The following is a 112,273-nucleotide window of genomic DNA, read 5'->3' as shown; positions in this document are numbered from 1 at the left end:
CGTGGGTGTGCTGGATATGAAGCCAGAAGCTGGCCTGATTTGGGCCTCATCTTGGTATCAGTTCTTTCTTTCTGTATTACACTTCACTGACACCCAAGTCTTCAGTCAAACCTTGTTAAAAGGCACCATGTTGCCTCTCACAAACACAATGTTGAATAAAAGCAGCCAGACACGGGAGAACCCACTGAACGCTTCCACTTACATCAAGCTCAGAATCTGACAAAACACATCCACAGGGCGAGGCGTCAGGAGCACAGTGACCCCTGGCAGGGCAAGGGCAGAACCAGCAGGGGCATGAGAAGGTGCCTGGGGCTCTGACGTTGCTGTCTCTTCTAGGTGCTGGTTACACGGGTGTGTTCAGCTTGGAAATTCATCAAGGCAGTGAAATGGGATTTGTGCACATTTCTGTCTGCATCTATGCTACCGTGAATAAAAGAAGAAACTGCATGGCCTCATTGTACTGTGGAGAATGAAGGAGGCCCCAAAGGCCAAGTGGAGTCCTGGGGGAAGTCACTGGGGATACACAGGCCCAACAGACGCATGACCTCAAAAAGGTGGGGGTAGCCAGGCACAGTGGCTGATGCCTATAATCCCAGCACTGTGGAGGCCGAGGCAGGAAGATCACACGAACCCAGGAGTCGAGACCAGCCTGGGCAACGTGGCAAAGTCCCATCTCTACAAATATTTAAAAATTAGCCAGGTGTGGTGGTGCATGTCTGTAGTCTCTGCTACTAGAGAGGCTGAGGTGGGAGGATCACTTGAGCCTGGGAGGTTGGGGCTACACTGTTTGTGCCACTGCATTCCAGCCTGGGCAACAGAGCAAGACCCTGTCAAAAAAGAAAAAAAAAAAAAAGGCAGGGGAGTGGAGGGCCTTGTTCTTGGACAAATGAGTGGCAAATGCTAGAAGATACTGAATAGCCAGGTATGTAGGGAAGGAATCTGGAGTTGGAGAGGGGAGAGGCACCTCTGACAGTTAGGTTGGTGAAGCTTCATGTCTTAAATTATTTGAGGATTTGAGTAGAGGAGAAAGTGTAACACTGTTGTCGTCCTAACCTAGTGGACAAGGCGGGGAGGCTGCCGCATTCTGATAGAAGGTGAGGACGGAGAGTGGACGTGGAGGTTAATGACCGTCCTGTGAGACGGGCCAGTGCTGTCCTAAGTGCTTTCCAGGGATGACCTCACTTTATCCTCAGTTCTGCCTTTGAGGTAAGGACTACAGCGAGTCTTGCTTTGCAGAGGGGGAAATGGAGGCAGAGAAGTTACTTGACTTGCTCCAGGTCCTGTTGGGCGGAAGCGGGACTTGAACCTGGGGGGTCTAACTCCAGAGCCATGCTCCACCCCACTGGGCCTCCCTGTTTCCCAGACTTGAGGTCCTGCAAAATGGAAACGTAGGCCATCTGGAGAGGTGTTTCTGTTTAGAGCCTGACATGTACACAAATACAAAAAAGTGACTTTATCCTTAGTATGTCTTTTCTTTTTTTTTTTTTTTGAGACGGAGTCTCACTCTGCCGCCCAGGCTGGAGTGCAGTGGCCGGATCTCAGCTCACTGCAAGCTCCGCCTCCCGGGTTCACGCCATTCTCCTGCCTCAGCCTCCCGAGTAGCTGGGACTACAGGCGCCCGCCACCTCGCCCGGCTAGTTTTTTGTATTTTTTAGTAGAGACGGGGTTTCACCGTGTTAGCCAGGATGGTCTCGATCTCCTGACCTCGTGATCCGCCCGTCTCAGCCTCCCAAAGTGCTGGGATTACAGGCTTGAGCCACCGCGCCCGGCCTATCCTTAGTATTTCTTACAGGGCACGTTGGCTCACAACAAATTCTCTTGAAAAAAAAAAAAATCTGACAATGCCTTAATTTCTCCATTTGAACAGCTGTTGCCGACAGCATTCTTGGCTGACAGCCTCTGTGAGCGCTTTGATCCCTCATCCCCCTGCTCTGGCCTCCAGGGTTTCTGAGGAGAACTCAGCAGTTCCTACTGCGGAGGGGATGAGTCTTTTTCTAGCTGCGTCGTCTTTTTCAACAGTTTAACTGAGATGTGCCCGGGTGTGCCTCTCTCCACATTAGGGAGTTTTTGCCCATTATTTCTTTCCATGTTTTCACTGGTGCTTCTCTCCCTCCTCCCCTTCTGGAACTCCCACTGCACGTAGGTCAGGTCCATTTTTCTCTATTCTTTTTGTTCCTCAGACTGGATAATCTCGACGGACCCATCTCCAAGTTTGCTGATTCTTTCTTCCGTCAGCTCAGATCCATGGGTGACCTCCTCTAGTGCATTTCACATTACACTTATTTACTGTAAACCCCAGGCTTTCTGGTTACTGTTTTTGTAATTTCTCTACATTGATCTTCTCCGTTTTGGTGAGACATCATTCTCATACTTTCCTGTAATGGCTGACACGATTCCCTTATTCCTGCGAACACGTTAAAAGTTGATTCAGGGTCTTGTCTTGGTCCACATGATGTCCAGCACCAGGACTTCCTTTGGGACAGTTTATCTACCTTTTTCCTGTGTGTGGCCCTTACTCTGCTGTTTCTTTGCATGCCTCATCCTTTTTTCATCGAATCTGGACATTTAAGATAATATAGTCCAGTCTGACCAACACGGTGAAACCCCGTCTCTACTAAAAATATAAAAAATTAGCTGGGCGTGGTGGCGGCGCCTGTAGTCCCAGCTACTCAGGAGGCTGAGGCAGGAGAATGGCGTGAACCCGGGACGCGGAGGTTGTGGTGAACCAAGATGGTGCCACTCACTCCAGCTCACGCGACAGAGCGAGACCCATCTAAAAAACTAAAAAATAGGCCGGGCGCGGTGGCTCAAGCCTGTAATCCCAGCACTTTGGGAGGCCGAGACGGGTGGATCACGAGGTCAGGAGATCGAGACCATCCTGGCTAACACGGTGAAACCCCGTCTCTACTAAAAAATACAAAAAAATTAGCCGGGCGAGATGGCAGGCGCCTGTAGTCCCAGGTACTCGGGAGGCTGAGGCAGGAGAATGGCGTAAACCCGGGAGGCGGAGCTTGCAGTGAGCCGAGATCGCGCCACTGCACTCCTGCCTGGGCGACAGAGCCAGACTCCGTCTCAAAAAAAAAAAAAAAAAAACAAAAAAAAACTAAAAAATAAATAAAGATAATATAATGTGGCAACTCTGTAACAAGATCCCTCTTCCTCTCCTGGCTCTGTTGTTGGTGATGGTTGTCACTGTTATTTCTTTGTGTTTAGTAACATTCTTGGAGTCTCTGGAAGCTGTGCTGTCACACGCTGCCTCTGAAGCCTCTGCTGGGTTAGCTCATGTGCCAGCTAAGGATTGGAAGGATTTCTTTGAATACTTCAAACCATTTGGTCTCCCAACTGGTTGCCAAGGGGCCCTGTGTATGTGCTGGGTGCCTTCAACCTTCCAGCAGGCACCTCACAACTCTTTCTTAGCCTTCACTTCCTGCTTGCTCAGAGCCTCCACGCCAGTCAGAAATGAGAACTCTTGGAGGTCTTTCCTGGGGATGTGCACAGCCTGGCACATGCATGTGTCTAGCACTCCAGTAATGCCAGAGTTTTACAAAGCCCTCCGTGGACAGTCTCATCCCCTAGGTTTTCCTTTCAAAGTGTTGGGTTGGCCTCTTGTTTGTCGCAACTGCTATCACTGCCTCAAGCAGCTGCCACGTTAAACAACTGCCACTGATTCTTCTGGATCAACAAACCTGGAGATAGAGTTTTCCTGGGAGCCTGAGAGTTCAAATAGTAACAATTCCCTGGGGATGGAACTTTTGGAAGGCAATAAGTTCTTTCTTTCCCCTCGGGAGGCAGCATGGCTGCTGGTCATCTCTGCTATTGTGCTTCTAAGGCTGCTGCTGTATGATTTTTTCCATATTTTCCAATAGCTATTGGCATTACCATATACAACACAGAGATCTGTACATCCAAGTATTTTCCAGATTTTTTTTTTTTTTTTTTTTTGTGATGGAGTCTTACTCTGTTGCCCAGGCTGGAGTGCGGTGGCATGATCTTGTCACTACAATCTCTGCCTCCCCTGGTTCAAGTGATTTTTCTGCCTCAGCCTTCCAAGTAGCTGGGATTACAGGTGCACACCATCATGCCCAGCTAATTTTTTGTATTTTTAGTAAAGACGGGGTTTCACCATGATGGCCAAGCTGGTTTCGAACTCCTGACCTTAAGTGATCCACCCGCCTTGGCCTCCCAAAGTACTAGGATTACAGGCATGAGCCACCACGCCCAGCCTCCAGATTTTTTTTTTTTTTTTTTAAGAGACAGGGTCTTGCTCTGTCGCCCAGGCTGAAGTACAGTGGCACAATATAGCTCACTGAAGCCTCAACGTCCTCGGCTCAAGAAATCCTCCCATCTCAGCTCCCAAGTAGCTGGAACTGTAAGTGTGCACCCACCATGCCCAGCTAGTTTATTTTTATAGAGATGAGGTCTCACTCTTGTTGCCTAGGCTGGTTTCAAACTCCTGGGCTCCACTGATCCTCCTGCTTCAGCCTCCCAAAGTGCTGGGCTTAGAGGTGTGAGCCACTGTGCCCGGCCTCCCGAAGCGCTGGGGGTACAGGTGTGAGCCGCCGTGCCCGGCCTCCCGAAGCGCTGGGCGTACAGGTGTGAGCCGCCATGCCCGGCCTTCTTTGCAGAGTATTATTATTGGGATTTCCAGGTAGACAATCTTGTATCTGAAAATGACTCTTTGTAAAAATGTAGAGATATCTTTTTTCCTTGTATATTGTGTTGCCCAGGAGGTTGAGAATAACGGTAAACAAAGGCAGACTTCCTGGGTGTTTCCAACTTTCATGTTTCCGTTGTTTCTCAGAGGAGGATGCCCTCGGCTTTTTCTCTCAATAGTATCCCTCAGGCTCAGCAGTATCTACTCTAGTCATCACTAAAAACTGTTAGTAGGCATACATCTTTTTTTTTTTAATGGAAACTTGTTAAAAGAGATGAATTATATATTGGTCTGCCAAACGTATTTATTTCTTGAGACAAGGTCTTGCTGTCTCGCCCAGCCTGGAGTGTGGCAATACAATCATGGCTCATTGCATCGACTTCCCGGCTCCAGTGATCCTTCTGCTCAGCCTCCCGAGTAGCTGGGACCATAGGCATGCGCCACCACGCCTGGCTAATTGTATTTTTGGTAGAGACAGTGTTTTGCCATGTTGCCCAGGCTGCTCTTGAACTCCTGACCTCAAGTGATCCACCTACCTTGGCCTCTCAAAGTGCTGGGATTCCAGTTGTGAGCCGACTGCCAAACTTTATACATTTATTCAACAGATATTTGGTTTACCATGTGCCCAGAACAGTGATGGGCAACCAGGTAAAGATTTAAAGAAAACTCACATAATCTCTGCCCTTGGAAGTTTCCAGTCCATGTAGGAAAGTTTTAAATATAACTAAATGGTAATTATGTCAAATTTGGTGAATCAAAGTAACACAGGCTGGGGTGGTGGCGTAGGCCTGTAATCCCAATACTTTGGGAGGCTGAGGTGGGGGGGTCCCTTGATCCCCCTACTGCACTCCAGCTGGGGCAACAGAGCAAGAACCTGTCTCAAAATAAATAAATAAATAATGAATAAATAAAAACAGAAAAAAAGAAACACACATGATGCTAAGAAAACTCACAGGACACTGAGATCAACTTTCAACTGAGAAGTGAAGGGGAGCGGATGTGAGCTGGGCCAGTCATGGTAAGAGCCTGTGTGGAGGTGCTGGGGAGGGGAGAGGAGCAAGTGTGGAGGTGTGGAGGGCGAGGGGAGAGACAACTGTGGAGGTGGGTGGGGGAGGAGCAGGTGTGGAGGTGCCGGGGGGGAGGAGCAGGTGTGGAGGTGCTGGGGGAGGAGGAGCAGGTGTGGGGGTGCCGGGGGGGAGGAGCAGGTGTGGGGGTGGCAGGGGGAGGAGCAGGTGTGGGGGTGCTGGAGGAGCAGGTGTGGGGGTGCTGGGAGAGGAGCAGGTGTGGGGGTGCTGGGGGAGGAGGAGCAGGTGTGGGCTGCTGGAGGAGGAGGAGCAAGTGTGGGGGTGCTGGGGGAGGAGCAGGTGTGGGGGTACTGGGGGGAGGAGGTGTGGGGGTGCTGGGGGAGAAGCAGGTGTGGGGGTGCTGGGGGAGGAGCAGGTGTGGGGGTGCTGGGAGAGGAGCAGGTGTGGGGGTGCTGGGGGAGGAGCAGGTGTAGGGGTGCTGGGGGAGAGTAGGTGTGGGAGTGCTAGGGGAGGAGCAGGTGTGGGGGTGCTGGGGGAGAGGTGTGGGGGTGCCGGGGGGAGGAGCAGGTGTGGGGGTGCTGGGGGAGGAGGTGTGGAGGTGCTGGAGGAGCAGGTGTGGGGGTGCTGGAGGAGCAGGTGTGGGCTGCTGGAGGAGGAGGAGCAAGTGTGGGGGTGCTGGGGGAGAGGTGTGGGGGTGCCGGGGGGAGGAGCAGGTGTGGGGGTGCTGGGGGAGGAGGTGTGGAGGTGCTGGAGGAGCAGGTGTGGGGGTGCTGGAGGAGCAGGTGTGGGGATGCTGGGGGAGCAGGTGTGGGGGTGCTGGGAGAGGAGCAGGTGTGGGGGTGCTGGGGGAGGAGCAGGTGTGGGTGTGCTGGAGTGGGGAACAAGTGTGGAGGTGCGGGGGTTGGAGCAAGCGTGGAGGTGTTGGGGGGAGGAGCAAATGTGGATGTGCTGGGGGGAGGAGCAAGTGTGGAGGTGCTGGAGCAGGTGTGGAGGTACTTGCGGGGAGGAGTATGCCTGGGGGTGTTGAGTGGGAGTGTGTGGGGCTGTCTGTGGGGTGTTGAGTGGGAGTGTGTGGGGCCGTCTGTGGGGTGTTGAATGGGAGTGTGTGGGGCCCTCTGTGGGGTGTTGAGTGGGAGTGTGTGGGGCCGTCTGTGGGGTGTTGAGTGGGAGTGTGCGGGGCCGTCTGTGGGGTGAGTGGGAGTGTGTGGGGCCGTCTGTGGCACTGGTTGAGGTACGGTGGGTAGGGGTCCCAGTGGAAGAAGAAACTCAGCCTTGGGAGCCAGGAAATGCTCTTGGTCTTCAGCAGCGGCACACAGCCGAGTGTGATGTGTCTGAAAGATCCCCTGGCTGTTGCATGGAAAATGGGGTAGGTAGGGGAGAAAGACAGAAATGGAGAGGGACGGTGGCTTGGACTGAGGGGACAGAGTTGAGGTGGACACATTCTCCAGTTAGGGCTCAAGGACTTGGTGTCTGCAGGTGGGCTGAGGCAGTGGGAGGTGGCTGGTGCTGTCCAGGTCTCAGCTCCAGCACCAAGACAGATGATGGACAGACAGATGCACGAAGGGTGTGCCTTGAGGTCTCCATGTGACACAGAGGATGGGGGTGCAGTGGGATGAACTGGTCCTGAGCTCAGAGAACATCTGTATCAGTGACATACATCTGGAAACCAGGGTATTGATGGTATTAAGAACACCACATAAAAATAAAAAGTGATCAGAACCAAAACCCACATTATGCCAATATTGAGTCTGGTTGGAGGAGAAGACAGTGAAACCTTAGGAAATGGCGAGTAACATGCAAGGAAAACACAGAGGAAGGCGCTACAGAGGCCAAGGTAGGATGGCCCACAATCAAGGAGAAAGGAAGTGCACGGTGTTAAATGCCGAGTGGCTATCAGGAAAAGCACAAGGGCTCCACTCAAGTCCACCCCAACCACCAGTAACGAACGCAACAGGAAGGGACACTCCAGTATCACCTTCAGTGTGTTCCAAAGTTCAGACGTCTCGGCAGCCCCGCTGCACTTCTCAGTGCCCTGGTTAAAAACACATTCAAGTCTATCCTTTCTACACACGATTATCCTTTAGAAGAGCTGTTTTCGACATGCAGAGTATAATGTGCTGGGCAGAGGAGAGTCAAACTGAGCTGGGAGCAACAGGAAGGACGTCAGCTGCTCTGACGTAGCTGCTCGGAAAACGCGAGTGGAGGCAGCAAATGAGAACAGCGCAGGACGTCTCCTTTCAAATTGTCTGACTGCCCACTGAACACCTCCCTTCAAAAGACAGAGAAAAAGCAAACCACGAGTGAGCTAATGTAAAAGTTTATTGAATAAATACATGCACTGTCCTGTGAAATCAGTTGAACAGAAAGGACATTCTCTTTTTAACCCGCACCCCCCACCGTTGTTCTTTATTTGCAGTGGGGGATCCAGCTGAAGGTGGAATAAATGCGGCAAACACAGAAAAAAACACACAGCTACACACAGGTCTGCGTTTGGCTTAGGTGCCTGAAAAAGAAGGGCCGACCTCTTGATAAAGAATATCTGTAAAAGGAATTTTTACCGTGCAGAATATATTATGGTAAATACAGTTACAAGGCTGCTTCTATTTTATTTATTTTTTGAGATGGAGTCTCACTCTGTCGCCCAGGCTGGAGTATTTCAGTGGCGCGATTTCAGCTCACTGCAACCTCCACCTCCTGGGTTCAAGCGATTCTCCTGCCTCAGCCTCCTGAGTAGTAGCTGGGATTACAGGCGTGCACTCCACCACCACGCCTGGCTAATTTTTTTATTTTTAGTAAAGATGGGGTTTCACCATGTTGGCCAGGCTGGTCTTGAACTCCTGACTCAGGTGATCCACCCACCTTGGCCTCCCAAAGTGTTGGGATTACAGGCGTGAGGCACCACGCCCGGCCAGCTGCTTCTGTTTTAATCTGAACTTGGAAACACCGTCCTACTTTAAGGCACAGGATCAGGATAAGAACCCACATGTACGAGCTAACAGAGCTGCACTTCATTGGCTTGACTCAAGGTAGAAAAGTTAAAATTCCCTTTTCTTAGATAAACTAATTATTTAAAACTGAAAATTAACATTCTGAGAACTCAAGAGTGTCTGACATCGCTGGGATCCTGGAGTGCTGAGTGTGGCCTGGAGGGTGGCTTCTCTCCTCTACGTCTGGGAGGTACTTCGGTGCCTCAGAATCACCCCCTTTCCTTCCTTCCTTTCTTTCAAAGAGAAAGGAGACGGCTACTGGAGGCCAAGAACCTCCAGGCCCTCACGGCCCTGGAGACAGCGCTTCCGACTCCACAGCCTCAGGGCAGGCACGGTGCGGCTCAACCTTCCTCTGGGCTTGTACCTTTAACTGTGTCTACTCTGCCTAAGTGCTTAAATAAAGCCTTCCATTAAGCAAAATACACACGGAGCGGTTACACACAGGACTGCAGAACTCAGATGGATGGGATGTTGGTAAAAATTACTGGCATGCTACAATTTCGATGAGTGCTTCTTCTTTATAGATTACGACAGAAGACTTTCAACAGACCTGATTTTTAAAAAACCTTCAACAAATCTAATACTATGGGAAAGCAACTAGATTTAATGTTATTACCTGTCTTCCATAAATACCATAAATGTTTTGTGGTGCATACGCGTACATATGTGTCTATAAAGGTACTGATATGCTTCCCAAATAATCCTATATACTAACATTGGAAATGGTTTATCAAGAGGATTTACAGTCAAATGTCATTCAGTAGGAGACAGAGTATACTGGTCTTTATGATTACATGAAATATGCTGTGAAGCTACAGACTCATTCTAAGTAAACCCATGGTTCAAAGTGGAAATTATAAATGGAAACAAAATTAAAATCTGCTAGAAGGGAGGGTGGGCAAACAGCCACTGGCCACCGGCCTCTGTCACAGGCACTTCGGTTTGTTTGGTCACATGAGTTACCCACAAGTTGTGTAGTTCCATTAAACAAGCTAAGAGCTCCAATTTAAATTACAAAGCTCTATTTTCCTTTATATATTTATACATAGTTTTAAGATGTTCTCATGGCTATGGAAGCCATTTTCAGCATATAGCTTATAATATACACTTAATCGTCTACATATGTGCATCCTTTCTTTACAGACACTTCAACAGAGCCTCACCTCACAGGAGGTCTGGGGGACTCTTAAGTACATAAACATGCTTTTAATAGTCTAAACAGAATAAAAATTGCATAACGATATCCCAATATTAAGGTTAGTCACGGCATAACGTGAGGCAGCCTGGGAAGTGGCTGCTGGCGCCCCCAGCCCTGGTGGTGGCCAGTGCACATCGGCTCACACGGCCCCACCCTATGTGTGAGGTCACGCTGGCTGCTCCTGACTATAATGAGATCGAGCTTCCAATTTTTAATGCAATATCCTGTCTACTCATCCCAATCTACCTCACAACCTTTAAAAGGGCAGCGTGCACCTTCCTTTTTTTATAGGCTGGGAAAACACTGAAAATTAACAACGCTCATGACTACTTGACAACAGCTTAATTGCTAACATGGAAAGTCTGTTCTTATAGTCTAGGAAAAGTACAAGGTGTCTGTATACTGTTTCATGAGTAAGTTACAACAGCAATTAAACATAAGATTTCATTTTTATGTAAGAAATTTCAGATTAGTACAATATGATATATGAACCATAATTCTTTTAATATCTTACATTACTCAGTTATAAAACATTTTTCCTCATAAGCCCTTCAACTTCTCAGTAATATATCCTTAAATTTATGAAAATGTTAATATTTTGAATACTTTATTTCATCATTCATAATGGGCAGAAACACACTAACGTTTAATCATCTTTCAGCTTTTCTTTTTAAAAAGAAACACCACAAAATAGGTCACTGAGAACTTTTTGCTGCAAAGATGAAAATGATTATTTGTCACAAGAATTTCATAAGTTTTAGAAGAAAATATATATATTTCCTTGATCTATTCCTTCTGAATTTAAACCAGCATGTAAAGATTATAAAAAATAGAGTCTATTTACATAGCATAGTATACCTCAGTGATGTATAAACAAGGCCATAATAAAGCACAGACACATCCGGCCCTACGGACAGGGCTGAGCAGAGTCCACAGACACAAGAGCTACCACCACCCTATTGCACGTTGTAGGAACTGGCGAAACCCTAGAGGAAATCCAACATAGAAAATTCAATGATAATATTGGCCAAATTTGCCTAAAATGTCAACAACTTTATAAAACTATTAAGGTATGTATAACTAAATACATGAAATTATAAAAATAATATTGGTACGTCTGTGAGAGGGGTGTTCCGGGCAGAGGTTGAGGAGCTATGCTGAAGCGGAACCCTCCTGCCTGGTGTGGCTATGTCATCACCTGAGGCCTCGTCCCGTCTTCCGTGAGGTCATACCTGAGAAAGACAGTGACAAGAAGGTGGTGACGGACACAGGACCAAGTATCAAAAGCCTATCAGATACGTGTCGGATTCCGCCACTGTCTGTGGGGGACACTACCCAGCGGGCGGGGAAAGCGTTTTTAGCTACACGCTGGGGTTCTCTGTCTGTAGCAGGGACACTCACCACTGGGTCCAGCCTTTGGCAAGTTCTTCAGATGCCAGAGCAACCAATACCTGTGGGTTTTTTAAAAAAAAGTAGTTAAAGTAGGCTGGGCTGGGGGCACTGGCTCCTGCCTATAATCCCACCACTTTGGGAGGCCAAGACGGGAGGATTGCTTAAGCCCAGGAGTGTGAGACCAGCCTGGGCAAGATAGTGAAACCTTGTCTCTACTAAAAATAAAAAAAATTTATCTGGGCGTGCTGACACGTGCCTTGGTCCCAGCAACTCGGGAGGCTGAGACAGGGATTGCCTGAGCCCAGAATTCGAAGCTGCAGTGAGCCATGATCGTGCCACTGGACTTCAGCCTGTGCTTCTAGAGACCCTGTCTCTAAATAAATACACAAATACATAAAGTAGGCTAAGGCGATGTCTTTTAGATCTTTTACCACTTCTTCTCATCTCTCTCATCTTCTGTCTTCATCTAGGAATTTGGACTCTCCTATTTTGAAGGCTCTTATTCTTTCAATCTTTTCTACCCCCGTGAGCACTTGTAAGCTATACGGCTGAGTACATCTAAGAAATCCTTCATGCAACCAGCAGTCTTAAAACTCAGCTTGACAGAGTATCAGCGGAGACGACTCACAGGAGCACTGGCCACGTGCCCTCCATGGCTGCACAGCTGACGGAATGATGCCTGTGATTCAAACCTCCCCCTCCCTAGCTGAACTCTACTTTCATTCTTAAATACCACACCCACACGCCAAAGTTCAATGTGAATATGGACAAAGACTAGAAGAGATTCAGATAAATAAAGCCAGTGAATTTCAGAAAAAGGGAAGAGCCGTCAGTTGAGGAGATGGAATTGTAAGAGATGATTTTCCTTCAATGTGATACTTGAACAAAAATTTGAAGACTTAAAAAAAAATCTTCAACTAGAAGTTCATGGTATTAGTATAGTTAATGAATCAATGATCTGAATATGGAAAAACAATTAAAATAACTTAAAATATTTTCAGAAAGCACAGATGTTTTATTGACTGTCTTTAGAGCCCACGATTTATAAACAAGCACTGACCTCGTAAGTTCACCCTTTCTGCTTACACAGAGATGGTCTCAACACTGCACCGCAGGTAAATGTTCCATTTTACAAATCGCAGGAACCGATCGAGGATTTGTTTGGCACTTACTTTGCCAAGGAGCCCTTTGTCTTTGGACAGGAAACCGCCGCTGTTCTTCACGGCGACGTCGAGTGTTCTCCTCTGCACCTCTGGTAACGAAACACTGAAATCAAAGCTGAAACAGGAAACGAGAGCCTTACTTAACTTTATCCATCATTCTGTTGTATTTTCTCATAACTAAAAATGGCATTTCTGCTCATGAGATCATTCCAAATGTCATGTTTGTTTTTTATTATTAAACTGAGTTCTTCTGCCTCATGTTTTCATCTGGCATTTCAGGAAGACTCAAAAACCAACATTTTTTTTTGTTTCCCACACATAAGAGAAGGCTCTGGCACCCACAGATGTCTGGGTCCCACGGTCCCTGGCTCACTCATGGATGGGTGAGGAGCGTCTCTGAACATGTCTGACTCTCCCTGGGGGTTAAAATACAGGATAGTGTTGACAAAACAGCCATTCCAGAACAGCCCCCTCACTCAGGCGTTCCAGCCCCCCGTCCAGTCTCAGGCCCTATTCCCACTCTCTCCAGTAAAAACAGTACGCGCCTGTAGCTTCGCAGGAGGGACAAGGCCTCCAAAGCCCTCGTGATGCTCAGCCAGACGCTGCACTCAGGAGCCGGCAGGGCGTCTCTCCTGGGGGCTGGCGGGTGCCTGCCCCAGGCCACAGTGCTGGAAACCCAGACGGGCACGTGGAGTCCCCAGATGCTTAAACGCTTCGGATGGGTAGGAGCACTCTGCACAGCCTCATCAGGGGCTGAAGCAGGCCTGCCAGTTTCTGATGTGTGTTTTACATAAAGCTACTTGTATGAAAGTACAATGAATGCGGAGGATGTTTAAAGATGCAACGTAAACTGAATGAGCAGACAGCGACACCATACAACTGTACACTATTATCATTTCCCAAAACACGGGTGGCTTTCGAAGTACCAGGGGACAATTATGTAAGATACCAAATTGGTACAGACTGGCGGCTCTTTAAGTGGGGGCCAATGACCCCGGTGGGGGGTCTCTTGAGACCCTCTAAGGACATTGCCAAATCACCCTGACCACAGAAGCAGACTCCAGCCTCTCTTAAGCCAGACCACTAAAGAGATGAGCAAAAATGCAGAATAATATTATTCTTTTCATTATTATGTTTTTTATTTTTGGAAATACAGTTGTTTTTCCAGTATGTCATACTTTAAGATTTTGGGGGCTTACGTTATTTTAAAACAAAATTTAAAATAGATATATCCTTAAATTTTCAGTTTTAATTGATAACATAGTTAAGTGTCAACAGATAGAACCCCCAAAATGTCAATAGATACAATCCCCAAAATGTCAACAGACAGAACCCCCAAGTGTCAACAGATACAACCCCCAAAGTGTCAACAGATACAACCCCCAAAGTGTCAACAGATACAACCCCCAAAGTGTCAACAGATATAACCCCCCAAAATGTCAACAGATATAACCCCCAAAAATGACTTCTTCAGGGCCATCAATAACTTGATCTTTATTTAATCACTAGTCTCCGTGTCCACAGGGTTACAACTTGAATTTACTATATTTAGAGCTTCTACATAAAGGCCAAAATGCTTATTTGTTTTGAGACGTATGTTTGCTGAAATTTGGTTTCTGACTGAACTTCTCAACAGCGGATTTATGTGCTTCGGCCATTCAAAGGCACCATTTAGGGCCTTCTTAATCTGCCACTTCAACCAGGCAGTCTATCCTCGGCTGGATAAAATATCTTACCTTTGATCAAACACGGGATTTAACGTTTTCTTTGACACATGTGTTTTCCTCCTTCCTGACCGCCTCTTGTCTGGTAATAAATACATGCGGACGTAGGGGTCAGAGCCGTCTTCAGAGAAGGCAATGAGGTTTCTTACAACACAAACCAGAGAAGACAAGGTATTAGGATCAAGAAAAAGAGAATTAGCAGCACATTAGCAGCACATTCAGATGTGCTTTATCAAGCTTTGATTTCGTGTTTATCTAAAAACCGAGAAGTAACAAGGAACAGAATGTGCGAGGTGCTTTTGCCTCCCCTGATGGCTGCCTGGTGGCGTGTCCCAAACTCCTCTCTTAGTGGCTTTCTCAGCGGCGACTTCGGCCTTCATTTCTCCAGCCCAGAGTTTGGAGGACGTTCTAAGTCCTTGGTCTCTGCTTGTAACAGAGTGATGGCTGTTGTTCCACAATGCTTCTGCCATTTTTTCTCTCACAGCCAAGCAAGCCAGGCCCCCAGGAGACACCCACAGACCTGCCTGGGCTGCTCGCCTCCACCCCACAATGCCTACTCCTCCTTTGCCACAAATGCGGTCAAGTGCCCAACTGCACGGGCCCCCACATTCTTCGCTTGCTGACTGACCCCGAAGTCTAATAGGGATTGTTTTGCTAGACTCCTCTCAAACAGCATCCCCCACGGTCATTATCTTAGTGGCAAGAATATACGAACTTCTCAAGAGTGATGTATTGAACTCTACAGTTATATCATCTTTCTAAACGGTGCTAATTTTATTTTCCTATGTTTTCAACAGCTACTTATAAGCTCCAAATTTTTATATCGTATTTTAAACCACTAATGGGACAAAGAAAACGGCAATAAAAGGAAAATACTTCCTAAGCCCACAGTATCATCGCTAATCAAACGCAATTAAAGCAAGTCACCTGACTTTATACTTTATACTTATTAAAATAATATAACGAACAAGTTAAAATAAATTTTTCCTGATGAGGCCAGTCATGGTGGCTCATGTCTATAATCCCAGTGCTTTGGGAGGCCAGGAATTAGAGACCAGCATCTCCACAAAAAAATTAAAAATTAGCCAGGCCTGGTGGCTTCCACCTATATAGTCCCAGCTACTCAGGAGGCCTGGCCAACATGGTGAGACCCAGTGTCTACTAAGAATACAAGTTAGCCGGACGAGGTGGCGGCGCCTGTAATCCCAACTACCCGGGTGGCTGAGGCAGGAGAATTGCTTGAATCCAGGAAGCGGAAGTTGCAGTAAGATAAGATCGTGCCACTGCACTCCAGCCTGGGGGACAAAGTGAAACTGTCTCCAAAAACACACACACACACACATATTCCTCCTGCTCTAGGCTACACATTTGTACAGTATGCTACTGTGCTGAATACTGCAGGCAATTGTGACACATTTATTTATTTTTCTTTTTGAGACAGAGTTTCGCTCTTGTTGCCCAGGCTGGAGTGCAATGGCGCAATCTTGGCTCATAACAACCTCCGCCTCCTGGGTTCAAGTAATTCGGCATCCGCCTCCCTAGTAGGTGGGATTACAGGCATGCACCACCACACCCGGCTAATTTTGTATTTTTAGTAGAGACAGGGTTTTTCCATTTTGGTCAGGCTGGTCTCGAACTCCAGACCTCAGGTGATCCGCCCACCTCAGCCTCCCAAAGTGCTGGGATTACAGGCGTGAGCCACCGCACCAAGCCATATCTGTCTATTTAAATGCATAAAACATACAGTAAAAATATGGTATGATCTTAGGGGACCGTTGTACTTCGGGGACCAAAACGTCATGTGACACAGGCAGTGTTGACACCCTTTAAAAGCACCCCGTCTGTGTAGGTTTAATTGCTTTGTCCTTTCTAAAGGAAACATAAATGGATGTTTGGTAATCCTAGAGGTGTATCTGCATCATCCTATCTAGCATCCACACTCGGAAGCAACGCAGCAGGCGCGTGGCGACCCCAGCCCCCACCTGCAGGCATGCACGACCACGATGAGCTTGTTTCTCTGCGAGCTGTGCCGGATGGTCAGCTGGATCTGCCCCAGTGGAGACTGTCCCAGGGTCGTCCCACTGTGGGAAAAGAGTAGAAAGTCACCAGCTTGCCTGAGACTGCAGAACGTTGTGACTCATTGATCTACTGTACACAGTAAGATAATTGCCATTCATTTAGACAAAAAGAAGTCAAATTACCCATGAACTTAAATATAATTTGAAACTTCTGGGTACAAGTCAAACAGATGAATATTTTACTTGAGGGCTCAATATAAATTAATTATTCAAAACTGACAGTTTTTTTTTTTTTTGAGACGGAGTTTTGCTCTTGTTGCCAGGCTGGAGCGCAGTAGTGTAATCTCGGCTCACTAACCTCCACCTCCTGGGTTCAAGCGATTCTCCTGTCTCAGCCTCCCGAGTAGCTGGGATTACAGGCGCCTGCCACCAGGCCCAGCTAATGTTTTGTAATTTTAGTAGAGACAGGGTTTCACCATGTTGGCCAGGCTGGTCTCGAATTCCTGACCTCAGGTGATCCAGCTGCTTTGGCCTCCCAAAGTGCTGGGATTACAGGCAGGAGCCATAGCATCCAGCCCACTGAGTTTTTTTTTTTGAGACGGAGTCTTGCTCTGTCGCCCAGGCTGGAGTGCAGTGGCCGGATCTCAGCTCACTGCAAGCTCCGCCTCCCGGGTTTACACCATTCTCCTGCCTCAGCCTCCCGAGTAGCTGGGACTACAGACGCCGCCACCTCGCCCGGCTAGTTTTTTGTATTTTTTAGTAGAGACGGGGTTTCACAGTGTTCGCCAGGATGGTCTCGATCTCCTGACCTCGTGATCTGCCCGCCTCGGCCTCCCAAAGTGCTGGGATTACAGGCTTGAGCCACCGCGCCCGGCCCCCACTGAGTTTTTTAGTTAGGGTCCTGAGAACTAAAAATAAAATCCTAAGCCCCCACCCCACTCCCACATGAGTGGACCCAGGGGACCCCAGAGAACCCTTAAACACGGAGTTCCTGAGCACAACAGGACGGGACGTTATTGATACCCACTCCCTTCGCAGTTCAGACGCAACCACAGAGATCGCAAGGCTGAAGGAACAGACTCTTTGTGGCAATAAGACACCAAGCTACAAAGAAGACCTGGGGCCATGCCAGGCGAGGGTAAGCCTCACACCCAACACTTACAGAATCACCTGGGTTCTACCAGCCGCCAGGCGTCTCTTTCTCCAGCAGCTAAACAAGCACTGGCCTCGAGAGCAGCAGTGTTCAAGCAATCACAGCCTGTCCTGATCCAGAGGCCGACTCACTGACTGCTGCTTCACTGGCGCTAACTGCAGCTTTGACTGACGAGCGGCTGACTTCAGAACTTCTTCCCGATGGCCGACCCTGACCACAGACTGCTGCTGGCTGCTCTACAGAGGCTGGGCACTCTGTGGCATTCCCAGCTCCTCCTGGAACCTGCTGAGGACAGGCGCTCCGCACAAAGCTCCTGCCCTACCCTTCCTCTTTGGAGATGCTTCCGGACTCAGAGAGAAGCTGCACTTCCCAGCCTGTCAGGCTGGTCGGCCTGCAGGCTGCAACTCGCTAAGGAGTAGTCGCCTTTCTAAACGTGCAGATCTTATGATTCACCAAGTGAGCACCCGAGGTTGAAACCACACAGTGCCCTTAGTACAAGCGTCACCTTTGCGGTCCTTGTTAAGCAGTTTCTAGCCTGTCCTACCCGAATCTGCGTGTCCCATCTCAAAGCCTCATGCAAGTCACGTGCTCTCTTCCCATCGGAGACTGCAGCGCCCTTCCTTCTGTTTCTCTCTGCTCAAGGATGGAACACAGACTCCCCAAAATGACAACTGGTCTTGTTCAGTGGCCCCTAAGATCATTTCTACTTCCCAAATTGAGCTCCTGAGAAAAAGTCGTTCCTTGTTTAAAATTCTATTTCCTTCTGGAGCAAGAGAGAAGGAATGTTTTCTTCTTTCCAAAATAGCGGACGTGAGAAAGCATGAAAGAAAAAAGTGAGTGTGGCTCAGAGGAGGGTGGCTGTGCAAGCCCCATAGTCTGCGTGCGCTTTTTCTAACAGCTCAGAAGCAAATATGCTTTCACCTTTGCCTCCGTTTCTTTTACTATTTTCTTATCACTCGACACACCTCTTATAACTCCACACAGGGAGGACTATTTCAAGGGTCAATTTTGTTTCTTCCACCAAGGTTGACATCGGAAGCTTGTCATAGCTACAGATGACTTTTTCCTCCTTATTTAAAGAAACCCTTAACACACCTATGAGTCACGGGGCTTAAATAAGGAGCCAACACAGACATCCAAACACAAACCCAAGAGACTGGGCGGCAGCGATGGGATCTGACTGCGTGAGAAGAGCAGGTTCTGTCCTCACAAAACGGGGAAGCCAGGGCTTCTCCGGGCCACAGCGAGGCCTGCAGGCCAGCTCTGCGTCTGTTTTCCTGGCAGGAGCCCAGGCACACAGCAGCGTCCCGGCGCTGCCTCCTGTCTTTCCTATTGTGAAACCTATTACTCCATCACATTTTAATCTTTGAATGACTAAATCCTAGAAAACGGTAGGTTTGATTTCCAAAGTCCAAGACACAGTGAGCACAACAGCAACACAACCTTTAGTGCTTTCAGTTAACACAAGATTACGCCTCCCTCCCCCAAGCACGCCGGCCTCGTGCGCTGCTGTGTTAAACCCACTCCCCCAGGGTGGGGGGCGCTTGCTCTGCTGCTGAGAAACAACATAGCGGCACTTAGTTACTTTTCCAGCTGCCTCAGCCGTTGCCGCAGCTCCTGGGTGGCAATGGGCAGCGAGATGTCCGAGGCGATGCTGGGGGTGGGCTCCTTGGCCGAGATGTGGCCTGGGGAGGCCAGGAGGCTGGAGGAGCTTCTGCCCAGGTCGTGCAGCCCCTGAGGGCCAGCCTCAGGGGGCTGGGCCTTTTCTTCCACACCAGGCTTGTCACTGCCACCAATGACTGGTGTGGATGGAGCTGTGTTGCTGCCGCCAGGGCCTGGAGACCCAGACATATGAGATTTGACGGATATTTTCCTCCCCTCTTTGGACACAGAGGGCCGTTTGACTTGAGCTGAGTGTTGGTGGTCGGGAGGCCTTTCTCGCTTTTCCAGATGGAGCACCTAGAGGTGGACACAAACATAAACATTAAACTTGGTGACCCTGGTAACATCCTAATACTGGAACAGCTTGGGATGTCTTTATCTGCAAACATTTCTTTAAAACTTAGCTCTAACTTTTTTTTCAAAGGAAAGTTTAAGTAACCAAAATATCACTTCTGTGATACAAACACCACCTTTTCCCCTAGAGATGGGGAGCCTCACTAAGCTGCACAGGCCGGAGTGCCGCAGCTATCCACAGGTGCGACCATCGCACACTACACCCCAAGCTCCTGGCCTCAAGAGATCCTCCTGCCGCAGCCTGCCAAGTAGCTGGGGCATCGCAGATGCCTGCGCCTTCAGGCTCTGGTGGCAGCAACAGGGTGGTGGCAGTGATAAGCCTGGACGGTGTGGAAGGGCAGGCCACCCCCCTGAAGCTGACCCTCTGGTGCCACACAAGCTGGGCAGAAGCTCCTCCAGCTTCCCCAGGCCATGTCTCAGGCAAGGAGCCCCACACGGCACTTCTGTGTATTCCTCTAGTCTCTTCCGTTTGCACACATTTCTATGCATTTGTGGGATAATGTTTTTACTTCAAGATCCCAGAGTCGCGTTTCCCCGACAGAAGACCAAATTCCATGTTCTATAAAGGTGGTCTCCACGCGGCGTCCCCAGAGGAAGGAAGGAAGTCCAGAACCCCTGCTATCCAGCAAGATCACCCTAAACAACCTGGCATGAGTGCAGGAACAGGGGTACCCGCAGGGCCCAGGGTCTCCCAGTTATGTGGTCCCTGGGCTGGCTTGAGCAGAGTCTACACCTTGTAAATCGCTCCACTCTGGGGTGACTGTGATAGCGTAAAGATTTTTTCTGGTTTTAGGAAATAACGCCGCAGTGAACATCTTTATGTTCCTGGTCTCCCCACACTTTGTATCACAAAACAAGAGTCAGGTTTCTAGAAGAAAGGCCAAGGAGCCTTCAGATGAATGGCTCCGGGATGCCACAGCTCCCTCTGGAGAGGTGTGCGACACCCCCAGTCTCTGCTGGGGGCAAGGAGGCTGTTCCCATTGCCTTCTCAATAGAAGTCATTTGTTTTAATTTTCTAAAAAAGCTGGCTCTTCATTTAATTTGCATTTCTTTGATTCATGTGTTTCCTCATATGTTTGCCAGTTTTACTTTCAACATTTCCTTAGCTATTTACAAATGAATCACCATTTATTTTGGACAAAAAATATTTTTTTCCTGTAAGTTCTACTGTCTCATGGAGTTTTATTAAATTCTCTCTACTGAACAACCGTTGAAAAGTTAGACTCAGGAGAAAACCTTGTTGATACCAACAGTAACACTTTCCGGGCCAAAGGATAATGGTGAGGTTGCTGGGTTCACAGGAAAGTACTGAGTAGCCGTGGGCCTGCTCAGGCAACCTGGAAATGTGGCCTGTTCTATGGCTGAGTCCCAGCCTTTGTCTTCTCCCTGGAGCCCTCTGATACCCAGCAACAGAGTCTCCTCCCTGCACCGGCACCCCCGTGGCCCAGAGCTGCAGCCGACACAGAGCTTTCTTCACCGGGATCCACAAGTATCCCTGCCAGCACCGGCCTCCCCATCCCCTATGGTGTTCACTGCAGGACGACACGATACCCAGAGGGCAATCTTCATCTTGATGGTGCTGTTTGGACCCGAGTTACTGAGCTGGAAGCGCTGGTTCAGGGTCATGTCCTCACTGGTGAGCAGCTGGCTGAGGGGGACCTTCAGGTTCCCCAGGGAACACTGGTGCTGCTCGTCTCTGACCTGCAAAACACAGGGTAGAAACACTGGCATAACTAGGATCATGTCTGTAGAACCTTTCTACGTTTTCTAAGCTCCTGACCTTTTGTTCTCAGAGATAGGAACTTAGAAAATGTAGAAAGGAGCCAGGTGGGGTGGCTCACACCTGTAATTTCAGCACTTTGGGAGACTCAGATCACCTGAGGCCAGGGGTTCGAGATCAGCCTGGCCAACATGGCGAAACCCAGTCTGTACTAAAAATACAAAAAATAAGCTGGGCGTGGTGGCACGCACCTGCAGTCCCAGCTACTTGGGAGGCTGAGGCATGAGAATCACTTGAACCCGGGAGGAGGAGGCTGCAGTAAGCCGAGATCGCACCACTGCACTCCAGCCTGGGTGACAAAACTGTTTCAAAAACAAACAAATGTAGAAAGGTCCACAGACAATATTAGTCTGTAAGAAAGATATTTTTAAAAACCCAAACATATTTCAGTCATATTCTCTTAAGTAGTGTTTCCATAATGATTAACATGGTACAAAATCTTTCCTGAGAAAGACACAAAACACTGTTAACAAGCAAAAGATCTGCTATTTCCTCATTATAGATCACAATGAGCACAGAAAGAAATGATGTAATAATGACAAATGAGAAAAGCAATAATGACAATAATGACCAATCAGTTAGGAGAACCCTGGGTTAATAGGCAATAATCTACCTGTCTTTTAACCCCTGGGAAAATGGTGGCAATACACATTCATAATGATATATAAAGTTTCTACTCATGACATTTATGGAGACAACACATTTCAAAGTGCTTTTAAACCTTCTCTATTCAAAATCCACATTAAAGAAAATGTATAGCATTTGCTTTAAATGCAAGGTAATTTTTCCTATTAAAAAAAAAATAGAGACGGATCTCACTATGTTGTCTAGGCTGGTCTCAAACTCTTGGCCTCAGCGATCCTCTCATCTCAGCCTCCCAAACTGCTGAGATTACAGGTGTGAGCCACCATGCCCAGCCTCTTTTTCCTGAATAATAACCTTCCGCATTATTTCTGTAACAGGAATTATTCTTGTTAGATGGCTGTAATATAAAATAATTTAATCAAATAGAGTAAGAACTCTGAAGGTTTCTCAGGCTATACAAAAATGGTCAGAGAAATTAACCCATAACTACTCAGGAAAACCTAAAAGCTTGATTGCTTATTTCTTTTTAAACTAAACTAAAATCACAAAAGCAGTTTTAAATGAAATAACTGTGACAATGTTTGTAGAACTTTAAAAGCTATTTTTAAAATCCAAGGTCCAGTAAGCATAGATTATTTTGAGAATATATAAGTGCACTTTATGAAGGAAAAACCAGCTAGACAAAACACAAATCCTTTTGTACAAAACAGAATGTAAAAAAGTATCAGGTTGCTGCAAAAGTAATTGCAGTTTCAATGGCAAAAACTGCAATGACTTTTGCACCAACCTAATAAAATGACCAACACAGAATAATGAGACAGGGCCAGGCAAGCCCAGAATGACCAGGTCTCCCAGGCCCAGTTGTTCACACACACCTATCAAGAGAGGTTCAAGATATAAGAAGCAAAAACAGAGGCTGAGGAAAAAATATAAATTCAGAGATTTAAACACCATGCTCTTCATACCTGATACAAGAAGTAGTCTGAGAATTAGTAAGGTCCCAGAGGACCTGAGCAATGCCACCAACCACCCTGACCTACTGACATTCATGAGACACTCGCCAACACCAGAAAGGCACACAGCCTACAGGTGCATGTAGAGTGTGTCCTAGCACAGGCAGTGCTCTGGGCCATAAAGCTGGTCTCAAACATAAAAGGGCTCACGTCATACAAAGTGCGTATTCTGATCACTATGGAATGAAATTGGAATCAATAATAGAAAGATTAAAAAAAAAACCCAAAACATATGGAAACCAAATAACAGACCAAAATAACCCATACACGGGTCAAAGGAAAAAACTGAAAGGGAAATTAAGGAAATAATAATAATCAAAAGGAAACATCAAAGGAAGAGAAAATAAAACCACAAGTCAAAATTTGTGAGATGTAGCTAAAGCAGAATTCAAAGTGAAATTTATTGGAGTCAATGCCTACATGATAAAAACAGAAATGTCTCAGGCTTCTTCTTTAAGAAACTAGAAAAAGAGAAGCAAACAAGACCCAAAGTGGGACTGAAATAATAATGATCATAGAAGAAGTCAATGAAATAGTAAAAGAAAAGCAATAATGACAATTAAACAAAAAATTGGTTCTTTGAGAAAATAAAATCAATAAACATCTTGTAAGACTTATTAGGAAGAAAGAGAAGACAGGCCAGGCACGATGGCTCACGTATGTAATCCCAGCACTTTGGGAGGCCGAGGTGGGTGGGTGGCTTGAGCCCAGGAGTTTGAGACCAGCCTGGGCAATGTGGTGAAACCCCGTCTTTACATACACAAATACACACATACACACACACCCCTCCAAAACACAAAAATGAGCTGGGTGTGGTGGCATGCACCTGTAGTCCCAGACACTTGGGAGGCTGAGGCACACATACACACATACCCAAAACACAAAAATGAGCTGGGTGTGGTGGCATGCACCTCTAGTCCCAGTCACTTGGGAGGCTGAGGCGGGAGGACTGCTTGAGCCCAAGAGGTCAAGGCTGCAGTGAGCCATGACTGCACCACTGCACTCCAGCCTGGGTGACAAAGTGAGACCCTGTCTCAAGAAAATACAAAAAGAGTTATTAATAAAGCACCAATAATAAAGATAATGTGATACTGGCATAAAAACAGACATATAGAACAATGGAACAGAAGGAATTCCAGAAATAGACCTATACATATGGGCAACTGAGTTTCTGGAAAGTTCCTAAGCTAGTAAGTTAGGGCAGATAATCTTTTTAACAAAGACTAAACAACTGCACAACTGCTGAACAACTACACAGACATATATAGGAAAAAGAGGCTGGGCACAGTGGCTCGCAACTGTAATTCCAGCACTTGGGGAAGCTGAAGCGGGAACATCACTGCTTGAGCCCAGGAGTTTGTGACCAGTCTGGACAACACTGTGAGACTCCCATCTCTACAAAAAACAAAAAAGATTAGCCAGGCATGGTGATGTCTGACTGTAGTCCCAGCTACTCCGGAGGCCAGGGTGGGCGGATCGCCTGAGCCCAGGAGTTTGAGGCTGCAGTGATCTGTGATTACATCACTGCACTCCAGTCTGGGTAACAGAGTGAAACTCTGTTCTCAAAAACAAATAAAGAGACGGGGTGCGGTGGCTCATGCCTGTGATCCCAGCACGTTGGGAGGCCAAAGTAGGTGGATTACCTGAGGTCAGGAGTTCAACACCACCCTGGCCAACATGGTGAAACTCTGTCTCCGCTAAAAATACAAAAAGTTAGCCAGGCGTGGTGGCATGCACCTGTGATCCCAGCTACTCAGGAGGCTGAGGCAAGAGAATCACTTGAACCCAAGAGGCGGAGGTTGCAGTGACCGAGATCGCACCATCGTACTCCAGCCTGGGCGACAGAGTGAGACTTCGTCTCAAAAAGAATGAAAAATTAAAAAAGAAAAACCCCCCAAATGTCTTACAAATTCAGTATTAAGAAGACAAATAACCTAATAAAAAAGACAGGCAAAAAAACTGAATAGACACTTCACCACAGAAGATATACAGACTGTAACCAAGCATCAGAAGGTGCTCAACGTCATTAGTAATGACACTGAGACTACCCGGAAACACTCCCATCTACCCACTAACACCACAGCACTGGTGAGACGTGGGGCCAGCTCGACTCACATGTACTTCTGTGGGAATGTAACGTGGCACAATCTCTTCGGAAAACAATTTGGCAGTTTATTAAGAAGTTAAACATGAACCTGGCAATCTGCTCCTGGGCATTTTACCCAATAGAATGAAGGCGTATGTACACACAGTCTTGTATGTGATATTCACAGATTTATCTGTAATAGGTCTAAACTGGAAAGAACCCAATCTTTTATCAATGTCTTATTCAGGGGTAAATGGATGAGCAAATTGTGGTATATCCATAAATACTACTCAATAATAAAAAAAGACAAAGTGTGGATATTTGCAACAACACAGGTAAACCTCAGAATACTTATCACCAGAGAAACAGACAACAAGAGTACATCCTGTATAATTCTATTTATGTAAAATTCTGGAAAATGTGAACAGTAATCTACAGTGACCAAAGGCAGGTCTGTGTTTGCCTGGGGCTGGGGGAGGTCCGGGTTACAGGGAGAACAAGGGAGCTTAGGGGACGGATCTACCGATTGTCCTGATTGTGGCAATGGATCCCCAGGTGTATACACAGGTCACAACTCGGCAAATCGTACACTTTAAAGAGTCAATGATATTTCAACAAATTGGTTAAAAAATGCAAATAAAATACCTCAACTTCAAGGTCCTGGCGCTTGGGATTGTGAATGAAGAAAGTGAAGTTTTCCTCCCATACTGGTTCATTGGTTTTGTATCGAATCTGGAAGAAATATCCAATTAGCTCTGCAACATTTTCTGTGGGAAAGGGCTGCTCATTTTATGTGTTGAGAAGCTTAGAATGAAAAATAAAAAGAAAATAAATAAAACAAAAAACTAGAAGCTTAGGTTGACCTTCATTGAATTCCAAGACATGTATTTGCGGGTACACACGATTATATATTGACTGTGGACATGCTGAAAAGATAATGAGACGGTCTAAAGCCTTCAGAGTGTGTCATGAGGCCCCGGCCTGTGTGCCCACAGATAAAGGCTTTGTGTGCGTGGCCTGGCCTCAGTTCTGTAATGACTTCTGAACCCATGTAATAGCACCTCTGCACTGAGGAGGGTGCCGCACCTGGGCATGTCTCCAACACCATTAACAACTCAGTGAGTGACAGCCTCTAACTTTGGGTATTTCTTTTTTTTTTTTTTTTTTTTTTTGTGGGGGTTGGGGGACAGAGTCTTGCTGTGTCGCCAGGGTGGAGTGCAGTGGCACAATCTCAGCTCACTGCAACCTCTGCCTCCCAGGTTCAAGTGATTTTCCTGCCTTAGCCTCCCAAGTAGCTGGGATTACAGACACACATCACCATGCCTGGCTAATTTTTTTTTTTTTTTTTGTATTTTAGTACAGACAGGGTTTCACCATGTTGGCCAAGATGGTCTCGATCTCCTGACCTCGTGATCCACCCGTCTCGGCCTCCCAAAGTGCTGGGATCACAGGCGTGAGCCACTGTGCCTGGCCTAAGTTTTGTATTTCTAGTAGAGATGAGGTTTCACCATATTGGCCAGGCTGGTCTTGAACTCCTGACCTCAAGGGATCTACCTGCCTCGGCCTTCCAAAGTGTTGGGATTACAGGCATGAGCCACCACACCTAGCCGCTAAAGTTATTTTTTAAAATGAACAGTATATTTCTTGCTATTTCAAATAGCTGGTTATCTATCAAACGACTGATTTAAGAAAAAAAGATATGAAAAGCCCTGGTCTCGATGCCCACACTATCACACAACTGAATGCGTTTGCAACCTGGCATCCCCAGGTGAGACGGCAACACGGACAGCACCCGCACGACAGGCACCAAGGCTGAGTCTGGGGACCAGTGCCTTACCTTGCTCTCCTGGGCCGTGTGCCCAACTGACATCTGCACAACAGGATTTGGGTTGCTGCTTATTTTCTTCCCTGACTACCCAAAACAAACAGAAAACAGACAAAATAAATAAACACATTTTGATATGGGTTTTAACTAAAAATGAAATTACTGGCTTATATAAGTAGTCATTTTTATTTATCTCTGATACTTAAGGGAATATCTGGGAACAATTTAATGGGAAAACATATGCTACACACACCCCAAACCATAACTACAAAACTTTCTTTTGCACACAAATTTAAAGGTTAGGGTCTGGTATTTTTACAGCCAACTACTTTGGAAAACTGAATCTTCTAAAAATTCTTAATTACAGTTTTCAAAAGTTCTTTTATTTACAAGGATAACAAAAACGAATAAAGTGCCATTAATGGAAACCAAAAACTACAAGGAAAGACAAATGTAAAAGAATGTAAAATTCAGAGTATTTCTCTGGTGGGAATAAAAATAGTATAGCGTGTCAGATATATGGTTTTATGTTCTCAACTTAGCGTCTTCTGTTTGAGCGTTTTTAAGCTTTCATATGTCAAATCTTGCTTACCAGCTGCTAAATAATTTTTACTGGAAAAATAAACATCAGTTTAGAATCATATTAAAATTAAGCAGATATAAATATAAAGAAAAAATTCAGGAACAGGAAAAACGGTAAGAAGTGTACATGAGCAGAGCTGATAGGAGAAAATAGTGAAACAGCACATACGTGTGACATGAGGTTTATTTATAACTTAGCCCCACAAGAAGATGCAGTTAAATGTCTGTGTTAGTGGAAATTAAATAGAAGGTTACAAAAATGTTTTTGAGTTAAATAATTTTAGAGTCAAACCTCAACACTACAGCAATGTCAGAAACAGGTGTCAAAATCCTATCATTATCGGAAGAAATATTACTAGCTCAAACCTACTGCGATAATCTATTTTCTGGTTCATCTTTCGGATGTGAATTCTGCAAAATGAAATAAGCACTGTTAAAAAAAAGTTTTCAAGGCTACAGATTACTGTGGCAGAGAATACTAATTTTCCCCCTAAGTTAATTTACTCCTTTTTCCTTTAAAATATTAGAATTCCCAAGTTTTAGCTGAGCACAAGTCCTCTGTAAATAAAGATTTTGTTGGCAAACCTCCCTTGCAGTCAGGCATGGCCAAGTAACTAAGTTCTGGCCTCACAGGAGGCTGTGTCCCCTCGGGCCGGAGCCACAGGTAGCTCATGGCAGACCCCCAGGCCAGAACCCCGACTTCAGGGGAGATGAACTACTGCTACTTCTAAGTCAGTTCTATTGTCACAGATACAGGAGCCAAGGCTGCTCCTTAACTAATAATATAAACACTTCATCTCTGAAAAAGTGGTCACCTGTTCCTAGAGACTGACTGCATTTTGTCCATTTTAAAACAGATACTTTTTTTCCCCCAACTTTCTAACATCTCTGAAAACAGAATGAATCTTAAATCGATAATATATACCTTTTTGGGGGAGGCTGGCAGTAGTGAGAGTTGTCGCTGCCCTAACCAATTTATTTTGCTTCTATTTTCTGTTTAGGTATACCTGTCAGTGATATGATAAAACTATTTGTCCTAAGCCTAAAATTCTCTAAGTATAAAATAAACACTGTCAAAACTTAATGGCATTTAAAATCTTAGTGGTTCATAAAATAATGATGTATCTTAAAATGGATGATGTTTTCAATTCTATGAAATAAGGTTAAATCATTAAGTTTTCTACTACAGTGCAATATTCAAAATACATCAGCACAAGTCAAAGGGACAAAGTATAATAAAAATATAAGGGTTAAGTCAGACTGTCTTGAACTTAAACCTCAAATCTATTTATCACTTGATTATTGAGACCTAAATACTGCATCTTTCTGAACCTCAGTTTGCATGTTTACACAATGGGCATTTTTGGAAGCTAGATTAGCTAATTTAATAACATATCAATTATAATATAATTATCCTAGCTACACTGGGAGCTTTCATATGTATTATTTTATTTAATGTATTCAACACTTCCATGAAGAGGATACTACTCCTTCTATTCTAGAAATAACACAACAGAGTGGATGAAGTGTCCTGTTGGGGGTCACACTGCTTGCTGAGTAGTTGGGGTGCAATTTAAATACAGTCTGATTTCAGGGCCTTCAGCCTTAACGTTATGTTCTCAGGTAGCAAAGAAGAGTCTTGATGTAATTCCTTTCAATGTTCTGGAGGGCGCAGTTGTTTCAGCTACTGTGCTAACTAGTACTCCACAGGAGGAACCTCTAGTAACCCACACCTTATCTCCTTGGCGCGGGACAAAGTGAGGGTTCGCAAACACCACACTATAAAGCAGACTCTGCCAATCTCCTGCACTTTTGAAATCTAACTCATTTTTTCCAGATGAGACTGGATAAAAACAGTTCTTGTTTCTTTAGGATAGACAGAATTTTCTTTAAATAATTACATTTAAAATTCCCCAAGTCCTCCCAAAATTAAAGCCTAAAATGTTCAAAGAAATTAAAGAAAAAATAATAAAACATTAAGTCATAAGAAAACTTTTTAACAATTTGCCAGAGAACACACGTGGATGTCATATTTTAGGGAGTGGAGCTTAGTTTTCAATAGACCTCATTTAATGAAATTGAAAGCCTCTCAAAAGATCTATCACCCAAACCCAGCAGCACCAAAAGCCATGACGTTGGTGACTCAGAGACGACCCTAACTCAACATATTGGAAGAGGTGATATTAAAATGCACATTCACAGTTCACAAGGCATACCTTTAAGTCATGATTTAAACATCAGTTAAGATTTTAAGTAGAACTTCCATATCACAATTTTCACAAATTCGAATCCAATTAAAATAGATATTTAAATCACCTTAGAGAGAGTTGCCTAAAGCCAACAGGAAAATAATCTAATTTATCATACAGTACTTTATAAAATTTACCTTCAAAGTTGACTTAAATTGTTCTAACTACTAATGATTGGATAACAAAAGGTCTCTTCCACTAGACAATTAATTACTATATAAATATGGGAGGTAATTTGCCAATAAACTTATGAGACAAAGTATCATCTCTTTCAATATGTTTTCATTAACTCTGTCACCTGAAGGGAAAACAGTTTACCTTTAAAGCTCTCTGAACTGCAGTCTTCTTCAAGACATCGGGGTTAAATTCTAATGGGTTACTCTTTCAAGTCAGAAGAAAACGAATATGCCAAGGGTTAATAAAACATGCAATGAAGTTTATGTAAGGTTAAAGACATGAGAATTTATGGGAATAAACAACAAAAATCTTTAAACAAAACCACCAGAATTACACAAACAACCAAACGCCATCTGTAAAATTCCTTATGCCCAAGACTTTATCTTAGAATGAACCTTAGAATGAAAGACAGCTCCTTATCCCCTACGACTAATATTCTTTTACTACCCTCACCCTCTTGATCCTTTGTGATTTCAAAAATACAAGAGTGGGACTTTAGGAAAAGGTTCTATTTACTATTCTCTGCTGAATAAACCCCTAAAATATCAATCATAATGAAAGGTTTTATTTGAAGCACAATCAATGGGCCACAGCCACCCAAGTCACTCTCAGGCCAGGGCAGGTCCTGGAACAGCGCTGAGACGCACCTTCCCAGCCACCGCCCAGCAGAAGAGCTGCTCCTCTCTGCTCCTTGTCCTTTTCAGGGGTAGGAGTCAGGCTGGCTGCATCCCCACAGAAGCTTCTAGGGCTCTAAATACAGTCCTATGATTACGGGTTTTATGTTTACTTTTATTGATTTTTTTTTTCCAATTTGTTAGTTTCTTGCCCTCAAAAGGACAAGACTGAGTTGTTTTGCAAGCTCCTTCTAGGACTAGTATTCAAGATTAAATAATTTATCATTTTAGTTGTAATTAATTTCAAACTTGTGACAAGCTGAACTGAATAATTTTTTTTTTTTTTTACTTTTTGCTAAGCAAAAGATTTTATAATGAAGAAAGATGAATAACTAGCCTCTCAATCTTCCATGACTGGCCGGCTGGGCCAGGAGAGAAGATGGAACATGTGGCCAGGCAGGAATTCACATGACCCTAAAGCTGCCGGTGGCGCTCTCAAAAGTCCCTGGATCTACTGTGTCCATATCTGGGTGGAGCCTGGACAAGCGCATCTTTCACACACTTCCCAGGGGCTCATACACAATGAGGATGGGAACTCTGCTGCCCAGAAGGATCACATTCTTCAGATATACTACAAACCCTTCCTGAAGCTCACTGTTGGATAGACATGGCCTGTACCAAAGACACTTATAATTCTAACATGTATCAAGTAAAGTAAAACAAGGAGAGAGGCTGTGGCATGTAGGTAGGGGTTGCAAGAGAAGCTGTGTAAGGTGGTGGACAGCTGTGTGGCTCTGGGGATGAGGCAGACTAGATCATGCAAGTGCTTCAGGCAGGTGCCCTCTCGGGAGGCCACTGGAGTTACCCATCTTGCAGCCATGGGCCACTCACCATCAGGAGGCAGTGGGAGCCACCTATGTTTTTTGTTTTGTTATATTTATTTATTTTTTAAGACGGAGTCTTGCTCTGCCACCAGGCTGGAGTGCAGTGGCGCCATCTTGGCTCACTGCAACCTCTACCTCCCGGGTTCAAGCGATTCTCCTGCCTCAGCCTCCAGAGTGGCTGGAACTACAGGCGTGCACCACCATGCCCGGCTAATTTTTTGTAATTTTTTTTTTTAGTAGAGATGGGGTTTCACCATGTTGGCCAGGATGGTCTTGATCTCCTGACCTCGTGATCCACCCACCTCAGCCTCCCAAAGTGCTGGGATTACAGGCGTGAGCCACTATGCCCGGCCTTTTTTTTTTTTTTTTTTTTAAATGACAGCCAAAATAACTTGCACAAAGCTCCTAACATCATTAGGCCTAGGGGCCTCCACAGTGGTGGCTATTACCCAGCTAGCACTGTTATGTTTAAGGCATCAGTGCAAATACCACTCATCTCAGACGAATTCCATATACAGACTGATGAATCTATAAACTTAATAAAGTGACCATAAATGCACTTTGCACTAGGGTGGAGTGGACAGGAGGCGCCAAGCACCCAAACTCTGGGCCCACAATGAGTTCCAGTCCCAGCTCTGCCACGCACTGACCCTGTGCCTGGGCATCTCTAGTCTGTGTCATCTGGGTTCTTGGTGTTGTCTTAACTTCCTTATCTGTAAAGTGATAATGAGGGTCTGGGATTAAACATGCAGCACTCTGGGACCCCTGCCTGGCTCCTGGAAAGTGCTCAGTAAGTATGCTGGCATATCAGGCTTAAGATGCCAAAGCTGGCCACCGTAAGTCAGAGAAAGTCCTTCTTGTTCAAGCCTGAAATTAAAACCCAGGATTTCATCAAAAGAAGGAGGGCAAAGTCCTACGAGTCCACATTATGAAGAGGTCGTTTCCAGCCTGGGAGAAATTCCTGTTGTCCTAAGTTTGCAGACGGGGATCGCTGGTGGTAATGCACTCCTGGAAGTGGAATTCAAGGTGCTTTTAAGTGGGCAGGAAGTAAGAGAGCACTGGGTTGGCAGCCATCAAAGCCTTCACCAGTGACAGCAAGGGTCTCAGCCCTCTGGGGAAAACTGGGGAAGCACTGATCTGGCTTCATGTTGAAACCCAATGGGTGGGGAAAAAGTTCAAATTCGTTTTACAGAACATCTTACGTGATGCCTATGTTCTAATAAGGAAGTACACTGTGCAACCTGGATAATGCTGCAGGAAAGCTGATTTTGGTAACCCTCCTGATACGAGGTCAGAGATATTTCCTTTCTGCAAAAGGAAGCAGTTGCAGAATGGGAAAAAGCAACTTGGAAAAGCTATTGGAGATAAATGAACAGTTTACACAGTGGAGCTATCTTGTCATGTTTATACTAGTCTATGATGAAATTTTCTGCTATCACCAGAAGCAAAACATTATTTTCTTAAAAGTAACAGAATATGCTGCTATTATGTACCGCTGGCCTCATTTTGACTTTAAAAAGGCCTTAGACATATATCAGCCAGAGAGATCACATGGTACCACTTAACTATTGGTGTGACTCTGAACAGCTTACCTAACCCTTCAGGGTCTTGATTTTCCTCATCTGTAATACAGGGCAAAATACCTGTTCTTCCAATGAGAAGACTTGGACACGGGGCAGGGAACATCACATACTGGGGGCTGTCAGGGGGTGGAGGGGTGGGGGGCTGGGGGAGGGATAGCATTAGGAGAAATACCTAATGTAAATGATGAATTGTAAACGAACATGGCACATGTATACCTATGAATTGAACCTGCATGTTGTGCACATGTACCCTAGAATTTAAAAGTAAAATTTAAATAAATAAATAAACAAAATACCTGCTCTTCAAGTTTTGTCCCTTACTCTTCCCCTACTTTAAAAAATAAGAATAGGCCGGGCGCGGTGGCTCATGCCTGCAATCCCAGCACTTTGGGAGGCCAAGACGGGTGGATCACGAGGTCAGGAGATCGAGACCATCCTGGCTAGCACGGTGAAACACTGTCTCTACTAAAAATACAAAAAATTAGTTGGGCGTGGTGGCGGGCGCCTGTAGTCCCAGCTACTTGGGAGACTGAGGCAGGAGAATGGCGTGAACCTGGGGGGCGGAGCCTTGCAGTGAGCCGAGATTGCGCCACTGCACTTCAGTCTGGGCAACAGAGCAAGACTCTGTCTCAAAAAAAAATAAATAAATAAAGAGCAAACTGAGAATGCATAGGGAAATCCTTTGGAAATAGAAGTGAAAACTCTACAAAAACGCAAAGCGCTATCAATACTCTATTAAGGGACAACTGGGCTGTAAGAATCTCACTGTCAACTGGATGAAGTCTGACCTTCTAGGCTAATGACTAAGACGCTGTGGCCCCCTGTGGCCCTGAAGCAGGTGAAAACGGCTCTCTACTGAAAACACAGAGAACAGAACAGGAATCCAGACATACAGACCACAGGCAACATATGATGAGATGGGAACAAAGACACACTTAATTATCCACTCCGGGAAGTTCTTTATGTGTCTTAAAAGAAAGTGAATCACAAACTTAATATAGTTTTCTCCTCCCTTAGGAGCTCCGGGTAAACCATGTGAGTGAAGGCAAATTTTTACTTAAAAAATGGGTGAATTTCTATCTTCACGTGATCATCCCCAAGCAACTGAGAGTTGATTACACAGCAGGGTTTTCAAAGAAGGCCCTAGTTCTGACTCTTTCGTGTTTGATCAGGAAGGGATAGCAGGCCGGGCATGGTGGCTCACACTTGTAATCCCAGCACTTTGAGAGGCCGAAGTGGGTAGACTGCCTGAGGTCAGGAGTTGGAGAATAGCCTGGCCAATGTGGTGAAACCCCGTCTCTACTAAAAGTACAAAAATTATCCAGGCGTGGTGGTTCGTGCCTGTAATCCCAGCTACTTGGGAGTCTGAGGCAGGAGAATCACTTGAATCTAAGAGGTAGAGGTTGCAGTGAGCCAAGACTGCGCCATTGCACTCCAGCCTGGTCAAGAAGAGCAAAACTTCATCTCAAAAAAAAAAAAAAAAAAAAAAAGAGGGGATAGTAGATTTTAAAACAGTTTTGTGAAAGTTTATAAACAAATTTATATCTCACATTAAGATGAACCACAAGAAAATGAATTTTAATCATTATGGCTTCATTTCTTCCTCAGGAGAGGTTTTTTTAAACGAGCCAGCAGCAGCTGAGGAATGGAGGACCGCTTCTCTGCTTGCCAGGGTTGTTCATCTCATGGTCAGATGTTCTCGCCAATGTTACAGCAGTGTTACGGTTCACAAAACAAGCACAAAATAAATAAATACACAATAATTAAAATCATGCAAGAAAATAAAAGCATGCGACATCAGTCCACCGCCAGCCAACTGCGTTAGAAGTTCCAGTCCACATTCTGGCAGTTTCCAAACAGACAAAGGAAGAAAGAACCCCGGAGGACTCACAAATAGTGCTCTATAGACTGAGGCGGTATTTTCACAAAACACTAGTCCCGACGCTCGCCTCTCTTTTAAGTAGCCACACCCAAAGTTTCCCTCGTAGATGCTCTTAGGGCAGTGGAGCCAGGGGAGAAAGCAGAGAACGGTGGATTGTGGTCAATGAGAGCACCAGGAGCACTACAGACAGTGCAGAGGCAGAGCCAAAGAACCCCACAGCTCGCGGGACGCCCCTTAATCCAGCACTGGGCACGCCGCGGCTCTGCAAAGATCCTTTGCCTCTGACGGCCACAGCACATTCCACGCACAAAGTGTCCTTTTAACAGAAGATCAATACATTCTCTTTGGGTTGTTTTTGTTTTTGTTTTTTTTTTTGCTTATGTGACACTATTCAAATTTCAATTTAATGTGACAAAACACACAGTTCTAAAGAGGCCTAATCCTTTGGAGCCAATTCACTGATACTATTCTCGCATCTACCCTAACATAGAAACACTTCCATCAGGCATTACGGAAGCCCTTACAACAAACATTACCATGGCTAAAAGCAAACAATTCTACTGTATAGAAATTCTGTGGAAAGATTAAATACGTAATAACTTTTTCCAAATTGAAATTGTAACAGATAAAGTCACAGACTTTAGACTGGAAGACTAATCAAAGACTAAGGTAAATACTTTAAGAGAAATATAAGAATTCTTTTAAGAAGTTAAAATTGGTCAAGAAAGCTTCACTGAAATAAACAGTGCAATTATATACAATTACATACAACAAAGAGTACAATCACATCCTCCCAGTATGAAATATAAGTGAGCAATCATATCTTAATTATAGATAATTTTAAATAAAATGCACTGGTGCACAAATATTTACTTCATTTCTGTGCAAAGCTCAAGGAAATGCACAGTTCTCAGAACGTGGAAGGTGCTGGAGGAAGTCAAGGGTGTGCATCTCGTGAACTATGGAGTGTAGTCTGACCACGGCAAGGCAAGACTACAGTGGACTGAAAGGCTGATAACTTAGGTCCAGGGTGTGTGTTGAGAAGGGAGTTAAACGCTTCTTTGCCTTCTTGTCTATCTCCCTGGTAAACACTAACAAAGGGAGACAAGACACAGGAAGATAATTTATGTACAAATGCACTTGGAGGATGAGTATTTACTGCAGAGAGGCATTATGCAATAAACAACTTGAGGAGGAAAGAAACTTCTGCACCGGGTGGCAACAGTCTTTTTTCCAACAAAAGTGGCTGTGGATATGATGAAATAAAGACTGAGTGCCTAGTCTACAAGTGTATGGGCACTCCAAAATCATCAAACAGGATGACATGACTAAGGACCACACCACTATCCTCACTAGCAGGGTTGAAGGTAGGATGACGGGAGAGCACACTATGCCTCACAAGATTGAATTAGTAAGATCTTCCTTCTCCGTGGTTAGAGGTATTACCTATAAAATGATATTTTACAGTTTTTCTCTACAAACGAACAATTCTGATACAAACAAAAGTATATGCTTCTAGGCACAGAGTGTCTTGTATCTGGCAGTAGGTCATTCCGAGACATGGCTTCCTTTTGTTCTGCAAGAAACAGCCCAGGCACCCAGAGGCCGGCTTGCTCGTACAGCAGCACCGTTCTGCCACCTAATGTTCACCCCAGGGATCACCAAGGCCCAGCAGCTCACGCACGGCCCTGCGACAGCCAGGATGAGTCTAGATTTTGTAATCAGAGCTGCTTCATTTTATTCCCATTCCAAATAGAGACAATTTCCATCCTACGGCAACTAAGTTTTAATACTTAGTGATTTTCTAAGGAGTTATCTTCTCCTCCTAACCACTATTCATCTTCTTTTCCTATATACTGGATAAATCCAGCTAAATGTATAAACAGAAATGTATGTACTCCCAGAGCAAACACTAACTTCTCCCTCTCCACTGCGACTCTCCTGCACTTGGATGTGAAGTGAAAACGCACCACGAGAACAGGTGACACAGAGTGCTGCCAAAGCAGTGGTTACGAGCAAGAGCAGTTGCTGGGAAATAAGCACCCAAAGGTGTTACCACCGTGTTACCTACCGGAAGGTTCCTTGCTGAATCCAAGTACAAGATCAGCAATGCAGAAGAAAGACCATCGTTGGCTTGGTCTTTGTCAGCTTTGATGTCTGTTAGCACCTAAAAGGATAGGAAAAAAGCCTTAGCAGCCATGTTTCCACTGGATTAGAGACCATTTCTATCTGATTGTATCATGTTGATTACGCTAAAAATAAGAAAGGTGAGAAACCATCCGATCCATGCAATAGAGACAGAACTAAAACAATAAATACCTTTTAAATAACAAGACTATTATTCCATATGTAAGTCAATTAAATGAAGCACTCAGGTGATTTCTGGCTCTACAAATCCCTGCACTTTAACAAGCGCAAAACTGAAGATCTGATAAAACAGGTATGAATGACCTATACATTTCATTTCTAAAATTCCATTATCTTTAATTTATCCCTGATGCTATTGTAGTGACTATTTAATACACAATAATGAAAATTACTGCTATAACTGTTAAAAAAAATCAAGTAGCAACACAACTGAAAGAGGCCGATCTCAGTTATGAGGAGAAGTTGGTTAGGTAGTTTTCAAGAGAACACAGTCCACAGCACCTTATCGAGGTTTGATGCATTTGGCATTAACGTGAGCCACTCCAGTCTCAAGTGCAGCTTCCCCTTGGGAACCTCGTCCAGAGTGAACCACTGAAGAGAAAAAATGTTTATGTTCAGCAAAAGTTCTTCTGAATCAAAAATCCAAATTAAACCCAGTCTCTACAAATGTTCCACGCTGCTCACTAACCATGAGGCATCCACAGTTCTCAGTAACGTGAAGGCTGAGCCTCACCATATCCAGCTCTACGCTGTGGGTGCCAGTGACCGCATGTTTGGAGGTGATGACAGCAGCAGGGGTGAGCAGACCATTCTAAGCGCTTTACATGCACCAACCCCTCGACCCCAACGGAAACCTTAAGCAAGTATTACTATCATTCCTACTTTACACATAAGAATTCAAATGTTTTCCAGCACTATCTAGAGAGAGTAAAGTCTTGTATGAATAGATTTTTTTTTTGAGATGGGGTCTTGCTATGTTGCCCAGGCTGGACTCAAGTGATCCTCCTGCCTCAGCCTCCCCCGCAGCTGGGACCACAGGCCTACGCCTGTGTCTGTAGGCAAGCATGCTCCACCAATGGCATTTAATGGAATGTACAGGACAAGAGATAATACAACATTGATTCCAAATACTGAATTTCAGTATCAAACGATTTAATCTGTTTGTTCTAATTCATCACTCTATACTAATAAAATAGTATACGCTTGTATCAGCTTAAAAGTCACAAGATAATTAATCAAAGATGCTCCTCAAACGCTAAGTGATAGACGCCATGAGCAGGACTATCCATCCGGTGCCTGGCACACTCAGGAAAACAAGATGTCATGGCCAATGAATGCTGAACACTCAAGGGAGGGAAACGTGTGATTATGAAAGTAGCAGAATTTAACATTTTTGTTTAATTTTTCTTCATTTATCTAAATCTTACCCATCTTTTAGAAGCCACCACAAATACTTCCTTTTTGATTCTTTTTATTCTGATAGCAATAAAACGGTGGAAATCGAGTCTCCTTGCCATGAATTCCCACTGTCTCTACAGGCATCTCTCACGAGAGACGCCTCACTGGCCACACTGTGCCTTCTCCAACCACCTGAAAATCTCCATCACTGGGGGCATCCTGCACATCCCTGCCCTTACTCCTGCAGGGAATCGCTTGTTTGTCTGCAATAACGTCAGTTTATGCTTCATATCCGTAAGGATTCCCAGCATATGGTAGGTGCTCAACACGCACCTGAATGGACTCTTAAATTTCTTTCTTTCATTTGGTATTTCTAAAAGGCCTAAATTCTTACTATTTGTGACGTAAACGCCATTCATGTCATACTAATTAGGATTCCTGTACTGTGTGATGGTGAAGGGGTGGTTCGTGGCTGCTCCGGCACAGGGCAGGGACTCGGTCAACAACTGTCAATAAACCAACACTCCAGGGAAACTTACTTCATCTAAAAGGCGCTCCTTTTCAACTTCAATGAGATCAATCATAAGACTATAAAAATAACAATACGACAACTTTAGAACATAGAAACACATTTCTTACGGAAACAACTTTAGAACATAGAAACACATTTCTTCCTGAAACAGCCTTAAGCATTTGTCTATGAACAAGCACTCCAGAAATGCAACAAAACGCTAATAATTTATCAAGGAACAGACTATTCTTCCACAAGCTTCCTCGCACTCACCCCCCGTGTCAGGAGAGTAAGAGTGAGGTGGAGTTTCTGTGAGCTCAAAATACTGAGTTTGACCCAGCTGAGGTTAGAGTTGTAAAACAAAAACACAAACAACTCATCTTCCCTACAACATTACATGCATCCAAAAATGTTAAAAGCATCTCAACCCTCTTATTTTACACATCCTCTCGGTAGGATGTGCATTACTGTGGATTCCTCACTTGCACAGTGAACGCTAACCTCACCTTCCCCCACCCTTGCTCTCAGGCTCTAGACCCACGTTGCACTGAGCCCAATGGACGCCCTCACTCGGCGCATCTGAGAGGAGGCCCATTCCAGTTCCCCTAAACTGCCCATACTTCCAAGATTGGCACCACCCCCAGATGCCAGTTACAACTAGATGGCATGATTATACTCCCACTTCTTGTAGCCTCTTCTGCCCCCTACAATCTATGTCTACACTGCCTTCTCTCGTCCTGGTCCATGACACACTCTCCTATTTGGTCTGCCAGTTTCTAAGCTCAGCCCTCGACAATCCAATCCACACAGCAGTTTTCCTAGAATGAGCACCTGATCTATCCCTGTCCGGCTTAAAATCTCTCAATTGTTCCTAGTTGTCCTAGGAAGTCTTACGAACTCTGAAGTCAGGCCATAACATGCAAGGCCATTCTTCACGAGGTATGAACCTCTCCAATGTATTCTATCCTACATCTTTTTTGCCACAATTAATTCAGTCAAATAGTAACTTAATTAGGTTAAATTAGAAATAATTGATATTATTAACAAATGGTGGTCAAACAACCATTTTAAAAGTTTATTTTTAAAGCTATACTAGTTGTTCAATCGAAGTGAACAAATCAATATTTATTTTCCCAATGTGAATTACTACATCCTGAAAAAATTAATCCAGCAATTCAAAAAACTTAAAAAACCCATTTTTGCAATCTGGAATACAACTCTTCACTAGAACTCAGCACAGGGGAGGTTCTGCATGTAGCTATTAAGCCTTGTAAAGAGAGAAAGTGCCCCTCAGAAAGAGCTTTTAATTTATTTAACTTTAATTAACTTAGGGCTAGTGGCTGCTGTAATGGACAGCACAGATCTAGCAGATTCACTTCTCTTAAATGTGAAACTTTTAGGAATCAAAATGTTTTAAGAAATCCAAGGTGAAACAACTGTTGTATCTAAGAACCATTTAATGAATATATAACAAGCATACAAACGTATTTTAAAACATATTTTTGATTATTTAAAAAAAAAAAAAAACGACCCCATGCCCTCCTCCAATAACCATGAAGGGTTTTAATTACCTTCCTAAAAAGTCATCCTTGTCTGGGTCTTCATCAAAGAGCTCAATCTCTAATTCTTGTCCAGGATGTTCATACACTAAAGCCTAAAACATCAACCGTGAGGAGTTAAGCGCATTTTTACTAATAGAGTCATACACAGAGTATGATGACTGATGACTGTGGTAAATATGACCATGTACTTTTCTCTCATGGTAAACTCCTTATTTATTTATCTATTTATTTTTGGAGATGGAGTGTCGCTCTGTCGCCCAGGCTGGAGTGCAGTGGCACAATCTCAAATCACTGCAACCTCCGCCTCCCGGGTTCAAGCGATTCTCCTGCCTCAGCCTCCCGAGCAGCTGGGACTACAGCACGTGCCATCACATTCAGTTTATTTTTGTACTTTTAGTAGAGACAGGGTTTCACCATGTTGGCCAGGCTGGTCTCGAGCTCTTGACCTTAAACGATCCACCCACCTCGGCCTCCCAAAGTGTTGGGATTACCAGTGTGAGCCACTGCACCCAGCCAGTAAATTCTTTTTAGAACACTTATTTTTTTATTGTCGAGTCACACACACCTCTTGATGACGGGAAGTCACTGAAACACCTGCCACACGGTAACAGTCTACCGCGCTTGTTTCTAGGGATCCCGGACCGTGTCTACCGCGCTTGTTTCTAGGGATCCCGGACCGTGTCTACCGCGCCTGTTTCTAGATCCCGGACCGCGTCTACCGTGCTTGTTTCTTTTTTTTTTTTTTGGAGACGGAGTCTCGCTCTGTCGCCCAGGCTGGAGTGCAGTGGCCGGATCTCAGCTCACTGCAAGCTCCACCTCCCGGGTTCCACGCCATTCTCCTGCCTCAGCCTCCCGAGTAGCTGGGACTACAGGCGCCCGCCACCTCGCCCGGCTAGTTTTTTGTATTTTTTTTGTATTTTTATTTTTTTAGTAGAGACGGGGTTTCACAGTGTTAGCCAGGATGGTCTCGATCTCCTGACCTCGTGATCCGCCCGCCTCGGCCTCCCAAAGTGCTGGGATTACAGGCTTGAGCCACCGCGCCCGGCCTACCGCGCTTGTTTCTAGGGATCCCGGACCGCGTCTACCGCGCTTGTTTCTAGGGATTCCGGACCGTGTCTACCACGCTTGTTTCTAGGGATCCCGGATTGTGTCTCAATAGGTCAAGTTCAGTCACTCCAAAACAAGGTCATGGTATGTCACCCACAAGCTTGGTGCAAGGCAGGAGACACACCAAAGATCCAGGACACATCGCTCTAGTCCTGAGGTGGCTCCACTCAGATGCTATCTTGGAATAACCACAAGTTATCTGCTTAGCACCACTCAGGGTAAGAAACTGGCAAGAGACCAGACTGACAAAGGAGTCGGGGAGAGGAAACCGGTGGAGTATAAACCATACGACTGTCCTGAAGGGCAATTCTACAGATACGTCAGTCCTTTAAAAACTGGTGGAGTATAAATCACGCAACTATCCTGAAGGGTAATTCTACAAAGATATTTCAGTCCTTTAAAAATGCATAACTCTTGATCCAGCAATTTCACTTTAAAGAGCTTTTATCTGGGGAAAACTTGGCTGAGTGAAGAGAGACACTCACGTTCTACTTGTACAGCACTGTTTGTAATGCCGGCCTGAGCGCCCTAGGCCTCTCTGGGTAAAGAGATGAAGGTGTCCATTCAATGGAATGGTTATTAAAAATCATGTAGATCTCTATTCATTGACTTGTGAAGATGTCCTAATTTTTAAAAAAAACTTGCAAGGAGGTATATAACCTCATTTTTGTGTTTACTGCATTAATAACTGCACGTAACATTTTATACCTAGAAAGACAAGCTACTCACGTTATGAAAAATATTTTGCTGATCATTTAGTATGATAGCATTACATAATTAAGGTTTAAAACATTACCTGTTGGCATGACAAGAATGTTGTGTAGTAGGGAGAGAAGGTACGACACTCTTTAAATTTGGGAAATTAAACAAGGAACATTGAAATAATGGCCTAAATTAGCCACAGTCCCACATGACCATGCTGGAATGAGAGCTTGGCCACCCCGCTCAGGGCTCAGCCCACCGCCCCAGCGACACAGCGGACACGACACCCTACCTCATAGACTTCATTCCACTTTGGACTGAGGTTCTCCTTGATGACTTTGCTTTGGAAGATTTGGTTGCCAACTCTAATGATTCCATAGGGGTCTGACTTTCCCTTGACAAGTCCCTTAAGGTAAGTGTCTTTCCCCTGAAGGTCCTGAGCTTCAATAAAATGTATCCTTAGAACACCCTGAAAAGAAGAACAAACTGAAGTTTAGACCCTTGGCTGGCTCGTTTAACTGGCGTGGAAGATAGCTACGTGTCTGGCTCTGTCTCAAGAACTGGGCGTGCAGAGGGAACAAAGACCCTCCTCTGGTGACGATGACGTCCCAGCTGCGGGGAAACGTGGTAAGCGTGTACAGGAGAAACAGGTGCTGAGAAAAACAAGAGCAGGACAAGGCAGCAGAGCCCCGGTGGGGCTGGCTCAGAGGAGAACAGAGGGGCTTCTGGAGTAATGACCCCTCCACAGAGACACGAGGACAGGCAGCCCCACGCGGCGCTCCTGGCAGAGGGATGCCGAGTACAGAGGACCCAGTACAGCACTGTGCTTATCTCAAGGAGGCTGGTGACACAGGCCACCAAGCTGTACTAGATCCTGGTGCTACAGTGATAACACGAGAGGTTGTATCAGACCTGTCACTAAGCATTAGACATGCAGTAATTATGCTGTTCCATTTTTAGAATAATCCTATGAAATACTGTCATTAAACTTATTTTAGAGAGAAGAAAACTTCAACTTTGAAACATGTATTATTCATAGACTTCAAACATACTCTTGGCCAGACGCGGTGGCTCACGCCTGTAATCCCAACACTTTGGAAGACTGAGGTGGGCAGATCACTTGAGGCCAGGAGTTCAAGACCAGCCTGGCCAACATGGCAAAAACCCATCTCTACTAAAAATACAAAAAATTTAGCCAGGCATCGTGGCACATGTCTGTAGTCCCAGTTACTCAGGAGGCTGGGCTGTGAGAATCACTTGAACCCAGGAGGCAGAGCTTGCAGTGAGCTGAGATGGTGCCACTGCACTCCAGCCTGAGCGACAGAGCAAGACCTTGTCTCAAAACAAACAAACAAACAAACATAGTCCTTTCCCTAAAATACTGTTTTATTGATATTTATTGTTTATTTTTATTGAGAATAAAAAATTCCCTCCTATTTCTTCCAAGGCAAACAAAGATGCTCAAGTTACCTTTTGGTAGGAAGCATTCTGCCCCCACAGATCCTTTTTTAAAATTACAGAGTGATGGCCGGGCGTGGGGTGTGGTGACTCACGCCTGTAATACCAGCACTTTGGGAGGCCGAGGCGGGCGGATCATGAGGTCAGGAGATCGAGACCATCCTGGCGAACACAGTGAAACCCCGTCTCTACTAAAAAACAAAAATTAGCTGGGCGTGGTGGCGGGCACCTGTAGTCCCAGCTACTTGGGAGGCTGAGGTGGAAGAATGGTGTGAACCCGGGAGGTAGAGCTTGCAGTGAGCCGAGACTGCGCCACTGAACTCCAGTCTGGGTGACAGAGCGAGACTCTGTCTCAAAAAAAAAATAAAATAAAATAAAATAAATAAATAAATTACAGAGTGATATTCCTCATTCAATCAGCACAGGAATACATGTCCCTCCACTGAGGAACACACTTCAAAAACTCGAAGCAACTCTTGTTTATATTTTCATACGTCTGAAGTTGGGATAATCTGGCCACATCTATTGAGGGCACTGGCTGTTAAGCCCATGTAGCTAAGGGCAGCCACATCCAGGCACGCTCAGGTGCTCACCTGTACTCAGAGCATGAGAGACTTAGGTGCAGAGGAGCACGAGGATTTCTACATGTAAAGGGATTCTTGCATTTCCAGAGGTGAGAGTCAGAAGTTAAGGAAAAAAGACGTTCTTTTCTAATATACAGCATCACATTAAAGCTGTTGAATGCCAACGATATAACCAATTTGAGCACTAAATTAACTGGTATATTGTTACTTTTAAAAAATATAAGGATGCCTCTGCATGTCTGTTAACTTGTGCACCATTATTTAGATCTAATTAAACCAGAAAAAGTAAAAAGGCATCAGGAGAAAGCGATCTGCTTCTACTTCAGCGAACAAAAATAAAAACAATATACCCACTGAAACAGCCAACTTACCACGTTCTGTTTCAGTAAAAATAAACGTGGTGTGCACTACTTACTATAGACACCACCACGATGGTAATGCTCACTTGGCTTCTGGAGTCCAAAGTCCAGATAGAATGGCCGGGCGCGGTGGCTCAAGCCTGTCATCCCAGCACTTTGGGAGGCCGAGACGGGCGGATCACGAGGTCAGGAGATCGAGACCATCCTGGCTAACGTGGTGAAACCCCGTCTCTACTAAAAAATACAAAAAAAAACTAGCCGGGCAAGGTGGTGGCGCCTGTAGTCCCAGCTACTCGGGAGGCTGAGGCAGGAGAATGGCGTAAACCCGGGAGGCGGAGCTTGCAGTGAGCTGAGATCCGGCCACTGCACTCCAGCCTGGGCGACAGAGCGAGACTCCGTCTCAAAAACAAAAAAAAAAAGAACAAAGTCCAGATAGACTAAACAGACACGGGATCCAACACCTGAGTGACTGAAAAGCTCTCCTTAGCCCATGAGAGATCCTTCACTCCACCCACCCCTTCCAGAGTCAGCAGAAGGAATCTCATGTTCTTGCCTACCTTGCAGTTATTTATTTCGTTTGCTCAAATGAAGGTGACATCAGTATCTGCAACCAGCCCTGTGTGCCGGGTGCTGTCCCATTTTACAGACAATGAAACTGTGCCCAGCCACACCAAGTAATATGCTCATAAAAGCAAAGCTACAGCTAAACTCGGGAGCTGCGACAAAAATCTAGTTCTGTTCTTTCCATTTTATCCAGGTCAGCTGTTATATCAGTGCTGCTTCTACCAGGTTACTCATTAAATGGCTTCAGAGGCAACGGAATTCTAACAGCTGAGAGAAAATATACAAACTATTACACGAAGCTCTCATGATGACTGCCAGGAATACTGGTGCCTGTTGCCGAGGACTGTCCATTTTATTTATTTATTTATTTATTTATTTATTTTTTTTTTTTTTGAGACGGAGTCTTGCTCTGCCACCAGGCTGGAGTGCAGTGGCGGCTCTCAGCTCACTGCAAGCTCCGCCTCCCGGGTTCACACCATTCTCCTGTCTCAGCCTCCGAGTAGCTGGGACTACAGGCGCCCGCCTCGTCGCCCGGCTAGTTTTTTGTATTTTTTAGTAGAGACGGGGTTTCACCGTATTAGCCAGGATGGTCTCGATCTCCTGACCTCGTGATCCGCCCGTCTCGGCCTCCCAAAGTGCTGGGATTACAGGCTTGAGCCACCGCGCCCGGCCGACTGTCCATTTTAATAAAAACAAATGCAGCATGTGCTTCTGAGGTAACTAAGATGTCTGTGCCATGTACCTCTGCAGACTTAAATCCCTGCCGGCCCCTCTGAGGAACACAGCTCTGGGGGGAGAATCATCCTGCTGTCTCTGTGACGAGCTTTAGGGTCAGCGCCCGTCAGTCAAGTCTCTCAAGGAGAGTGGCGGACGAGCAACAGTGAAAGCATCAAGACCCATGTGGCAAGCTGGCCGCTGGGGAGAGACAAAGAGTCACAGCACCCAATGCCACACCCACAGGCAGCCAAGATCTGTCTCTTAAATGTGAGTGGGTGCCAGGACACGCTTACCTTTGGTACAGGAAACCGCAACTGAGCTATTTGAACTTCACTGACAAGTGGAACGGTGATTCGATTGGGAAGCACCAGATAATTTGATATCATATCCGAAATGATAGTATCTGATAAACCACTGTTCGTTGGGAGACAAAAAGAGCAAAAGGACCATCAGACACGCGAACACTTCTCTCAATACTGACAACAGACTTACCATGAATATGATGTAACGTCCCACTTATTTACAGAGGAGGAGTTATCTCATTTCTCCAGTGCAGGATTTACAACCCGCATTTCAATACTTTAGCTGTGATACTACTATAGAGACTATGATACAGAATTTATTTGTAGAACACAAGGTAAAATTCTAGTTATTGCACATGTAATTGTGGTTTTTGCAAATAAAATGGCAAAAACCACAAATACTGTTGCACCAACCTAATACACTTCATAATTTCCTAAACAACATTTAATGTATTCCTACTTCATCGCAGATTGTATACCTATTTACTAAAATACACTTCATTGACTTTTTTAACATAAAATATTTCAAACATACATATAAGTACAGAGAATAACATTCATTGGCCCATTCTTGTTTATACACACATCCCATCTCTCCATTGTTGTACACTCGCCCCCACTGAAGGAGAACTTACTTTGTTCTCTCTTATTCATTATCCAACACTTTAGAGTATTGAACACATTAATAATTGTGAAATACTATACATCACTGCACAGCAAACTAAGTAAAGTGAATACAATTGCTTAGGCTAAAGGAAAAAATATACTTGCTTTTTTTTTGAGAAGTTTTGCTCTTGTTGCCCAGGGTGGAGTACAATGGCATGATCTCAGCTCACTGCAACCTCCAGCTCCCGAGTTTAAGCAATTCTTCTGCCTCAGCCTCCCAAGTAGCTGGGATTACAGGCACGTGCCACCATGACTGGCTAATTTTGTATTTTTAGTAGAGACAGGGTTCACCATGTTGGCCAGGCTGGTCTCGAACTCTTGACCTCAGGTGATCCGCCCGCATTGGCCTCCCAAAGTGCTGGGATTATAGGCGTGAGCCACCACACCTGGTCAAAGATATACTTTTAATATATCTTTTTTGGCTGGGCATGGTGCCTCACGCCTGTAATCCCAACACTTTGGGGAGGCGAAGGTGGGAGGATCGCTTGAGCCCAGGAGCTGGAGACTAGCCTGGGCAACACAGAGCGAGACTCCCTCATCTCTACTTAAACAAACAAACAAACAAACATATATATGTCCTATTCTTTAGGGTAAACATGAGAATTAAATAATGCGTATGTGGCAGCACTTTTAAAAACATTTATAAACGTAAGTTTCATTGCTGTATAACACCTTTACCTGAACTGTGAAGTTGCAAAAGTACTTTGCTTCTCGCCAGTAATGTTTTAGATGCTAAAATTATTAACATAAATAATTACAAACAAAAATATCCACTGAGACAGTGATAATCATGAACGTTCAACAAATAATGTCCAAGCACCCATTGCAAGACAGTATCCACATGTGATGACCCAGCACCTCAAGGATTTTTCAGTTTTGAAAAGCCCCCCAAAAGAAAAACCGTATGTAACACTACTCTACTTACGAACAGGTCAGTTATTCAGACAGTTAATACTTCCACAGAGATTCGGAGGGCTTCAGCCAGCAGACACTGGCTGTGTGTTCACCACGCAGGGGCAGGACCCACCCACCTTTCTTCCACACAGACTCCCGGCCTCAGAGGCCACAGCAGCTGACAGAGCTCCCTGGGGGGGGTCCCCTCGCTGTGCCTCCTCACCCCACTATGCCCCGCACGCCCCCGAACTGTCGGGGTGTGGATGCTGCTCCCCTAGGTCTCCACAGAAGCGTCTCCTGCAGTGGTTACTTTCTTGGGAGTCAATATTTCCCTGTGTGTCCTTCGGAACCACGACTGCTCATCGCCCGTATTTTGTTTCCATCATAATCTTCGCCCTTCTCATGCCTTCAACACTCAGCTCAGAGCCGCTTATCAAAACACAGCGGATGTTTAACAGGGATAGCCCAAAGTCATGGTGCAGTGAAGGAATTCAGGCATTATTCTTACACTACAACGCCTGGCGTTTCTTTTTGTATCGGGATGCTCATTTTATAAAGATTGGTACAAGATTTCGTTATGTTAAGTTCATATTTATTTATTTATTTATTTATTTATTTATTTATTTTGAGACGGAGTCTCGCTCTGTCGCCCAGGCTGGAGTGCCGTGGCCGGATCTCGGCTCACTGCAAGCTCCGCCTCCCGGGTTCCGCCATTCTCCTGCCTCAGCCTCCCGAGCAGCTGGGACTACAGGCGCCCACCACCTCGCCGGCTAGTTTTTTGTATTTTTAGTAGAGACGGGGTTTCACCGTGTTAGCCAGGATGGTCTCGATCTCCTGACCTCGTGATCCACCCGTCTCGGCCTCCCAAAGTGCTGGGATTACAGGCTTGAGCCACCGCGCCCGGCCCATATTTATTTATTTTTTAAATTTCTTTCTTTTTTGAGACAGAGTCTCGCTCTGTTGCCCAGGCTGGAGTGCAATGGCGTGATCTTGGCTCACTGCAACCTCCACCTCCCGAGTAGCTGGGATTAGAGGCGTGTGCCCACGCTCAGCTAATTTTTGTATTTTTAGTAGAGACGGGACTTCACCATGTTGGCTAGACTGGTTTCAAACTCCCGACCTCAGGCGATCCACCTGCCTCAGCCTCCCAAAGTGCTGGGATTACAGGTGTGAGTCACCACGTTTGGCCTCAGTTATTTAATATCCACTTTTATAATCTAAGAGTTGCTATAGCTGTGATTTATTTGATAGACTCAGTGAGAACTAGTAGCCCCAATTTTACATACATACCTATTAAATTTCAGTATATAACATTTATGTAAACATAATTATATTATATAAAATCTACATAATTGTGTATAAATTATGTATACCTATATATATAAACTTAGAGGAGATATTTTTACATCTCCCTTTTATACAGCAGCCTATTTTTTGAATGGTGTATGTGTATTTATCTGTTATATAAGTATATATTTTTAATGACGTAATTCTATATATATGAGTATATTTTTGTATTACATATATAAAATCTACATAGAAGATGAGAAGCTGGGTGCAGTGGTTCATTATACTACATATATAAAATCTACAAAGAAGACGAGAGAAGCGGGAGCAGTGGTTCAAGTCTATAGTTCATCTACTTGGGAGGTTGAGGCAGGAAGAGCCCTTGAGCCCGGGGGTTGAGGCCAGTCTGAGAAACATAGTGAGATCTCTCTCTAAAAAAATGAAAAATAAAAATAAAATTGCTAGAAATGACTACTGTATAAAAAGAGCCTACATATAAATTATTAAATAGAATGGAGCTGTACATGTATATGTATCGCTGTATTTACGTGTGTATGTGTGAATGACTTTTAAATAAAATGAATCAGGGATCAACTTCCCCAAATTGCAGGCTTGCCGAGGCAGAAGACATTCTTCGACTCTGCCCTTTCAGGTTGCCAGTATTAATACCACGCTATTTACAGAGTAGATGCTCAATAATGCTGTTTTATTTCAGTACTCCTGTGATACTGAAAGGAGGCAAAATCAAATACTTTTTTCTACACTGATGTGTGTGAATGTTTGTTCCATTTGGCTAAATAATATTTACTACCCCTACTTCTAGTGAAAGTTTTTGCTTTGGGGGATACCCCCATTCACTGGAGTTTTTTCACACAAGTTATCCATTTCTTTGCCTTCTGTAGGAATGTCCTGGAGATTGAAACCTGATCATCGGAGTTGCAGGAATCTGTCCAAGGGTGGTCCTTGCACACACAAGTCAGGCCGGGACCTAGGGGGAAAGGCAACTAAATCCGCAGACTAAAGGCTTATAGCTGCAGGCACAGCAAGAGCCTGCCTGAAAACCAGCCCACAAGGGACACGCCCACTCTACATGGGTCAGGAAGTGGAGAGAGAGCCCTTACAGTGCCCAACAGTAGCTCCATCTGAAACCCCTCAGAGGACACGTCAGCATTCCAGCTGCTGAGCAGGAAACAAGCACAGGCGTGTCCCACACATGACCAGCTCAGAGCAGGCAGTGGGCACCCATTGTTGGAAGAGTGAATAAACTGCTTTTTGAAAATATTATTTACTGGCCAGGCGTGGTGACTCATGCCTGTAATCCCAGCACTTTGAGAGGCCGAGGCAGACGGATCACCTGAGGTCAGGAGTTCAAGACCAGCCTCACCAACATGGCGAAACCCCATTTCTACTAAAAAAAATACAAAAATTAGCCGGATGTGGTACTGTGCGCCTGTAATCCCAGCTACTTGGGAGGCTGAGGTAGGGAGAATTGCTTGAACCCAGGAGGCGGAGGGTGCAGTGAGCTGAGATAGCACCACTGCACTCCAGGCTGGGCAACAGAGACTCCATCTCCAAAAAAAAAAAAAAAAAAAAAAAAGGAAAGAAACGAAACTTACTTATTTACCTACTTAAGACCACTTGAGTCAGGTTTGTTGCTTGCACCCAGAATCTTAATGAACTCTTTAACCAATCTTTTAAAGTTGTGCTTTCTTTCCACAGATCTTTTAAAGATCACAGCATTTTTCTGTATCCAGTAAACTACAGCACCTAAAAAGGACTTATTATGACTGTGCTTCAGATAATTAAAGTCCTAATTTTTCCCTAATAATGAAACAAAACTCTTTAGAAAGGCCATTTCAGAGGCATAAACAAATACACGGGAATAAAAAACAGTCTGAAACCAAGTTTCATAATTTTCTAAACTATTTTAGGAAAAACAAATCACACTAGAAAATATCCACTAGAAAGATATAACTTTAACCCAAAGGTGATGTGTTTTAACTTTCAAAAAAAAAAAAAAAAAACAGTACAGCCAGCAAAAGCATTTAGAGGCTATAATTTCGAAACTTCCTATTTGGAGGTGACCAACAGGTCTGCCATCCACAGCCCCATGCACTGTTTCAGGTAACGGGACCACGGTAACTAGAATGACTCCTTGTCTCTGAGCAGGGATGCACTCTCCAGGGCCTCAAATGCTTGTTACGGAACATTTTTCTCCTGTTTTAGACACTAGATCGCTGTGTAATAATGAAAGGACTCCCAGTGAAATGATATGGAACTTCAAGTTCCTCACCTCTCACACTGAAGAGTACTGGCGAAGTTCACACTGTCCCCAGCCACTTTCAAAAAGGAATAGAATAAAGGTTTAAAAAAAATAAAAATGCGGAAAGGGTGGGGTAGCCATAGGCTGGAGAGACCCTGGAAAGCATTTCCTTTTAAAGTTTCCTTTATTGTTTCTGAGAAGATAAAAAAAAAAAAAATTGGCAAACTGGTTTACAAAATATTAAAAGGCCTCTACTTTTCTAAAATGCCAAGGCCAGGAAGACACCTTGTGGTGAACAAAAGCAAATGAAGACTGAGTGCTCAGCTGGCACTCCAGAGCCCTCCTGCCCTCGCCCATCACTTCCCAGCAGCTCCCTGTGGGCAGAACGAAGCCCCTGTGCCTCTGCTTGTTTCTCACGACGGCCTGTGGAGAAGGCACCCATTCACCTGGCAGACACAGGTCTTAACCATTCTCACACTATTGTCAAGATGTCGAAAATGCACAACACACCCTCGAATGCTAAGCCTCGGGGACCAGACATGAGACTTACTTCAATCCAGGGATATCCAGAAGATTCGTCAATCCTGTCCAGTTAATTTCTAAAAGCTGTTTTAAAACAAGGGCAAAATATTAAGTTCCAAACAATTTCCAATTATCAAATCAGGTGCACACAGACTTGTTTCTTTACAAACAAAATGTGTTAGCACACAACACAGACTCACACCCTTCACCCTTTGTAATATATCAAGGACACCTTTCTCTGGTAGTACGTGGAGACCTGCCTCTTGTTGTTTTTCGATAATGTCACAGTTTTTGTTAGTAAAATAGTAAAATAATTTATTTACCCACTCTCCTGTGGATGGACACTTAGAATTTTGACAGTTTCTCTTTATTGTAATTACAAATAATGATTCAGGGAATGCCTTTTTACATACATGTTCTTGTATACATATATAGACTAGCATTCAAAAAGTGAGATTTTGGGGTCAAAGGTTTATATTCATTTTTAATGTCAATAGATAGCACCTACCTGCCCTCCAAAAATACTGTACTCATTTACATTCCCACCCAAAGTGTACGAAAATGTCCTTTTCACATACCTCACCAAAAACAATACTAAAACCCAGCCTATTTGGCAGTGAAATAACAGACTTTATCATTGTTTTACTTTGCATTTTCCAACTAGCAGACCATGCTCTATCCATTCATTCGACATCTGTGTTTATCTCAGAATAATTCCCATACAGTTAACTAACATTCCATTCAGTAGATGTTGGTTGGTAAAAACTATTGATTAGAAATACTGCTTTTCCTAACAAAACAGCACATAATAAAATTACTTGTGCTCCATATTTGTAGAAGAAATTCTAAGTAAAATTGCATGATCTAGTCACACATAGCTGAGTAACAAAACTGCTTGAATCCCTTTTTGCTTGCAAGCAAACATAAAGTGGAAGAGTCAAGACTCTTTTTTTTTTTTTTTTCAGACGGAGTCTCGCTCTGTCGCCCAGGCTGGAGTGCAGTGGCCAGATCTCAGCTCACTGCAAGCTCCGCCTCCCGGGTTTACGCCATTCTCCTGCCTCAGCCTCCCGAGTAGCTGGGACTACAGGCGCCCGCCACCTCGCCCGGCTAGTTTTTTGTATTTTTTAGTAGAGACGGGGTTTCACCGTGTTAGCCAGGATGGTCTCGATCTCCTGACCTCGTGATCCGCCCGTCTCGGCCTCCCAAAGTGCTGGGATTACAGGCTTGAGCCACCGCGCCCGGCCCAAGATTCTTATAGATAGAACAAAACTAAAAAAAAAACCAAAAATTTTTAAGATCCTGAAAGGCTAAGATTTCTCAGTGTAACAGAAATGAGATATAAATATAAAAATTAGGAAGGAAAAAATAGGCAACTAATCTTCAAACTGGATTGCAAACATCAGTATCAACCTATGCTTTACTTCCCCCTTAAAATAAATGGTTTTCCCTAGTCCACCCACTGAACCACCTGGCTAAACCTCTACATCTAAATCATATGAATGTATTTATAAACACTGACTGAAGAGCTCATTTTCCTTTCTCTTTTCTCTCACAGAACTTAAAAAGGAACAGGTACTCCCTGCCACAACAAAATATTCTGGTCATACAAAAATACCTGTTACAAGGAAACTAAGATTTAAGAGGGCATCGTAACAGACTTCTGTCATTTAGTTCTGAAGGTTGTTATTCCTAATCACAAATCTACTTCAGGAAATAAGAACATATTAAAGATGCAGCACAGAATCCTGCACTCAACTCAGGTTCAAATGCAAGCACCTTGCACAGCACACCATCAGAGGACCCCCAATGGTGACTGCTCCATCCGCAGAGCCAAGAGACACAGGAGCCACGTGAACTTCAGGAAAGGGCGGCTGTGTCAAGGAGAGTGGCAGGTAAGCGTCTAAATAAAATCAGATGAGGCCATTGTGGTTAAAAGAATAGTAAAGAGAATACAATTCAAAGATGCTATTTAATAAAGAAATAAAGAATTTTTCCTACACAGCCATGCCTCAGCGATATCGCGGGCTGGGTTCTAGAGCAGTGCAGTAAAGGGAATATCGCAACATGAGTCACACATATTTTTTCGTTTCCCAAGGCATACAAAAGTTATGTTTAAACTATAGTCTATTAAGTGCACAATAGCATTATATCTTTTAAAAAATGTACATACCTTTATTTTAAAACACTTTATTGCTAAAAAATGCTTACGATCACCTAAGCCTTCAGCGTGTCACAATCTGTCTGGTAGAGGGTTCTGCCTCAGTGCTGACGGTTGCTGACTGACCAGGGTGGTGGTTGCTGAAGGTTAGGGTGATTGTGACAACGTCTTAAAATAAGACAAAAGTGAAGTTTGCTGCACTGACTTGACTCTTCCTTTCACACAAGATTTCTCTGTAGCATGCCATGCTGTTTGACAGCATTTTACCCACAGTAGAACATCTTTCAAAATCGGAGTCATCCTCTCGGACCCTGCTACTCCTTTATCAGCTAAATTTATGTAATATTCTAAATCGCTTATTGTCATTTCAACAATGTTTGCAGCATCTTCACCAGGAGTAGATTCCATCTCAGAAAACCACTTTCTTTGTTAGTCATAAGAAGCAATTTCTCATCCTTAAACTTTGATCCTGAGACTGCAGCAAGTCAGTCCCCTCTTCAGGCTCCACTTCTAACTACAGTTCTCTCGCTATTTCCATTCCACCTGCACTTCCTTCTTCCACTGAAGTCCTGAACCCCTCAAAGTCATCCATGAGAGTTGGAATCAACTTCTTCCAAACTCCTGTTAATGTTCATATTTTGTCTCTTCTCACAAATCACTGGTGTTTTCAATGGCATCTAGGATGGTGAATCCTTTCCAGGAGGTTTTCGACTTACTTTGCCCAGATCCATCAGAGGAATCACTGTCTGTGTCAGCTATCGTCTTACAAAATGTATTTCTTAAACAATAAGACTTGAAAGTTGAAATCTCTCCTTGATCTCTGAGCTGGAGAATGGATGAGGTGTCAGCAGGCAAGAAAACAGCCTTCAACTCCTTGTGCAGCCGCATCAGAGCTCCTGGGTGATCAGGTGCACTGCTGATGGGCAGTTATGTTTTGAGGGACTCTTTTTTTTCTGAGCAGCAGGTGTCAACAGTGGGCTTAAAATACTTGGTAAACCAGCGTGTAAAAAGGTGTGCTGTCATCCAGGCTTTGTTTTTCCAGGTATAGAGCACAGGCAGTATAGATTCAGCATGATTCTTAAGGGCCCTAGGCTTTTCAGAATGGAAAATGAGTGCTTACTTCAACTTAAAGTCACCACCTGCATTAGCTGTGACAAGACAGTTAGCTTGTCCTTTGAATCCTTGAAGTCAGGCACTGACCTCTCCTCTCTAGCTGGAAAAGTTCCAGATGGCATCTTCTTCCAGCAGAAGGATGTTTAATATACATTGAAAATCTGTTGTTTCGTGGAGCCACCTTCATCAATGATTTTAGCTAGATCTTCTACATAACTTGCTACTTTACCTTGCACTTTTATGTTACGGAGATGGCTTCTTTCCTTGAACCTCACCAACCTCTTCAAACTTTTCTTCTGCAACTTCCTCACCTCTGGCAGTCTTCATCAAAGTGAAGATAGTTAGGACTTCGCTGTGGATTAGGCTCTGGGTTAAGGAAATATAATATCTGGGCTGATCATCTCTCCAGGCACTAAAACTTTCTCCCTATCAGCAAGAAGGCTATTTCTCTATCATTGGTGTGTTCACTGGAGCAGCACTTTTATCTTTCTTCAAGAACATTTCCTTTGCATTTACAATTCGGCTGTTTGGCACAAGAGGCTTAGCTTTCAGCCTGTGCTGGCTTTCAACATGGTCTGTTCACTAAGCTTAATCATTTTTAGCTTCGCTTTTTTTTTTTTTTTTGAGACAGAGTCTTGCTCTGTCGCCCAGGCTGGAGTGCATTGGTGCCATCTTGGCTCACTACAACCTCTGCCTCCCAGGTTCAAGTGATTATCCTGCTTCAGCCTCCCAAGTAGCTGGGACTACAGGCATACACTACCATGCCCAGCTTTTTTTTTTTTTTTTTTTTTTTAAAGTAGAGACGGCTTTTCCCATGTTGACCAGGCTGGTCTTGAACTCCTGACCTCAGGTGATCCACCCAGCTTCTGACTGAAAGTGAGAGGTGTGCAACTGTCTTTCACTTGAATATATAAAGGCCACCGCAGGGTTGTTAACTGGTCTAACTTCAATATTGTTGTGTCTCAGGGAATAGGGAGATCCAGGAGAGGGAGAGATAGGAGAACAGTTGGTCAGTGGAGCAGTCAGAAGATACAACATTTACCAATTAATTAACTTGGCCGTTTGATATGGTTTGGCTCTGTGTCCCTACCCAAATCTCAGGTCGAACTGTAATCTCCACGTGCCGAGGGAGGTACTTGGTAGGAGGTGATTGGCATGGGCACAGTTTCTCCCATACAATTCTCATGATAGTGAGGGAGTACTCACGAGTTCTGATAGTTCTACAAGTGGCTGTTTCTAGGGCACACTCACTCTCTCCTGCCACCATGTCAGATGTGCCTCACTTCCCCTAAGTCTCCTGAGGCCTCCCCAGCCATGCAGAACCTCCAGTCAACTGACCCTCCTTTCTTTATAAATTGCCCATCTCAGGTAGTATCTTTATAGCAGTGTGAGAATGGACTAATCCGCCCTCTTACACGGACATGGTTTGTGATGCCCCAAAATAATTACACTAGACACGACAAAGATCACTGACCACAGATTACAATCACAGATATAATAATAATGCAAAAGTGAGAAATACTGCGAGAATTGCCAAAACATGACACAGAGGCATGAAGTGAACACATGGCACGGACAGGCTTATTTATCACAGGGCTGCCGTAAACCTTCAACTAGCAAAAACACAGTATCTATCAAGTGCAATAAAGCAAAGGACAATAAAGCGAGGTGTGCCCTGAACACTTTCATCTTAAATGTCGTGTTCACATTGTATACGTCAGTCTTGTTACTTAAAGAAAAAACCACCTAGCATAGTCTTAATAGCATTAAGGTACAATTGTTTTATCCAGGAAGTTTTGGGAAACAGAATTAACAACTCTCTTAAGAGCATTTTTCAACGTCATTATCTTTCAAGGAGAAGTCTGTAATGTAGAATACTTGAAATTTATGTTATAATGAGATTTTAATATGTTCCAAGTAGCTATGTCGTATTTTTGGACTTGTTAAAATATTTGGGTGAGACAAAGACTGACTTTAGAAAAAGTCAGTATAAAGCTAATTTTAGTTGGTGATTTTGGACCTGTTAATATATTTACATGAAACAGACACTGGCTTTAGTCAAGTTAATTGTATTATGGATAAAAATGTAAAAAAAAAAAAAAAAAGATAAATGTAACTAGTTGCAGGCTATTAAAAAAATGTACAAAGTGGATGGAGGAAAATAATGAAAGAATCTCCTCCTATTCCTGAAATGTCACATTCCATACTATTATTCCATGTGGCAATCTGAAAACCATTTCCATCAGCAGTGTTAACATCCTACTCACTTCACCAGAACTGCAACCCAGAATGATGGCACTGTCTCTCCAGCTAACTGACTCATCAGGCTTTTGCGGGATGCAATGCTCTTCCTCACCAAGATTCAGAACCACAGATCCGAAACATGTTCGCAGCTGATGCAAGAAACCTACTTTTTTATGTCGGGTATAAATGTGCTATGAAAAATGACATCACACCGTGTGACTGGCTGGCCTCCACCTTTTTTTTTTTTTTTAAAGCATGCTCCCAAGAAAAGTATCTACTTGTTTAGATTAAAAAGTATGTTTCTGTTTGAAGGAACAGAGATGTAAGTTTACAGCTGACAAAACCGCTAGCCTCCTGTTAACATGAAGACTTTAAAGGCCTGGGAGGGGACCGACATAAACGTTTTGCTAGATTGTAAATGATAAAAACTGCCCAAAGTTGGCAACTAAAACCTCCATAAATGGGTAGTATTAACGCTCTTCTTGTAGGCAAACTATCTAGATAAAACTTCCTTAAGGCTATCTAGAAACCTGAAAGATGGCTTCTTGCCTATCAAAACAAAAGATCAAAGGCATCAAATATAGGAAGAAGTTTCTATTTATAGCAAAGAGCACAAAGGACTCAAAAACAAAGCAAGAGAGCCAGGTATGGTGGCACAAGGACTGCCTGCGCCCAGGAGAGTGAGGCTGCAGTGGTGCGCTCCACTCTACGATTCTTTCTGGGAACAGTCACTACACTCCAGCCTGGGTAGCACAGCGAGACTGCATCTCAGGAAAAAAAGAAGCCGAACAGACATACATTTTGAAAATTACATATAGAACTAGGTTAAAAAGTGGGTCTTCAAATTTAGAGTTAGTCCTAGAACTGAGAAAATCATTTATTTTAGTTTCACAGTGAAGAAAACTAAGACCTAGAGGAAGAAATCTTATCTGCAACTTTTTGCCTTTCACAACTAGATAAGCCAAGGACAGAATGAAATCCTCATCTTTTCACTGGATCCACATGGGAGAAACATTGATTTTTAAGGACGGCTGTGCAGATGGCGCTGCGGCCCCTTCTGCTCTAAACTGACCAACCTGCTCCTGTCTCTGATGTGTCTCATCGTGCTCACTGCCTTCTCACTGGCTTCAAAGTCTCTCTCCGTGGAATGAGCAGCAGACAGCCTCAGCTCATATTTGCTTCTAAACCTAGCGACCTTGACTCGGGTATTTGCTTACAGAGGCTATGCAGAGCTTATGAACGGGGGGTTCTTGGCCCTGGGGTGGGGAGGGGCAGTCCTCTGCTGCACAAGACCGACAGGCACAAGACATTTAAATGGTCCGCATCCATCTTGGTTTCTGCCCCTAAATGGCAATAGGGGCCCCAGACCCCATTATTGTGACACCCTAAATATCCATGTCCAAATCTGTCACTGAGAATGACTACCTATGAAAGAGACCATTCAAGAATAAAGTTTCTAAACTTTAAACTACAATTTGGGAGATTTTAGATAATAAATTTCAATACCAGAGGCATCCCTAAAAAGTTTCCATTTTAAATATACTCTGGCCTTTATTTTCCCCACCAGTAACACGGGAACAATCCCATCCTGTGGAGACTACATCAGACGACGCACAGAAGCCATGAGCCTGGCTCCAAGCCCATCGCCTGCGACCGCAGTCACTACCTGAGGGCTTCCTTCCCCGGAAATCCCTTTGAGCAATTAAGATCGTTCTCGCCACTCTCAAGGACTAGCACATGTGCCACGTAAGCATCACAGTGAACATTTACCCTTTTACTTTTGAAGTTCTGTCCCACTTTAATCTCAGATGAGGAACCATCTATAATCAAAGCACAACTGACCAAACATAAACCAAACAAACAGACCATTTCTGACCACTTGTCTTAGAATCATTTCAGAAAAACAACTTATTTTGTCTAAAACAAAACCTCAAAAAGAATATTAACTATCAACGACGGAGTATTAAAAACACAGAACAAGGCAGTTTTAGTATAAGCTTGTCAGGCAACGGGGGGCATGCCAACGTAGGCCTTGTTGAAAAGACAGATACATTTAAGTGCTGCTGAAGTTCAGAGAAACTAATCGTCAGGGAGGCAGGAGCAGGAATTGTGGAAGGAAAGGACTCTGCTGGCTTTTGAAACGAAGAGAGATTTGAATGCAAGAAAGGTGCCAGGCAAAGGGGTCCCCATGCTGAAGGCACTGAAAGGCCTGTCCCTGGGCATGGGGAACGGTGAAGGAGCAAGAGCCAGAGGCTGGAATGACGGAGGGAGAGAGTGGGAAGACAGAAGGAGAACACGTGTGTACGAGAATGTGTGTGAGAGGAAAAGAGTGTAAGAGGCTTAACTGTGAATCTGTGTGAGAAACAGGGACAGAGAACTAATGTGAGAATGAGCGTGAGGGAAAATAAGTGTGAGAATAAGTGAGAATGAGTGTGTGAGAACATAAAAGCAAGTGTGAGAACGAGTGTGAGACAAAACATGTGAGAGCAAGTATGAGAACAAGTGTGAGACGAGTGTGAGAACAAAGTGTGAGAGGTGTGAGGAGCGTGAAAGAACACGCGTGAGAGTGAACAAGTGTGACTGAGGACGAAGTGTGAGTGAACGAGTGTGAGAACAAAGTGAGAGGTGTGAGCGTGAAACAAGTGAGACCAAGTGTGAGAGAACAAGTGTGACTGAGAACGAGGTGTGAGAGGTGTGAGTGTGAAAGAACAAGTGAGAACAACTGTGAGTGAACTGAATGTGAGAACAAAGTGTGAGGTGTGTGAAAGAACAAGTGTGAGAGTGAACAAGCGTGACTGAGAATGAAGTGTGAGAGTGAACTAACCAGTGTGAGAACAGAGTGAGAGGTATGAGTGTGAAAGAAGTGAGAACAAGTGTGAGAGAACAAGTGTGACAGAACGAGGTGTGAAAGGTGTGTGAAAGAACGAGAAGTGTGAGTGAACGAGTGTGAGAACAAAGTGTGAGAGGTGTCAGGAGCGTGAAAGAACAAGTGAGAACAAATGTGAGGTGTGTGAAAGAACAAGTGTGAAAGTGAACAAGTGTGACTGAGAACAAGGAGAGTGAACTGAGTGTGAGAACGAAGTGTGAGAGGTGTGAGCATGAAAGAACAAGTGTGACAGAACAAGTGTGACAGAACAAGGTGTGAGAGGTGTGCATGGGAAAGAACAAGTGTGAGAGTGAACAAGTGTGACTGAGAACGAAGTGTGAGAGAACTAACGAGTGTGAGAATGATGTGAGAGGTGTGAATGTGAAAGAACAAGTGAGAGAACAAGTGTGACTGAGAAAGAGGTGTGAGAGTGAACTGAGTGTGAGAACGAAGTGTGAGAGGTATGAAAAAACAAGTGAGAACAAGTGTGAGTGAACAAGTGTAAGTGTGAGAGCAAAGTATGAGGTGTGAGGAGTGTGAAAGAATGACTGAGAACAAGTGTGGGTGTGAAATCTGAGTGCTGAAAGTATGAGAATGTGTGTGAGAACGAGTGTGAAAGAACAAGCGTGTGTGTGAGAATAAAGTGTGAGGAGGAGTGAAATGAGAACAAGTGTCAGTGAAACAGCAAGCATGAGAAAATGTGAGCATGAGTGTGGGAACTAGCGTGAAAGTAGGAGTGTGAGAACAAAGCGGGAATGAGTGAAAGAACAAGGGTATGTGACAAATGAGAACATGTGAAATAAGTGGGTATGTGAGAATAAAGAAAAACATACGAAACATACAAAAAAATATGAAAGAACAAGTGTGCGTGAGAACAGTGTGAGAATGGGTGTGAAAATGTGCATGAGAACAGGAAGTGTGAGAACGAGTATGGAAGCTCAAGCATGTGTGAGAAGCTCAAGCATGGGTGTGAAAATGTGTGTGTCCAAGACAACAAATGTGTGAGAATGAAAACGTGTGAGAACACCTGTGTGAGAATGAGTGCCGGCCGGGCGCGGTGGCTCAAGCCTGTAATCCCAGCACTTTGGGAGGCCGAGACGGGCGGATCACAAGGTCAGGAGATCGAGACCATCCTGGCTAACACGGTGAAACCCCGTCTCTACTAACAAAAATATGAAAAACTAGCCGGGCGAGGTGGCGGGCGCCTGTAGTCCCAGCTACTCGGGAGGCTGAGGCCGGAGAATGGCGTAAACCCGGGGGGCGGAGCTTGCAGTGAGCTGAGATCCAGCCACTGCACTCCAGCCTGGGTGACAGAGCGAGACTCTGTCTCAAAAAAAAAAAAGAGAATGAGTGCGGACAAGCGTCAAAGAACAAGTGTGAGTGTGAGAACAAGTGTGAGAGAGAACAAGCATGTGGGAAGGACAAAATGGGCGTGTGAGACAGGGAGGCTCTGAAGCCCAGTCTGAGGCCCACACGAGGGCACCATGGAGAAGCCACCAGCAGGGCCCAAGAAAGGCCTGGCTTTAGAAGGCGCCTTTGGAAAAGCAACTAAAATAGCCTGCCCCTCCTTCCCCACCAACACGTGCCTCAGGATGCTGGGAGCCTCTGCCTCTGGAGGACTGAGCTATTTCAGGAAACTGAAAAGCCAGTGGAACACGCATTTCCAAAGGACAGGAAGTCACCTCTGAGCTGTTGTGACTCTTCTATGAGAAGCAGAACGTGTACTGTGGTCCATGATCGGAAAGCAATGTCAGGTTTCAATTGGAACGACACAGATGTATCAACGTATTTCATGAACAGCACAGGTGCCCCTCTTCTCTCCACGTTCTGTAGTCCGTTGTGATGGGTGTGGTAATGTTTACAGTTTCAGGGCAGCCGCTGGGCACCTGACCACGTGCTGTATGCCTGGCATCCTGGCTGCATCGAACTCCACAGTTCAGAACAAGAATCACCTGGAAAGTCTGTTGGAAATACAAACTCAGGGCTCCCACCTTTCTCCAGTTTTTTATTTAGCGGATCTGGGCTGTCGGTAAAGTTCAAAAATGTTTTTCTTATGTTTGTAAGTCCCAGGACTTCTGAGAGCTTCATTCTTGACCACACGGGAGAACTGACATCCTGAGCCACCAGCCAGCCTGAAATCCCTCCCTCCAGGCAGCTCCGAGGGAGGAGAGGCAGGAGTGAGCTGAACTTGGAGGAGGACGAATTCCCCCCAAAACAAGTGAGATGACTCCAGCCAGATCCTAATGAAAGGCCACAGGCCAAGTGTGGCTGAGCCAGAGAACCAAAGAGGTGTGCACATCACGTGGTGGCACCTGCATGCCTGGTGGGCAAAGACAGCCTCAGGGAGGACACTTCCCATGGGGAGGAGCCCGGGAGGAGGCAGCTGCCACCGTAGAAGGGCACAAAGCAAGCCCCACCCCACCTTCCACCTTAAGGGACAGAAGCCATGGGGGACAGAAGCACCTGGAGGACCCACTGCAGCTGGGGAGAGGTCCCTTAAGGACACGGTAGGACAATGTCCCAGGCCAGTAGAGACCCTGTATTGCTGGGGCAGGTGCAGACTCTGTCCTGCAAAAGACCCACCAAAGACACAAGGCACAGGGAGGAAGGGGCAGGGTCCCTGGGAGAGCTCTGGCCCCAACACCCAGGATGGACCAGGACAACAGGAAGCTCCTCTGTATCCCCTCTACTGGGGGTGGGCAAGACTGTCCAAAATAATACAAACATCAAACCCAGAAAGTCAAATCCCAGAAAGTCAGAGAAAACAGCAGGATAAATACTGCAAAAACTCCCAGTTACTAATGTGTGGTCTGAGTCTGTGGATGTGCCTGTGGCCCCGACTCTGGAACTCACTGCAGCCTCATCTGCAAGGCTGTAAGAATGGGCTTCAGGGAGCCCTGTTCAAACACTGCAACCTTTCCACCCACCGCTGGTCCAGGGGGTCGGTATTTGACCCAGCTGGAATGGGGAGGGAAGAGGAGGGGAGAAGCCGAGGATGCAGGAAGACTCAATGCTTTCTCTGAAGTGCTGGCAGGCATGCTACTCCACACGTGGACTGCATTACCAGATGAAGCTAGTCTCAGAGAAAGAGGAGAGCGAGCAGAGGTGGAGACAGTCACGAAGGCTTTCAAATTCCTGGTTCCATTCTGTTCCTGAGACTCAACTGCAGTCCCCTGTACACATGTCATGAGACACCAATATATACTATTTTTATTTTTTAAATAAATACCTCTCCTTTTTAATCCCCATTTGCTTAAAGCACATCAATTTCTGGAGTCCTTGGCTAATAGGATTCAATTTCTTCTCATAACAGAAGACACTGTTTCCATTTTACAGAGGAAGAAACGGAATCTATGGTTCAAAAGATGCCAGCAGCCCGCACCTCCGCATTGGCTTGAAGACCCCGAATGTGGGTGGATGAACGTGTTTGGGGTAAGCCTAGGACCATTTCTAAGGGAAGTTTTGGGAAAGACCTCCTGGATCCCCTCTACTCGAGGGATAAATCTCAACAAGACTAAGGGCTCTGAAACACCCCTAAAACTGTATGCTGCCCAGCAACTACCAAGTGAGGGTGATTCCCTGTGCACAGCCGATGGCAAACACCAATTGTTCCAGTTCTTATCAGAACATTTATCCAAGCTTTGCTCCTTACTGATAAATCACCTCTAGTGGCCGGGTGCGGTGGCTCACGCCTGTAATCCCGCACTCTGGAAGGCCGACGTGGGTGGATCACCGGAGGTCATGAGTTCAAGACCACCCTGGCCAACATGGTGAAACCCTGTCTCTACTAAAAATACAAAAAAATTAGCCGGGTGTGGTGGTGGGCGTCTGTAATCTCAGCTACTCAGGAGGCTGAGGCAGGAGAATCACTTGAATCTGGGAGGCGGAGGTTACAGTGAGCTGAGCTTGCATCATTGCACTCCAGGCTCCGTGACAAGAGTGAAACTCCGTCTCCAAAACAAACAAACAAACAAACAAACAAACAAAAAATCGCCTCCAGTGTCAGGACTAAACCTACATGTAGGAGAAATATTTAATTTCTTAAAATCTGAAGATTACTATGTGTTAGGTATTGTACTAAGCAGCTTACATTCATTGACATTTAATTTTCAGATTTAATTGTGTGAAGTAGGTATTACTGCCATCCCCATGTTACAGATGCGAAAACTGAGGCTTAGAGAAATAAGCTGTTCAAAGGCTACAGTAAGAGGAAGAACTAAGAGTGGAAAACCAGGTTGTCCAACACATGTCTGTCACTTAACCATGGCACTGTGCTGCCTTCTTCGCCTACGCTCCAACTTCGTCACTTCAGCAATGTTTAGGTTTTTTTCCTTCAACAAGTTCTACATTATAAAAACTAAACAAGTCAACAAGTAGAAAAATGTATAAAGGTTTCGTAAGGGTTTCTAAATCATCCAAATAGTAAAAAGAAATTTAAAAAAACCACAAAACAAAAACCCTTCTAGAAATATCTTTCACCAGGATGAGGAGGAATTTCTTGGCAGCCAGCAGAAAACCCTGTTCTCATATTTTCCAGTAAAAGAAACTGAAAAATTTCCTTTTCACTGAAGCACACGTTTGATGACTTTACTCACCATATAAGGAAATGAGTGATTCTGCACTTTTCAGCCCCATCCTTCTTTTCTGAGCACTAAATTTCATTTGGAAGTTAATACGTTATTTTAAAAGTAAAGTCATCTATGGAAGATCCAAACTAAGCAAGAGCAGTATTAAATTTTGAAGAAGATTTAAAGATTTGGATTTTGTTACATTCTGAAATGCACTTTTTTAAAAAGGTCTTTCTTTAAATTGTTAAAAATGTCCCTGGCTAAAGATGGGTAAGTTAAAAATACTTAGCAGTTTGTTAAGATTACTGAGGTGTTTTTAGTCACTAATGAAGTTGGTTTCTTAAACATACTGGACTTTTAATAACTGGTATGTGGTATGTAAAAAAAAAAAAAAACAAAAAAAACCATGAATTTTAAATCTTATGAATCTCTTAACATCCTGAATAGTAAAATTTAACAGTAAAATCTGACAGAGATGACCTAGGAGTTTTTGGATGTTCCCATGTTTCATGTACCTAAAATTGATTCAAAATAAGCCCATTTATTTCAGTAATAAGAAAATCAGAACGATTATTTTATTCATAACAGAAAGTGATGACACTTAATTCTTTTGTTTTTATACAGAAAAAGTACAACCTGTAATAAACTAGTTTATGACAGGTGTAGATAAACCCATAATTTAAAAGCCAAATAACAATTTTTAGTAAGTTATTTGAATCAAATTATATGAATTAATATTCCAACTTTAAATTACATATCATGTTGAAGGTACTACATGCAGGACTCATCAGCGGCACATCTTGCATCATTCATTTACCAAACTCTAAGGAGACAGTTATGATCCTTGCTTTCAAAGAGCTAACAAGAACTGTGCAGAAACTGCTGAAAGTAAGTGAAACAAAAGGGGCACAGAAAGCCCTTCCGTGGCAAAGGAAAAGGCACAGGGAGGTAGCAGTGAGCTGTGGGTTGGTACAGACAACCATATGGGCAGTGTGCACCTGGAGAAGATGACCCAGACCACAACGAACACGGAGGGCAGCAAAGGGAGACGCTGGCCAGAGGCTGCAGGAGCCCAGGGAAGGAGGAAGGAGTCTGTTTGGCAGGAGTAACAGTTCTGTTGTCTTGGTTTTGCGGGAAATAACAAATAGTATTTATTAACAAATAATAAATAGCATTAAAATAGTATTAACTTTAAAAAAAAAAAAAACACAGTATACGTTCAGCATCCCTAATCTAAAAATCCAAAATGCTTCAATATCAGAAACTTTTTGAGTACTAGCATCATGCTCAAAGGAAATACTCACTGGAGTCTAACACAAATATTACAAAACCTGAAACATATCTGGTCCTAAACATCTCCAATAATATTCAACTTGTATATGAAACTGTATGTACAGTTCATTAAACACACCCCAAATGAGGAAGGAGGTGCATGCAAAAGACAGGAGCCCTTATCTCTGGAGGGGAGAAAAGGAAGGTTTACAGGTTAGTCTTCTCAACAAAGTGTTCAGGAACATGAGCACTGTATCAGACTAAACTGGATCTGTATACAGGCTCTTATTACTTGTGTGACTTTGAAAAATAAGACTTTCAAAATCTCAGTTTCTGAACAGTAAACGAAAACAACATTAATATTTAGCTATAGAGTTATGAGGATTAAATGAGCAAATATCTATAAATCATATTCAGTGAGGTGGTGAATAAAATGTGAGCTAAGACCTACACTTCTGAAGAAGTCCATGTTTTCACATTTTTGTAACTTTTTTTTTTTTTTTTTTTGAGACGGAGTCTCGCTCTGTCGCCCAGGCTGAGGTGCAGTGGCCAGATCTCAGCTCACTGCAAGCTCCGCCTCCCGGGTTTACGCCATTCTCCTGCCTCAGCCTCCCAAGTAGCTGGGACTACAGGCGCCCGCCAACTCGCCCGGCTAGTTTTTTTTTTGTATTTTTTAGTAGAGACGGGGTTTCGCCGTGTTAGCTAGGTTGGTCTCGATCTCCTGACCTCGCGATCCACCCGTCTCGGCCTCCCAAAGTGCTGGGATTACAGGCTTGAGCCACCGCGCCCGGCCATGTAACATTTTTATAATCAGGAAAGAGAGCTGTTTATCAAGAGATAAGCTCTCAGTTAAGGCACAAAGAAATACAAAAAACTCCCACAAGATTCATGCAACAGAAAGGGACAACAGCGAGTTGATAAAATTTTGTTTCTCCACTTTGTACATTCTTCCACGGGTATGTATTTTTGTCACCGAATGGGAAAATAAAAATGAAATAAATAATGACTTACTGGTTTCCTAAGGAAGAAGATAGACAAAGCTCCAACTAAGGGCATATCTCCAATGAGCGGTTCCAGAATCACCCGCATGGTACCATGAATCTAAACTCAAACAGGAAACCAAAATATGTAATAGAAAACAATTCTCCTGGGCCACTTAAGGAGTTTGCTTGCGCATCTTAGTAACTTTTGAGCACTTGACTTCTTATTTCTCTCAACTATGACATACAGTTAAAAACTGAACATCAAAAAAATTCCAAGCTAGAACAACTTCCTAATTTTCTTTCTGAATACAGCTTAGAGTAGAAAACTGTAAAATTAAAACAAAAAACAAAAAACTTACCTGGATACTTTTCACACCAGCTCTACAAAAATATCGTTTGATCTCCAAATCAATCTCACAATTTCCTACAAAACTAACAAAGAAAAAATTCTGCATTACATAATGTGAGTGAAATGAACTAGTCTCTTCATCACTATAGACCTGCAAGATGTATAATCTGAATAAAATGATAGTAAAGCAAGCAAATAGATTGTAGGTAAAAATCGTAAAATACGGCCCATCAGATTCTAGTATTTTACCGCTCCAGGTCTTCAGGCTGTTATCAGATCCAATACTGCTCTGACCTTGGAAGGAATACTCCCCATCAATCAATCAATCAATGGTTGTGGTTGTTTTTGGTCATATATATAAAAATCTTAACTAAACAGAAATGTCCATGTTCAAAAGAAGATGTAAATAAAGTAACTTCTGCAACTTCTGAAGCAGACTTTTGATGCAATGTAGTTTTCTTTACCTTATAAATCTGATGTTTAAAACATTAAAAGGTTTAATTTTATTTCACACAAATAAATGTCACAACTTGCTTCCCAGTCATGAAAAATCTCTCAGTGCCCTAGGCCTCTATGACATCCAGGACTAGAAACAGTGCATCTGTTTGGGGCCTCAATTTTGCTCAATGAGTAAGTCATTTCAAATATTAATATGAAACAAACATAACGCTATAAGCAAGATATGCATCTATTTTTAATATAAACATAAAATGTCAAACACTTTTTGCGTGGGTTAGTGTAGGACCTGCCCCAACCCTCGGTTTCTGGGGGCAGGATGTCACACTCTGACCTGACAACGGCTGTGGGGAAGTTTGATAAATGCTAGAAGGGAATGTCTAAGCAGATAAGCAAATTAGTAACGAAAGGAATCTGGGATAAGTTTCTTCCAGTATTTATTGTCCTGGTGTTAACGCCAAGGCCTACAGATTCTTCTCATTGAGAATTACTCTCTACCTAGTTGGTAAAATCACCAATAATCTGCTACAAAACTATAAAAAAACTTTCCTTTTCTTCATTCTATGACTTGATCATTTTCTTTTCTTTTTTTTTTTTTGAGATGGAGTCTTGCTCTGCTGGCCAGGCTGGAGTGCAGTGGCGCGATGGTGCCTCACTGCGACAGCCGCTATCTGGTTCAGGCCATTCTCCTGCCTCAGCCTCCCAAGTAGCTGGGATTACAGGTGTGTGCCACCATGCCCAGCTCATTTTTGTCCTTTTAGTAGAGATGGGGTTCCACCATGTTGGCCAGGCTGGTCTCAAACTCCCAACCTCAAGGGGTCCACCCGCCTCGGCCTCTCAAACTGCTGGAATTAATAGGCATGAGCCACTGCACCCGGCCTTGATCATTTTATTTTCTAATGCTTTTCAATTATTCCTTCCCCATGTCTACTGCCTGCCAATTTAGTTAGAGTGCTTGTCTGGAACTCACAACAAAGCAGAATGCATATTTGTTCAGAGACATAAATCTGAGCAGGATACTTGGCACATGTTATGGGAGTTAACCATGAAACCAGACTGCACCTTCAGAATGGCGTCCACTGACTGACGGACTCAAACTTGCTCGGTGCTGGGGACACTGGACAAGCGCACAAGGCTCCGACCCTCATGAAGCCTGGTACCAGCCCAGTGGGCCACCCTCCTGGAGGTGGACCGTCCTCCTGGGGCACAGCCTGACCTGAGACATACTTGGGTGTCCTCTTTTATTCCACTGATGACAATGGTGTTTGCCCTAGCACCAAATATTTTAAAGAGGCAGATTTTTCCATCTTAGATTAAAGAAAGTCTATGCTTCTTTCTGAAATAAAGGTAACTTGGTACCAACTTTGTACATTCATTATATTTAAATACTTTGGAAACTCAATGATCACTTTAATAAAATGATCTTTAGTAAAGGATCAAAAAAAACACACAACTCTGAGCTGCTAGCACCACGTGGTTGTTCTGAGTGCACAGTACTCACTGGGCACCACACAGTGTGTTGTGAGGCCCCACGTGGAGCAGGAAGCCCTGAGCAAGCTCAAGGAAGAAGGAGGATGAAAGACAAGATTAAGCCACAGCCCAGAGGACACAGCGAGACCCTATGAGGGGTGTGGGGGGAAGGAAGCCCATTTTTATTATGCTATGCATGGTAGCTGGCAGCTCTTCAATTTCTTTTTTTTCCAATGTAAAACACTGTATTAAAATACACAAAAATTTGGCTGGGCATGGTGGCTCACGTCTATAATCCTAGCACTTTTGGAGGCCGAGGCAGGTGGATCACTTGAGGTCAGGAGTTTTAGACAAGGTGGAAAACTTGCCTCTACTAAAAATATAAAAATTAGTCAGGCATGGTGGCATGTGCCTATAATCCCAGCTACTCGGGAGGCTGAGGCAGGAGAATTGCTTGAATCCAGGAGGTGGAGGTTGCAGTGAGCCAAGATCGCACCACTGCACTTCAACCTGGGCGACAGAGACTCCGTCTCAAAATAAATAAATTAATTAATACCCAAAAAATCTACCCTTATAATCATTTTTAAGTGTACAACTCGGTGGTACTAAACACGTCCATAATGAGCAACCATCACCACCAGCCATCTTCAGAACATTTTTCAACTTGCAAAATGAACACCCTTCCCCCATTAAACACTAACTCCCCATTCCTTCTGCCCCCAGGCCCTGGCAACCACCATTCTGCTTCTGTGTCTATGAGTCTGACTCCCCCGGGCACTGCACACACGTGGAATTATGCAGACGCTGTCCCTTTGTGTCTGGCTTGTTTCCTTCAGCATAAGGTCCTCAAGGTCCAGCATGTGGCAGCCTGGAGCAGGAGTCCCATGTTTTTAAGGCATACAGGCATATAGGCCACATTCTGCTCATCCATTCATTGGCCCACACAGACTGGGGCTGCTTCCACCTTGTAGCTATTGTGAAAAATGCTGCTAAGAATGTGGGTGTGCAGATATCTGCTCAAGTCCCGGCTTTCAATTCTTTCAGGTATGCACGCAGAAGTGGGATTTCTGGATCACATGGTAATTTTACGTTTAAGGTTTTGAGGAACTGTTTCCACAGCGGCTATACCATTTCGCGTGTCTACCAACAGCACACAAAGGTTCCCATTTCTCCACATCTCACCAGCACCTGTGGTTCTCTGGGTTTCTTTTGATAGTAGCCTTTCTAGTAGGTGTTAGGTGGTGTTTCATTACGGTCTAGATTTGCATTTTCCTGATGGTTAGTGATGGTCAGTATCTTTTCACATGCTTACTAGCCATTTGTATATCTTCCCTGGAGAAACGTCATTTCAAGTTCTTTCCACATTTTTGAATAGGGCTGTTTGGTTGTTCTGTTGTTGCATTTCAGTTCTCTATATATCCTGGATGATGACTGCTTATTGGATTCATGATTATAGGGATTGCATTAAATCTGGGATTGCTTTAGGTAGTAGTAACATCTTAACAATATTAAGTTTTCTAATCCATTAATTAAGATAGAATGTTTTTCTATTTATTTGTACCTTCTTTGATTTCTTTCAGCAATATTTTAGTTTTCAGTGTACAAGTCTTTCTCCTCCTTAGTTTATTCCTAAGTATTTTATTCTTTTTGATTCTATTATAAATGAAATTGCTTCCTTCATTTTCTTTTGGGATTGTTCATTGTTAGTGTATAAAAATGCAATTGATTTTAGTGTGTTCACTTTGTATCCTGCTACCATGCTGAATTTATTTCTTAGTTCCAAGAGTTCTTTTTTTTTTTTTGGTGGGATCTTTAGGGTTTTCTACATATGAGATCATCTCAACTGTAAACAGAAAGATTAATTCCTTCCAGTGGGTGCAGTCACTCATGCCTGTGATGCCAGAGCTTTGGGAGGCCAAGGTGAGTGGATCGCTTGAGCTCAGGAGTTAGAGACTAGCCTGGGAAACATGGTGAAACCTCATCTCTACAAAAAAAAATACAAAAATTAGCCACACATGGTGGCATGAACCTGCAGTCCCAGCTACACGGGAGGCTGAGGTGGGAAGATTGCTTGACTCTGGGAGGTCGAAGCTGCAGTGAGCCAAGACTGCGCCACTGCACTCCAGCCTGAGTGATAAGGCAAGAACCTGTCTCAAAACAAAAACAAAAACAAAACCAACAAACCAAACAAATTATACACACACACACACACACACACACACACACACACACACACACATGTCTTTCTTCCTTTCCAGCCTGGGTGCCCTTTCTTTCTTTGGCCTAACTGCTCCAACTAGAACTCCCAATACTGTGTTGAAGAGAAGTAGTGAAAGAGGGCATCCTTGCAGTTGTTCCTGATTTCAAAGAAAAAGCTTTCAGTTTTTGACCACTGAGTAAAACTTTTTTTTTTTTTGAGAGGGAGTCTTGCTCTGCCACCCAGGCTGGAGTGCAGTGGTGTGATCTCGGCTCACTGCAAGCTCCGCCTCCCAGGTTCACGCCATTCTCCTGCCTCAGCCTCCTGAGTAGCTGGGACTACAGGTGCCCACCACCACGCCTGGCTTATTTTTTGTATTTTTAGTAGAGACGGGGTTTCATCGTGTTAGCCAGGATGGTCTCGATCTCCTGACCTCGTGATTCGCCCGCCTCAGCCTCCCAAATTGCTGGGATTACAGGCTTGAGCCACCGCACCCAGCCCACTGAGTATAATGTTAACTGTGGGGTTTTCTTACATGGTTTTTATTATGTTGAGTTAGTTTCCTTCTATTCCTACTTCATTCAGTGTTTTTATCATGAAAGAGTATTGAATTTTGTTAAATGCTTTTTCTCCATCAACTGAGATAATCACGATTTGGTTTTTTCCTCCCTTTTAATGTGGTGTATTACATCAACTAATTGTTGTACGCTGAATCATCTTTGCATTCTGGGAATAAATCCCACTAGGTCATGGTGTAAAATCTTTTTAATATGCTGCTGAATTCAGTTTGCTAGTATTTTGTTAAGCGTTTTTTTTTAATCAATGTTCATAAAAGAATGTTAGTCCAGAGTTTTCTTGTAGTGTCTTTAACTTCTTTTTATTTAACACATTTTCTGAATGGCAATTATTGAGGCTATTAGAAACTGAGACCCAGAAGGTAAATAATATTTGGATGTCTAACAAGAATTTAGTTGAACTCCAACCGACAGCAGGTAAGACGTGTGCTCTCTGTATCCTCCACCTTACAGGTGCAGCTAAGTGACATTACATGCCATTAACTATGACACAAATACAACAAATAAAAACTTACCTAATCTGAAGGTCCAAAATAATTTGCCTTTTGTCTACATTTTCAGTATATACCTTAACACCATTGATCCTGAGGGGCTGAAATAAGAAGTAGTTTATTTTAAAATACAGAGGTTAAAAAAAAATCAAACCTTGTAACACAGCATAGAGATAAAGAGTACAAGCTTTAAATTTCAGACTACAACAGGAATTAATATTCTGCCTTCATAACAGAGTGCGGCTTGATTTTCGGCTATTTAACCCCTGTTCCTCAGCTTCCTCACCTGTGATCTGCAGAAAAACAATGGCCTCTGTTTCATGAGATTACTGTGAAATTAGGCAACAAAATAAATGTCAAGACAGTAGTGCATGCCTTGCCCACAGCAGTTAATAACCACTGGGCATGATTGCTGTTGTCAGCACATGTAACGATACCTATGTGCTCTTTTCAAGCCTCTTACTCTTGTCTCTTTGTATCTAACTTGACCCTTTTCCAGTACTCCATCCTTACTACCATGTTTGAAACATAACTTCCTTTCATTTATTCTTTATGTCTCACAATTTTTCATTTCTTAAGACTTTCATGTCCCGGCGTGGCAGCTCAGGTCTGTAATTCCAACACTTTGGGATACCAAGGCAGAGGATTGCTTGAAGCCAGGAGATTGAAATCAGCCTGGGCAACATGGTGAAACCCTATCGCTACAAAAAGTAAAAAAATTAGCTAAGATGGGAGCACACGCCTGTGGTTCTAGCTACTTAGGAGGCTGAGATGGGGTGACTGCTTGAGAGCAGGAGTTTGAGGCTACAGTGAGCTATGATTGTGCCACTGCACTCCAGACTAGGCAACAGAGTGAACTCCCATCTCTTAACAAAAACAAAACAAACAAAATGGCTGGGCACAATGGCTCAAAGTTGTAATCCCAGCACTTCAGCAGGCTGAGGTGAAAGAATCACTTGAGCCTAAGTGTTTGAGACCAGCCTAAGTGGAGACCCAGGCGCGGGACAAGCACCTGTAGTCCCAGCTACTCAGGAGGTTGTGGTAGGGGGAATCCCTTGAGCCCGGGAGGCTGAGGTTGCAGTGTGTGGTGATCACGCCACTGTACTCCAGCCTGGGTGACAGAGTGAGACTCTGTCTCAAAAATGAAAGAAGCGGCCGGGCGCGGTGGCTCAAGCCTGTAATCCCAGCACTTTGGGAGGCCGAGACGGGCGGATCACGAGGTCAAGAGATCGAGACCATCCTGGCTAATACGGTGAAACCCCGTCTCTACTAAAAAAATACAAAAAACTAGCCGGGCGCGGTGGCGGGCGCCTGTAGTCCCAGCTACTCGGGAGGCTGAGGCAGGAGAATGGCGGGAACCGGGAGGCGGAGCTTGCAGTGAGCTGAGATCCGGCCACAGCACTCCAGCCTGGGCGACAGAGCGAGACTCCGTTTCAAAAAAAAAAAAAAAAAAATGAAAGAAGCACCTTACTTTTAGAGTACTACTGCTTACTCTGACAAGTTTGAGTGTATTAAAATCACACCTCTCACCTAGCTGTCGAATCAAACTCTAAGCTTTTACCTGAGAGTCTAGACACCTCCTATGCTCCCAAGTTCCCAGGCTTTTTCTTTATGGCACTAGCTAAGCCATGTACAGACTGCACTAAAAACATAATCACCACATTATGCTAATAAGTGAAAATGGGGCAGGCATGATGTACATCAGATAACATACTCCCCAAATGACACTGAGATGAAGGGACCAACCCCACTCCAGATGACTGGGCATTACCTAACGAACGACCAACACCAGAAGGCAACACTGCCGAGCTGCCCGAGGTCTTGGTCAGCACACAGCCTGGCCAAGGGTCCTGCAGAGGACTCCGCATGCCATTCTATCCGCCCCTTCATCAGAAAGCCTGGGCTTGCCACTTGTAAGACATTGGTACAGCAGGTGAAAATGCCAAAGTTATCTTTATTGAATCAGCAATCCTCTTCATACTCTTGCTATTCTCCAAGGACCTTCTTATTCAGCTGGTATCAAACTTAAAGTGTGTGTGATGGAACTCAAACATAATAAAATTATTCCTAAAATAAACCCAGGGGAGACTGGAATTTTAAATATCCACAAACATGAACATGCTGTCACTTAGGGCATAACAGGCTAGATGTGGCCCTTGGCCTGACTCTACTGCCCTGGAGCTAGGGTGGTTTTCACTTGGCTGAAGGGCTGTGAAAGAAGGGAGGCAGAGACAGCAGGACAGTGTGCCACAGAGACTTAAGGTGGAGTCAGAGCTAAAACATGTATGACCTGGCCATGTGCAGACAGAGCAGCCCCTGCTTTACAGCATTTAACTTGTCACTGGGATTTTAACCTGCACTCACACGGCACTTTAACTTGTAATTGTGTTTTTCCCCATCTGTGGTTACCATTTTAGGTGTTGAAGGTAAAGTCAACACTGAAAGTGTACTACAGGCATCCCGTGTAGAGACACGGGCTGGTCCCACAGGCGTCCTGTGCAGAGACACGGGCTAGTCCCAAAGGCGTCCTGTGCAGAGACACGGGCTAGTCCCACAGGCGTCCTGTGTAGAGACACAGGCTAGTCCCACAGGCGTCCTGTGCAGCGACACGGGCTCGTCCCACAGGCGTCCTGTGCAGAGACACGGGCTAGTCTCACAGGCGTCCTGTGCAGAGACACGGGCTCGTCCCACAGGCGTCCTGTGTAGAGACACGGGCTAGTCCCACAGGCGTCCTGTGTAGAGACAAGGGGCTCGTCCCACAGGTGTCCTGTGTAGCGACATGGGCTCTTGCACAGGATGGCCACGCCTCAGGCATGTCACAAGAAAAGCAGCAGCACATACAGGCAGGTGTCACATGTAAGGCTGCACCGGAGGCACTGGGTCTGGAGTAACTGCTTCTGAGACAGAGCATTCTCTGCACACAGAAAGTCAGCTCTGATGGAGAAAGGTGGCCAGCAGCCTGGAGAGCATGGGGTGGACACGGGTGCCCACTAACAGGTGGCAAATACACAGTGGCCATGCCAGACCCTCCTGCAACCACATCTGTCACAACCCTGAACCACACTGTGCGGGGATGTCTGTGTGTTTACTCTGCTGTGCATGCACCAACGTGTGCAGACTCTGAGTCTCTAGGCATATAAATGTTACCTTGGACTGTTGCTACTTAAACACTGATTTAAAAATATAAAATAAAAAGAAAAACTTCCCATGATCAACTAAATGTACTCTTGAGGCTTTTATGAGAAGTGGTATTAGGAAGTAGAGCTTTCCTTTTTACATAATGTGATTCCGTTAACAAAATCCGTCTTTCCTTCCACCTACGTAATGAACGGTGTACCTACCTTACCAGCATTAGAGTCATTAGTAGTTTTGTTTTTTAACATCCCGAGAGGGGTAAACACCTTAAACATGTCAATTACTGCACATTTAGCATGAATTCACATATCAAACTCTCTCACAGGAAAGACTACTTAAAACTAGCGCAAAAAGGGCGTGCTGACAGAAGAACGTGGAGCAGAAAGACACATGAGGGAAAAAAGTCAGTGTTAAAGAGAAGCCACGCGACGGAGGCTGACATGGCCAAGAGAGCACCGCGGACAAGAAGGCAGGAAGACGGCCTCCCAGCAGATGGGAAGGGGCAGCGAGGGCGAGAGGGCAGCAGGGCGGCCTCCAGACAGAGATGGGCAAAGGCACCATGGCAGGAGGCAGAGCCTGAGTGACAGAGATGGAAGGGGCATGGCAGGCGAGAGGGCAGCAGGACAGCCTCCTGACAGACGGGAAAAGGCCTGCGGCTGGAGGCAGAGCCTGAGTGGGAAATGCAGGTACACCCGGTAGACCTTCTTGGTGAACAATTTTCTTCAGAACATAATTTGAAGCTGTCTGGTTTTTGAGAAATAGGGTCTCACTCTGTCACTCAGGCTGGAATGCAGTAGTGCGATCATGGCTCACCATAGTCTCGACCTCCTGGGGCTCAAGTGACCCTCCTGCCTCAGCCTCCCATGTAGTCCAGATCACACACGTGCACCACCACACCCAGCTAACTTCGAAACTTTTTTGCAGAGATGGGGTCCCACTTTGTTGCCCAGGCTGGTCTCTAGCTCAGGTCTCCCAAAGTGCTGGGATCACAAGCATGAGCCACTGGGCTCATGGAAGCTGTTTAAAAAACATATACCCAGCTAGTTGGGAGCCTGAGGCAGAAGATCACTTGAGCCTAGGAGTCTGAGGCCAGGCAGGGTAACATAGCGAGGCCCCCGTCTGAAAAAAAAAAATGGAAAGAAAATGTGTTTTTTGGCCTGGCGCGGTGGCTCACGCCTGTAGTCCTAGCACTTTGGGAGGCCGAGGTGGGCGGATCACGAGGTCAGGAGATCGAGACCATCCTGCTAACATGGTGAAACTCCATCTCCACTAAAAATACAAAAAATTAGCCGGGCATGGTGGCGGGCGTCTATAGTGCCAGCTACTCGGGAGGCTGAGGCAGGAGAATAGTGTGAACCTGGGAGGCAGAGACTGCAGTGAGCCAAGATAGTGCCACTGCACTCCAGTCTGGGCGACAGAGCGAGATTCTGTCTCAAGAAAAAACAAAAAAAAAGAAAGTGTGTTTTTCATGTTTTCACAGCAGTCTGACTGTATGCACATGTGAGGATACTTAAGAGAACACTACTGACCTGCTGGCCCACGTCGACCTTCGTGAAACTAAAGGTGCTAAGGTGGGTGTTTGCTCCCCGCACAGCTGGTTCTATAGTTTCTCGAAACAACTTCTCTATAAATTGGCAAATGAAAGGCCACATGTGTTTTACAGTCTGGAAAGGAAAAAGAACTCAGTGTAAACAAAATGCTATAATGCATGACACACACGAGTGCTCGTGAGAAACTCTCGCAACGGACCAAACCTGGTTTTGAAAATGAAGCGGGGGGAGGATCTTCTTGTTATGCAAAATCAACATGATCTAAATTCTAAAAAGTTATTAGAAAAACCAGCTACTGATTACCTAATGTGTTGTAGGAACTAGTTATTCTGGTTAAATATTCTGTTTAAGTATGTCAGCACATTTAAAGATTTCTAAAAGTCCTGTGGTTTCAACTTGTTGCTGAAAACAACAGTAATATTTATAGTTCTTCAACTGTATAAATATTAATAAGCACCTATATTTTTAATGACAAATGAACTTCCAGCACTTTAAAGTGATCATTATCAACATCTGAGTTCACTGTGTAGCCCTAAAGATGCATGAAATACAGAGATAAAACAGATCTAATTCAAGGTATACTGTTCTAAAAACATAACCTTTAAAAAAATGATTGCTGGCTGGGTGCAGGGGCTCACGCCTGTAATCCCAGCCATTTGGGAGGCTGAGGCGGGCGATCATCTGAGGTCGGGAGTTCGAGACCAGCCTGACTAATATGGAGAAACTCCATCTCTACTAAAAATACAAAATTAGCCGGGCATGGTGGCGCATGCCTGTAATCCCAGCTACTCGGGAGGCCGAGGCAGGAGAATCACTTGAACTCAGGAGGTGGAGGTTGCGGTGAGCCGAGATCGTGCCATTGCACTCCACCCTAGGCAACAAGAGTGAAACTCCATCTCAAAAAAAAAAAAAAAAAAGGATTGTTATTGATTATTCAGTTTCTTGTAAGTTATTTCTTTCTTTGTAATGTTTCTTAAAACTTATGATTATTATAAAATAGATTTGAGCCCTGACTGTTCAGAAAAGAAGACACATGGCCAGAGATATAAATATGCACATGTCTATACTTTTCTCAAGTCAAAGAGACAGTTCTCAGTCTCTGGAAAAAAAAGAAATGCATTTGTTACGACTGAGGTCTTTGGGGAGCAGAAGCCAACCCACTAAAGTCCAAAAGAGCTCAAATGTTACCAACATGCAAATTCCCAAATATGGAAAGATGGTATCTCATCCTCCAATTCCACTGATAGACGGCATTTGGTATACTCTAATCTTACCTTATTTAGCCATTCTGCTCTTTCAGTGTCTGGAAAATGAACCTAGGAAGAAAATACACACATATGACTTATTAGCTCCCAACAACTGTAAATAAAATGTCAAGCAGGCAATTTCATATTCCCATCATATGTCCTATGTTTACACGATGCTTCTTTAAAACACTCTGCTCTAAATCTTTGGAAACTGATCTCCACGGCACCCCAGCTCTTTACATTCTGAGAACATGATGAGCAGAAAAGTCGAGTGTGGAAAATGCCATCAGAGTCTTCCCTGCACCCCACTGTCCAGAGGAAATTCACTGGAATCTGAAACATCATAGATTATACAAAACTGACCTTTACCTTTTTTAAAAAAACATGTTTCTAATCTGTTAGTAGTATTATCATCATGTCCTGGAAATCTAGGCTCAGAGCCTCTACCCTGCCCAGGTCAGCCATGGTGGCGCAAACCTGCAAGTCCCAGGTACTCGGGAGGCAGAGGTGGGAGGATCCCTTGAGCCCAGGAGCTTGTCTGCAATGTGCTACAATCATGCTTGTGATTAGTGCTGCACCCTAGTCCGGACAACATAATGAGACTCCATAAAATAAAGTAACAAAATATAAACTAAAATAAAACTCACTCTTTCCTTTTGCTTTTCTCTTTTGGCCCAAACCAGCCAAGAGACAATGTTCCTTACTTGGCTCCTCTCTGTACCATCTCCCACCTTCACCCAGATGGAGATCCCCCTGAAAATTCTGCAGGTAGGGCCTGGATACTGGAGAGGGTTTGTACAGGAGAAAAGAAACCTATTTAGGGCCAGGTACGGTGGCTCATTCCTGTAATCCCAACATTTTAGGAGGCTGAGGCGGGTGGATTCCTTAAAGCCAGGAGTTCAACACCAGCCTGGCCAACATGGGGAAACCCCGTCTCTACCAAAAATACAAAATTAGCAGAGTGTGGCGGTACCTGCCTGTAATCTCAGCTACTTGGGAGGCTGAGGCAGGAGAATCGCTTGAACCTGGGAGGTGGAGGTTGTGGCAAGTAGAGATCGTGCCACTGCATTCCAGCCTGGATGACAGAGGGAGAGTCTGTCTCGAAAAAAAAAGAAAACCTATTTAAAAAGAAACGTGGACTGGACGCAGTGGCTCACACTTGCAATTCCAACACAGTGGGAGGCTGAGGCAGGAGGACTGCTTGAGGCCAGATATTCAAGACAAGCCTAGGCAACATAGTGAGATTCTGTCTCTAACAAAAATGGTGGTGCACACCTGTAGTCCTAGTCCCAGCTACTCAGAAGCTGAGACGGGAGGATCATTTCAGTCCAGAAGTTCCAGGCTGCAGTGAGCCATGACAGAACTACTGCTCTCCAGCCTGAGTGACAGAGTGAGACCCTGTCTCTGGATTGAAAAAAAAAGAGAGAGAAAATATTTTCTCTGCTATTGGGGCTAAAATAAAACATCCTTGGCCAGGCGCAGTGGCTCACGCCTGCAATACCAGCACTTTGGGAGACTAAGGCGGGCGGATCACAAGGTCAAGAGATCAACATGGTGAAACCCCGTCTCTACTAAAAATACAAAAATTAGCCAGGTATGGTGGCGTGCGCCTGCAATCCCAGCTACTCAGGAGGCTGTGGTAGGAGAATCACTTGAACCCAGGAGGCAGAGGTTGCAGCGAGCCGAGATCGTGCCACTGCACTCCAGCCTGGGACACAGTGACACTCCGTCTCAAAAAAAAAAAAAAAAATTAAGGAGGAAACTCAGCTCTTACATTCCCTCTGTATTTCTATGCTTTTGAAATCCTTATAAGCATGAACTAATTCTGTAATTTAAGATTAAAATTAACAAAATGTTTCTAATACAGGAGTACTATTTTTATATAACAAATGATCAAAATTATGTGAAAGTGCAATTTTCATTAATTAAACCATATTTTATTGATATTAGATGAAAACGATACTTGGAAACAGGATTATCTTACAACATAAGTAATCTACTCCAAATTTGATTTGTAAAGAAAACTTTTTTGGAACATCAGCTTTTAAAGATAAATATCATAAAATGACTCCTGTAAAAAATGTTCCAAAATGAAAACATTCTTCCTTCTCTAACATTAGATTTCTCTAAGTTTACTGGTACTTCTCAAATTTGGTCTGACAGTATGCTAGTAAAGTCCTACTCATCCTGTCATCCTTAACGCCCGAGCAACACCTTAAAGCTAAACATACCAGTACCACAATCACCTATAGAATTATACTTATGTAATAATAAAGCTTCTCTACTCAGTCATGTATCAGAGCAAAAATAAGGTGAGTTCTGATTTTATTAGTCACTGGGCCGTATTTAATCTCCTGCACATGTGTTGACTGTTCTCTTGAAGAATCTATTTATCAAGCACTTCCTCCAGATCCAGCGGAAATGAGACCTGCTGCTGTCCTTGGGAGGCTGTCGCTGGAGGAGGGGCTGGTGTGGGAGGCGTGGCCGCCAGCCAGGGAGGGAGAAGAGCGCTGGAGGAGGGGCTGGTGTGGGAGGCGTGGCGCCAGCCAGGGAGGGAGAACAGTGCCAGCACAGGAAGGGGAGTCTGCTGCTGCCTGGAAGGGTATATGGAAGATTCAGAAAGAGGCGCAGGCCAGGTGCCGTGGCTCACGCCTGTAATTCCAGCACTTTGGGAGGCCAAGGCGGACGGATCACGAGGTTAGGAGTTCGCGACCAACCTGGCCAGGACGGAGAAACTCAGTCCCTACTAAAAATACAAAAAAATTAGCCAGGCGTGGTGGCGCACACCTGTAGTCCCAGCTACCCAGAAGGCTGAGGCAGAATTGCTTGAACCCAGCAGGTGGAGGCTGCAGTGAGCTGAGATTGCGCCACTGCACTCCAGCCTGGGACTCCGTCTCAAAAAAAAAAAAACAAAAAAGAAAGAAAGAAACTAGCGGTATATGAGCTGGGGCTGGCCAGATGTGAAATAACAAGAAATACATATATTTGGTCTCTGCCCCTAGTACCTAACACAGAACTCCTAAAACCCCTTGTAGGTAGGAGTGCTAGGAGAATCTTTTGTTCTAATATTTGGTGTCTCATCCCTGATTCCCCACACAAAGGTACTAAATCCCTTGGAATTTCTTGGGTGGTAGGAGCGGCTTTTGTTCTAATGAGGTGTCTCTTGGTGGGCTCCTGGATAGCCTCAGGATGGACAGGAGCATGGGAGGAGGCAGCACCCACGCCTGCAGTGAGGCAGTGTCGGACAGGAGCGTGGGAGGAGGCGGCACCCACGCCTGCAGTGAGGCAGTGACGGACAGGAGCGTGGGAGGCGGTGGCACCCACGCCTGCAGTGAGGCAGTGACGGGCAGCAGAGTGGGAGGAGGCGGCACCCACGCCTGCAGTGAGGCAGTGACGGACAGGAGCGTGGGAGGAGGCGGCACCCACGCCTGCAGTGAGGCAGTGACGGGCAGCAGAGTGGGAGGAGGCGGCACCCACGCCTGCAGTGAGGCAGTGACGGACAGGAGCGTGGGAGGAGGCGGCACCCACGCCTGCAGTGAGGCAGTGAGGGACAGGAGCGTGGGAGGAGGCGGCACCCACGCCTGCAGTGAGGCAGTGACGGACAGGAGCGTGGGAGGCGGTGTCACCCACGCCTGCAGTGAGGCAGTGACGGGCAGCAGAGTGGGAGGAGGCGGCACCACGCCTGCAGTGAGCAGTGACGGCAGGAGCGTGGGAGGAGGCGGCACCACGCCTGCAGTGAGGCAGTGACGGACAGGAGCGTGGGAGGAGGCGGCACCCACGCCTGCAGTGAGGCAGTGACGGGCAGCAGAGTGGGAGGAGGCGGCACCCACGCCTGCAGTGAGGCAGTGATGGGCAGGAGGCGGCACCCACGCCTGCAGTGAGGCAGTGACGGGCAGCAGAGTGGGAGGAGGCGGCACCCACGCCTGCAGTGAGGCAGTGATGGGCAGGAGGCGGCACCCACCCTGCAGTGAGGCAGTGACGGGCAGCAGAGTGGGAGGAGGCGGCACCCACGCCTGCAGTGAGGCAGTGATGGGCAGGAGGCGGCAACCACGCCTGCAGTGAGGCATTGATGAGCAGGAGCATGGGTGGAGCCGGCACCCACGCCTGCAGTGAGGCAGTGACGGGTAGGAGTGTGGGAGGAGCCGGCACCCACGCCTGCAGTGAGGCAGTGATGGACAGGAGCATGGGAGGAGGCGGCACCCACGCCTGCAGTGAGGCAGTGATGGGCAGAGGCGGCAACCACGCCTGCAGTGAGGCAGTGATGGGCAGGAGCATGGGTGGAGCCGGCACCCATGCCTGCAGTGAGGCAGTGACGGGTAGGAGTGTGGGAGGAGCCGGCACCCACGCCTGCAGTGAGGCAGTGATGGACAGGAGCATGGGAGGAGGCGGCACCCATGCTTGCAGTGAGGTGACAGGCAGGAGCATGGGAGGAGGTGGCACCCATGCCTGCAGTGAGGCAGAGTTGCAGGGGGAGCATGGAAGGAACTGCCGGTAGTGTCCCATTCTGTTCTGGAATGAATAGAGAAACCCTCTACCCAAGTAAGGTTTGAATACAAGTGAACTGGCTTGTATTAGAATTTAACTGGCTTGTGTTAGAATTTGTACAATCAAGCTGTCTCTTAGTAGTGGTATCCCAAGACATTCAATAGTTCTGAGGTTTTCATTTATAAGTGATTATTCCAATGTGCCAAAGAAAATCAGAAAGAGAATATATCAAATTTGAACAAAGTAAATCTGTTACCAAATTTTAAAATCTGTTCACTAAGTCAAACTCTGCTTCTCACTAATAACATATTCATAAACATTTGCTTATGTTGCATAAAACAATCTAAAGTAGCAAAAACATCACAAAGACTGGGACACACAGGGATCACAGAAAACACAGTCCTCAGTCACACAGGAACACATATTCAGTTTTAAATCTTATCTTTCAGCTTAAAAAAAAAAGACTCAAATCTCTTTTAAGTTCTAATTATAAAACAAATTTCTATATTTATATTATCTCCATGAACTAGAAATAATCATTGTACGATTATTCAAGTTTCTATTATATTTGAGTTGACACCCCGCAAACATCTCTTTAATGTTACCTTTTAAAAGAACAAAGGCATATTTTAGATTCTAATATGCTGCTGCTATTACCAAAGTTGTTTTGTTTAGAAAAATTAAACCAAATATACAAAGAGCATTTAACTGTGCTCCAGGAACTCTATATACAACATTTTGTTTAATCCTCACCAGAACCTTTGAACAATTAGTGGCTCCATCTAACAGACAACAAAACGCCGCGGGGGAACAGGTAGACTAAAGAGATCCAGACCCAAAGGACTCCAGAGGCCTTCCTGTTACACCGTGCTGAAGTATACAGGATGGAATAAACGGTCAAAATTTTCTTGCCAATTAAATCATATTCTTCCCATTTCCAAACAAAAAAAAATTGAAAGCTAACATTTAAAACAAAAATTAAATAAAAGGAATGTCTTTCTTCAAACAACATTCTCCTTGAAGACCAGTATTAACAATCAGAACTTACATAGGATTTTATTGTTCATAAATTCCACGTCCTATGCATGATATAAGTATTTTTGATTTTTTTTTTTTGAGATGGAGTCTAACTCTGTCACTCAGGCTGGAGTGCAGCGGCATGATCTCAGCTCACTACAACCTCTGCCTCCCAGGTTGAAGCAATTATCCTGCCTAGGCCTCTGGAGTAGCTGGGACTACAGGTGCCCGCCACCACAAGTGGTTAATTTTTGTAGTTTTAGTACAGACAGGGTTTTGCCATGTTGGCCATGGTGGTCTCAAACTCCTGGCCTCAAGTGATCCATCTGCCTCAGGCTCTAAAAGTGCTGGGATTATAGGCATGAGCTACGTACCGTACCAGGCTGATATAAGCATTTTTAATTACAAAAAAAAAGTACAGCAGGCACTTGACAGGGAATGTAGAGGCCATCAGCATTGGCTGGGCGCGGTAGCTCGCGCCTGTAATCCCAGAACTTTGGGAGGCCGAGGAGGGAGGATCACGAGGTCAGGAGATCGAGACCATCCTGGCTAACATGGTGAAATCCCATCTCTACTAAAAATACAAAAAATTAGCCGGGCGTGGTGGCAGGCACCTGTAGTCCCAGCTACTCAGGAGGCTGAGGCAGGAGAATGGCATGAACCCAGGAGGCGGAGCTTGAAGTGAGCTGAGATTGCACCACGCCACTGCACTCCAGCCTGGGCGACAGAGTGAGACTCCATCTCAAAAAAAAAAAAAATTCCATTAGCATTAGTAACACTGAAACATGCAGTAACAATTCTGCTGACTCATTCCTTTTTTAAAATAAAAACTAGATTAAGTTTAGACAGGCAATGTCTCAGAAAATACTAAGAAAGATGCTATACCTGAGGCATTGCTGATTTAATACCTTTAAGGAAAATTTTGAAGATAAATGGATAAAATGATTCTGTTAGAAACAAAATGCCACTAAACATGAAATCATGAACTTGCCAATCAAGTTCATTTATTCAATATTCTTCCTCATTCCAAAAAGGATTTGAGCTTTGCTCAAGGCTGCGTAACGCTTTAGGCACTATTTTAAAAAGGAAAAAACAAAATACACAAAATTCTTACTGGAAGCAACGGCTGGTTGCAGGGAAGAATTCTTTCCCTCTCTTAGACCACAACTAAAGGGGAAGGAAGAAGGAATGTGAGTCACTGGCACAGCAATCGACAGTGTGCCCTGGGGCAGGCCCCACCAGCACAGGTGGGGGCCAACCTCACTGTTCCCCAGAAGGCACCTAAGTGACAGGGTCACCTGTTCATTGGCCATCTGAAAACACCAACCTTCCTACACCATGTGGCTAGTTCTACGTTAAGCCTATGAAATGAAAAAAAGTTAAGCAGGTAGCTTTGTTTCCTTGTCTAAAATCAACACAATCTCAAAATGGAACAGATAAGGCAAAAAGGACAGGAGAACCACGGTTCTACAAGAACATGAGACGCCTCTTCTTTATTAGTTACATCACAAGAGTAATCAGAAACTGGTTTCTAGAAGCGTTCAGGCAAGCAACACACCTTTACTTGGAAGCACTCAGCATACTACAGGTTTACCTAAGCAGATGTGGCCTGCATTCAAATAATTCAGTCTGGGGAAATACTAAAAACGTTAAATATTTAAAATGTTTTATATTGTTCGCTCTGCATATGAATTCAAGTCAGCGCAAATGGTCAGAAAGACGTGCAGAAGGGCCGGGCGCGGTGGCTCAAGCCTGTAATCCCAGCACTTTGGGAGGCCGAGACGGGCGGATCACGAGGTCAGGAGATCAAGACCATCCTGGCTAATACGGTGAAACCCTGTCTCTACTTAAAAATACAAAAAACTAGCCGGGCGACGAGGCGGGCGCCTGTAGTCCAGCTACTCGGGAGGCTGAGGCAGGAGAATGGCGTAAACCGGGAGGCGGAGCTTGCAGTGAGCTGAGATCCGGCCACTGTACTTCAGCCTGGGTGGCAGAGCGAGACTCCGTCTCAAAAAAAAAAAAAAAAAAGAAAGACGTGCAGAAAGTTAAAACTGCCCAGAAAATTTTGGTTCACACTCAGCACAACCAAAAGGAGTCCAAGGTTCTAACACACATAGAACACCTTCCTGGAGCAGTCAAGACTCGGGGACTGCTGAGAAAGGTGAGGCCCATGAGAACCCAAGGCTCCATTCAGTGCTTTCCAAGAAGACCGGTGCCCTGTACTGGAGGGAAGAGAAGCACTTCTGTGGGGCATGGGGAAAAGTAACTCAGAACCACGTCTTCATATTATCAGATTATCATGAGAAAAAGTATTAGGGATAATATTCCTGACAGTGGACGAGACTTCCAGGAACACGGCGTTTAAATGTTTAGAACTGTAAGGTACGAGCATCTGATGGAGCACTTGTTACCTCTCCACACCAGTGGGGATCTCTGCTTGTCCCCACAGCTGGGCTGCTGAACTTAGCAGGAGAGTGACTTAAATATAATTTGGTACCAACACAAATTTGCGCCTTCTGATCTTTGTATAATCAAATATCTACTCATCTCCCAAACTATCTGTCCCTCCTCAAGATCCTCAAATCCTACGTGCCCATCTCCCATTTTCTCTAGAGACTTTGGTCAGTATTCATGGAAACTGAAAAAGCAGGTCAGAAATCTTAATAATTAAATGGTATTTTTTTCAAAGATACTAGGATGCTTTATCCAAATAGTTGCTTCTACAAAGAAAGTATTCAAGGTTAAAAAGGTAGAGAGGAATCTAAAACATCTGTCAACCCTGTAATAAACTGTCACAGTATGGTCAAATGACTACTTCGAATAATAAAAGGAAATTGCACAAGATAACCATTTTTATCTATTTCTAGTCTACATAAAAAGCAGGCAATCAATTAATTCACACAGTAAATAAAGCAATTGATCTTTTCCAAAATCCACAAGGTTGTAATTTTCTCTGTGGTTTACGGGCTTCGATTACTGCAACAGAGTAACTGGATACCCCAATGCTTTGGTGCAATGACAGTGTTTAAAAATCCATCTGTTTAAGGTCATTTCTTAACAGAAAGCACTTTCAAAATTCTCCCCAGGTGCTTTGTACATTAATGAGAAATTTCACTAGGAAATCCAAAAAGACACTAATGTCCCTGAAGTTTTTAAGTGAGACCACATGCAGTGATCACAGTCAATCCTTGACTTTCTCACCACAAATCCAACGGTGTTGCCTACCAGAGCTATGGCAAATTGCTGCTTTCTTATGTCACCTAAACTCTTAACAGTTTAAAGTAAGGACTCTTGCCGCGACAGGGATGATGGCTGAGCCTCCGCTGTGACCACCACGGGCCCCAGGGGCGCAGGGCTCTTCTGGGCTGAAGGTGAACGGTGGCAGCCGAGCCGGCGCTGATGCACACTGCGCAGGAGGCACTGGCCTAGAGCGGGCTTCCTCACTGTTTCTTCATTAGACAAGTGGCCATTATCTATTTTGGTAGATCAGAAAACAGAGTAAAAGAAAAGTGTAAAAACTAGGTTCTGGCCGGGCGCGGTGGCTCAAGCCTGTAATCCCAGCACTTTGGGAGGCCGAGACAGGCGGATCATGAGGTCAGGAGATCGAGACCATCCTGGCTAACATGGTGAAACCCCGTCTCTACTAAAAATACAAAAAACTAGCCGGGCGACGTGGCGGGCGCCTGTAGTCCCAGCTACTCAGGAGGCTGAGGCAGGAGAATAGCGTGAACCCGGGAGGTGGAGCTTGCAGTGAGCTGAGATCCGGCCACTGCACTCCAGCCTGGGCGGCAGAGCGAAACTCCGTCTCAAAAAAAAAAAAAAAAAAAAAACAACTAGGTTCATCCCCGCATACCTTTCGTAACAAAGCTGTCTAAATCACTTGAAATCCAAGTCTTAGTTTTAATTCATAAGAGAACGTCCCCTGAATTTCGTATGTTACATCTGACATATATTCTTCCTCTATCCATTTATTTTTTAAAGGGGGTAAGCCCCCTTTTAGTGTATGCGTGAAATTATAGGAGAATTTAAGCCAGGACTAATATTCAACGGCAGAGTTAAAATAGGGATGCCTCACACTTCTACTCAGGAGAACAACAGGGTATCCCTTCACGGAAACACTAATATCAACAGACTTATTTACACATAAACACATGGCCATGAAGAATATTTTTCAAAGATTTGAAGCATGTTCTCACAAAATTCTAAAGTCCTTTAGACATTTTCCTGTCTCCGCTAAAAGAAAGAAAAGTCACATAATTATTTGATAATCGTGATTTAAGATGAAGTCCTGGCATGAGTTACATCAATATCACAAATTAAAACGAGTCCAAGGGTAGGAAATCTGTCTTCTCATCTGCTTCACTAAAACGCCTAAGACAATCTGGTTGTTTTTATTTTAAATTTAAATCAAATGAACATTAATTCAAATATACACGCTTATGTTTTAACTGGAATGGATTAAAAGATAGATGGGCAATTGTAGCACTGAATTAATTGCATATATTCTGTATACTATTTAAATGAATCCAGCTTTGTGTGATTATATATATAGTATATATAGTTTATTCTAATATATATGAGAAACTATATGAGATTGGAAAAACAGGGTTATTTAAAACTCTGTCTCTACTAAAAATACAAAAAAATTAGCTGGGCGTGGTGGTGGGCACCTGCAGTCCTAGCTACTTGGGAGGCTGAGGCAGGAGAATGGCACGAACCCAGAAGGCAGAGTTTGCAGTGAGCCAAGATTGCGCCACTGCACTCCAGCCTGGGCGACAGAGCGAGACTCCGTCCCAAAACAAAACAAAACAAAAAGATTTACAGAAGTGATTGGAATACTAAAAATCTATCTACATGGATTCAGAAGTAAGATCGGATTTAAAATGTATCTGTGAATTTTACATTTTCAAGAAATAAGTTTATACATCTCCTAGGAGCTTAACTTTATTCTCACGCAGATAGTAAACTATCGCGACTTATGAGGAGGTGGTCGGAAATGTACCACCCTAAAACTTACTGTTTCCTTTTTAATTATTTGTTTGTACACAATGAAGAAACAGTAAATAATCAGACATGTGAAAACACTAGTACTTTTTTCCTGAATATGATCATTATCTTCACGGGATGTTTGATACCAAGGTTCCAGAACATCTTTCCCAATTATAGCCTGTGTGCCTCACTGCTGTTGGATGTTACACATTCCCCATAAGGGGTCAGACAAGAGATATCTGGGGCACTTGTGGGCCGTGAGGTCTCTGTCACAACCACTCAACCACAGTTGGTGTATGAACTAATGAGCATGGCTGTGTTCCAACAGAACTTTAATATGGTCACTGAAATTTGAATTTCATAACATTTTCACCTGCCACTTTCTTCCAGCCATTAAAAAAGGTAAAAGCTGTTCACTGGCCACAAAAACAAACAGGAGGCCAGGCCATGAGCTGAGGCTTGCTGTCTATTGAGCAGGACGCGCATACCCACAAAAGGATGGCGCCACGGGATAGGGCCGTCCAGCCTCTCTCTCCAGAGAGCAGATCCCACAGCTCCAGGCGCAGAAAAATGTCTGCCACACATTCCTTTTTTATTGCAAATACCCCAAATCTTAAAATTAGGGTAAAGAGTTTGAAAACCGAACCCACTGACCTCCAATTTGTTACCTATTACAGAAATCCCCTACTGATTGGCAGTTCCACGTTCTGTGATTTCAATTACCTGCAGTCAACCAAGGTCAGAAAATATTAAATGGAAACTTCCAGAAACAGTTTTAAAGTGCATGCTGTTCTGAGTAGGGTGATGAAATCTCACTCCACCCCGCTCAAGACACGAGCCCCGCTCTGTCCGACACGCCCTGGGCATGCTCTCGCCCACTCACCTGTGCTGTCTGGATCATCACCTCAAGTGTCGTGGGATCACCGTGCTCGTTTCAAGTCACCTTTATTTTACTCAATAATGGCCCAAAACACATCAATAGTGATGTTGGTCATTCAGATATGCCAAAGAGAAGCCATAAAGTGCTTCCTTTAAGTGAAAAGGTGAAAGTTCTCGACTTATTAAGGAAAATATCATACCTTGAGGTTGCTAAGGTGTAAGAACAAATCTTCCATCTGTGAAACTGAAGAAGGAAAATAATTTCATGCTAGTTTTGCTGTCACATGTCAACCTTTAAGATGGAAAAGGCATTAAATTTGTGGCTGGGACCTGGCACGGGGGCTCACACCTGTAATTCCAGCACTTTGCCTATAATCCCAGCACTTTGGGAGGCTGAGGCCGGCAGATCACTTGAGGTCAGTTCAAGACCAGGCTGGCCAACATGCGAAATCCCACCTCTACTTAAAAAAAAAACACAAAAACCTGGTGTGGTGGTGGGTGCCTGTAGTCCCAGCTACTTGGGAGGGGCTGAGCCATGAGAATTGCTTGAATCCGGGAGGTGGAGGTTGCAGTGAGCTGAGACTGCGCCATTACACTCCAGCCTGGGTGACAGGAAGTCTATCTCAAAACAAAAACAAAAACAAAAACCCAATAAATAAGCAAATAAGTTTGTGGGTAGACGACAAAACAGTTGTTCTGACTGACAGCAACTGGGTTTGGCACTATCCTGTTTCACTGGGGGTCTTGGAAAATATCCCCCACAGATAGGAGGTGGCTACTGTAGTAAACTTTGAATCACATTAAACCAATTAAAAAATGGGCAAAAGTGGCTGGGCGTGGTGGCTCACACCTGTAATCCCAGCACTTTGGGAGGCCAAGGCGGGTGGATCACGACGTCAAGAGATCGAGATCATCCTGGCCAACATGGTGAAACCCTGTCTCTACTTAAAATACAAAAAGCTGGGCATGGTGGCGGGTGCCTGTAGTCCCAGCGACTCGGGAGGCTGAGGCAGGAGAATCACTTGAACCCGGGAGGCGAAGGTTGCAGTGAGCCGAGATTGCACCACTGCACTCCAGTCTGGCGACAGAGTGAGACTCTGTCTCAAAAAAAAAAGGGGGGAGGAGGGGGCAGGCAAAAGTATTTGTATATAAACAGTTCTCCAAAGAGGATATAAAAATGGCCAATAAGCACATGAAAAGATGCTCAACATTATCAGTTAGAGAAATACAAATCAAAATCACAATGAGATATCACTTCATGTCCACTAGGATGGTTAAAATATAGACAATGTTAAATTAAGTTCAGCCTAAAGCTGTCTCCTTAACATACTGTAAGTTTCAGCCTGAAGGTTTCCTAACTGGATGTGTGAAGAGACTGTAGCCTACTCTTAGGCCAACCATCAGGTTTTGGCCAATCACAGGCAGCCAGCTGTTCAAACCACGTCCAAATAAGGCAAATGCAGAACTGCAACCTGGCTGGCTGTTTCTGTAGCTCACTTTCTTTTTTTTGCTCATAAAGGTTCTTCCACTACATGGATGCACTGGAGCCTCTTTGAACCTATTCTGGTTCAGGGACTGCCCAATTCGTGAATCATTCTTTGCTCAATTAAATTATGTTAAACTTAATTTGTCTGATATTTTCCTTTTAACCACAAGTTTTGGTGAAGACATGGGGAAATCGGAACTCTCATTTGATGCCAGTGGTAATGTAAAATGATGTAGGCCCTTTGAAAATCAACTTAGCAAATCCTCAAAATATGTAAACATCGAGGTACCATATGACCCATTCTACCCACAGGTATATATGCAACAGAAAGGAAAACACACATCCACACAAACGCCTGTACATGAATGCTCACAGCGGCATGATTTATATTTGCCTAAAAGTCGAAAAAGCTCAAAGGATCATTACTTGATAAATGGCTAAACAAAATGTAGCCTTTTCATACCACAGAGTTATCTGTCAATACAAGGAATGAAACACAAGTGAGTGTCACACTGTCTGGTAAGTGAAAGCAGCAGGCTGGCATGGTGTGTCTCACATCTGTGATCCCAGCAGTGCGGAAAGCTGAGAGGCGGGAGGATCACTTGAGCCCAGAAGTTCAAGACCAGCCCAACACAGTGAGGCCCCATCTCTACAAAACATCTAAAAATTAGCTGCGCATGGTGGCACATGCCTGTGGTCCCAGCTGCTCAGGAGGCTGAGATGGGAGGATCACTTGAGCCCAGGAGGTGGAGGCTGCAATGATCACGTCACTGCAGTCCAGCCTGGGTGACAGAGCGAGACCCTGTCTTGAGAAAAAAAAAAAAAAAGCTCATCGCAAAGACTACGTGTTGTAATATTTCATTTACACGGGATGTCCAGAAGGTATCCTCCTATAGAGACGAAGTGAATTAGTGGGTGGCTAGGGTGGGCGTGACAGGGAGAGCAGTGGAGGGGTCTGAGGATTGAGGGCTGATGGGTATAGGGTTTCTTTATGGAAGACAAAAGGTTCTAATAAGAGATTTCGGTGATGGTTGCACAATCCTGAGAATACACTGTAAAACAGTTAATTGTATAGTTTAAATGGCTGGATTGTATGGTATGTGAATTATAGCTCAATACAGCTGTTAAAAAAAAATAAAAGGGGTAAGGCACAGTGGCTGAAGCCTATAATCCCAGCACTCTGGGACGCCAAGGTGGAAGGAGGTCAAGACTGCGGTAAGCCACGATTGCACCACTGCACTCCGGCGTGGCAACAGAATGAGACTCTGTCTCTCAAAAAACAAAAATAAAAAAAAATTAAAATTAAGAACAAAAAATAAGTATCTCAATCTATAAAACACATACTGCTTTTACCATGGCCCATTTATTTTAATCAGACACTTCCCCAAATAATAACAGAACCAAATAAGTAAAGCCAGAGGACCCAAAGTAAATCAGTGGCCTAAGTCAGAGCTCCTTGTTCGTGGCTTAACCAACCAACAAAGGTACCCCAGTGAGCTATTTGGTCCTTAAAGAGCCCATGGCTCAGCTCAGTGATAAATGAGGGGCAAAGTCATTCCACTGTGGGTCCCAAATTAATCTGCCAAATTAGTTAAACACTGAGAAATACATCAGAATGGAAATATTTGTTGAGACCATAAAGATGAACCATGCACGTTCACAGGGACACACAGGCGCCGAACACACGCTCCCGCACACCTGCACAGGGACACACAGGCACCCGAACACACGCTCCCGCACACCTGCACAGGGACACACAGGCACCCGAACACACGCTCCCGCACACTGCACAGGGACACACAGGCGCCCGAACACACGCTCCCGCACACCTGCACAGGGACACACAGGCGCCGAACGCACGCTCCCGCACACCTGCACAGGACACACAGGCGCCCGAACGCACGCTCCCGCACACCTGCACAGGGACACACAGCGCCCGAACGCACGCTCCCGCACACCTGCACAGGGACACACAGGCGCCCGAACGCACGCTCCCGCACACCTGCACAGGGACACACAGGCGCCCGAACGCACGCTCCCGCACACCTGCACAGGGACACACAGGCGCCCGAACGCACGCTCCCGCACACCTGCACAGGACACACAGGCGCCCGAACGCACGCTCCCGCACACCTGCACAGGGACACACAGGCGCCCGAACGCACGCTCCCGCACACCTGCACAGGGACACACAGGCGCCCGAACGCACGCTCCCGCACACTGCACAGGGACACACAGGCGCCCGAACGCACGCTCCCGCACACCTGCACAGGGACACACAGGCGCCCGAACGCACGCTCCCGCACACCTGCACAGGGACACACAGGCGCCCGAACGCACGCTCCCGCACACCTGCACAGGGACACACAGGCGCCTGAACGCATGCTCCTGCACACCTGCATAGGCCGCTGCAGCTCACACACACACCTGGAAACGTTGCAGGATTCAGGGGAGGCGGAGACCACAGAGGGGGGAGTCAACTTTCTATGCAACCTTCAAGGTTGTGCTACAAGAGGGTGAGAAATCCAGTGAAATGTGGTTGGGATTCAAAGAAGCCAATAGGGTTTATGGACGTCTCAGGAGATTGGCGGGGCAAGAACTGGAGTCTGGGTCAGCTAAACAACCAGAACCTGAGGGGCCAAGATCCCTGAAAGAGGGAAGTGGGAAGAAGGGTACAGTCTCTTTCAAGACAGATTCGCTGAATTCCTAAGCTACCCAGGGCAAGAAGCTGGCCTTCAAGGAGCAAAATAGAGCTTTTGGCAAGCATGTTGTACTGAGAAAGCACAAACTGGACTTTGGGACAGACCAGGGGGCAATTAGGAAGCACTGCAGACTCCTAGTCACAACATCTGGAGGGCTGGGCCTTAGAGCACAGAGGATCAGAGGCAGCCAGAGCTTCCCCCTGCCACACAGCCACAGGCTGGCTCAGAACCACTCTGCAGAGGCCAGCCTGCACCCGCCCTGCCTTCCAGAGGACGGGGGAGCCTCTCTGGAGAAGTACACGCTTCAGAGCAGGGATGGGCTTGGGCTGGCTCCTGCTCACAGCCACATCGTTGAGACTGCTAACTTCCGAAGTGTGAATATTCCCACCATGGCCAATTTCAAGCTACTGAACGACCTAACTGAATGTGGAGGTGGAAGAAATGTACGACATCATGTCAAGGTGGTACCAGTCAGTCATCAGGCAGATGTAAGTCAGAGCCACAGTGACTTCCACTTTACATCCACTAGGACAGCAACAACAATAAAAACAGAGAAACACAAGTGAGGGCAAGGATGTGGAGGAATTCAACCTTCGTGCATTGCTGGGGAGAATGTAAAGTGGTACAGGCATTGTGAAAACAGTTTGGCATTCCTCAAAATGTTAAACACAGACCCAACAATTCTATTCCTAGGTATATACTCAAAAGAATTGAAAATGGGTATTCAGACAAAAATGTGTACATGAACCTTCACAGCAGCACCATTCACAACGGCCAAAAGGTGGAAACAACCCGAACGGCCATCGTGGATGAAGCATAATCAAACTGTGGTTCAGCCACATACCGGAATATTCAGCCTTAGAGATGATCCACTCGTATATGCCACAATGCAAATGAACCTCAAAACTATGCTAATTGAAAGAGGTCACACATAAAAGATCACACACACGTTTACAGGAAATATCCAGGACAGGTAAACCCACAGAGACAAAGCAGATGTGGTTGCCATGGGTTGGGGGAGGGGAAACAGGGTGTGACTGCAAATGGGCACAAAACAGGGTTCCTTTTGGGGCAGAGAAAATGTTTTGGAACCTGAGAAAGGTGATGATTACACTACATGTAAAGGTACTAAACGGCACTGAATTGTGTCCTTTAAAATGGTTTTATATTATTTGAATTTATTGCAATAAAAATGAAACAAAGAAATGAGCTATCAAGCAATGAAAAGACACAGAAGAACCTAAAATGCATATTTCTAGGTGAAATAAACCAATCTGAAAAGGCCAATACTCTATAATTCCAACATATGACATTCTAGAAAGGGCAAAACTGTGTAAAAAGATCAGTGAGCACAGGCAGACGGAGAAGAAGAGTGGAAGCAGAGAAGATTTTTAGGGCAGCGAAACTATTTTGTATGACACTGTAATAGCTGATACATGACATTATCCATTTGTCAAGATCCACGGAATGTACAACACAGAGAATTAACTGTACTGTAAATCGTGGACTTTGGTTAGTATTAAATATATCAACGCGGGCTCATTAGTTGTGACAGACATAGCACAGGAAACTGTAAGAAGGGATGTGGGGACTCTGTATTATCTGCTCAATTTTTCTGGAAATGCAGAATTGTTCGAAAAAATGAAGTCTATTAATGTAAGAAAGTGAAAGGGAAATAAATACCTTTCCAGACAAAAATTGAGAAAATCCATTGCCAGCAGACTTGCAGTAAAAGAAATACTAAAGTAAGTTCTTCAGGCAGGAGGAAAATCATGCCAGACAAAACGTATAACAGTAAGAAGGAAACAAAGACCAAGGGAGAGCACCTCTGTTCCTCGTCCCGATTACTCTCACAGATCAAAACTGTTTTAAAAATATACGTTCCTCGTCCCGATTACTCTCACAGATCAAAACTGTTTTAAAAATATACGTTCCTCATCCCGATTACTCTCACAGATCAAAACTGTTTTAAACATATACGTTCCTCGTCCCGATTACTCTCACAGATCAAAACTGTTTTAAACATATACGTTCCTCGTCCCGATTACTCTCACAGATCTAAAACATTTAAAAACATACGTTACTTGTCCTGATTACTCTCATATATGTAAAACATTTAAAAATATACCACAGTCTGGCTGTCACCTCCTAATGTACTTAAGAATGCTAATAGTACATAAACTTAAAACCCAGAGAAGCTCCCACCGGCTGACAAGGTAGTGGGTCATTCACTTGTGTTGGTTTTGCTCTTCTGGGAACAGTAGCCTACCACCACCCTGGCATCTCTGGTGCCTTCCGCAAGTACAGGTTTTATGAGCTGGGCCCAGCTCCCAGGGCACTGAGTATGGCCAGGAGGGGACACCTGACTTCTACTGGGGTGACCGCAGAGTCTCTCAGACCTTAGCCCCTACTCTGAAAAGCAGAAATGACATACAATTCTCTTGGGGTTGTAAAAATGACGAGATTAGATGGGGCCAAAATCCCCAGTGCCTCCTCTACTGCCATCAAGAGACAGGAGAGAGCACAGAATGCACGGCAGTGCACAGACCTCACAGGTCAAGGGCTGCCTGTGCTCACCTCTGACATTAGCAGAACTTGTTTCCTTAACTGTAAAACAAAGGTGGCAGGTGAGCTGTGAGGTTTAAATGACTTCCATGTCAAGAGTTAGAAGACAGCCTGCAATGAGTGCTAGGCACAGTCACCGATTGTTTTCTCATGTGATTTCTGTTACACTCCTCCGAGTGCAGAGAGGCAGCCCGTGCGAAGCTATCCACAGTCTTCCTCCTCTCGCTGGCCTGTCACCTGTCTCTCCAGTGAGGCGCTGGCTGCTGTTGGGCTGAGTCCTCTTGGAACTTCCTTGGGTTTCTTACACCAATGGTAAAGACTGAAGTAATCTCCCACCCCAGCCCCACCCTCAAACTACTGCTCCTATTGTTCCAGCATCATTTCTGCACCCTGGGGTTGTTTACATTCCCAGCTCACTCATCTATCTACGTTCCTCCCCAAAGCTATTCCCCTGACATTCAGGTGCTCCCTCCCCCTCATGCTTAGATCTGTGTCCCCAGTCCCTCTGGATATCCCTGCCAAATGTATCTTGCTAAATCCCCATTTTAAAACTGGACACATCCCTCTAGTGGTATCTGGATGCTGCCCTGTGTCTAGGGATCAAGCCCAACTCTTCCAGTTGTGTAACCTACAGTGCTGCTTCCTGTGGTCATCTCAGTTCCCACAGTTCCTAACCCTTCTTCCCACTGCACAGCTCCTCCTCATCCCACCTCTGAAAGAACACACCCTACCTCAGACACCAGGGCTACAGCCAAAAATGGAAAAAAACCTTAGTATTGAACCCAAGATGTGATCAATTATAAGCTGCACTATGTGCCACTAAGAGCACCGTCCATTAACAATAACACACCCTTGTAAAATAAATCTGATTTCTGAGATGTTAAGGCACAGGGAAAGTGCTGGAACTGAGCCTTCCTGGCTCCCGAATACCCCAAGATACAGGGTAGCATGGGAAGCTGAGTAACAGCCCTCAAAAGACGGTCACGTCCTAATCTCTGAAATTTGTGAGTGTCGCTTTATACGGCAAAAAGAACGTTGCAGATGTGATGAAATGAAGGATCTTCTGGGGCGGAGGATTATCCATAGAGGCCCTAAATGCCGTCTCCAGTATCCTTAAAAAGGGAGAAAGTCCAGCCTGGGCAACACAGTGAGACTCTTGTCTCTACAAAAAATTTTAAAAATTAGCGAACTAGCTCGGTGTGGTGGTACAGGCCTGTAGTCCCAGATACTCGAGAGGCTGAAGTGGAAGGGCTGCTTGAGTCCAGGAGGTCGAGACCGCAGTGAGCTATGATCACACAACCGCACTCCAGCCTGGGTGCAACCAGCTCACTGCGGCCTCAATCCTTGTCTAAGGAAAAGAAAGAAAAGAGGGAGGAACAGAGGTTTGACAAAACAGAAAGCAGAATGGTCCCACGAGGACGGAAGCAGCCGCTGGCTCTGAAGGGAGAAGGGCCTGCAGCCATGGACATGGGAATGCGGCTGAGAAGCGAGAAAAGCAGGAAAAGCTTCTCCCCAGGAGCCTCCAGCGTGCACACCCTGCCCACCCCTTAGTTTTAGCCCAGAGGAACTGATTTCGGACTGCTGGCCTCCAGAATCGTTAAAAGGTAAGTGTGTTGTTTGAAGCCACCACGTCGATGGCACTTTGCCACGGGCCCTAATGCACCAGCCATGTCGTCCTTTCCCGAATGCTCCAGCAATGACACTGACATCCACGGAGCATTTCTTCTAAAACTTTGCTTCACAAACGGCACCATTCGTGAATGAGTAAAATTAATTCTTTCTACTAGTTACTGGATACATTCCAAGACCTTTATATGTGTGGAAAAAATAAGTAGGAAGAGCATTGTTACTTTGTATTGGATTATATTTGGGGTTTTGGTTTCAAAATTCCAGCACGCAGACATTAGTGTAGACGGTGTTAACAAATTTTAGGTACGCACTTACTAGCCATTTAAAGATTTGTAGCACCAATGAAATAAATTAATGGTCTCAGGAGGCAAATTCCCTTCTAATTGTGTATGAATATCAACACCAGCTTTATATAACATTTTACAAATTGGGTACAAAGTATAAACCAAAAACAAAATTCTAAGCTCCCAACTATCTGAACAGCTCCTCCTCTCTGCCAGGAGCTTTCCAAAGTTAACCTGTAAAACTACTTCAGGCCATGATGGGGGGGCGGGGTGTCGGACACACCTCATTACCTTAAGACTGACAGACTCTTTAAGTCTGACAGGAAACATTTACCATCTATTCTCTCTGAAGCCTGCTACCTGGAGGCTTCATCTGTACGATGAAACCTTGGTCTCCACAAGGTAATCCAGACATTCCTTTCTATTGATTCCAGGTCTCTAGACAGTAACTTAACCAACTGCCAATCAGAAAAAACTCTGAGTCCAGCTATGATCTGGAGCATTCCCCACACTAACCTGCTTCCAGCTGTCCCACCTTTCTGAACCAACGTACCCGCTTCCAGCTGTCCCACCTTTCTGAACCAACGTACCCACTTCCAGCTGTCCCACCTTTCTGAACCAATGTGCAGCCTGCATGCATTGACTGATGTCTTACATATCCCTAAAACTTACAGGTCAACCGCCTTGGGCACAAGTCTTGAGACTATGTCACGAGCATCCTTTAACCCTGGCAAATAAAATACTAAATTAATTGGGACTTGTCTCAAATACTTTTGGTTTACAGATTAAACTAAATGCTTTAACAAATATGTAACAAAGTCTCATAAGAAAATGGAAGGTGAAAGTATCATTCAGATTAATAATTTTAGCAATTTGATACTGGTTCTCGAAACGTGAGCAGCATAACCAAAAACTAGCATATAATATGTATTCCAGTATAACATTTATGGCATGAAGCAAGTTAAATAATGTTCTCCTCCCACATCACTGGATTTATTTTCTACAGAGCCACCTTACTCTGGGAAACTGAAAACGTATCAATCCCTCAGACATAAACAGAAGGAAACAACTCCACATAGAACACACATTAAAATTAAACTATTACAATTGACCCCAAAATAGGAAGTGCACTTTCAAATTCCCACTTTTTAGTCACTAACCAGCACTTATTCACACAAGGAAGTTAATGAATATTTGAATAATTAAATGTTATATGCACAAAATGTAAAATTAACTATCTATCTATGGCATCCAGGGTGACTCCTGGAAGTGGAGTCAAGAAAGATTAGCCATGTCCTTGGAACAATATTTGTTTTAAGTAAGAAGATACACAGCAAACCAAGACAAGGAAGAGGAGTGACAATGCAGGCTCCTTGGATATTATTTTAGTGATATACAGAGAGGAAGAGAGAGAAAGTGAAATTTTAAGGCACACATACTTACAAGTGTTAATAATAACAAAGCATTATGGTAGATAAATTCTTAGCAACAGTGTAAACAAACCACAGTGGAACAGAAACAAAGAAAAACCCCAGGGCTCATCTGTTCCATTTCAGCAGAAGGGGGGGAGGGAGGTGGCAAAGGCCACACCAGGACTTGCCCGCAAGCGGAGCATTGGTCACAGCTGTGCATCTCCGGGCCTGTGACTCAGATGGCTGACCCGAGGACATGCCTCGCTGCCCACCCATGTCCAGTGTGCTCACTGGCCTCTCCCCATTCCAACCTCACAACCGCAGCACAGAGTCAGGCTCAACCCCCATCAAACCGAAGAGGAAACAAGGTTCTAAGAGTTGTGCCTGACTCACCCAAGGGCAGGGAGTTAGGAAGGGGTGGGTCTCAGGGCACAACCCACACCCATCAGAGCCAGAGCCTGAGCCTGAGCCATGGGCTCTGCGAGATGGTGGGAGTCTCAAAGCTAACCAGAGGCCAGTGGCCACGCCGCAGCACACCCTACAGGGATGAAGGGCAGCCCACTCACACGGGCACTGGCCACATGACAGGTCACGTCCAGGCGAGGACACACCAATTCAGCAAGTCATCACGGGAACCTCAAAGTAGCCATCACTCAATTGTGCTATACGAAACTACTGCAGTTAAAAATACTTTTAACTGTTAGCAAACTTTAATACACCAACACAGCACAGGGGAAGAAAAGCAATCTGAAGCTGTGACTCATTATGGAGGGAATGCTTTCTTCCAAAGGTTATTCAGATAAAAAGAGACAGGGATAAATCTTCTGTCTTTTAACATCATACCATGCAAAAACAAACACTGCCTTCCATGGCCAGACTTTTGCTTATACAATTATCATGTCAGTCTAATGAGTTCAAAAATAATTCATATATCCTAGACACAGATCTAATAAATAACTCAAGTAAATATGTTTTCATAACTTAAAAAGGACAGGAAATTAAATATCTCAAATTCTATTTTTATCTCTTCTCGTTATATCATATCTCACAATGTAGTTTTTCAAATGTCTATCAGACATCATCTAAATAAAGTCTGGTAGTTCCACAAGACAGATGAGATTGCAATAGTCAAAGTCATATTTCTGAAGAATAACATGATATTCATCATATAGCATTTAAGAAAGGAGGATACTGTACACACACATATATATCCAAACATATCATTAAAAGATTAACAAAATCCACAAAATGCTGCTAACGGTTATCACCAGTTAGTAGAATTGTAGGTAACTTTTTTTTTCTTTATTCTCCAAAGCTGTTTCTTCAAAGAGCATACTTTCTTCTTTAAATCAGAAAAAATATGTTTTTGAAACCTGTCCAGCCATAAGAAATGAAGAAAAATACAACTGCATGTTCATTAAATATAGAAAGATAAAGGGGGACTTTGCTGTGTAACTGAATGAATAAAAAAAAAAAATCAAACTCAGTTTCAATGACAATTTTACAAGTAATAAAGAAAGCATAATGAAAACCATCGTATTAGTATTTCACATCTGCTGTTGGTGTGGTTATCACTAATGCCAGCACGCAATCACCAGGCTCAAAACTAAAGCTGTGATCCGAAAGGACACTGCTGCCGCCATACACAAGTGGATACACAAGTGCACGTGGGATGCGCTTCTAACTTCGTATTGATACTTTCATCTAGTCACGGCCGCAATCCATTAAACCCTATTCAATTTATACTTTTCTACCAACTACCATTATGGATGGTTTGGTATTATGAATGATCTTTTTCATATATTTTTTCCTGAATTTAAAAAAAATGAACATGTATTACTTTTACTAGAAGAATGAGGGAGAGTCTAGAGACATATAAGGCAACAGATAAAACATTTCAATTATAAGGAATAAGTTCAAGACATCTATCGTACAACACTAACTATAGTTAGCAACAATGTAATATATTCTTGAAAAAATCACTAAGAATAGATTTTCTAGTGTTCCACCACAAAAAAATGGTAAGCCCGTGACATAATGCATTTGTTAATTAGCTCGATTTAGCACATTCTACAATGTATACATATTTCAAAACATGTTGAACACAATAAAAATAATACTTTTATCAGTTAAAAAAATAACAATAGCCAGGTGCATGGGCTCACGCCTGTATTCCCTCCCATATCTTTGGGAAGTAGACCAGGAGGATCGCTTGAGCCCAGGAGTTCAAGACCAGCCTGGGTAACATGGGGAGAATCCCCCCTCAAAAAAATTTTAAAAATTAGCGAGATTAGTGGCATATGCCTGTAGTCCAAGCTACTGGGAGGCTGAGGTGGGAGGGGTGACTGAGCCAGTAGGTTGAGGCTGCAGTGAGCCATGATTGTGCCACTGCACTCCAGTCAGGGCAACAGGGTAAGACCTTGTGTCAAAAATAAATAAATAAAAAGAACTGAAAAAAACCCACCAATTCATACTATGACTAATGCTAGGATTAAACAGATTTGTTGTGTTATTGCAAGCTAGTAAATTTCTGAGTTTACACAGAAATTTGTCTTACACATATTTTGGCCTTGTCTTACACATATTTTGTGTCACTGGCACCTAGCATAGTACCTAGAACATAGCAAATGCCTAATACATGTCCATAAATTCATCAAGACTCATTTTTAATCCTTACATATAAATTGGATTAGTTTCTTAAAATGTGATCCAGGAAAAAATTCACAAAAATAAATAGTTTGCTTTAACAAACATTACAGAACTTTAAAAACAGTTAAGAAAAATAAATGAAGAAAAAGATCAGTGACAGGGAGAAAGACTCTGGAAAAACTCCGTAAATAAAAGATGCTTTATGGAAAAATGATCCCATGCAAAAGACAACTACCAGCATATTCACCATCTGTGTAAGAACTATGCCCCACCCAATTCCAAAAGAACAGAAGGTGACTCAGTGTTCAAAACACAATAAAGATCATTGAGAGTAAAAGAAGATCGTCTGTTTGAAGAAAAGTGCGACACGTACTCCCAGCTATTACAGCAGCACAGGGCCCAACAATCCAGCAATCATTTTGGCTGTGAGTTTTCTGGTAGCTACAGCAAGAATAGAAGTATACTGCATTACACAGTAGCTTTCCTTTTCTGATTTCACAAGCTTAGATCTGAACACATCACTACTTTCACCCACTGTCATGTCCAAAGTGTCTGAAAAGTACAACAGTAATCACGCCCACATCCCTGCACCCTGTAAATCAGAACTGCCCTGAAGGCCTGGGCCAGTCATCCAGAAGGAGCACTTGTACTCCTCACCCGTGGGGACCTGGGCTGGGGTCTAGTGGGACCACTTCCATTCCTCACTGCTAGGCCCAGAGTAAGTCCCAAGCTGAGCGCAGCCTTCTACCAGGTGGAGGAGTTACAACCCTATCAGAACTTCCATGGAGTTCCCTCCAGATGAGACGGCCCAGAAATCCACCTTTGCAACTGTCCTCCACACGCTCGTACTGTTGCTACTGAACAGAAGGCCCCATACCCTTCAATAAGAATAGAATCTCTTCCCTAACATGTCCGTAAGTTCATAACACACCCCCTTACTTACCATCAAGCCCTCCCTGCTCCTTTCTTCTGAACCACCGTGACAGGGCACCATCACCACAGCCCGCTTCCCAGGTGCTTGTTCTAACTACTCTGAGAAGAGTCTAAATACGAAGACAGGATGACTTCTTACACTTTTGTTGGCATAACACTGCATACAGTGGGTCCTTACATCTCCTAAATGAGGAAATAAAATTCCTCTGAGACAGAACTGTCATGAAAACTAAAAAAGATAATGACTTGCCAAACCATAACAAAATGCAAGAGACCACAAAAGACCACAACGTATTATATAATACATGATAAAATTATGTTCTGATAGAATGTACCTAGTATAAAACAAACCAATCCATAAGCTAAACTACTCAAACATAGGTGGTGATTATATACTGATACCTTGAATCATAGTTAAGAGTTTGGCATAACTCACAGAAACACAGATTTAGGTTTTTTATATTTTTGAAACATGATTTCTATTGTTATGCAATTAAAATTAACATTTGTTTATGCCAATATAGTACAGTATCAGTGTTTAAAGGACTATTATAGGCCAGATGTGGTGGCTCACACCTGTAATCAGAGCACTTCGGAAGTGCTGAGATGGGAGGATCACTTGAGCCCAGGAGTTTGAGACCAGCCTGGACAACATAGCAAGACCTTGGCTCTACTACAAGTATAAAAAATGTTCAAATAAGTTTATAAAATTAAAAAATAAATAAAAATAGAGTAATATTAGAACTGGGTACAATGGTTCACACCTGTAGTCCCAGCTACTCAGGAGGCTGAGGCAGGAGGATCCCTCAAGCCTAGGAGTTCAAGGCCAGCCTGGGTAACACAGTGAGACTCCAGCTCATAAAGTAAATAAAGTAGTAGTAAGTTTAAGTTAAAAACATTTACCTAGTTTTTAAAATTCATATACCTAACCCTTTAAAATGCAAATGCCCCCAAACTTAAGTTAGAACAATATTCCTTAAAACTTTTAAAGTTTTAGCTAGAATTCCGTAAGCAAAGGAATACCTCACTTTGCACTATAACTGATCACCTTTTCATCAATTATTAAAAGAAATCCGGGCCAGGCGCGGTGGTTCATGCCTGTAATTCTAGCACTTTGGGAGGCTGAGGCAGGCGGACTGCCTGAGCTCAGGAGTTCAAGAACAGCCTGGGCAACACGGTGAAACCATCTCTACTAAAATACAAAAGAAATTAGCCAGGCATGGCGGCGTGTGCCTGTAGTTCCAGCTACTTGGGAGGCTGAGGCAGGAGAATTGCTTGAACCTGGGAGGTGGAGCTCGCAGTGAGCCGAGATCGCGCCACTGCACTCCGGCCTGGGCGACAGAGCGAGACTCCATCTCAAAAAAATAAAATAAAAATAGACACTGGAATTTTTTTTTTTTTTTTTAAGAGATGGAGCATCTCTCTCTGTCGCCCAGGCTGGAGTGCAGTGGTGCGATCTTGGCTCACTGCAAGCTCCACCTCCCAGGTTCAAGCAATTATCCTGCCTCAGCCTCCCAAGTAGCTGGGACTACAGGCACACGCCGCCATGCCTGGCTAATTTTTTGTATTTTTAGTAGAGACAGGGTTTCACCGTGTTAGCCAGGATGGTCTCCATCTCCTGACCTCGTGATCCACTGGCCTCCGCCTCCCAAAGTGCTGAGATTACAGGCTTGAGCCACCACGCCCACCCCCTGATGTCTATATTTTTTAACAGTGCTATTGAGATATAATTCACATACTAGTCAATTCACTCATTTAAAGTATACAATTTGATGGTTTTTAGTATATTCACCATGCCTACTTCAAGGTTAAAGGCTGTGACCAATGAGGAAATCATGAAAGCCCACAGGAAAGATCACAGGTTCACTAGGTCTAACAATAACACTATTCCACAGCTCATCTTCACAGGATGGAAATTTACATTTATGAATACGTGCTTATAAAATATATTATGTTTTAAGTGTATATATTCATATAAAGTATTTATATTTCAGTCCTAGCTCCATATCCTCCCATTCTTAAATGTAGAATGATAATACTAATCTTAATAGAAGTTTTACTAAATCCACAACATACAGGCTGATGGATGCATATATCCTAAATTTAAATCTATTTTTTAGCTTAAACTAAAAGCCAGATATTTCCTGCTTTAATTTGAGCCATCTTGGGGCATTACTGTTCTAACTGAAGGAGGCTCTCAGACCACAGAACTGAAGCAACACAACCGTCACATCCTTTCCCTTCTGTGTGGCAGCCGCAGTGCGGGTGTAAACGAGAAACCCCAGGCAGCACCCTCACCCCTCATCCTATCTGCAGCGACGACTACGACTCCAGCACTGACTCAACCACATGATCGCTTGGATTCAGGTACTAAAGTAGCACTCGTTTAAAATAGCGAAATTGTGGCTCCTGAATTAGCTGTGCCAACTATTTTCAGTTACAAGTCTTCACAACATTTTATTAAAGTATTAAGTGAAGATTAACACGAAGAATAAAAAAATAAATATTTGCCCTTTCTTTACATGAGACCACAGTGCATTATTTTCTTTTGTTCATTTGGTTCTTAGACTATACATACCGTATTTTGGCTAGAGTTAAATTTTCCTGAACTTCCCAGAAGGGCAATGGGAAGAAAGCTCTCCCCAGAGAAAGCCTGTATACAAACATACAGAACAACATAACCAAGGAACTAATATGCTTTAATTCTCAATAATCCAAGTGTGAGGTGATAAAAGACCGACTGTCAGAACAGTTGAGTAGTATTATCCATGACAGTATTATCCATGGCAGCCACAGAATCAGCATTTAGTGGCAATAGTAAAAGCAGGACAGAGTCAGACTTAATCCTATGAAGATGTAATATTTTCAAATAAAAATAGCAATGAAAAATTGCCCTTATTCAGCTCTATAAAAACTCTTCAAGAATCTTCTTCACAGTCCTGAGCATGGTGGCATGCACCTGTAATCCCAGCTACTTGGGAGGCTCACGTAGGTGGTTTGCTTGAGTCTAAGAGTTCAAGACCAGCCTGGGTAACACAGCGAGAACTTCCTCTCTTTAAAGAATAAAAAAGGCTGGGCGCAGTGGTTCACACCTGTAATCCCAGCACTTTGGGAGGCCGAGGCTGGTGGATCACCTGAGGTCAAAAGTTTGAGACCAGCCTAGCCAACATGGTGAAACCCTGTCTTTACTAAAAACACAAAAATTAGCCAGACATGGTGACAGGCACCTGTACTCCCAGCTACTTGGGAGGCTGAGGCAGGAGAGTCACTTGAACCTGGGAGGCAGAGATTGTGGTGAGCCGAGACCATGCCACTGCCCTCCATCCTGGGCAACAGAGTGAGACTCCATCTCAAAAATAAATAAATAAATAAATAAACAAAATAATAAATAAATAAATAAATCTTCTCTTCTCCACCCAGAGTAGTCTAATTGTCCAGGGCCCATTAACACTGGGTAGACATTTAAACAACAAAAAGTCCTGTCCTCAATTCATCCAGCCTGCCAAGCCTTTCCCCTAAACAGTTGGAACATAACTGTTTATGGGAAAATAAGTGAAGAAAAATAACACTTTATTTTAAAGCTGTAGGACCAAACTTACAGAATTATCACGGTTAAGTGAGAGCCATTTTTCATATCCTAATAGCCTAAATCAGGAAGAGTATACATTTTTTCTCAAAGTATTAATACTCTTTATCCCCTTTCCATATCCAGCTTCAGTTTTTACTCAGTAAGAAGAAGAAAAGCTGTCAGTGAATATATACAAAGGTGAAGTGAGGAAATCAGTATCTCATTAATTCATGTTTTCCTATGTTTCCACTCTGCTATGAATTAATGGTTGTCAACGACATACTATGAAAACGAGTACAGTCTTTGGGATATACAAATATATCTTGTTCAAGGCAAAATATCAGCCCAAAGTTCAGAAACCCCAAGAATCAATGTATGTATGGTAAAAATCAAAGTACTGGTAATATTGGCCAGGCATGGTGGCTCACATCTGCAATCCCAGCACTTTAGGAAGTCTAAGTGGGAGGATCCCTCGAGGCCAAAAGTTTGAGAACAGCCTGGACAACATGGTAAGAACTCATCTCTAGAAAAATAAAAACAAAAACAAACCCAAAGTGCAAGTAATATCGAAATCTTAACTTTTCTTATTCATAGCTTCTTCTATTATTGATGTGCTTTGACCTCCCCCCGCAAAACCCCTGCCACACAGCAGAATTTCAGGCACATTTCGAGACCATGCAACCTGCTGGTTTTATGATGAAAACAAAGTATATTATACTTTTAATAAATATCATAAAATAAATACATAAGAATACTTTAAAAGATATTTTTAAAATCTCTCTAAAACTGTGAACACAATCACTGTCAAGCTTCATGTGAATCCTTCAAGAAATGTCTTAAGCAACCTAGGCACATTGAAGTCTGTATGTGTGGGATTATGAGCTCAGGTACAAATTTGGAATTAACAAGTAAAACATTCTGGAGAAAATACAAATTCTTCATGAGGTGAACACCATGGTTCATCAGTTTAAGTCACACAGATTAAAAACTCAAAAAGAATCTTTGGCTAAATTACATTTGTATTGTTTTTTTCTAAAAAAAAGAGTTTCAGGCTAGGCACGGTAGCTCACACCTGTAATCCTAGCACTTTAGGAGGCCGAGGCAGGCAGATCACGACGTCAAAAGATCGAGACCATCCTGGCCAACATGGTGCAACCCCATCTCTACTAAAAATACAAAAATTAGCTGGGCGTGGTGGTGCATGCCTGTAATCCGAGCTACTTGGGAGTCTGAGGCAGGAGAATGGCCTGGGAGGCTGAGGTTGCAGTGAGTTGAGACCGTGCCACTGCACTCCAGCCTTGTGACAGAGCAAGACTCCGTCTCTAAAAAAAAATAAATAAATAAAAGAATTTCAGTTCTTCAATAGGGCAGCAATTGCATCTGTTTATTTATCACAAGAAAACAGTCTGTGTGGCCAGGCACGGTGGGTCACGGCTGTAATCCCAGCACTTTGGGAGGCCAAGGCAGGCGGATCACGAGGTCAGGAGTTCGAGACCAGCCTGGCCAACATGGTGAAACCCTGTTTCTACTAAAAATACAGGAATTAGCTGGGCATGGTGGCGCGCGCCTGTAATCCCAGCTACTCGGGAGGCTGAGGCAGGAGAATTGTTTGAACCCTGGAGGCGGAGGTTGCAGTGAGCTGAGATCACGCCATTGCACTCCAGCCTGGGGGACATGGAGAGACTCCGTCTTAAAAAAAAAAAGAAAAGAAAATCTGTGGTTCACGAAGATTTTTAACAAGCGAATTTGATATTGGCCAATAACCAAGTTCTATGAAAGTCAGCATCATCACTTCCTGCAAATTTCAGCATTGATTACGTTGCTGTTTTGGTAATGGACGGTAATGGACTCTGTTTTTAGCCACTTTTTAATATTATGCATCGTAGTGTAATATAGACACAAAATGTCACTTTAAAGTCCTTTTCCATTTCCAAAGTGCAGCTCTTCTGTTCTTCAGTTTTTCCCACCTCGGTTCCTCTAACTTCCCGTTTTCTACACGCCCCTCGATTTTTCCCACTGCTAGCAAAAAGCTGTACCATGCCAGTTACCTTGGTTCTCCAAATACGACTGTCCCTCATGCTCACCACGCATCGGCAGAACTGTACATTCCCAAGTCCCTTACATTATATTCTTGCAATCTGTCGTCACAAAGTAGCAACTACTATCTTCTTGTCCTGGGCACGCCTCCTTTCTAATTCTTGTTTGCCATCTGTGTCATGCCTTACTTCTCACTGGAAACAGGGACCTTCTCTCCTCTAAGGGAAAATGACCCTTCCGAAACCCACTGCTGGCCACCTTTACCCCAAAGTTTACATTAAGCCTAATGGAAGCATCATTAAAATCCTCTTTCTTGCAATGTGAAACTGTGACGCCAAGTCACAGCTAAGAAAGAATTAGGGAATGACAAGAAAAAGATATGAAGCCAACTCTTAATGTCTATAGTCCATAAATATATGAGGTAAAGAATTGCCAGAGTTAAAAATAAAATAACATTATGACTCTTGCTATTGCTGCAACTCTTCCAAAACTTCGTGCCACACACACACATTCACACTGGATTCAGCTCGACCCCATATAAAAATGCTCAGTCTCACAATTATACTTGCAAAAAAGTGAAACAATCTTTCAATTATCTAAAATCTCCACATCTTTCAGGAGATACTCACTGCCCTTGAGATGCGTCTGAAACAACCAAGACATGAGTGAGTCCTCTCCGAGGAGAAGAAAAAGTTAACTTCTCCCCCACCAGCTGTCAATACATTTTTTTTTTAAACAGAGAGAAGCAAAAGCTGAAGCCACTTGGAGCATTTCCAGGCCGGCAGGGCGTTGGGAAGGAGCACGAGAATCGCGCTGGGCGCTGTGAGAGCCGAACCGGCCGCTCAGGCCCCTAGAGAGACCCCGCGGGCGGCACCAGAAGGAAGCGTGCGGAGGCTCCGGCAGGGCCGCGGCTGAAGAGGGGGCGCCACGCCCGGTACCTGCCGCTGGCGCTCGGGGTCCGCAGGCCGGGGGAGGGAAGCGGGCTTTGTGAGGAGGAGTCTCCAGGAAGCCGCGCGGGACAGCGAGGGCAGACGCGCCCTGGACCCGGAGCCTGGGCGGGCGGGGAAGCGGAGAGAAGGGACGCCCGACTCGGACGGCGGGAAGGCACGGAGCACTCAGGACTTGGGCGTGAGCTGAGGGTGGCGGCCCCAGGCGGACAGGTTCGCAGGGAGTGGGCCGGAGGCTGGGGCGGGGCTGAAGTCTGCACTCGCCCGAGTGGGTAGGTCGCGGGCAGGGGAGCGCCTGCGTGGACAGGCTGGGAGTCGAGGCTGGGAGTCGGGGCTGGGGGTCGGGTCGGGGCGGGGCGGGTTCTGCACTCACCTAGGCTGGCAAGTCGCAGGAACAACCCCGGGGGTCGGGGCTGGGGTCTGCACTCGCCCAGGCGGGAGGGGAGCGCCTGCCTGGAACGGGGTGGGTGGGGGACTGCTAAGGCGGGAGTCGGGGCGGGGCTGGGGTCTGCATTCACCCAGGCGGCAGGTCGCGGGAAGGGGAGCTCCTGCCTGGACGAGGAGGGATCGGGACCGGAGGCCAGGGGTCGGGGCGGGCAGGGGTCTGCACTCACCCAGGCGGGCAGGTCGCAGGCGCGCACCCCCAGGCGCACGGCGCGCTCCTCGTCCTCCAGCAGCGCCAGAGCGCGGCACAGGCGCAGGGCCTTGAGGCTGCGGCTGCGGCGGCACCAGGCGAGCAGGGCGAGGGCCAGCAGCACCCAGCTGAAGCTGAGCCCCAGGTAGCCCAGCGCGTACACGGGCAGCAGCAGCGCGAAGCTCCGCGCCAGCTGCGCCAGCAGCCCGGGCAGCTCCAAGCTCAGCACGCCCCCGGGGTTCTCAGGCGCCGCGCGGCCCCCAGCCCCGCAGGCGCCCGCCTCCGGGCCCTCGCCCCGGGCGCCGCTCATCGCCCCGCCGTGCCGCGCTGCCCTCCCGGCCGAGGCGGGCTGGGTGCTCGCGCTGATCCCGGGCGGCTCAGCCCCGCGCCAGCGCCCCTCTGAGGGGACGCGGCTTCGCCGCACGCCCGCCTCTTCCCGGGACGGCGACGTCATCACGCGGGGCGGGAGCGGCGTGGGCCTGGGGCTGGCACGTCACCGGGAGTGGGTGGGGTGGATATGACGTCATCACGCGGGGCGGGCCGTGGGCCGGGTCGACGACTACTGGAGTGGGCGGGGCAGGCGCACGACGTCATTACGCGGGGTGGTGTGTCTCGGCTGGCGGGAGTCGGGACCGGGAAGGAGAATGCTAGTTGCGTGGGTCGGGAGTGCCTGCGTCCTCCCCGAGCCCCAGCTCCGCAGGGCACCCTCCCCGCTCGCCGGTGGCCTCGGAGCCCGCGGGCGGTTCTGGCGCGGCGTCGCGCCGCGGCGTGGGACTCCCGAGGCGGCTTCCGGGTGCGTGGCTGTTCTCGTCGAGGCGCGGGAAGTTGCCGTCGTCAAACCCGAAGACTGACCGCCTCTGGGAGCTGCCGGCAGGCGTGGGGGTGCGCGGCCGCTGAGCGCATCCGGGGTGGCGGGGGGATGAGAGGGCAGCGTCCCTGTTTGCGGTAACTCCCCGGCCACGAGGACCGGTGACGAGGGCGCCCTCCGGAGGTCAGACGGGCGTTGCTGGCGGGGGTCCTCCAGCATTTTTTCGGTGTGGGGTTGCGTAGCCAGTGTGCAAGGTTGTGGCTTTTGCGCAGTCTCTCGGGATGGTCTTGTTGTCCGGCATTCCGGCGTGAGAACGCTGCCTCTGTGGCCCTTCCCACTCTGCTTGTCAGGGTTTTAAACACGAACGACTCCGTTGTGAGCCTGACAACTCTCACGCAGTTCAGTTGGCTTTAAGATGACTTTAATCCCAAAAACCCTCCCTGAGGGGTACGGTAGTGCTGGGCAAAGACCACCGCAAGCGCCCAAGGGACGCTGTTGACACCCGGGAACTCACGCCGGGCACCACGCGGCTTTGCCAAAGGTGTTAATATTGTGGCCAACTATTAATAGCTGTTTCAGACGACTAATTTTGGGCCTTGCCTGTGATTTCTGAGATCATTTTTCAGTTAACTCAAAAACACGACTATTGATCACTTTATTTTCCAGTGAATTCAATCGAGATAATTATATTTGTTTTGAAATCTCTTTCAAGGAAACTTCAAACAGTAGCAAAGAACATCCTAGTTGACTGTTTTTGAGCATTTTCAGTGAATTCCAAGGAAATTTTTAGTGAATTTGTAACAGAGTAGGGCACTGGCAGGTACTGAATGAGTAAACAAATGCCCAGAAGAAGCAGGGTCACCTTTCCATGGGAATCTCTCTCCCCTTATTCCTGTGTCTGCAAAATTTTGTGTGCATATGTATGTGGAGATTATATCACA

General features: G+C 44.9%; 1 protein-coding gene across 4 annotated transcripts; it reads right to left on the bottom strand.

Moving 5' to 3' along the window:
* Positions 1–7,980: 7,980 nt before the first annotated feature.
* ESYT2 (extended synaptotagmin 2) lies at positions 7,981–111,042 on the bottom strand. 4 transcript variants are annotated; one of them, XM_033193544.1, is made up of 23 exons: positions 110,505–111,042; positions 78,336–78,377; positions 77,041–77,175; positions 72,401–72,477; positions 67,198–67,270; positions 66,867–66,956; positions 51,663–51,718; positions 45,994–46,114; positions 42,311–42,487; positions 40,219–40,301; positions 38,676–38,724; positions 37,240–37,329; positions 36,662–36,757; positions 29,769–29,831; positions 26,632–26,706; positions 25,440–25,526; positions 20,882–21,031; positions 18,900–19,273; positions 16,126–16,224; positions 14,156–14,287; positions 12,429–12,534; positions 11,266–11,315; positions 7,981–11,096 (listed from the first exon to the last, which is right to left on the bottom strand). In XM_033193544.1, the coding sequence occupies exons 1-23, from the start codon at positions 110,976–110,978 to the stop codon at positions 11,051–11,053; spliced, it is 2,745 nt and encodes a 914-aa protein (XP_033049435.1). In that variant the 5' UTR covers positions 110,979–111,042; the 3' UTR covers positions 7,981–11,050. The 4 variants fall into 4 exon arrangements, with proteins under 4 accessions (XP_033049435.1, XP_033049438.1, XP_033049437.1 ...); XM_033193547.1 differs by lacking the exon at positions 110,505–111,042 and adding an exon at positions 109,882–110,036; XM_033193546.1 differs by lacking the exon at positions 110,505–111,042 and adding an exon at positions 103,349–103,465.
* Positions 111,043–112,273: the final 1,231 nt, after the last annotated feature.

This window comes from Trachypithecus francoisi, unplaced genomic scaffold (assembly GCF_009764315.1).
Source record: "Trachypithecus francoisi isolate TF-2019V2 unplaced genomic scaffold, Tfra_2.0 Lachesis_group4, whole genome shotgun sequence".
Lineage (NCBI taxonomy): Eukaryota > Metazoa > Chordata > Mammalia > Primates > Cercopithecidae > Trachypithecus > Trachypithecus francoisi.
Note: the sequence above shows the minus strand (reverse complement) of the source record. Positions and strands in the feature narration are given on the sequence as shown.

Coding starts and splice junctions, on each gene's coding strand:
- ESYT2 (XM_033193544.1), bottom strand. CDS start 110,978: ATGACGTCGCCGTCCCGGGAAGAGGCGGGCGTGCGGCGAAGCCGCGTC. Junction 77,176..78,335: donor GAGCAGAATGGCTAAATAAG/GTAAGATTAGAG, acceptor TTTCCTTTCCAG/ACTGTAAAACACATGTGGCC. Junction 51,719..66,866: donor TCTTCTTCCTTAGGAAACCA/GTAAGTCATTAT, acceptor GTTTTAAAACAG/CTTTTAGAAATTAACTGGAC.